Source organism: Pleurodeles waltl, chromosome 8 (assembly GCF_031143425.1).
Source record: "Pleurodeles waltl isolate 20211129_DDA chromosome 8, aPleWal1.hap1.20221129, whole genome shotgun sequence".
Lineage (NCBI taxonomy): Eukaryota > Metazoa > Chordata > Amphibia > Caudata > Salamandridae > Pleurodeles > Pleurodeles waltl.
In genome coordinates this window covers 384,347,534-384,491,712 of record NC_090447.1, presented here as the reverse complement: position 1 = coordinate 384,491,712, position 144,179 = coordinate 384,347,534, and positions in this window count along the sequence as shown.

The window sequence follows — 144,179 nt, the reverse complement described above, 5'->3', positions numbered from 1 at the left end:
GACACTTCCAACATGATTGCAGAGCCTTGCAAAAACTCCAACCTCACCTTTCAAACACACATTTAGAGTTACAGGTGCAAAGACGTTTATGCATATATCCTCACCACTGCTTATAAACCTTCAGACTTCACATGTTAATTCTCCTGGCCTGTGCACCACCCTCTAGTTCTGAACCTTCTCCACCCAGCCTGAAAAAATTGCACAACTCCTGAAAGTTTATTATGCCTTCACACCACACCACTACTCTCTCACAAAGCATTAACTAAAACTACAATGAACTGCATGTGACTGTAATATTTAAATCCTATCTTTACCCCTAATATAACCATACTGTCAAAACATCATATCCCAAAATGGAAGAATTACTCTAATGCACTACATTTCATTTTAAGCTCAATATGCCACTCCATACCACGTGACACCTCATTACATAAAACTGCATCAAACTTTACAACAAAATAAATAATCACAATTGCAAAACCTGAATTATTTCAGTTTATACTTGGATTCAGATTCACAAAATGCAAGCCCTTATAAATCACTACACAGCCCAGCCATACCACTCTATAGCATAGCACACTACACCTTATCCTCCAATATCAGATCAAGCCATACTATGGGTTATATGACCACACTCATATTCTAATATCAGCACACCACATCCCTGTACACCACACAACACAAACATCACCTCAAATCAACCTCAACACATAACTCCTCAACATTAATATATCACACAAAGAGATTTCCACTTCACAACACAAAATCAAAAGAGATGAAAACATTACTTCCACAAGCAGAAAACTGCTATTTAAAGCAGCTTCCTCTCTGCAGGAGCAAAGCCGGCTCCCACAGGAGACATGAGCCGGTGGGACCGCTGGGGCCTTGAGGCTTTCCCTGCAGTCCCAAAAGAACTTACCTGAACCAAGTGTGTTTTCTCTGCATTCACACCTTGTGAAATTATCTGATGAAGACGCTCGAAGAACAATCACATTAGCAAACAGACAGACTCAAAAGGTCACTGAAGACATTGCCCCAATGTATTTTACGCAGCTGTAGTGTAGGAGATGCACTATACATTACCCAACGATGTAGCACTTACTAATTAGCCAGTATAAATTATTCCAGTTGGGTAGACATTTTGCACAAAACAGTGGCCTCTTCTTGGACAAATTGACATCAGAGGATTCATTCTGGCACAATGCTCCTTTTACAGTACTTAAACCTCAACAGGAAGCACGTACAGATATATACAAAGGTGCTCAGGTTGAAGCTCCACTTGTGTAAACTACTTATCATCCAAATTTCTAGTGCGTGGCGGAAGCTAAACATTGATTTTTTTCTCTGCATATTCACCTTGAAAAGAAAAGTTATCTGTAAACTTTGTTGGGTGTGTTTTTTTAATGCAATATCTCATGTAGTGACTGTGATGAGTGGGTTACTTCTTGTGAACTGCTGCTGACAGCTATATGGTGAAAAGCTAAATGGACTGATGTTCAAGTGGGAGTCTCAAATGTTATGGCAGCGTAACACACACATTTAGAAAACAAAACCTGAGTTAATATTTCCTTTTTCACATTTTTAACTGCAAAAACTGCTTATATGTTGCTGATTGTCTAAATTGTTTTATTTCTCTTTTGACATGTGATTGCAAATTGGGGGTATGGAGATATTAACCCCATGATGTACTACTCAAGTGAGGCCAGGGAGAATGTAATTGGCATCACTTGCGGAGAGTATTTAACTTGTTGAGAAATTGGCGCTCTATTAGGTTGACAAAGGCTGATTGAACAAACAAAAGGTGTTCCAGTTTTAAGCCCTGTCTACAAATAAAATAGAAAATTCTCAAGATTTTGAATGCAATGGGGAGAAATGGTGGCAAATGTTGAAAGACATTTGTGGTATTGCCTTTTCCTGCACCACCGGCGATTAGGAAGCACTCCAGCAAACCACAGAACTTTAGTATGTATGTGTTGCCAGTAGGCAGTTATAGTTAGGACCTAGTTTCCATCGAAAAAGCTTCTTTGACTAGCCTGTCTGTGACTCCACTTGATGAATTTTCCAGAAAGCTTTTAAAAAAGTGCTCTCTAGAACCTTGTTGTATATGGAAAGTTTTGGGTGATCCATCAAGAGGGGTCCCAGAAAAAGGGGGGGTGGGCAAAAAAGTGCATTTCCCATGCTAATTCTCACAGACTCTTTAAACACACCTACAGCCTGAACCGCTGGAAGGGATTATACCAAATTTCGCAGAAAGGTAGTTTTTGGTCTGGAGATTACCCTTTTTGTTATTTGGTGTAAATTGAAAATTTGTTCAGTAGTTTTTGAGATAGTAAGGGAAATCCAAATTTGTATATCTAGAAGCACAAATACTCTGTGAATGGTCCCGATCTCATGCTGAGATTTGATTGGCTGCCAACACTTTAACCAGTAAGTGTTGGCAGCCAGTTAAGGGCTCAGCTTCACCACCTCCCAGGGCTACATTCTAAAACTATGTGGGGACTACCCTGACCCCTAGGGGCCCCAGGGACATCACCTCCCCAGGGCGACTTTTAGAAAAAGCATAGAGGGGGCCTGCAGACTCTTCCATGCCTGGGGAACCACCACCTTCCCGGGGTTAGTTTTTATGATTATACAGGGGCCACGCAGACCACCCCAAGGGGCCCCGAGGACCACCACCTTCCTGGGGCTAAATAACAAAAAATGAAGTGCGGGCTGCCAGACCCCCCTCAGGCCCCAGGGACTACCACCACTATCATGAAACTATTGCTCCAGTACTCAGGATGCTCCATTTTTATCAGCTCCCTGCATGCAGGAGCAATGTCAGCTTCTACAAGAGGCAGAGAGCCAGCTGGGACCGCAGTGGCTTGAGATTCCTCCCACGGTTCAAAATATTTACTAAAAAAACAAAGAAAAATTAACCCTCCCTGCTGTTTTTAATGATATAAATATGCATGACATGATTCATAGTGGCATGATGCTTATTTCACAGAAATAAACTTTCAGAGGAAGCACTTACAGGTATAAACACAGCAGCTGTCCACACTGAAGCTCAACGTCTGTAAAGTAGTATTCACCTTAACTTCATGCTCATGCCCAAAGCAAAGCACGTGTCTTTTCTATGCATTTCCATCATGAAAAGATATCTGTAAACTTTGAAAGAGGTGTTTGTATCCCTGCTTTTTTAGAGCACATTATCTTATGTAGTGACTGTGATGAGTGGGTTATGAAAAGCACCCCTGAAAGCATTTATCTCAGATTATGGTGATGCGTTCTTGATGCAGAGGAATATGATCACATCAGCACCAAACAAAGAATCACTTAATTAGTGCTGTGTGGTAGAGCACTGGGACTCACCATAGGCCAGGACCTGTGGCCATCCCCGCCGCACAAGGCTGAAGGCCGTTGGGTGGTATAGGGTTGGGTGATTGTAGGGGTGGCTGCAGGGCCTGGCTGCAGGCCATGCCTTGTGGCCATTCCCTTCCATGCCCGGCTGAAGACTGTGTGGTGTGGGATTGGGTGGTTATAAGGGGTTGGCCGCTGGGCCTCACACCCTCACCCTGCACAGTTTTTTCTTAAATTCTTTTACTGTAAATAAATATTACATTGACATGATTAGTGATGTTATTAAAAATGTCATGAATGCTGTAATTTGTGGGGTAATTAGCAGTGCATGGTGAAGGCATGAGTTATAGTTACCTTAGGGCATGGGTTATAGTTACTTGAGGTAATTCTAACTATAACCAGTACATTTCTGTGGTTTTGCATGTTTAAAATGTGAGTCTAACTATAAAGTCCATGTAACCTTTGTTTTTTTTAGTGAATTTCAGTTTTTTTTAAAGTATAGTCATTTTTATTACTATACGTTAATCCAACCACCACTGTGCATTTGACTGTGCGTGGCGGAGGTTGGCCAGAGGGCCTGGCCTGCACCCAGGCCCTGAGGCCAACCCCCTATAAGCACCCAACCTTGCACCTTGCATGGCCTTCACCCATGCACAGCAGGAGTTGCCCACAAGGCCTGTCCTGCAGCCAGTTGCTGCGGCCAACCACCCAACCCTGCTCTGCATATAGCCCTTTGACCTTGCGCAGTGGGAGTAGACCTAAGCTTATCTCTTTGGGTGTGAGAATAGGTGTAAGAGGGTGTATCGGGTGAAAGTGGCTGCGAGAGTCTCTGGGTGTGAGAGTATGTGCATCTCGGTCTACATGGGTACATCAGTGTCTGCACAGGTGTATAAGTGACTGCATAAGGGTGTCAGTGGGTCTGTGAGTTAGTGTGTGACAGTCTGAGTGGGTCTTCGAGTGGGTGCGTGAGTGTCTGCGTGGGACTGTTCGTGAGTGCATGTGGGTCTAACTGGGGCTGTAAATGGGAGTGTAAGGGTCTGAGTGGGACTGTGAGTAGGCATATGAGGGTCTTAGTGGATCTGTGAGTGGGTGCATGAATATCTGAGTGGGTCTTTGAGTGGGTGTGTGAGTCAGAGAAAGAGAGTGAGAGAGAGAGAGAGAGAGGGGGGGAGGGAGAGTGATAGAGTTTTTCAGGTTTTGATTGATGCTATAACTACAATGAAATATTTCTGCACAAATTGAAAATAGAAATGTATTTATCAATTTAAAAAAGTAAGATCAGCTTTCAGTATGAACCTTAAACATGTGAGTAAAAAAAAAGAGGGAAATGACCAGGGACACACAGGGATTTGAACTTTCTATGCTCTGCTACCTTTACAGTGAGCTCTTTATATTTTTCATCATTTGTTTGCCCTTTATTGTCTATCTGGGACCGTGTGGGAAGCCTCAAGGCCTCCCCGGTGGTCCCTGACTTTAAAAAAAATGTATTCTGTACTAAGCCCTTTATGGGCTATCTGGGACAGTGGGGGAAGCCTGAAGTCTTCCCCCACGGTCCCTGATTATTATTTTTTTTATGTATTTGTTACTAACCCCTTTACGGGCTATCTCCAACCACAGGGGAAGCCTCAAGGCCTCCCCCACAGTCCCATTGCGTCAGCAAACAAGAAGCTGCTTTTAACAACAATTCCCTGCTTCCTGAAGCAAAGCTTCATCTCTGTTCCCTGCATGCAATCCTACATGAAGGGAACAGAGATGAAAACTCAGCTTTTTGACAGCGGGACCTGTTTGACAAGTCCCGCTGTCAAAAAGTGGAGTGTTTGCTGTTACTTGGCTGCAGCTGCCAGAGCTCCAATCAAGGCCCAGCACATAGCTATGTCCCGGGCGCGGGCACCCTGGAAAATAGCAGCCCCCCTCATTGAGCCATTTATGGCCCTAGGGGATGGCAGTCCCCAGGGCCATAATGGCTCAATGAGGGGGGTTGTGCGGCCACCCTCCAACATGTATAGCCCCTGGGAGGTGGTGATCCCTGGGGCTAATGGGGGTATGAAAGAACCCCTATAATTATTTCTAATATACTTGGTTAACTGCCCCAGGGAGGTGGTATAAAAGCATTTCTCCCCGGGGAGGTGGGGGTCCCCAGGTCTGTGGGGGGCCAGTAGCCTGCCACCATTAAAAAGAAAACAGTACCCCCGGGACCTGGCCCACCCAGGGGCTTATTTAAAAACAAGGGTAGGGGCCCGCGCTTGTTTTTTTTCTTACTTTGGATTTGCGACCCCATAGTCAATTTTTAAAACAAAAAATGCTTTTTGTCCCTGGGGGACCCCAGCACCAGAGGTAAGGGGTCAGGGTCATCATACCCTGGCCCCTTTTGTATTTCTTTTTGTTTTCAGGAACTCGGCTTCAGCTGAGTCTCAAAATGACTGCCAACACTTCCTTGTAGAAGTTTTGGCAGCCAATCAGATCTCAGCAGGAGATCGAGGGGGGTAGCGAATCCTTTATGTCCCTAGATATACAATGTTGGATTTCCTCACATTTCTCAAAAACTACTGAATGGATTTACACCAAATCATAAAAAAGTTTTTTCTGGATCAAGAGCTACTTTCTGCCAAATTTGGTATAATTCCATCCAGTGCTTTTTGCGCTATCGCTGTTCACTTTTTCCTATCAGAATTAACATTAGAAATGCTCTAAATTTCACCACCTTTATCTCAGCCCCCGCTTGACGGATCACCCCGAAACCTTCCAAACAGCAGCTCATGTGACTGGTGAATGTTTTTAGAAAATTTCATGAAGATTTGTCAAGCGGCACAAAAGATATAGGCTCTTTCTATAGAAATTAGGTCCTAACTACCTAATGATGACTATGACTAGAATATATATATATATATATATATATATATATATATATATATATATATATGTATATATATATATATATGTATGTATATATATATATGTATGTATGTATATATATATATATGTATATATGTATATATAAATATATGTATATATGTATATGTATATATATATATATATATATATATATATTTATATATATATATATTTATATATATATATACAATTCACCAGTTATATTTACAGTTATCGCAAGTAACTATAACTAGTCCATTAAGGTAACTATAATTCATGCCTAAACAACATTAGGCCCTAGGAACCCCATCCCCAGATCGTTTTTTTTAAAGGGAGAGGGGGCCTCATGGCAACCTACTTCGAGCCTCCTTAGGCCCTAGTGACCCCATTCCCCAGGGCCTTGTGTTTATGAAAGGGGAAGGGGGCCACATGGCCCAACTCCCTGGGTCTTATTAGGCCCTGGGGACCCCATACCCTAGTGTTTTAGTATTTTAAAGGGTAGTTGGGCATGTGTTCCTCCTTGATCATCATCAGGCCTCTGGGATGCCATCCCCCAGGGTCTAATGTTTTTTAATGGGGAGATGGCCAGGTGGCCCCCTCCTTGAACCTTTTCAGGCCTTGGGGACCCCGTTCTCCAGGGATTTATGTCTTTTAAATGAGAGCGGGCCATGTGCCCCCCCTCCTGAGCCTTATGAGTCCCTGGGGATCCCATATGCCAGGTTTTAAGTATTTTAAAGGCGAAGGGGACATGTCCCCCCCTTTGAGCCTCATCAGTCCTCTGGGACGCCATCCCCAAGGGTCTTATGTTTTTTAAAGGAGAGGCGGACAAGTGGCCCCTTCCTTGAACCTTATTATGCCCTAGGGACAACATTCTCCAGGGCTTTATTTCTTTTAAATGAGAGGGGGCCATGTACCCAACTCCTGAGCGTTTTGCCCCCCAGAGGATCCCATATCCCAGGGCTTAAGTATTTTGAAGTATTTTGAGCCTCATTGTGCCCTGTGGACCTCAAGCCCATGGTCTTATGTTTTCTAAAGGGAAGGGGGCTCATCAAGCCTTATTAGTCCCTGGAACCCCAAGCCTTATAAGGTCCTCGGGGCCCAATCCCCCAGGGCCACTTATTTTTTTATGGGGTAGGAGACCCCATCATCTAGGGGCACTAATTCTGCCACCTGCCCCCCCCTCCCCTGAGCCGCTTACAGCATCAGGGAACCCAACAAGTATATTTTAATGGGAGGGGAGCAAGTAGGCACCCTCCCATGCCTTTAACAGCCCTGGGGACCCCATCTCCCAAGCCCACTAATTAAGGTACAGGGGAGGAGGGGCCATGTGGCCAGCATTTCTCCTGTTATCTCCCTCAGGCCAGGAGCAATATCTTGATCTGTTTCACTGCCCACATCAGTGTGGGCAGGGAAACTGATCTCAAGTATACTTCTTCCTGCTGGGAGCAGACTTTGGCTCTCATTACAACCCTGGCGGTCAGTGTTAAAGCAGCAGTAATACCGCCAACAGGCCGGCGGTAACAAAAATTGAATCATGACCACGGCGGAAACCGCCAACATAGACAGCCACTTTAACGCTCCAACCAACACGGTGGTAGCAGCAAAATCCGGGGTGGTAACCTCCAACAGCCAAGTGAAAGACAATATACCGCCCACCCCATTATAACCCGCCAATCCGCCAGCTTTTCCGGGAGGTACCAACGCCATCAAAAGCACAGCGGAAACAGTACTGTGAAGGGAAACCACTCACCTCTCGACACTCAAGGAAGAACCAGGAGGCCATGAAGCCCGAGCTGCAGGTTCTCCCCATGCTGGTGTACCTTCTCATATACCAGGAGTACCAACGGCGACGGCGACGACCAACATGAGTACTGCACCTAGCACATAGGGGGAGAGGGGAGGAAAAAGAGAGTGACACACACATGCAACATGCAACACCCCCACCCACAACCTCACCCCCAACACCATATACACAAACACATGCAACAACATTACATATACAACCTGTAACCCTCTGGAATAATGCAAGGACAAAAGTTATTGAGTCAAATGAGTGTTATATTATAAATAGTCAGAAATACATTAATATTTCAAAAACAGTATTTACAAAATACACAATATGTACAAAAGGCGGGACAATGTCCACTCAAAATGTCCGTGGCCCACTGGGCCAAAACACATAGGCAAAGCCCACACTTGACTCCTGCCTCAATACGGAGAGAATACTGCAGTGGCATCAGGTCGAAAACACACAGGCACCCCAGGGGGATGGGGAGGGGGGGCACCTCAGCTGGAAGATGGAACAATGCCACAGCACCTGGAGGGGGCTCCATGCCCACAGCAATGTCTTGGGGAGTGCAAGGCCATAGTCTCTCAAGTCTCTCAAGTGGGTGGTTTGACCACTACTTGGTGCTGGGGAGTGCAAGGCCACAGTCTCTCAAGTGGGTGGTTTGCCCACTGCTTGCTCCTGGGGAGTGCAAAGCCAAAGTCTCTCAACTCTCTCAAGTGGGTGGTTTGCCCACTGCTTGGTCCTGGGGAGTACAAGGCCACAGTCTCACAAGTGGGTGATTTGCCCACTGCTTGGTCCTGGGGAGTGCAAAGCCGCAGTCTCTCAAGTCTCTCAAGTGGGTGGTTTGCCCACTGCTTGGTCCTGGGGAGTTCAAGGCCACAGTCTCTCAAGTGGATGTCTTCTCCACTGGTTCTGGAGGGGGCCTTGTGTCCAGTGTGCTTCATCCTGCCAAGGATAGGGTGAGTGGATGCCTTTCTCCACTGGTTCTGGAGGGGGCTTTGTGCCAGTGTGCTTCATCCTGCCTGGGATAGGGTGAGTGGATGCCTTTCTCCACTGGTTCTGGAGGGGGCTTTTTGCCCAGTGATGCAGCACTTGGGGGGTGCCAGGTCACAGTCCCTCACCTGGGTGTCAGAGCCACGAGATTTGCAGTGGTAAGAACGCATGATAGTCCATGGAGCCAAGGCTGCAGTCCATCTGCCGGCGGCTACCGCAGCACAGTGGTGGTAGTGCCGGTGCTGGTGGGGGTGCTGCCAGTGGTGGGGGAGGCTCCAGCCCTTCTCCTGCAGCCTCGGACGGCTGCCCAAAGGCGCTGCTGCTACTGGCAGTGGTGCTACTATCAGCAGTGCAGGTGGCGGTGCTTGTGGTGGGGCAGGTGGCGGTGCAGGTGGCGGTGCTTGTGGCGGTGCTTCCGGCGGTGCAGGTGGCGGTGCTGGCCGCAGTGTAGGTGGCGTGCTGGCGGTTGTGCTGGTAGCCACCAGGCCTTCACCTGCAGGCTCAGACGGCTGAAGTGCCTTGGCTGGTGTTTTGTGCCCCTTCTAGCCCTTGGTAGATGGTTGTGTCGCCTTGGGTTTTGCAGCTGGAGTCTTAGAGGTGGCCTTGCTGGGTGGTTGTGGCTCCTTCCCCTTGCTGGATGCTGTCCCCTTCTTCACCTTGCCAGGTGGAGGAATGTTCTTTGCCTTGGCAGGGGTTAGTGGCACACTGGCTGGGTTGACGGGTGCCCCCTTTGAGCCTCTGACAGCTGCAGGAACCACAGTGGATGTGAACTTGTTGGCTGAGGTCCTGGGCTGGGTTTTGGCCACCCTGGCCTGAGAGGAAGGGGGGGAAGGGGTAGGGAACAGGTCAATGTTGGCTAGGAAAAGCTTCTTAAGGACATTGGGGTGGGAAGAGGGTGAAGGTTTGCGAGTGGAGGAAGAGGGAGTGGTTGTAGGAGGTGTCAGTCTGCTGTGTTTGGGTGCAGGTGCATGAGCTGGATTCTGTTGTGAGGTGGATGGCTGTTGGGTGGGTGTGTGCTTGCTTTTGTGTACTTTGGGAGGAGGGGTCACAGACAAAGTGGGAGAGGACACAGGGGACGTGTGCATGGATGTGGGGGTGGTGACCGCCAGTGAGGGGTGTGTAGTGATGGGCATGCTGGTGATAAAGGTAGTGGATGAGGATGTAGTGCATGCAGGTGTGAGTGGAGACGCTACAGGGAGGTGGATGACGAGGAGACATAGTGGAGGCAGTGAATGTTGGTGTGTCTGCGTGGGGATGGTGCTTGTGTGAGTGCCTGTGAGATGAAGTGTGGTGCTTGTGTTTGCCTTAGCCACTTCTGTGTGTTGATTTGGGTGAATGCTGGTCTGAAGGTGTGCATGGGATAGGCTAGGGATGAGTAGATTTGGACTGTGTAGAGGAAGCTGGAGGGGGGAGGCTAGAGACAGGGACAATGGCTGCCATCAGTGCGGAGGCCAGAGCCTGAAATGCTCTCTGTTCAGGTGCCACAACAGAGTGAATGCCCTGCAGGTATGCATTTGTTTGTTGCAAATGCCTCTCAACACCCTGGATGACATTCAGAATGGTTGACTGCCCAACAGTGAGGGATGTCAGGAGGTCAATAGCCTCCTCACTGAGGGCAGCAGGGCTGGCTGGGCAGGGCCTGAGGTGCCTGGGGCGAAGGAGATGCCCACCCGCCTGGGTGAGCGGGCACGGGAAACATGCTGAAGGGCTGCTGGGAGGGCGGTTCTGGTAGAGGGTGGCGGCTGTACCTGTTGTTGGGGTGGGCACAGAGGTGTCCACCACCGCCAGGGAGCTTCCATTGTAGGAGGAGTCGCTGTCTGTAGTGTCCCCTTCTGTCTTCGTCGTGGTGCTCCCCTTGCCCTCCGTCCCACTGGTGCCCTCACCCTCAGTGGATTCAGCCTCCAGGCCCATGTGGGATGCAGCTCCCTCCGTCGCCGGTGCCTCTGTTCCCCTGCCAGATGATGCTAATGCACACAAGGACAGGGGGACAAAACAAAAAGGGGGGGAGAGACAAAGGATACACTTGGTCAATGTCAGTAACAACACTACCGTTGGCGTACACAGCACACAGGGAGCTGCCCTATGCACTAGGCCATGCACTACCAGTTACAATGCTAGTCACCAGCCCATGGGGGACATAGCATAACGCCATCATCTGCACACTTGAAACCCACAGGACCCTGCCCAGTAGCAGATGCCCACTAACATCATTGGAGTTGGAGTGCTTCAGAGCCTGCCCAACAGGGGACCTACCCTGCCATGTTAGCCCTGGCCTAGGAACACCCACAGTCCACATACACACCCAGGTAAAACCTTAACGCATGCAAACTCATGCATCAGAATTTGTATTCACCCCCATTGTGGCTGCTGTGATGCCCTCAAGCGACCATCCAACTCCGGATAGGCCACCGCCAGAATGCAGAACATCAGGGGGGTCAGGGTACGATGGGCACCCCCTTCCTCGTTGGGAGGCTAGCCCCAGCTGGGCCTCCACCATCTTCCTTGCCCAGCGGCGCAGGTTCTCCCACCGTTTGCGGCAGTGGGTGCTCCGCCTGTCAAAGACCCCCAGGGTCTGCACCTACTTGGCGATGGCACACCAAATACCCTTTTTCTGATGGGCGCTGACCTGCAGGAAAAATACAGCAGAAAAGGGATTAGTAATACCGTCCGGACTGCCACACTCATGGCCCACCATATCCCTCCCATCCACTAACGCACATACATTGATCACCATACATGCAGCACTCTGCCCAGGACACCTCAGCCCCCCCCTACATGTGGCTTACACACACAGCACTCCATACATTCATGGCCCACGCATCATGCTCACAGTGTACTCACTTGTTTGTCTGGAGGACCATGGAGTAAAGTGTACTGGGGTAGGACCCCATCCACCAGTCTCTCCAACTCTTCCACAGTGAAGGTAGGGGCCCTTTCCCCAGACAAATGAGCCATTGTTGCTTCCAGACAGGTCACAACAGCACTTACAGTGTAGGTCCTCTCCTATTGAGGGTCAGGTAGCAAGTGAGTAAATAGATAGAAAATGGTGGTCACGTCCGTGGCAGTGCGTACCATCACCCCGGCGTACATCGCCATTGGCTCCTGGAACCCATTGGGGCCCAAAGATAACCAATGCAAAGTTGCATGGAGGTCATCGACCACCTACCGCAACGGCGCACAACGCCAGCAGAATTTCCTCATTTCCACTTGTCTCTCCTCACAGGTCAGGCAGCTGCCATTTTAGGGAGGCACAGGCGATGGCACCTAACTGCGTCACAGCAGGCATTGGCACATCAACTGACTCTCGTATTCACATACTGGTTCTGTAAATGAAGAGATGCATCATTATTGCAATAGATGTGTGAATATGACCCTCGGCTCACCGTTTTCCTCCCTACGATTCAACCGCTGAGGATGAATATGAGATGGAGACATCCTCCAGTGTACAGACCCCTGGTGGACCTTGCGACAATGGAGGACAGACACATTATCCTAACCTATAGACTTGATCGGGCACAATCCAAGAACTGTGTGCCCAATTGGATCCAGACCTGATGTCAGCTATCCGCCAGCCCACAGGTATCCCCCCTCTAATGCAGGTCCTGTTGGTGCTCCATTTCCTGGCAAGTAGTTCCTTCCAAACAACAGTGGCCATGGCATCAGGGATGTCTCAGCCAATGTTCTCCAACGTGTTGACCAGAGTGTTGTCTGACCTGCTGAAACACATGCGCAGCAACATCGTATTCCCACAGGTGGAGGATTTAGCTACAGTGAAAGCTGACTTTTATGCCCGGGACATATCCCTAACATCACTGGCGTCATTGATGGTACACATTGTAGGAGGCTGGCCTGGCTTTGTAGTGGGTACTTGATGGTACTTACACGCTGTGCCAGGTCCAGTTATCCCTTATTAGTAGATTTGTAGTGTTCGAGCAGCTTAGGGTGATAGAGGTAGTTAAAGCAGCGCAGCTTAGGCTGAACTAGGAGACATGCAAAGCTCCTACTATACCACTTATATCATATGGGTACTATATCATAAGAAACACAATACTCAAAGTTACTAAAAATAAAGGTACTTTATTTTAGTGACAATGTGCCAAAAATATCTCAGAGGATATACTCCCTTAGGAGGTAAGTAAAATACACACAAACCAAAATCAGGTAAGTACAACAGTCAGAAAGTAGTGCAAACGCTGTAGAATACAATAGGATGTAATAGGCCTAAGGGCAACACAAACCATATACTAAGAAAGTGGAATGCGAACCACAAATGGACCCCTAGGCTAGTGTAGTGTGTAGAGGGACGCTGGGAGTGTAAGAAAACACTAAGGGTGTCCAAGATACCCCAGCCCAAGACTCTGAAAAGTAGGAGTAAAGTGCTGCTACTTCCCCAGAAACACACTAAACTTTGTGATAGAGGATTTTGCAAAGACCACAACAGACTGCAAAGCACGGAAGATGGATTGCTGGACCTGAGGACCTTCAAACTAAGGGGACAAAGTCCAAGAGTCGTGAAAGTGTCCATGGGGTGCTGGAGCCCACTAAACCCCGGATGAAGGTGCAAAATGGCTGCCTCTGGATGGAAGAAGCTAAAGATTCTGCAACAATGAAAGGTGCTAGGAACTTTTCCTTCATGCAGAAGATGTCCCATGGAGTGCTGGAGGACGCAGAGTTTTTTTCTTTTGCAAAAGACCGCAAACAAGCCTTGCTAGCTGCAAAGGTCATGGTTAAAGAAAATGGATGCTGTCTGGGCCCAGGAAGGACCAGGATGTCACCACTTGGGAGAGGAGACAGAGGGGGCCCTCAGCAATATAGAGAGCCCACACACAAGAAGGTAGCACCCGCAGAAGTCCTTGAACATGGGTTCAAGAAGACTGAGCATGGTGGTTGTCTTAACACTACATAAGCGGGTTCCAGGAAGCCTCAGGTCAACTCAGGGAGATGAGCAGTGCAGGGCAGAGTGCTGGGGACCTGAGCTTGGCTGTGCACAAAGGATTCCTTCCAAAAGTGCACAGAAGCCTTAGCAGCTGCAGTTCACGCAGTGCCCAGGATTACTGTCTGGAGAGGGGAGGCAAGGACTTACCTCCTCCAAATTTGGACAATTGGACCACTGGATAGTCTCGGTTACTTGGGTCCACCACCTGTGTTCCAGGGGCCACGCTCGTCAGGGTGAGAGGGGTCCCAGAGTACCAGTGACGCTTAAGTTTGGTGCCTGCTGGAGCAGGGGGAAGATTCCGTCAACCCACGGGAGATTTCTTCATGGCTTCCAGTGCAGGATGAAGGCAGGCAGCCCCCAAAGCATGCATCACCAGGAAAAAGTTGAGAAAGCCGTCAGGATTAGGCGCTACAATGTCACTGGTAGTCTTCTTGCTACTTTGTTGCAGTTTTGCAGGCATCCTGGAGCAGTCAGCGTTCGATCCTTGGCAGAAGTCAAAGAGAGAGGTGCAGAGGAACTCTGGTGAATTCTTGCAAGTCGTTATCTGAGGAAAAGCCCACAGGAGAGACCCTAAATAGCCCTCAGAGGAGGATTGGCCACCTAGTGAGGTAAGAACCTATCAGGAGGGGTCTCTGACATCACCTGCTGGCACTGGCCACTCTGAGGCCTCCAGAGTGCCCTCACACCTCTGGATTCAAGATGTCAGAGGTCTGGGACACACTGGAGGAGCTCTGGGCACCACCCCTGAGGTGGTGATGGACAGGGGGATGGTCACTCCCCTTTCCTTTGTGCAGTTTCACGCCAGAGCAGGGACTGGGGATTCCCTAAACCACTGTAGACTGGCTTATGAAAGGAGGCCACCATCTATGCCCTTCAAAGCATTCCCAGAGGCTGGGAGAGGCTACCCCTCCCCAGCCTTTAACACCTATTTCCAAAGGGAGAGGGTGTAACACCCTCCCCCAGAGGAAATTCTTTGTTCTGCCCAGACCCCAGGAGAGCAGAACCCCGTCTGTGGGGTGGCAGCAGCGGTAGCTGCAGAGAAAACCCCAGAGAGCTGGTTTGACATTACCCGGGGTCCACGCTAGAGCCCTGGGGATGCATGGAATTGGTACCCCAATACCAGATTTGGCATGGGGGACAATTCTATGATCTTAGACATGTTACATGTCCATATTCAGAGTTACCATTTTGAAGCTACATATAGGTATTGACCTATATGTAGTGCACGAGTGTAATGGTGTCCCCTCACTCACGAAGTCCAGGGAAATTGCCCTGAACTATGTGGGGGCACCTCTGCTAGTGCAAGGGTGCCCTCACACTTAGTAATTTTGCACCTAACCTTCACTAAGTGAAGGTTAGACATATAGGTGACTTATAAGTTACTTAAGTGCAGTGTAAAATGGCTTTGAAATAACATGTGCGTTATTTCACTCAGGCTGCAGTGGCAGTCCTGTTTAAGATTTGTCTGAGCTCCCCACGGGTGACAAAAGAAATGCTGAACCCCATAGGGATCTCCTGGAACCACAATACCCTGGGTACCTAGCTACCATATACTACGGAATTATACGGGTGTTCCAGTGTGCCAATTAAAATTGGTAAAAATGGTCACTAGCCTATAGTGACAATTTTAAAGGGAGAGAGAGCATAAGCACTGAGGTTCTGGTTAGTAGAGCCTCAGTGACACAGTTAGTCACTACACAGGTATACACATTCAGGCCACAAACTATGAGCACTGGGGTCCTGGCTAGCAGGATCCCAGTGAGACAGGCAAAAACAAACTGACATAGATGTAAAAATGGGGGTAACATGCCAGGCAAGATGGTACTTTCCTACACACATGTAGCATTGCCCCCCCGAGAAATGAACAGGTGATCAGGAATAGAAAAGCTATCACCCTCTGAATGTGCAGATGGTGTGTTTGGCGGACCAGTACATCTCCCATGTGAATGCCAAGTATCCTGGCTCTGTGCATGATGCCTTTATCTTGAGGAATAGCAGCATCCCATATGTGATGGCTCAACTCCAGAGGCACCGAGTGTGGCTAATCGGTGAGCCCAAGGTCCCCACCCAGTATATGTTGGTGTCTGGGTATGGGGTTGTCCCTAAGGGTTAGTGTGTGTCTAACAGTTGTCCCTCGATATTTGCAGGTGACTCTGGTTACCCCAACCTCTCATGGCTACTGACCCCAGTGAGGTATGCCAGCACAAGGGCAGAGGAATGTTACAATGAGGCAAATGGGCGAACAAGGAGGATTATTGAGAGAACCGTCGGCCCTCCTGAAGGCCAGGTTCCGGTGCCTCCATCTGACAGGTCGATCCTTGTACTACTCACCCAAGAAGATGTGCCAGATCATCGTTGCCTGTTGCATGTTGCACAACCTGGCTTTGAGACACCATGTGCCTTTTCTGCAGGAGGATGAGCCTGGAGATGGTCTTGTGGCAGCGGTGGAGCCTGTGGACAGTGAGGAAGAGGAGGCAGAGGATGAAGATGTGGACAACAGAAGTACTATCATACAGCAGTACATCCAGTGACACACAGGTAAGACACTGTAACTTCACTTCACATTTCAGTTTTCTGTTGGACATTGTACATGGCAGCATGGTTTCCCTATGTCTATGGTCACTTACTGTACCCTTTGGCATCTCAATTTTCAGATCTCTGTGCCCCACTCTGGCTCCTGGTGTGTTTACTGCTGCCCACTACAGGTCATACCAATGTATATATAGCTGTACAAATGAATTGCAATGTTTTCAAATTGTTGTACTAATACATATTTCAATCAATTGACTGACTTCAGAATTGTATTAGTTCCAAGGGAGTTTATTTAAGTGCTAATAAGAAGAGGGGGATGTGCAATGGGCTGGGGTGATGGTGGAGGAATGTCCAGTTAGATTCCAGTCTCTTGGTATCACAGGTGCATTGTCCAATGGGGCATAGGAAGGGGAGCAATGGTAGTTCAAGGTGGACAAGGTGACAGAGTGGGACACAAGGGTGACAATCAGGAGAGTCTTATTTCCTGGTGGGGGTCTTGGCAATGTTCTCTGGCTTCTGCCTGGATCGCAAGGACCGTTTGCGGGGTGGTTCTCCTTCTGCAGGGGTTGGGGTGCTGGTGGCCTGTTGTTCCAGTGGCGGGGCCTCCTGTCCAATAGCACCAGTCGAGGTGGAGGGCTGTTCATCGGTGTAGCTAGTGTTAGGGGCCCATTGTTGTGCCACTGCCTCCCTCATGGTGTTGGCCATGTCAGCCAGCACCCCTGCAATGGTGACCAGGATAGTGTGGATGTGTTTCAGGTCCTCCCTGATCCCCAGGTACTGTCCCTCCTGCAGCCGCTGGGTCTCCTGCAACTTGGCTGGTATCTGGACCAAGGTTTCTGGGAATAGTGGTATGCTCCCAGGATCCCTGCAAGTGCCTCATGGAGAGTGGGTTCCCTGGGCCTGTCCTCCCACGGTCACACAGCAGTCCTCCCAGCTTCCCTGTTGTCCTGTGCCTCTGTCCCCTGAACCGTGTGCCCACTGCCACTGACCCCAGGTCCCTCATTTTCTTGTGTTTGTGGGGTTGCCTGGGGTCCCTGTAGTGGTGGACACACTGCTGACTGAGGTGTCCTGGGGAGAGTGGTATGGGCCCGCTGGGTGGGTGCTGTGCTGGTGTTTCCTGAGGGGGGAGGCTCTGTGGTGGTATGGGACTGTGGCAGGGTAACCAACTGTCCAGAGGTCCCTGATGGGCCAGGTTGGTCACCGTGATCCAGGAGTGCAGAGCTGCTGTCATCACTGTGGGCCTCTTCTGTGGGGGGACTGGATGTTGGTGGCACCTCCTCTCCGGTGACGAGTGGGGGTCCTGTGGGGATGAAAATGCAGTGTTATTGTATCTGCGTGTGCCATCTTGTGCCTGGGTGTGTTTCCCTGTATGGTTGTGATTGCCCTGTCAGCTTTGCCTTGTTTGTGTGGTGAATTTGTGGGCTAGGTGATTCTCTCTAATGGGCATGCTGTGGTGATGGGTGTCCATGCAGGTCTGTAATGGGGGTCCATGAATTGGTGTAGCATGCAGGGCTTGGTATTGGGATGGGTGGGTTGTGATAGTGGGGTATATGTGAGGTGGTGGAGTGATGGGGTGAGGGTAGGGGTAGGAGTTTGTGATGGCATGCAGGTAGGGTGTGGGATATAGTAGTAAAGATTTGACTTACCAGAGTCCAGTCATCCTGCTACTCCTGCGAGGCCCTCAGGATGCATGATTGCCAAGACTTGCTCCTCCTATGTTGTTAGTTGTGGGGGAGGAGGCGGGGGTCCACCACCAGTCCTCTGTACAGCTACCTGGTGTCTGGCAACCACGGAATGCACCTTCCCCTGTAGGTCGTTCCACATCTTCCTGATGTCATCCCTTGTTCTGGGGTGCTGTCCCACGGCGTTGAACCTATCCACGACTCTCCGCCGTCACTTCATCTTCCTTGCAATGGAAGTCTGCTGCACCTGTGATCAGAATAGCTGTGGCTCTACCCAAATGATTTCCTCCCCCATGACCCTTAGCTCCTCCTCTGAAAACCTGGGGTGTCTTTGGGGTGCCATGGATGTGGTGTGAGTGGTATGTGTGAGGATGTTTGGGGTGATGTGTGGGGTGATGTGTTTGGTGTGTGCTGTGAGGTGCATGAATGCTGTATGGGTGATGGTGTTCTGTGGCTCAGATTGAGTGGGTGCTCCTGGCTTTTCTCTCTCTCTATTCACAATCTTTTTTTTCGTTGAAAGGGATGTGGGTAATGTGGGTGTGTGTTTTATAGTGTTGTGGGTGTGGTGTGTGTATGTGTGTCAGGTGTGTGTATTTAGAATTGTCCAATGTGGGGTAGTTTTGTTAGTGTGTGTGTGTATTTTGAGCGTGGCGGTCTGCACCCCCAATGGTTTACCACGGTTGAAAGAGCGCTGCGGTGATTCGTGGGTCCTGATACTGTGGGCGTATTCCTGTTGGCCTAACAGTGTGGGTTTTGGTACCACCAGTTTATCACTAACCTTTGGTCTGGCGGACTTGTGTGTGTGTCTGTATAGTGGCAGATTTCTCTGTGTGGGTCATAATACCTGTACCGGTATACCGCTGCGGTCACAGTATGTTGGTGGCCATCAGCACGGCGGTAGGCGGCATTTACCTCCAAGGTTGTAATGAGGGCCTTTGTGTATGCTCTCGTTTGGTGGGAGTTTTGAAAATGTTCCCTCCAGAGAGAGGCAAACACAAATTTCCCTGCCTGCGCCAGTGCGGGCAGGGAAACTGCTGTGTCCTTAGGGTGGTCTCCCCTGGACACAGCAAGTGAGATGGCCCTGGAGGATGAGATTCCCGGGCCATTTATGGCTCAGAGTGTCCCCCCTACATTTTTGTTAAAAGTTGCTACCCTGGGTGATTGGGTCCCCAGGGCCTTTTAAAGGGTAGGGGAGGAAGGTTGTCAGCCCCTCTTCTTTTTGGTAAGTTTTTGCCCTGGGCTCCTCAGTGCCTATAATACCTCATCAAAGAGGACCCCCATAGTCCCCATAATGTTTAATAAGATAAATTGGCCCAGGAGGTAGGGTACCCAGGGTCTTTGAATGCTCAGGGACAGAGCCACATAGCCACCTTCCTTTTTAGACACATCAAGGCCTCAGGGGTGGGCTCCACAGGGCCTTTCAAGGCTTGAGTAGGTGGACCAAGTGCTCCCTCTGTAAAAAACATAGACGAAAGGGTGGGATCCACTGTGCATATAATGGTTTGAAAAGGGGGCACACCCACTGCCCTATCCTTAATTTCCCAATGAGGCCCTGGCTGCCATTTTGTTGTCTTTCTTCTTTTTACCATCCCATTGGAGTCCCAGGGGATTGCAGAAAAAGTTGCAATTTTTTTCACTTTTGGCCCTTAAATCTATTTTTTTCAAACTTCGGGACAAGGGAATAAATCCCTGATCCATGTAATGGCTGCCATCAGCATTTTTCTGATGCTGCTGGCAGCCAATCAGAGCAACTCACTCTGACAGAAGTTTGATTCCAGGAGAAGCAAATTGGCCTGCTGAATTTCTAAGGTTTTGTGCGAGGAAATTCAGAGCCTAACTATAATGTCCCTGTAATTGTAACTGTAATCTTTGTTTTTTCAGTATATATATATATATATATATATATATATATATATATATATATATATATATATATATATAAACACACATACACAGGGCCTGATTTACAAGGGCCTTGCGGCACTGGAGCATCACTTTTTGTGACGCTCCAGTGGGGCTGGGAAGTGTGCCACATTTACAAGGCGTTGCTAAGCCACTTTTTGTGACTTAACGGCACCTAGTAAACATGGGCCCCTCTGACACACTTTTCTGCATCAGAGGGGGGGTGCAATGGGTGTTGTTGTGGGAGTTCCACCTGAAATTTGTGGCAGTGCTAAAAACTAATGCCACCCCAGGGGTGGCGTTAGCATGGCACAATGAGGAGGAATACTTCTATTCCTCCTCGTTTTTGATTTTTCCATGTGTGCTACATTATGAAGCTCACATTGAAAGAGCAAAAGGCCATGAATGATTGTTTATGTGCAGGAAGAACACCTTCCTGCACATAAACAATTAATCCCCTTAACGTAGACACCCTTGCGTTATGGTGCAGGGATGCCTGCGCTGGCAGCTAAACTTAGCTCCAGCGCAGGGGGAAACACAGGGGTGCGCAGTATTTTAGTAAATACAGTGCATCCCTGTGTTTCTAAAGTGACGCAGGGCCGAAAATTTCGGCACAGCACAGATAAAAAGTTGATGTGACTATAGGTCAAAATGGCTTTGAGTCTAGGAGCTCCACCTCCGTTAAATCATTGCAGTGGAGCAGAAATAGCGCAAATACTCATAAATGTCATGCAAAACCAGATTTACTGACAAATCTCTCAAATTAAACCAGGTGCTAACAATGGACCAACTAAATATGGTGTCATATTTCTACAAGTACAATAACTGCAGTTACGTTACACATTTTTATGGTGTTTCCCCTTGGACCTTTATCATTGAATTTAAATTTGCATTGGAAAGCTCTACCTCGAGTGCATATCTCATGCACCTTAGTGTTGGATGGTCCTTAAATCATGTGCACCATGCTTAACTCTCAGCTTAACCCTCAGCATCACAAAAAAATGGCATTTTAGCCTAAGCACACTCAATGACGTTATCGGCTGAACATTCTTCTTAAAAAGAAGGCACTGCATTTTTTTCCCATTTTCCACTGGTGGAGGGGCGTTGGATCCTCCGGATTTTCGCACGAATGTGGGCAGCATGAATATTGATAAATCCGGGCCATTGTTTGAGTGGTTAGCTGCCAACTATTATCTTCTACTTACTAACCAGTAATTAGATGCAGAGTGTTACTATTATCACACATCATGTAATGATATTACGTACGAATCTAATTCGTAATTGGGTTGAAAAGGGCATATTATTACATTTTACTTGAATGAACAGTTTTACTCAAGTTGTTGAGAACTATACAGACATTTCAACTGTGACTGTGTTGTGATCAGAGCTGCGACGGGAAACCTACCTTTCTTTTTTAAAAGGACTCGATGGTAGCATGGGAGAGGCTAATTATAGAATAAAATAAATTTACAGCTAGACAGAGGCATTTTGGCCCGTATTTATACTTTTTTTGCGCCGCATTTGCGTCGTTTTTTTACGCAAAAACGGCGCAAACTTGCAAAATACCATTGTATTTTGTAGGTTTGCGCCGTTTTGCGTCAAAAAGCGGCGCAAATGCGGCGCTAAAAAAAGTATAAATACGGGCCTTTGTTCAGTCATGGATGTTGGGAGAGTTTCTTTCAGATGGAGGGCTAGCTCTCTTCCAAAGAGGAAGACAGTTCTTTTTTCAGACGAGCAATTCTAAGTTATAAAGGGCCTGATTCTAACTTTGGAGGACGGTGTTAAACCGTCCCAAAAGTGGCGGATATACCACCTACCGTATTATGAGTTCCATAGGATATAATGGACTCGTAATACGGTAGGTGGTATATCCGCCACTTTTGGGACGGTTTAACACCGTCCTCCAAAGTTAGAATCAGGCCCAAAGTGTCTTCTTAATTTAGGGCCATATGTACGAACACATTTTCCCATTGACACAGAATGGGAAGAACCCTTTGCTACATCTGGTCCTTAGTTCCGTAAGAATTATTTTCCTGTTCTCTGGCTAAAATTTATTTGGAATACATGAAACTTGTCTTTGTATTTCACTGTACTTTGGGTAAGGAATACACACAAATTTGATTTTAATTCTTCATTATGTGCAAAGGGCTCTGAGTATTTGAGAATTTCTTCACAAGTAACAAAATGTTTGTATCTTTCCTGACATCAAAGAGAAATCAATAAGCGATCATCACTGTTATATAAACTACACAGTAAGTTTTCCTAATTTGATTACAATTTGCTACTGAATAGTTAGCAAGATATATTAAGGCCTACCCTGGGATATTTTGCAAAATCTCTTATGTCTAGAAAGAGACATAGGATGCTGCGAAAGTCAATCTGGCACCTAGCTGGTAGTTCACTGAATGGCTACTTAGTGTAACCTTAATGCTGCATCAGCCTTGAAATAAATAACTACCTGCATTGTAGAGAGATGAGAGCCTGAAAGTGAAGACACCCGGAGCTGTATTACATACAGTGCTATAGCAGTGCAACAGACATCTGCACCCCATTTTTGCACCTGATAACGCGTCCAGCCTTTATAAATTACCTGTACCTGGACACGTTGGAGGTCGGTGAAACTTTTAGCCGAGTTGGGCTCTCCTCATCCTCGAATAGTCGGGTTACTTAAATCAATAATCAGTAACTATTGTATCCGGTAACCAATATTCAATTAATAGATCGAAATAACACATTAGGAATTAATGACAGTTGGCATCTCGACGCGCCATGACCTTTCAGTCATGAATAACCACACCAGTTTATTAAAAGTTAGTGAATTTATTTCCCTATATTAACAAAGCTAGCACAATATATATAAGTCTCAAAACCAAATGATATATGTATACGTACATTACTAGCTGTCCATAGCGGCGGAAGAAACGCAATCTACGCAAAAGCTGAATAATAGTACATTCACTTATGGCAATACAAATCACCAATATAAGCAACTGAATTTGACTAATTTCATACGTCGGTCAGCATGACAAGATTTCAATTCAACATGGTGCGTCAAGTGCATACCTCGACTAACCTCTAATTAGCATTGGCATGTGGGGCTTCATGCAAAACGAATTTAGTCAACACCAATTTGGAAAACTTCTAACTTGGGCCCTATCAAAATAGCAGTTGGTGCCTAAAAGGAAAAACACAATGCATAATACAATTATCCTTTCATAATTACCAATTACATTCAGCATTCAAGAAAGGCTTCGTCCTTCAGGTACCGATTCGATCAGCATGGTGCAGAATTTCAAAAGGGGCAAAGTTAAGGGCAAGTTTCCTTACAGCAGCAAGGAGAATGGGGCAAAGTTACTGCATGGGCAAGACGGGGTAAATTAAAGTTAAAGTCTCTAGAGTGAGAATTCTCAAAGTCTCTTTCTCAGTAATAGAGAAAAAGGCATCAAGATGTCGTCTAAGATGGCGTCTGGCGTTTGGCTTCAAAGATGGCATCAAGGAAAATGGCTGATTTCTCTTTGTCCAGTGGGTTTAAGTAAGAAACATTACAAATTCTTCAGGGTCTTCCATTGGAGGGTTCATAGGGTGGCTTCAAATTGACCAATGAAAAATGTCTTTCTACTAGTACTCATTTATGCATACATTGTCCTTGGAGCCTTGGAACACAAGTTGCAACATGGCTTGCCAATTATTTTTAGTATCTGTACCCTCATTGTCCGCACCTGCAGAGACTGACCTTGCTTCAAAGGGGATGAAACTGGCCTAGTACGAGACCTTGGAGATAAGTGTATTAGTCATCTCTGCTGGAAAAATACAACTTTAAGCAAGAATATATGATACATTAGTTCAAGGAAAAGCCACGCAGTTAGAATTTGAGACTAGGCCAAAGCCTCTACTAAATTTAAGCTAAGCATAAACAGTTTCAACAAGAAATCATGGCACACATTTGCAATTATGACGGATTACTACGTTTTCCAATTCTTCATGATTAATAAAGCTCGTTTATAATGATGGCGAACTACACCGAGGGCACAATTTCCCCCGTACATTATTTTCTTTACTAAAATCACACTTCATTATATGATTTTGGTTACATGATATATGAATATATGTCGAACCCTCATTTTCTGCGTCATCAATCCCTCCTCTGATGACTAATTATGTCATCACATCAAATCTTTCCACAAATTTTATTCCATTAAAATTCTGTTCTAGTAATTTGGCAATTCAGTCAATTCCCTCTTTCTTTTGGTTCCCTTTGATTTTTCTCTGTGTATTTCTACTATTTTGTTTTCTATTTTCTCTTCTCTTTACCTTTTGTTCCTTGCTTTCAATATTTTAATAGCTTTCCATATTCCCCAAATGTCGAATAAACAAATCAATATTATTAATATCCCTTTTACTATTTTCAATAACAATCCGTTCCAAACGTTGCTGAGCCAATTTCCCACTGAAGCAAATCCTTTTCCAACCTTCTCCCATACTCCTGGTTCTTTCGATTCCTTCAAATCTGTACTTTCGTTAGTTAAGTTTGTAAGCAATTTTCTAATTCGCCCACTGCTGTCCGGTATATATGTACAACAGTGACGTGTACCAAGCATTTTGCAAACGCCGCCATCCTTTGCTAAAAGAATGTCTAAGGCAAGCTGATTTTGAAGAGTCATAGCTCTTTCTGCAGCTAGTTCAGCATCCATCAGGATTATAGCTCCTGAGAATTTTGTTAGCATGTTATCCACAATAGTAGACAACTTTCATATCTTAATTGAATTCAATATGACTCCCACTGAAGGAAACATTGTTCCAAATATATCTCCTACCACATCAGAAGCTGTCTCTCTCTTCTGAACATGATGTGATTTAGACAGATTTGGGAATTTCTTTAAGTCATCCAGTTGATAAACCTTTGGGAATATTATCCCCAAATAACATCTCCCATACCATCCTTTAGGGAAACGATAATAGGCGTTAAGTCCACAAATATAATATACCCCTGGAATTATGGGGTATTGTCCATTCAGCATGAACGTCCATTTAGGTTGAAACAAAAACGTGTGTTTACATTCACTCGTTCCCACAAAAACTGTGTCATAATATGATTTATGTCGATGAATGCAAAATCTCCCTACGTGTAATGTATCTAAAGCTATTTTTCCTTGTGTCTTTATCGCGGCAAAAGCATAGTTATCTACAGATGTCCTTTTGTGTAATTCCTTCTCTAATGTCTCCTTCATCTCCTTCCTCCTATCGTCAGTGTTATCTAAAAAGCTTATCTCCATCGGTGAAAGCAAGCATGTAAGGTTTTCTCTGTGAGCGTGAGCTGTGTGAAAAGGTGACAATGGCTCAAAGAAGCCCCTCATCAATTTTATATAATAATCTCTGGCTACTTTACTCAGGTACTCGATTATGGGGACATATGCAAATGCAACATCATAATTAGAATAAAAGTAGTGAATATACTCTTGACCATAAAATCTGGACGTTATTATACTACATGTAATTCCGTACGTAAGAGGCATGCTATGATATGTCACCCCTTCCACTACTGAGGTAGGTATTTGTGTGCACACATAAAAATCTTTCGCATCCATGGTCTCAACATACTCACTCAGCAAGCGATAGAAAACATTAGACAAAAGTTCCTTTTTATCATGCAGATGTCTTTCGTCTTGTTCGAGTCTCTTTAAAGCTGTTAGTTCAGTAGTAGTAGTAGGTCTAGAAGTAAAAACATAATTCGTCCCTTTCTCATCCTTTCCATGCATTCCAATAACTATTGCTACAATGATTAGTACACATGCAGTTAATAGACCTATACACATGTATTTACAACACTTCATTTTAGCCTGTCATGATCTATATAGAATCAGAAAGTTGAAGACACTTTATCAAATCGGATTTGCAGATATATACAAAGCTGAACGAGTTCAATGTTCACACAGTTTTCTTTAGCAGCTTCGTCTTTTATCGGTTTAGCAGCTTTGTCTCAAAATCGGTTTCAAAGTCAATCAAGTTTAGCAATGTCTTAGCCGGTTTAAAAGTCAATCAGGTTATCAATGTCTTACTCTGTAAAGTTCATGGATCTTTACTCCTCAAGTGCCAAAGTGAAGTTCTGCCTCTTCGTTCTCGAGACTGAGGGATACGAATTCGTCTGACCAATCGTTAGTGGCTATGTATACCCACTCCGGACCGGAATACCTTCTGCTCGGTATTCTCTTTTTTTTCAATTTTGCATCTCCCTTTTGCCGGTGCTTTCTTCCTTGGCTGAGTATGTCTCTTCACTTGGTGTTGCTGTTTCAACAGACACTTCTTTTCTTTTCTCTTTCAACTTTGGTCCTTCACTCTCGTTTAATGTTTCTCTTATTCTTAATTTCACTGGCGATATGCTTTGTCTCTGTTTTGCAACAGATTTCGCCTGATGGACCTGCAACCACTTCTGGAAGGGTTTGGACACTTTCACTCTGTCCTGTCTTGTCTCCTCTCTCTAGGAGATCAATCAGGTTTTCCTTTTCTTTTCCTGTATCGTCTGCTTCTGGGAATGCCCTCCTCTGATCAGGCTCTCCTGCTCATTCACCTGTCTCAAGCCTTTTGCCTCCTTCACTGGTCTCAGGCCCTTTGTTGCCTTCACATGTCTCAGGCTCTTTGTCGCCTTCCAGACCTTCGTCGCTTTCTGAGGCTTCTCCTTGGATCTCCTCAAATGGATCGGTTGTTTCTTCTTCAGAAAATATTTCTCCTTCCTCTATTTCTACCTGTTCTCCTCCGGGTCCTCTTTGCTCTGTCCCAGTGCCTGTTACTCTCTTGTCAGACACTGCCGATTTCAGCGCTTCAACTTCCTCTTCTGTGGGGCACGTCACCCTTTTCGTGTGACTGGCATGAATCCAGTTGGGAACTCCCGCACACTTCACAGCGGTAGTAGTTGTCAGAATCACTTGGAAAGGTCCTTTCCAACGGGGTTCCAGACACGACTTCCTCACGTGTTTCTTTATCACGACCCAGTCACCTGCTTTCAGGGTGTGTCCTGGACCTTGGATCGGTGGCAAGGAGGTTGCCTCCACCTGGTGAGAAAAAGAGCGCACCACATCAGCTAGACCTTTGCAGTAGTCCAACACCATATCATCTGCAATATTCAACAGAGCATTTGCAGGAACTGCTGGAAGTCTCATGGCTCTGCCCATGAGAATCTTGTGCGGGGACAGTCCAGTTTTCCTATCAGGGTGTTTCTCATTGACATTAACACCAAGGGCAATGCGTCAGGCCATTTTAAGTTTGTTGAAGCACATATTTTTGCAATCCTTGATTTCAATGTGCCATTCATTTGCTCCACTAGACCTGAGGCTTCAGGGTGGTAGCTACAATGCAACTTTTGCTCAATGTTCAGCGCTGCACAAAGCAATTTTATTATTACTTCGTTATTGAAGTGACTTCCCCTATCTGATTCTAAGGAGATCAGGAATCCGAAACGTGGTATTAGTTCTCTCAGGAGTAGTTTTGCAACTGTGAGACTGTCATTTCTGCGTGTAGGGTATGCTTCAATCCAGTGACTAAAAATACACACAATCACCAACACATACTTCAGGCCTCCATGCACAGGCATTTCAATAAAATCCATTTGCATCCTGCTGAATGGAGCTCCTGCCCTCCCAATGTGGCTCAAATTTACTACTGTCCCCTTCCCTGCATTCATTTGTTGGCAAATGACACAACAATGGCAAACTGCTTCAGCAACTTGATGGAATTTGGGGTTAAACCAATCAGTTTTAAATAGTCTGACCATGGCGTCCCTTCCAAGATGAGCCTGTCCATGGTAGAATCTGGCCAATTGCGTCAACAGACTGTTCGGCAGAATCAATTTCCCTTCTTTTGAAACCCAGAAATCATCTAGTTTCTTTACACATTGCAATTTGGTCCACGAGAGTTACTCATCTTCACTAACATCGTTCTGTAAGGACTTCAATTCATCCATTGTATCTACAACCTTTAGAGCAAAAGCTTCACTTGCTTCAAGTTCTGGCTCATTTATCAAGTTCCATTCATCTCTGAGCAATATACAGTTCAATGCGCAAAACCTCGCGACTTGATCTGCATATCCATTTCCCAAGGAGATGTAATCCTGTGATTTTGAATGTGCACTGCATTTTACCACTGCTACTTCTCCTGGTAACTGGATGGCATGTAACAATTCTCTTATTCTTTCACCATTTTTCACTGGTGATCCTGAAGAGGTCATGAAGCCTCTTTGTGACCACAACTGTCCTAAGTCATGCACTATTCCAAATCCGTACTGACTGTCAGTATAAATGGTGACTTTCATCAATGCGGAAAGCTGGCAGGCTCTAGTAAGTGCTACCAATTCCGCTACTTGCGCGGAGTAAACCCCTTGAAGCCAGGATGCTTCCAAAACACATGTTATCGTACATACAGCATATCCTGCTTTCAATATTCCCAGTGCATCTCTTAAACATGAACCATCAACAAAAAGGACTTGATCATTTTCTTCCAATCGGGTGTCTTTGATATCAGGTCTTGGTTTTGTACAAAATTCAGTCACCTGAAGACAGTCATACTCGACGTCTTCAACGTTCTCAATTTCAACGTTTTCACTAGGAAACAAAGTTGCTGGATTCAACGTAGTGCACCTTTTCAGCTGCACATTGGGTGATCCCAGAATTATTGTCTCGTACCTTGTAAGCCTAGCACCAGTCATGTGCTGTGTTCGGGAACGTATCAAAAGTATCTCCACTGAGTTAGGGACCATGACTGTTAAAGGATGTCCCATCACTATTCCTTCACTCTGATTTAGATTGATGCCAACTGCTGCTACGGCACGCAAGCACCCTGGCAGTGCTGCTGCGACCGGATCCAAAGTAGCTGAAAAATATGCTACTGGTCTGTTTACGCCACCATGGGCTTGAGTCAAGACAGACAAGGAACATGCATCACGTTCATGACAAAACAATGTGAAAGGCTTTGTGTAATCAGGCATACCTAAGGCTGGAGCCCTGCACATGCATTCCTTTAATTCAATAAAAGCATCCATCTCATCTTCTTTCAGCTCTATTTCATCCTGCGCATCTTTCTGTCAGTTTCAGTAATGGTTTTGCTAGGGTTGAGAAACTGGGAATCCATTGGCGACAATAGCTCACCATTCCCAACTTTCTCACCTCTCTTCTTGCCTTCGGTGGACTCATTTGAAGTACACTTGTTATTCTTTCTTTCATAATTCTTCGCGACCCTTTCTCTATTTGGTGACCCAAATATTTCACTTTCTTCTGGCAGAATTGTAATTTCGAAGGGGACATTTTGTGTCCGTTCCTTCCCAAATGGTTCAATCGGGCAATGGTATCAGCTGTACAGTCACTTTCTGTCTTAGATGCGATTAGCAAATCGTCAATGTACTGCACCAATGTTGATTCAAATGGTATCTCCAACGATTCCAAATCTTTCTTTAGAATCTGATTGAAAATTGATGGTGATTCCGAAAACCCTTGAGGAATTCGACACCAACTGTAGACCCTGTCCAGGAATTTGAAACAAAAGAGAAATTGGCTGTCCTCATTAAGAGGCACAGAAAAGAACGCTTGTGACAAGTCGATGACTGAGAACCACTCAGCATCACAGGGAACTTGAAACATTATCACAGCTGGATTCGGTACTACGGGACAACATTTGACTATTATGTCATTTATCTTCCTCAAATCCTGAACAATCCGGACCTTTCCACTCGGTTTTATCAGTCCCATAATTGGTTAATTACATGGACTGCTTAACACTTCTTTTAGTACTCCCTGTTTTACGAACTCATCAATGAATTGGGCAACTTTCATGAGGGTGTCTTGCGCCATATGGTATTGTGGGGTCTGAGGAAAAGTTACATTGGGCCTTACAGTCACTTTCACTGGTTCTACTCCTTTGACCAATCCTACTTCTTTCCCTGTCATATCCCACACTTCCTTTCCGACTGTTTCCTGTAACTCAGCAGGAATGTCTGCTCCAGTGAGCATTGGGTAAAGAGTAATCAGGGGATACTCTTCATCGACAGTTTCTACTTTGTCCCCTCCTACACTGTCCTCTTCTTCCCCATCACTGTTTGTCTGGATTTTAATTCCATCATTTGAACACATAATCGAACATCCCAATTTTCACAATAGGTCTCTCCCTAACAGTGATATCGGGCTTGAGTCACACACCACAAATTTATGTGACCCTTGATAGTTACCGATCCTGACTTGCACTGGATCTGTGATTGGGTTCGTCAGGTACCTATTTGCTACTCCCACTACTTGAACTGTTCTCCCTGAAAGTGGCAAATTTGGTACCTAACAGTAGAGCGTGTACCTCCTGTGTCAACCAAGAATGAAACTTGATGACCCATAACTCTTCCTTCCACATACGGGCCCTTTTGATCAACTTCCAAAGATGCTGCAAGCATACAATTTCCTTCCTCATCTGAACTTTCACTCTCCCATACATCGTTTGTTCCATCCTCACTGTGTAAAGGGAATTGGTGTACTGTGTCATTTTGGTTCATCACTTGACCCGTGACCTGTTGAGGAAGCATTACCTGTTGCTGATTCATTGGTGCTAAGGGTATTTGCATTTGCTGATTGGATACCATGGGAAACTGCTGTTGCATTGGCTGCAACTGCGCCATTTGCGCACGGGGCATTTGCACCTGTTGCGGTTGTATGGGTTGTAAACCCTGCATCTGATTCATATTATTCTGAAAATTTGGATTTGGACCTCTCAATTTCGGTCCTCTCATATTCTGAAATGCATTGACATCATTGTTTTGCTGACCTACACCTTCCTGCACCATCATTGGGCACTCCCGTTTCCAATGCCCGACGATTCCGCACGTGTGACATGGCATCATCTTCTTCATTGTCTGTATACCATTTGGAATCATAACAGTATTTATGTCAGGACCATTATTCACAAAACCTCCTCGACCTCTGTCTCTCATCTGTGGCTGAAACATAGCATTTCCCTGCTGTTGCTGCTGCAGCATCTGTTGTTGAAAACCTTGCAAACCTGTTTGAGCTGCTCTAAGCTGCATCACCATCACCTTTTCTTTCAACTTTTTCTGTTTTGTCTCAATCTCATCACTGCAGTATTTTGCATAGTTCAACACTTCATCGATCGACTTTGACTGCCAACAAATCAAATGCATTTTAATCATCTGACTGACCTCGGGTCTCAGCCCTTCCACAAATCTGAACACGAAATGGAGCATGTCCTTTGCTTGAATCGTTTCTGTGCCACTGTAATTTTTAAACGCTTTCAACAATCTCTCATAGTATGCATGTATCGATTCTTTAGCCTCTTGTGCTGTTCTGTCAATCCTCTGCCAATCCACATTTTTCGACGCAACCTTGGTTTTCAAGTGCTCGATCACCTTATGGTATAAACTCATTACCGTAGGCAATGGTGCACCTGTGTCCCTATCTCTTTCTGGTTCACTCGTCGGCCAACCTACAGCCCTTTTACAGTCTTCCCATAAGTCTGCTGGAACCACAATTTTGAATAAGGTATTCAGGTCTTCCCAGAGACATTTTGCAAGTTTCACAAATCTATCTGTTTGTTGATACCATTCGATCGGTTTCTCTCTTAATTTAGGGAAATCATCCGTGAAGGATTGAATATCACACCTGTGCCATGGTACATGTACAAGTTTTCCCCCTGCTGTCTCTCTCATTGGCAACATGGTTATCGGATCGTCATTTGGTTGTGCCTTCTCGTTCCGATCTGGGGCGTTTCCTTCTTTTTGTCCTTTTTCTTAACCCACCTGCTTTCCCACTTATCTAGGCATCTCCAGACCTGCGCGCTCTGCAGTATCTCCTTAAGGTGCGTTTTCATCCCTGCCGATCTCATGTGTTCAAAATCTTTTGTCTCAAAGTCTAGCCTGTATCTTCTGCTCAAATGTTTATTCTTACCTAGGTCAATCTTGTTTCTATCTGCAATTTCTTGTAACTTCTTATGTGTGCTGCTCACTTCTCTTGTAATCCTAGGGCACATGTACCTCAGCTCTTTTTCTGTGTATGATTCTAACCTGTTCAGACCCATCGTTCCCTCCACTAGTTCATCTGCCTCCTTGCTCAATCTTATTTTATTCAGGTATTCCTCTCCCTTCCCACTGGACGTACTCTGTGGGGAGTTCAGACTGTTGAACCATTGTGTTAACTGTTGCGCGTTCAGTCCCATTAGTGTAGCACTTACATCAACTGCTACTGAAGGTTGCTGTAATGTTTCAGTCTTTGAGGTTAACAGTATTAATAGTGGTGGATTTGACCTTACCACTGTCGACGGAGCACAAATTGGAATTGGACTAAATCCTGACAAGGACCGAGATCCATTTGGCAGTGTTGCTATTGGGGTTGTTTCTGGAGTGTTTCCTATGCATCTTCTCTCTGTCTCACTTTGTGCCATTACCCCTTGGTCACATGCGTTTGAGTTTGCCTGTATATACAGTGGCACTGGCGGACCCACAGTGATAGGCAGAGATATTGCGTCTGGATTCTGTCTGTTCCCTGAATTCTGTGGCATGTTAATCCCCACATTATGGTTCATCATTGCTGGCATACTTAATTGGCTTTCTGTTACTCGAGTGTACCTCGGCACTTCTTGTGCCTGTTTTTGAGGCATCAAAAATTGTGTTGATTCGGCTTGAATCAATGTCGGTCTTTGGTAACTCTGTCCTCCCTGAGCCCCTAAGCCAGAAATTGTTCCCAAGTTATGCTCATCACAGCAGTGTCTTTGAACCTGCGGCTGATAAGTATCGACAGGTTTCAATCTAGGCACATCAGGATATATTCTCTGAACTTGTGGTATTTGTGGTGAAAATGGCATGTCGGGACCACTATGTCTTTGCGATATTCTCAGATTCGGTGTCACATTACCCTGGGTTGGTTCTGGAGGGGCAGTACTAATGCTTGAGCCTTTTTCGCTTTCCACATATGGTGGCGGGCGATCATTTAGCAATTGTATAATAAACTCCTCATCGTCTGACCTTTTCGAGTTTCTGTTGTTCTCTCTATCTCTGAACTGACTCCTATTTGTTTTATAGGTAGCTTTCCTTCCTTCCGTCTCTGCTTCATCAGTAATTGCTGGGAACAATTTAATTCCCTGTAGTACGTCTGATCTCCAAACCTTCTGCTTGCTATCCCATCTAGCATCCGCTAGTGTCTTTTCTACTTTTCTTATTCTTGTCTCAAATTTCTTTTGTTGTTGGTTTCTAGCTATTAGCTCCCAAATTGCTAGTGCCTCAAACTGTGCTGGCCTTGGAGGTACTTTCATGTCGTATAGCTCGAATCTTAAATTCTCCAAAACCCTTAGGTTAAATGACCCATGGATAGGGAACGCTACACGTCCATGCTTCTCTGTTAATTTGCACCATTGCTTTAGCCAAAGACATGGTGCTACACCCTTTTCCTCAATCACGATGTAAGCTGGTGTACCCTCAGGCGGTGTCTCTTCTCCTACATTTGCTTTAATGTAAGCATCTCCCCACATGGCACTCTTAAATGCTTAGAAAAAGTTCATCTTTCCGTCTTTTATTTTTCAAAAAAAATAAGTAATCAATAAGTGACTTTAATTCCCGGAATACTCTTCGCTTGCCTTTCCCCACCAACTGCGCTTTCACGGACTGCGTCCAATCTGTGCGCGACCCTTCTCGCCAACCAACCTATCCCAGCGTTGCTCCTAGTGACTTCACACTCGCACACTGCGGCTGACAAAGTCCTGCGGCTTGTCCTCCTTCATTCAGCTTCACTCAAAACTAATTTCTGCAATATCACGAGCACTAACCAAAAAGAAGAAAACAAATCTGTTGGTTCACTACAGGAAGGGTAATACAATCGCTTCAGAAACCTTAGGGATTTTTCACTAGCCTCGTCAGTTATTCCATCTTTCTCGGTCTCCCACTTTTGCAAGTAAAATTTGACCCGCAAACTTTACTCTCAACTGATCAATGAACTATTCTAGCGCGCTTTAGAATTCGTCAAATCTCAAAGTCGAAAATGTTCTTTCATGCCTTAATATTCATACCGACTTGTTGACCACGCCCGATCAACCTACTAAACCGAACAGATTACAACATCAATCAAGTGTCTCATACACTTTTCAACATACTCCGGAGTCTCTTGACCTCGCAGGGCCCGTCTCAACATCAACAACCACGTGTACAATTTTTCCTGCACAAAGCGCTACACACATGTGAAGTTCGACGACTTCCCTACTCTCACACTTTGGAGTCACACTCCTCTAAAGCTTCAACTGGAGTCCGTAACCCCCCTAAAATCCTCACAAACTTCTCAATTCATCTGCGGCAATAAGCTATGCAAGCGCAAAACCCTACCTTCACTCACACCGTCACTAGAAACGCCGAAAACATTCTCACACCTCCATGTCCTCCATTCGCAAGCTCCGAGATCCCGGGAAAGTCATTGGGGACTTAGTGCATCATCATTTTTCCAACTTGTTTTATCAAAGAAAATTCTAACCTAATTCCGTCTATTCCTCTGATGGGGTCCCGAAGGGCGAAACCTTCAATCTCTGCTACCATCTACTGATAACGCGTCCAGCCTTTATAAATTACCTGTACCTGGACACGTTGGAGGTCGGTGAACCTTTTACCCGAGTTGGGCTCTCCTCATCCTCGAATAGTCGGGTTACTTAAATCAATAATCAGTAACTATTGTATCCGGTAACCAATATTCAATTAATAGATCGAAATAACACATTAGGAATTAATAACAGTTGGCATCTCGACGCGCCATGACCTTTCAGTCATGAATAACCACACCAGTTTATTAAAAGTTAGTGAATTTATTTCCCTATATTAACAAAGCTAGCACAATATATATAAGTCTCAAAACCAAATGATATATGTATATGTACATTACTAGCTGTCCATAGTGGCGGAAGAAATGCAATTTACGCAAAATCTGAATAATAGTACATTCAGTTATGGCAATACAAATCACTAATATAAGCAACTGAATTTGACTAATTTCATACGTCGGTCAGCATGACAAGATTTCAATTCAACATGGTGCGTCAAGTGCATACCTCGACTAACCTCTAATTAGCATTGGCATGTGGGGCTTCATGCAAAACGAATTTAGTCAACACCAGTTTGGAAAACTTCTAACTTGGGCCCTATCAAAATAGCAGTTGGTACCTAAAAGGAAAAACACAATGCATAATACAATTATCCTTTCATAATTACCAATTACATTCAGCATTCAAGAAAGGCTTCGTCCTTCAGGTACCGGTTCGATCAGCATGGTGCAGAATTTCAAAAGGGGCAAAGTTAAGGGCAAGTTTCCTTGCAGCAGCAAGGAGAATGGGGCAAATTTACTGCATGGTCAACACGGGGTAAATTAAAGTAAAAGTCTCTAGGGTGAGAATTCTCAAAGTCTCTTTCTCAGTAATAGAGAAAAAGGCATCAAGATGTCGTCTGGCGTTTGGCTTCAAAGATGGCATCAAGGAAAATGGCTGACTTCTCTTTGTCCAGTAAGAAACATTCAAAATTCTTCAGGGTCTTCCATTGGATGGTTCATATGGTGGCTTCAAATTGACCAATGAAAAATGTCTTTCTACTAGTACTCATTTATGCATACATTGTCCTTGGAGCCTTGGAACACAAGTTGCAACATGGCTTGCAAATAATTTTTGGTATCTGTACCCTCATTGTCCGCACCTGCAGAGACTGACCTTGCTTCAAAGGGGATTAAACTGGCCTAGTACGAGACCTTGGAGATAAGTGTATTAGTCATCTCTGCTGGAAAAATACAACTTTAAGCAAGAATATATGATACATTAGTTTAAGGAAAAGCCACGCAGTTAGAATTTGAGACCAGGCAACTAGGCCAAAGCCTCTACTAAATTTAAGCTAAGCATAAACAGTTTCAACAAGAAGTCATGGCACACATTTGCAATTATGACGGATTACAACATTTTCCAATTCTTCATGATTAATAAAGCTCGTTTATAATGATGGCGAACTACCCCGAGGGCACAATTTCCCCCGTACATTATTTTCTTTACTAAAATCACACTACATTATATGATTTTGGTTACATGATATATGAATATATGTCGAACCCTCTTTTTCTGCGTCATCACACCACTATGGCACTGTCATATATAATTCACATCATAGTAAAATATGATTCTTACTGGCCCAAAGAACAAGCACTTTTAGGTTTAAATTACCGCAAGCCGAATATATGGTTTGAAACAGACACAGGTGACTAAATAAATAAAAACTATTCTATTGGACCTCCAGAATTGGCACTACAGTTCACTTCTTTCTAAAGGGATATGCATACGTAATAAGATACAATGCTCTCCCTTGCAATACAAGAGTATCAGTTTCTCATGCGGGCTGGCCTAATGTCCAATTGTGTATGCTGTGGTGGAAGGAAGTACAGTCTGTATGGCAACTGAGCACACTAAAGGATGAGAAGACTAACCCTAAGTACAATTTTGAATGTATATACCTATGTACTTTTTCATTTATGAATAATCTTAATTACATGAAGCTGGTGAGAAAGCTATAACTGTTTCTAAGCTATACTTGAAAAGTAAACTACCCTGTGAGTACACAGCCCAGACATCTGCAATGCCCTCCTCCATCTTTGAGAGATCTACTTGGCCATCTAATTTTCAGAAATTGCTTAAAACTGAAATGCTTAAAAAAATCATGTTACCGATTACTGAAATTTACCAACATTTAAATCTATACTGCTCAATTGTGAATTCAAGTGAAAGATTATCAACACAATCTGTGTCGACCTAATACATGAAGGAGCATCTTTAAGAGCTCCTAGCACCACCGGAACGTCACTTTTTGTGACGCTCTGGTGGCGCAATGCCCTCTGCCTTATTTACAAGGTGGCATTAAGACACATTTTGTGGCTTAATGCCAACTTGTAAATACAGCCCCTTCACACACAGCTCTTTGCGTGGAAGGGGCATGCAATGGGTATTGCTGTGGGTGGAGCATTACACTCCGTTATTTTCTGTTAAATATGGGCCAAAGAACTTTTCCATTGTCATTGTACCAATGACCTTCTGACTGATACACAAATAAAACTTGCACAGTCTTCTGACAAATGAAAGTATAGTGCTGCACATATCAGCCTTTTGTGTTCAGCTTTATTCATGGACATTTAGGCCCTCATTAGGAGTCTGGCGGGCGGTAGAGGCCGCCCGCTAAACTCTTCCTGCCCTCAGACCGCCTGTGCGGCCTGAACCCTGCCGGCCCTCATAGGATTTCACTGCAGGGCCGGTTGGTGGAAACAGTGTTTCCACCCACTGCCCCTTTGGTGAACAGGGTCTTAACATTGACGCCGGCCAATGTTGGGGTGCCGCAGGTGCAGGAGCACCCGTTGCGCATTTCACTGCCTGTAATTCGGGCAGTGAAATGCGCAACAGGGCTGTGCATGGGGGCCCCTGCACTGCCCATGCCAAGTGTTGCCCTGGAGGATGAGAAACCACCGGGACTGCCAGGCTGCCGGCTTGCAGCATCCTGGCGGTGTCGGTGGTCGGGTCATAGTGTGGAGGTCCCACCGCCAGCCTATTGGCGGTAGGACCATAACTGTGAGTCTGGCGTTCATGCGACCGCCAGACTGGTAATGTGGACCTCAGTTTGGCTTAAAGTGTGCATGATAATGCAAAATAAACCATCAAAACTAAGTTAATATGACATTGCAACTACAAAAGATAAAACACAAAAACACATTAGTAGGGGATTATATAAAATTTATTTTACTAATATTATTTGCTCTTTTTCAGGGGTATGAAAAGAGGTGATTGCAAGACAATGGGGTATTAGTTAGGATATAGGTGAGTACACCACAGTTTATAAGTCCACAAACATGGTGAACACACAGTTTCAATAATTTAAAACTCCGCTCATGTCCTGGTAGCTATGGTACAATGTGTAGATTATTTAGCAGTTAAAAAGAAGCAATTAAAAAGTAAAAACACAAAGCAACAACATTATACAAAATGGATCCAAAAACAGAAAACTGGAGATATGAGTTTTGAAGGTTTTTAGGTTAAAAAGTGCCACAAAACGGCATAGTCTCTAATGGTGTGGTAGACCAGGATCTAGGCACAAGTTGAGGTGGTCTGCAATGCACAGGCAAATGGGTAAACCTGGTTTAAGATCCTGGTCAAGAAAGGTACCTACTGACGTAGGGGCATATTTAAGAGCCCCTAGCACCATTCTAACACCACATTAGTATCATCTTTTGAAACTAATGTGGTGTTAGAAGGCCCAAAGTGCTGTGCCATGTTTACAAAGGAGTGCAAAGCATGTATTGCCCCACTTTGTAACCCTTTGACTAGAGCAGGTGTTAAAGTGGGCCCCTATGTACTCTGCAGGAGTAGCGCCCCAATTTTGTCACTACTCTTGCAGAGTACCTCAATACCATCAAAGAAAATTATGCTAATGCCTCCTACCCTGCGCCATGGTGTGCCATATTTTAAACACGGCGCACACATGGTGGTGGTAGGAGGGCACTAAAGGGTGCAAGAAGAGTGGCACTGCACTGTGGCCAGTGCCACTTTTCTTAAATATGCCCCTTAGTTTTTTTTCTGGAAGTCAAATTCCTCCAATGAAGCAAGGTAGAAAGCTTGATCTGACAATCTTGACTTGAAGTCAGATACCCCTTGGTCAAGGCCCAATTGATTTAATTGGTTTGTCAGAGTAGGAAAATGAACATTATATGCCATAGTAGTCCTCTCAGCGAACAGATAAGCAGCACATTTTTGCCTGGTCAAGATTTGTGCATTAGGACTTAAAGTAAGATTTACAGTTTAGAGGATAGGCACTCTGTCCCAAATGTGATGGCTATCCCATCCACCTCATTGCACATTCATCCATTTGCCTTATTACATGCGCATTAGGATACAATCCACTTGAAAAAGGGTGGATGGGATATCCATCATGTTTGTGACAGAGTATTAATCAGATAAAATCAGGATCAAAGTCCTTTTTCTGGAGCTTGAACACCTCCAGGAGGACAAGCCTGTAAGCTATAGCCAGGAAGGTGGGATAGAAGTCAAGTATTATTGTTTGCGAGTGTTCACTGAAGCCGTTGTTCGAGCAGCAACAAGTTCAGAGGGGGACCAACCTTATTCTCTAGTCCTCTGAGTGCCTCCCTTTGGAAGGTAGTCTTCTGTTGTTAGTTCCAGTTCTCTGAAAAAACAATAAACTTTTACATCACAGGAAAAGGTCTCTTGAAGCTTTTGTACTTTAGACTATGATCTTTCATACTGGGTACATGTGGAAGCAGATTCAGATTCCACAAGTCTTCACAAGGTCACAAACAGTCGGTCCAGTCCCGCTCTGTTCTTTAACTGGTCCAATTGAGAACTGAAGAGGGGAGGTGTTGTGCTACTTTTGGTCAGTTGGATAGTGATAAGAAGGGGGTGGCTCAGGTACACTCTCCAACCAATGGTTGAAAAGTTCCAACTTGTATCACATCCATCTTTTCCAGTACTTACTGTTTGCTTTACTGTAACCTATCTTACTGTATGCTAGTCTCAATGTAATCTAACTTGGCAGAACCTTTCCACTCCCTGAGAAGGTGGTGGCACACCTAGGGTGTGCCTAAGGTAATGCTCATTCCCCTCCTACTCAACCATAGAAGATTGGCTTTGGAGGCATCTGCCTTCTCCTCTGAGATTGGAGCCAGGGGGGCCTAATGCTGATTTTTCTTCCGGGAGAAAAAGTAGAACTTTCTAAAAATTTATATTCATGTATATTTACCAAAAACCCCACTTCACCATTGAATCAGAGTCTTAATAAATATTAACATTTAGGGATTGAATGAAGTGGTTCCAAACCTAATTAAAATTTAACTTTTCATATGGAACAAGCCACAGCCCTATACATTGCAAATAGCATTTAAAGGCTAGTCACTATAGGAACATGCCAACTCTAATTGCTTACATTTCTTGGTTTTTACTACTAGTCACATTCCATTGTGGGCTGAAAGACCTACTTAGGGACTTGCATAATATTTAGAAGTAGGGTTTCCTCCTGTCCAAGAGGTTTAGTTTAACAGGTCTGGCTGCAGGTTTGAAAGCTGCAGCAGTTATGATACACATGTAATCTATGTTTTCCTTGTCGTCACGCTGATGCCCATATTTATACTTTTTGATGCAAAACTGTGTCAAAAGTATAGCGCTGGCCTGCTTCATTCCAGAGTGCCAGCAGGGTGCCAAATTTATGGAATGCCGCAAGCCGGCGCTAAGGGTGGGCTAGCGTCTGGGAAAATTACGTTAGCCGGGTGGGGATGGGGGTGGGGATGGCAGTATGGGGGAAGGAGGTATTGCCTAAAAAAATTACACTAGCTAGTTAGAGGCTAAAAAAATGCCTTTAACCAGCCTAGCATTATTTTCTGACACAAAACTATCCATACTACATGACTCCTGTCTTATAAAAGACAGGAGTCATGCCCACCACCCCACTGGCCAGCACCGGGGATATGGGTCCCCTGGGCATGGCCATTTCACCCAATGCCATGCAGGGGGGCCCATTTCAGGGCCCCCAATGGTACTTGAAAAAACAATTCTAAAATACTAACCCTACTTACCTGGGATGGGGTCCCCCCCATCCTCTGGTGTTCCTCTGGTGTGTGTGGGAGTGTACCTGGGGCTTTGGGTGGGCACCTGTGGGCTCTTTCCATGGTAATTGACCATGGAAATTGGTCCACAGGACCCCTAACGCCTGCCCTGACCCAAGTGTTAAATAATGGCTCTACGCAGGCTTAAGGATAAATAAGGTGCTAGGGGCTTAGAGGCATTTTTTGGACGGGAACGCCAACCTTGCATCTCATTGACGCAAGGAGGTTTCACTCATCCAAAAATTGACGTTAACTCTTATATTTTGGCTCTTGAAGGTCTAGAATCAAAATATAAATATGGGTTTAAGTTTGCGCTGAATTTGTGTAAAGAAAATGATTCAAATTCAGCGCAAACAGTGAATAAATATTGTGTGCTTCACTCCACAGGTGACATTTAGCCTTCCATGCCATGGTTGTATTTCTGAACTATATACTATAACCCTACTGGAAAGGTAAATATGCCAATTAGAAATTAGTAAAGGTTACCATGTTTTAGCAGTCAGAGCACATTAAATGTGTGCTGGACAAAAGTGTCTTAGTGCACAGAGTTCACAAACCAGCAACATCATTCCACAAAAAAATGGGGATGACCACACAAAAGAGGAATTTTTTGGCAGTGAATTTATTGAACACCACAAATTTTTTATTTTTTTACTAGCTTTCATAATTTTCCATTTGTCCACGAAATTACTTAGGAAGGTCTGCAAGATGAGATGGGATTGTTTTCAGATCAGAATCAACATTGCTAAAGGCCTGTGTCAAATTTGTTTGGCTTAGGTAAGAGTGTACAGCCATAGGAAGACAATACATGTGAGGTGTCACATTGCTCCTCCAAACCCTACCCCCATGAGATAGAGTGAATATTATTCCAAATCAAGTTTGAAGCCATTTCTAGAAAGCCTGTTTTCAAAGGTCCTTGGAGCCCTATGCCTGTCATCTGGAATTGGGACTTTACCATGTTTTCAGAAGAGTATTTCTATTGGTGGCAAGGTGCTGTTTTAACCTAAAACTCCAGCAATTCAAAAGTGCAAGTGAACTTAAGCAGTGTACATCATTGTTCCGGTATAACTTTGTAGGACGTTTTATCTGCCATGGTAAAACCTCTAGTGTGTGTTTATTTTATACACATGTTTTGTGGAATATGCTGTATCATAAGGCCTGGTACCAAGTTACAGACATGGTATACTCTGCAGAACCAACATCTATTTCAGGCTGTTCTGGCTGGAGGTAAGATAACTTGGATAACACTGGAATACACGCAAAATGTAACACTTATTTTCAAAGGTATGTGTAGGGCAGAGGATGAAGAATATATTTTAATATTCAAAATGAACAAATGATTTGACAGTTATGTGTGCAGCCTGTCTGAAGGTGAATCAAATTAGCTTAAAAGGATGGTCCGACTGCAAAATGGCAGTAACGTACTAGCAATTTTCAGAGCATTGCTAGATTACATGAAATCTACCAGCGTGAAGTATTTTTTCTTGGCATACACGCACAGTGTTGTCAACAGTGACAGAATTTCAGATGTTGTAGCGGTGTTATTAATGATATCATTGAATATTTAAGGAGTGATTAAATATGTGAGGTCGTAAGCAGTGTATTCAAAGAGCGCAGGTTATAGTTACTTCAGTTCACTACAACTGGTGAATTTAAATGTTTTTTCTTAGTTTTAACTGACATTTTCACATAACTATAAAGTCACTTTTACCTTCTTTTTTTTTTGTGTGTGTGAATTGCTAGGGTTTTTTGAACGTGTAGTAATATTTTTTTTACTGTGCCTAACTAGTCCAACCGTGTGCCATGCTTTACCTACGGCGTTGCGGGTTGTGGGGCTGGCACCTCGGCTTAGCAGCCCATTGGACGCCAGTCCCCATAGTCTTGAAATGCCCCATGCCCCCTTGTTTTTTTATGCAGGGTCCTAGGTCTGCAGTCCTTCCTTAAAATGACATGCTGTCCATGCTGAGCCCTATAATAGTACCAGAGCTCCATGATTTTTTTTTATTTGACTCAGGGGTGTGGAAGTGCCAGGTGGTCAGACAACTCCAACCCTGCCCATTTATCCCTTTTTTGTTTGTTTTCTACAACAATGGGACAGAGTACCTGAATGACCACAGCTTTTTCTTCATGTTGCCACCAGCCAATCAGCTCGCCATTTTTTGAGCTTGTGTACCACATGGTACCTTGCAGTCCTAACTAGATAGTTTCACGTCCTGAAATTTCTTTAGATTTTGAACCATCAGTTTTCAAAAACTACTGAAAAGGAATCCTGTTGGGGCCACTGGGGAGGGGGGGGGGGGGACTACCAGCCCCTGAAATCCACACGCCAGTAGGTGCTGTCGCTCGCACTGCTATAAAGTGCCAAATGCACTCCTGCTGTGTGGGAAAATAAATGCTGTTGGGGGCCACTGGTAGAACTACCAGCCCCAGAAATCCACGCAACAGGAGGCACTGATGTTTCCCACAGCACTATAAAATGCCAAATGCACTCCTGCTGTGCAAGATACACCCGAGTGATGACCGGACCAAGAGCAGGCTGTCTGCATCCGTTAGAGCCAGGATGAGGCTAGGCTGGGTCACTTGCTGTGATTTGGATGGTCTTTTGTCCTGATTCCTGCTTGGGCTGCTTGAGACGATTTTTTTTCTTGTTTTTTTTCCTTACTAACTTCATAGAGAAGAGAAAAGTGGAACTGTAAAATGTTGGCCAAAAATGGTCAGGACCAGCAATACAATGTTATCATTCTTAAACAATGCTATGGGTGCCCTCGCAGACGAGATCTCCAGTGTGAAAGAGCAGCTGATGCAAACTCGCCAGGAGTCAGACTTGTCCAGGGGGTCATTGGATAAAAGTCCAAAGGTCACATGTAGTGCATTGCGCCATTCTGAAACACACGACATGCAGGATAATGCCATACATATTAAGCCTCAGGGGCAGGCTGAATACTCAAAATTTCCTGGTGCAGATGGGGGAGGGGCTACGCCCAAATGTAAAATGTTGGTGTCACATACAAACCTGTCAGGTCACAATTAGGTAGCAAATCTTGTAGAGGCAGTAACGGTGGGCCCCTAGCAGCTCTCTCATGGCATTGGTTTAATCAGTGTCTCTTGTCAAAACTGGAAATAAAAATGTCAACTACCTTTAAAGCTCTTATTGAGCGAATTGTCAAGTTGGAGGAAGCTGTGGACAAATAGGTGAAACAGTGGCGTCTATTTTCAATTAGCAAATATGTTAAGTAAAGTGCACTTGCCAATAACGTGGCACACTGTCAATAATATTTTACTCCAGGCAGGCGGCACCAGCAGGTTTTCTCCTTCTAAATTAATAGAGCATGCAAGGGGTGAGAGGAACCCTGGTAGCTTTGAAATCAATCCTATTAGTACCTCAACAACAATACAGAAGGCTCAGTTATCATCAAAGGGGGCCCCTTTTGGGTGTTGGGAGGAAAGATCACCATTATTTCACTAGTCCACTATTAATCATGACCCCCACTATCCCACTAGTCCATTATTAATCATGGCCCACACTCAGAAGATGGTAGCTCACGGAGGACCCCATTTATCTCAAGAAAGTCTCTCTGGGTGCTGCTCCATGTGATGTGGTTATCCAACTCATTCCTGCATCCACCCTAAATGTCATAGTCCTGGCTAATGTCACAACCTTTAAATCAGAATGAACCAGAAAAACATAATTTCTGCTATACTTGGTATTATTCCGGTCACCCATTTTTCATGTATAGTTGTCTAGAATTCCTAATAAAAATTGTATGGGAAAGTTGCGCTTTGGGACCCCCCCCCCCTCCTTTTTCTCTACCCGCTCTTGCCAGATCACCCCAAAACTTTCCAGTAAGGAAATGAGGTGAATAAACCTTTTTTGGAATGTTTCATGATGATTCATCAAATGGTGCAAAAAGCTATTAGCAATAGAGGCTGCCATGCCATGTACTGCTAATGACCTCACATATCTGGCAAAGGAAAAAGTGAAGATGATAGTGGAGAAAGGAGGAAAACAGAAGAACTTATTATTAGTGAGAGTGTGTAATGTGTCCATTTTTGAGGGGGTAAGGAATCAAGGTGATACATGTAATGCTTGAAATAATCTCAGCCACTGGCAATTGCTCGGGCTGCATTCCAATCCTTTGATTTTTGTCCACTGTATCACCTTAGTTTGGACCTAGCTATATGCAAATATGTATTGACCCAGCTCCTTATGGGAATAGTCCAGCCTGAACTGCCACACCAGGATCTCCCTGAAATGGAACAGAAGTTATGTAAAAGTGGCATCAGTCAGTAGTAAAACATCTCAGGATAAGAGTTCAGCACACAGCTGTGGGTGTGGGCTAAAGAAGGAAATACTTGCTGTGACCACGTCTGGAAGACATGGGCCCATATACATATTCTGTTTGCGCCGGATTTGCGTCAATTTGTTTTTACGCAAATTTGGCGCAAACTTAACTCCATATTTATACTTTGGCGCTAGACCCGTCTAGCACCAAGGTTATGGAGTTTGAGTCATTTTTTGTACGTGAAAATCTACCTTGCGCTAATGACATGCAAGGTAGGTGTTCCCATGCAAAAAATGACTCTAAGGCATGTGCGCCTTATTTATCCTCCGGCGTCAAAATGATGCACAGGAGAAGGCTGGCCTTAAAACATGGCGCCCAGCCGGATTTGAGCAGTTTTTTAACGCCTGGGTCAAGGCAGGCACGAGGGACCTGTGGGCTCATTTCCATGGTGGGGGACCATGGAAGCAGTCCACCGGTGCCCTTCCCTGCACCCAGGGACACCCCCTGCCACCCTTGCCCACCCCTGGAGGACACCCATGGATGGGGGGACCCATCCAGTGCAGGTAAGTGCAGGTAAGTATAATTTATTTTTATTTTTAAGTGGCATAGGGGGCCTGACTTGGGCCCCCTTACATGCCACTGTGCCCAATGGCCATACCAAGGGGACAAAAGTCCACTGGCATGGCCATTGGGCAGGGGTGCATGACTCCTGTCTTTGCTAATGGGGGTTGTGCGCCAAAAAATGGCGCAAGTCAGGTTAGAGCCAATATTTTTGACTCAAACCTGACTTGCACCATTCTTTGGTGCACAACCCCTAGTCTTCCCTTCGCCTCCGCTGCCTGGTTACCGTCATTTATTTTGACGCTAACCAGGCCGCAGCGCCAGCTAATGTAATTCCATAAATAAGGCGCCCGGCTGGTGCGCTGGAATGGCGTTAGCAGGCGGTAAACTTTTGGACCCAAATCTGCCCAAGCGCTGATTTGCATCAACAAGTATAAATATGGGCCATAGTCTCTCTCGTCCTATCTCGCGAAGCCTGGTTACGTTTGCCCTATACAGATATAAGCAGTAATACATACGATACATTGAGCTAGGGGGTGCAGGGTGACACAATCAGACATGGGGTGTCTGCTGCTTTGTCATGTTGTGACACTATTCATGTTCATATTGCTTTGAAACCAAAAATGTTTGGGCAAGTCAAGCAGAGCTGGGCCATTTATGTAAATAAAAATACGCAATTACTCAAATGTCTACATATTGGTACAGAATCCAGATTATGTTATCCAGGACAAAACGATATGTTTAGCAGAATTAGTCACAGTCCAAATTATTATTCCATTCTAAAACTATTAAGGCAGTACATTCCCCTTATTCAGTGCAGTTGTCTTTTTGTTCTGCAAAATTCGCTTTTCTTCCTTTACTAATGTTTATTCTTGATAACTACTTTGAACAGGTGTCTGCTGTATCCTGTATCTCAATAATTCAATCCTTATTAAACCAGCGTGAGGTTTTCCGTTTAATAAGTTATTTGTGTTCCGAACAGGGACAAGCTGTAAACAGCATGTTGAATCACAAGTCACTGACTCTCTCCCGTTTAGTATGATACAGACGACAAGTTTGGAAAATCTTAATGCGTAAAATCACAGCTTTCAGTTGCTCATTGGCACAACACCTTTCACTTTATGACATGATTTGCTTTCCGAATTTTGCAGTCAAAATGAAATACATCAAGAAGAAAATGGGCAGTTTCCAACCTTTTTGGTTTACAGAAAGTATTAGAGTAGGTAATACTTTGGTAGCAGACAAAGAAGGACTGTTAACTGTTTATCTTTTCTTTTTTAATTACTCTTCTGGCAATACCCTGATTGTTGTTAGTGTAGCCCCGTGTTTCTGGGTAATGTGAAAAACATAATCAGTTTGTTAACGACACTTATGTCCCAATATTAGCATTATTTAGTCTATGTCATTTATTTTGATTTTAGCAACAATAAAATGTAATTTAGGGTCATATTTATTTTCACCTCAAATGCTGCTAACCTCTGCTGGAACAATATGTTCAAATCTGCTGGAAGAACCCAGGCACACAATAATAACACTCAATACATGACTGTTCAGTCAGAACTTTTTCTTTAAAAAAAGGAGAAGTACATTTATTACGTACATACTACTAAATACTATGCAGTAATTTACAAATATACACTGGCAGATAGAACATCCATATTTGACATTGTTTAATCACTGGTGCCCCCCTGGAGGGGTCACCCAACGAGATCAAGTGAATTTAAACAGTAGTTTTGTAGTGACTATATTAATTTGGCATGACTTATTATCATAAGAGTGATAATGATGTAGCAATAAAAGATGTACAATCATAATGAGAACCCAGTAAAACATTTATCAGGAATTAACTTTGTGTTTTGTGCATTAGTTTCATATCTTATGCATCAAACTGTAATGGTAGAAACAGCCTGTTAGACCTGACATCCTGAGGGCGGTCTTTCTCCAGACTCTTTTGCCTTTCACCTCCTATTTATGCTGTATCTTTTTGTTGATCTTAGGACACTGAGCACTTTACTAACAATTACTAAAGTGCATGTGCTTCTCCCTTAAGCATGATAACATTGGTCTATCCAAAACAGGCATATTTAATTTACTTGTAAGACCCTTGTTTCACTGCCACTGCAACTTGCCATTTAAAACCTCTTGCCAAGCCTTAAACTCCCCTTTTATTTCATGCAGGTCACCCCTAAGGTAGGAGCATCAGCTGCTGAGTGGTAGTCAGGCTGCCCCCACCAGATGAAGATGTGTGTGGCCTGAGAGAGTGCCTTAGAGCACAGTGGAATGCACGGCTAGGTACTTTGTGAAGATACCAGCCTGCTGGTGGTGAGGTTGGTTGCTGCTGCTAGTGCTGGACCCTAAAGAAAGAGAGGTCTGAGGCTGTGCGTAAGTGCATAGAAAGGGATAGCAAGGCTAGTTCAAGACCACAGGTATGCTTGTCCCTCTGTAGAAAGTTTTTGAAGGGACGGCAGTTGGTGAAGGGAAGTGTGCAAGTGTGAATGAGAGCAGCAGGCTTTAGGCTGGTGGGCTGTGTCAGCAAAAGAGGACTGAAACTGCAGCTTTTGCAGCCTAAGGCATACCACCCTGTCCTGAATGTGCCCGATCTCAGAAGCAGTAGCAGGGTCGGGCCTGGTTAGTAGTACTAACCAGACCAAACCCTGCTTAGAGCTTCAGAGAATGGGCACATTCATACCAGGGTGGTAAGGCAGGTGGCCTCCTGCCACACATGGGACTCCACAGAATTTCACAGAGTTTTTGGCTATCTCCACAGAATTCTGCAGAGTAGAACTCCCTGAGCTCCGCCCACCCCTACTTTTATGCTTTACATGTCCTGGTAGTAAAAAACACCCAAAGTTGTTTTCACAACTATGAGGCCTACCCCTTCCATAGGCCAGCATTGGGCCTTGCTTGATATATTTTTAAGCTGTAATTGCTGATCAGAAAGAAGTAGCTACATCATGTTTTATATCATTGGAATGGTAATGAAAAATCATCTTCAATGGTAAAGTTGGATTTAACATTACTGTTTTAGAAGTGCCACTATTAGAAAGTGGACATTTCCCTGCTCTCACCGATCTGTGTGTCTGACAGCCTGTCTTCAATACACATCTGGACTAGGCTGGGTGACAGCTCCATTTGTGCTTTCCCTCCAGACAGGAATAACACAAGACACTCAACTGCATCTGCATTCATCTGCACACTGATGGGTCTTCCTGGGCAAGAAGGATGGGAGGAGCTCATATTTACACTTCAAAGGGTTCTGGCCTGATAGCACACAAAAGGGCTGATTACCCCCAACTGATAGTCTGGAGTCAGGCCTGGGATGAAAGGGAGACCTGTGCACTTCAATGAGCTGCTTTGAAGTCACTTCCACATTAAGTACTGGGGTTCTGACCCTAGCAAATCAGTACACTACTGGACCTGGGAAGAACTCTGCTGGATTAAAACTGCTGTGCTGTAAGGATTATTACTTTGCCGGCACTGAATCTTTCAAGAAACTGCTTGTCTGCTTTGCTGAGCTGCCCTGTTAACTGCTGATCTGCTAAAAACAAGGACTTGACCCATCTCACTTGAACCCAGAGTGACTCCAATAGCTTTCTACCTTGCACCCTATTCTTCTTCAGCGTCAGGGATATCAAAGACTGCCTGTAACTCTTCTGGTGCTGCTGGACTCTGCGATTTGTGTGTCCTCTCGTTGCCTGAGGTGCCTCCTCTGGTCCTCAGCTTCAGTAGTGGTTTTGCAGCTGCTTTCTGCTAAAAACTGATGCTTTGTCACCACTTTTCTAGTCAGAACCGATGCATTGCCCCTTCAACGCTGAATCAAAGGCTGATGCATAGCATGTGTGGCCTGATGATGCTCTGTGCAGCTTGACGGCAATGCATTGCAATCATCTTTATGGCACTTGACTACATGGAAAATATACCACATGGCCTTTGCATTTGCTTGTCGATGCTTGTTCCATACAAATGACCTCTTCAGTGGACTGCATGGGTTCTGTAGTGGCCTACCCTCCATCGTGGCCAGCCTTAACTTTGGATTTGCACTGGTGCCTCGTGACCTCAAGTAACCGTTCTACCGCTATATTTTTTCAATTGAGTTTATTCTTTTAAAATGAATATCTTGACTTTTACTGATTGGATTTTTGTTGTTTTGTTTTTGTTTTACTCAGATAAATATGTTCTATATCTCTAAACCTGTGTGGAGCATTTTAGTGGTGGTTTCATTGTGTTTACTGTGTGTAAATACCGTACGCATTGCCTCTTAAGTTAAGCCTGCCTGCTCTGAGCAAAGCTATCGGATGGTGAGCACAGGTGAGCACAGGTTAATTTAAAATTTGCATCTGACTTACCATGACCAAGATTGTAGTCCCTACTTGGACAGGGTGCATACCTCTGCCACCTAGCAACCCAATTTCTAACAAAGCCCACAGAGTGTATCATTTTGAAAAAAATTGCATAGCAATCACACCGGTAGCCATAAAGTTGTAACATTTAGACATTTTTAGGCCTTCCAGACCATCTGGGGTATTATCATAAACAAAGCACCTAGAGGGCAAATCACTCACAATTGTAAAGTAAAAGCCCCAGCCATGGAAGAGCTTGAAACAACATGGAAATCCAGGGGAGGTGATAACTTTAGGGTCCCCTCCAACTTAGAGTGAGGATCCAGAAAGTACCCTTGTGAGAAAGGCCATGTTGTGCTGAATACCTGGTTGGAGTCCCACAGTCTTGGGGCAACCATAAGCAGAGATACAGGTGAAAATGTCAATAAAATAAAAGGCCCCATAAAGCATTATGGGGACAATCTCTTAAAAGCACTGAATATTATATTTGTGCTGCTTTTACTTTTGTTTTGTTCTTTTCTCAGGGCTTCAGGGAGGTGCTTAATCCCCTCAGCCTCCTTTGTTATGGGCAGCACAGGGACCCCCCTTGATTGTTCCTGGCGGCTCTCCACACAGGCAGCATTTCCTTCACTGTCCACAGGAGCCGGTACCTCTTCTCGCCTACTCTCAACTGCGGACAGGGATCACTCTGTGTGCGGTGGTTGCCCCTCCCCCAGACATGGGCACAGGAAGCTGGGCAGGCCCACCGTGACTTGGGGGCATGATGGCACTCCCCCATGAGCTCTGGTGCTTTGATTGGCCACGGATGGAGTCCTGGCTGCCTTTTTAAATAAGAAAAGCCCAGGGGATGGTGTCGCCATATCATGAGAGAGTCTGTCAAGGAGGTCCCATGCACACCCTTTCCTTCCCCAGTTTAAACCCCCCCCTAATCTTGCACTGACCCCCAGGCCGTGACCCACCCTGGGGGTAAGAAGTTAAAAGGCAGCAGAGCCCCATGCACTTTGTCATGAGCAAAAGGTCAAAGGTTACCACATTTTACAATGACATAACTCGGGCCCCAATTCTGATGATCTTGGGCTCCTTCTACTCCTGGTGGTGAGCGCTATCCACCAGGGGCATTTGCAGAAACCCTTCTCACCTCTTAGTCCTTGGAAAGCTGGATTTCATATTCCTCTGCATCAGTTTTCCTTTGGTTCATTGCTGATGGGTACAGTAAAGTCCAGGGCTTTCCCCCAACTTGTCTTCCAGGTGTGTAAAGGAGTCAGCTTCATTGGCTCTTGGTGAGACCCACTGCTCCTGGGGTCAAGTGGGGAGAGTCCTGAGTGGGGATGAGGGGTCCCTCCTTCCATTTCTCCATGCCAGTCCCAGGATCCACAGTGCAGTAGCTTAAAAGTCCACAGGCAAAAGGAGTCTTCCCCCTTGTGCAAGAGTTTATAAAGGGGAGAGGAAAGTTCTAAAAGACAGGTACCCCTATCCAATCTTGTTGGAACCTCTCCTCCCCTGCCCAAACCCTCCTGCACAGCATTTTGGAGACAATCCAAAACAGCGTCCTTTAGGAGCCACTGGTCACATCAGCTCCTCAGTCTCAGCTCCACTCCTTGCTGACATCACTGCCAGGGACTTGCACACCAGAAATTCAAAATAAGCCCCTCTGTGGGTTGCATCCAGTTATATGGGCACTCTCCTTTGTTCAGTGGAATTGGGCAGGTCCATCCCTACTGCAGTGTGAAAGCTGGGTGATTGATACGGATCATTCCACCTCACCCCTTTCCTCCTCAGGAGATATGATAAGTAGTACTAAATGCTTCTTTTGTGTTTGGGTTGCTTTTGTTCTTGCTAGTGGAGAAGACTTTAATTACTGGTCACAGCAGGGTGAAAAAGGCCTGGGCTCTGAACCCGAGCAGCAAGTGTGGTTTGCTCGCACAGGCTACACTCCAATTCAAGACGACAATGGTCCCTGCAGTCCAAAGATAAGTGAAACTACATTCTAAGGCAGTTCCCCTAGTGTACACTACCCTAATGAAGCCTATTCTAGGTGAATAACTAACCCTGCAGAGTCCCCGTTGTACCAGACTACTGGGGTGCTGTTACCGGGCTGTGCACAGCAGCAGTCTCCCATGCACAGCCTGCACATGTATGCACATATGGGTGCACACATGTTCATGTGTAACCAGCCAAGTGCCCCTTACCTTTGCTGCATTGCAGCAGTCTTACCTCAAAAGGCGGACACTGGTGGTAAACACCCACAGTCTGTTTACCATGTGATTACCCTGGAAAGTGAGGCTCACCCACAGTAAAAAAGTCCAAAAGCCGGGTGATCAGAAAAGCAAAAAAAATGTGTATACTGTTGGGGCAGAACCCAGTGCAACATGTGCCGCAGTCAGCTGACATTAGGGAAGGGATATTCCCCACTCACAGATACTCTTACTTACTAAACATAACAAATGGCAATAAGTTCTGACCAGACATACCATTCACCAGGTTTCCGCATCCACTAAGAACTTCCACTGTCCCTTTTCTGCTAAGAGCGGCCACCTAACTCAACCATGTGGCTGCTGATCGTGGACTGCACTAAGAAACCCTTTTGTTCAAGATCAGATGCATTCAGAACTTTAACCACCTATAAGGACAGAGCAGGTATAGATCCACCCTTGCCCTAGGTCACCCAACTTCGTGTCCACCACACCATTTCTGGAACGAATTTAGTGCATCTGCACTGATGCCAACACAAATGACAGGTCTAGCACCTGTACCATGGGTTGCTGGGTGTCACCCTCCTCCGAAGAAGACACAACCCAGTACCCTCAAATGAACTGGGTCACACAAACCCCTGGATCAAGCAGCTGACCCTCACACTTAGTATTTACCCTGGGATCTATACTGCCATCACATTTCAGGATGACTATGTCCCCTAAGGGGACTCCAACATAATCATGGAGTGTTCTTGGACAAGAGCCACCGCCAGGCAGTTCCCAATACCGGAACCCCTCCTGTGGACTCCCTCCAGCCCCACTGGGTCAACAGAAGCAATGCAGAACACCTCTTCCAACCTCCGTGCCACAACCATGAAAACCAAATGGGGAACACACACATTCCCCCAGAGAAAGCAGAGGGCTTGTCCCCTCCCACTGAGCCCTTGCATGGTGAACCAGGTTTGAGGGGACCCAGGACATTCTACCTGAGGCTGACACACCAGCAATGCATCAGGCAGTGACCTGTTCCATCAGGGCCTCCTGCACACCCTCACCAGGGGAATTCACCCCTCTTGTACATTTCCCTAAAGTGCACCACACATAAGTCAGACAGGCCCAGTCCTCGACAGCCACCCATATGGCAGCACATTATAGGCACACAAAATAGGCCATCCTTAAATGAAGGGATGGGAAAGAAACTGCTTAATTTTGTTTTCCCAAGACATTTGCTGATACAGCAACCCACATTTACTATTTTACAATGGCACTTGTTCCTAATCTCCCCTTATAGTTGATTTTTCAACTGCAGCCCTCTTGTTTTCTTGTGTAAGACAACAGTAGTATTCTGCTGGGTTCACTTCTCAACGGCACAGCCAATTTTGTTTTTAAGACACAAACAAATGCATGTTATACGTACCTACACCATGATGATGTGTCAATCAATCGTTAAGCTTTATTTGATTATTCCAACACAATCATAAAAGCACATACATCAGTACATTACATGCAAAAATTCAAAACAGACATATAAGATTTTAAAAGTTCAGCCAGTTGTACAAGTGAATGGCATTTTCTAAAAAGACCCCTATGGCAAAGCCCACCAAGGAGCTAGGCAACATGCTTAGAAACTTAAGTGCAAGTTTGTACTGATAAAAGACTTGTGATTTAAAAACTGGCAATAAAACGTTTTGCTTAAGAAGCGCATTGTGTTTACAAAAGAAAAGAAAATGTGTCAAGTTGAATGAAGACTCCATCACAAGGGAAGGCTAAAATAGATGCTGAGTCATGTTGACCATGTCGAAACACAGGTAGATCTTCATAGTACATAACCGAAATGTTTTGAACAAAAACCTTGCACAAGTCTCTTTACCAAGGTGGAATTAAGGTTCAATGCTATGACAGGTTTTGGTCATAACATATTTCTTGACGGTGGGCTTTTCAGTTCAACCCCGTCTCACTTCATCCTACAGAGTGACATGAGAATCTTTTTTGCCCTTACTGTATCTCCCTTGACAATCAAATGTGGACAAGTAAACCGTTCACGTCTCCCAGTGGATTCTGTAATGGCCTTCATGTTTTTTAGCCATTGAATTTCAGAGACCTGGTCCCAAGTCACATAGTCAGTGATAACAATACGATTTAAATGTGGCAATTTATTTCCACATAGATAAATCCAGAGGAGGAGCAGGGCAAGTTTGGTATGATCTTCGGTATAAAAAAGCCCCAGCTCATGTGTGCGGGCTTGAAGGTGGGAGTCCTAGCAGTCGCCTACAGAAGCGATTCTCTTACTGCCGTAATTTTTAAACAAGTTTGGTAGACAGAGATAGCAGCCCTATAAGTCAAGACTAGTGGACAGTTACGTTTCTAGGGGCCTGATTTTTTTTAGCACCGCATTAGTGTCATTGTTTTGATGCACAAGAGGCACAAACTAACAAAATTCACTTATATTTTGTGAGTTTGCGCCGCTTTGGTGTTAAAAAATGATGCAAATGCAGCGCTAAAAATGTCTAAATCAGGCCCTAAATTTCTAAGATAGGTAGCACAGGTTTGTTTCCCACCTTTCTGGCTAGCTGAAAGACAGCCCCCAATGAATGGTTATAGAGAAGACATCTATGCAAGATGCAGGATAACCAGGAGCTCTGGACAACAAAGGTCACAACCAGATATGAAAAGCCATTTACTGTCATGATGGGCTTTCCATTAATGGTGATGGGTCTCACTTTGGATCGTTGGTGACCACGGACCATGTACTGTGATTTAGAAATATTGGTTTTGAGATCCAGTTGTCCATAAACTTGACAAGATTGTCAATTAGGACTCTCAGACCTTCAGTAGTACGTGCAATTAACAAAGCATCATCAGCGTAAAGCAGTGCGGGGATGAGCATAGCTTTAACCTTAGGCATTAATAATCAAAAAGGACAAATAAAATTGGGTTGAGGACACAGCCTTGGTGTACCCCTCTGGCTAGGCTGAAAAGTACAATCCATGCCTTATAGAGGCAGTCACACTGCATTGTAGGGCACATAGGTAGTTCATGATGGGATAACGTAGGCCCTTCTGCATTAAAATGACACATAATTATGATCCTAAAAAAAATATGATGTGCCCAACTACTTTAACAACTCAGGGGCATTTTTATACTCTGTTTGCCCTGAATAAGCGTATTTTTTTTACGCTAATTCAACGCAAACTTAACTGCATATTTATATTTTGGTGATAGACATGTCTAGCGCCAAAATATTGGAGTTAAAGTGATTTTTGCCTGCAGAAAACTACCTTGCGTCCGTGAGATGCAAGGTAGGTGTTACTGGGCAAAAAATTACGATATGGCCTCAGCGCCATATTAATCTCCCCGTGCTAAAATCAAGCACGGGGGATGGGGGCCTTAAATAAAGGTGCTAAGCGTGCTTAGCGCCATTATATAACACCGGGGTCAGGGCAGGCTTTAGGGGGCCTGTGGGCTTTTTTCCATGGTCAAAGACCATGTATAGAGCCCACAGGTGCCCTTCTCTTGCCACAGAGAAACCCCCATACACACCAGAGGGACATTGGAGGATGGGGAACGCCATTCCAGGTAAGTATAGGTGAGTACAGGTAAGTTTTTATTTTTATTTTTTGTATTGCCATAGAGGGGCCTAACCTGGGCCCCCCTACATGGCCATTGAGGTGGTGGGCATGACTCCTATCTTAACTAAGTCAGGAGTCATGCCCATGGGGTTTTAACATCAGAAAATGACGCTAGTCTGGTTAAGAGACATTATTTATTACGTCTTAGGATGGCATTAGCCGGCAGTATACTTTTTGACGCTAAACTGAGTTAGCGCAGTTTAGAGTAAAAAATTATAAATCAGGGCCTCAGTGTATTGGGGAGTGTTGGACTTTTGGCCTTACGGAGGGTCATTCCCAGTCTTTTTGCCTCCTTCCTCCTGGTTTTTATGACCTCTCGCTGTTGGCTCTAGGACTCTGAGCACTTTATCACTGCTGACCAGTGCTAAAGTGCAGGTGCTCTCCCATCTAAAGTTGGTATGATTGACTTATACCAAATTGGCATATTTAATTTACCTATAAGTCCCTTGTACAGTGGTATCTCTATACCCTGGGCCTGTAAATTAAAAACTACTAGTGGGCCTGCAGCGCTGCTTGCGCCACCCACTGAAGTAGAATTTCAAAACCTGTCTCAGTTTTCTGCCACAGGGACCTGGCATCTAAACTTACTTGCCAGGCCCAGAACTCCCCTTTCACTACATGTAAGTCACTCCTAAGGTACACCCTAGCTAGCCCTATGGGCAGGGTGCCATGTATGTAGAAAGGCAGGACATGTGCCAAGTTGCGTGGCCTGTCCTGGTAGTGACAAACAGCCTAACTGGTGTCTCACTGCTGTGAGTGCTGCCTTCTCATAGGATTGCATTAGAAATGCCCTGCTTTATGTGTAAGGGGTATTGTCTGATTTATGAGGGGTAGCATAGGCATGTTTGGTATGGTTGTGATGGTGATAATAAATGCTGCTTACTGGTGTGGGTGTATTTGTTATTACTATCACAGAAATGCCACTTCTGGAAAGTGCGCATTTATCTGTGTTTTGCAGCTTGACTCAAATCCACGTCTGGGCAGAGTGACAGTTGGGGCTTTGTGCATACTTTTCAGACAGCCTGTACACAGGGAGGGTGGAGGTGTCACAGAGGTGCATCTGCATACTGAATAGTCTTCCTGGGCTGAGAGAAGGGAGAGGCGGGGCACACCTACATTTGTAAAGGCTGTGCCCTGGCCTCACACAATAGGGTCGCTAACCCCCCAATGATGTTTGGAGCCTGTGCTGAAAGGAGAGAAGGGGCACTCCCAGAACCAGTTGTAACTGGCTGGAACCTCCTCTCCCTACCATGGTAAAACACTGTAAGAACTGACTATAATTACAGGGGAATTTTCCCCACAATTTGAACATTCTTGGAACTTGAAACTGGACACAGAACGCTGATGAATGGACTCACCAGGAAACCACCATGGACTGCTGCTGCTGTGCTGACCTGTGACCTGCCTGGTCACTAGGATGAACTGCCAGCATCTGCACCCCTTGTGCTGGCCTGTAGCTGGGCCCACCAGCCCTGTGCTTCTTCTTGTTTTACTGTTCCCAGGGGCAGGGTGCTATGGCCCCTGACCCCTGCTCCGATCTCTACATCTTTTCCTTAGCGCTTGGGGAAAAGCGCTCTCTCTGGAATTGATGCTGGAATCACCGCCACGACCTGGGCTATAAATATGGCCTTAGCGCTTTGAAAACCGCTTCCTGGATGCCCCAGATCACCGCCGCAGCCCGGGCGCCCTTTATTTACAAAGCGCGAGACTCATGCACCGTGTAGTGCCCCTGGGGCACGAAGGAAACCTCCTTTCTGCTCGCAGGAGCAAGCGTGCTCCTGTTGGTGCCCCCGGGGTGAGGACCGCTCGTTGGAGCTCCCCCAGGGCACCGGAAGGCCCTGCCCTGGGCTGGAGAATTGCTGGAGAGACGAGGGGAGAGGAGGATGCCTCTCCCCCGCCTGGCAAAGCCGTGTAAGGCTTCAGTTGTTTCTCGGGGCGGCAGCAGCCTCATCAGAGGCTCGTCGCGCCCCAGAGCATTCAAGGCCCCCACGAGAGCCGGCCCCTACAGTTGAGGTCTTACCCCCATAGCGGAGGGCCAGGACAGGCCCAGGGGAGACCCGCAGGCATCACAGGAGGGGCCCGCAACAAAGTTGGAGGGGGTGCGTGACGCACCGCTTCTCCATCTTATTGAGAGGACGTTGCCCCCTCCCTCGTAAGGGCTGGTTGAGGCCTGGGAGGGGCCCTAATAATCACGAGTTACCAGGAGGGACCCAGTAAGGATCGGGGAGGGTGCCTGCTGCCCCTCTCCCACTACAGTACCAAGAAGCCCCCGTTTTGCGCAGGGAGCGCCGGGGGCCCCCTTGTTTCTGTTTCTTAGGCACTGGAGGTGCCTTTAACATCTACCAGGTATTTCAAAGGGACAATATATATCAGAAGTTCTTATTAGAGACTTTATTGCATTATATATTGCCTACCTGTTTTATGATGTTTTTGTGTGCATATGCAAATGTTCCTTTTATGGGCATGACTTGCTAATATGTTTCCCTAACTTGCCATATGTTTTCTAATGTTCCTACTATGGGCGTTTTATGATATTCTTATGACAAGTGTTCTAATGTGATAACGTGTTTCCTGACTCCTGCTTATGTTGCAGAATACTGAGTAACCTATGTGTTATGTGTGACTACTGCTAATTTGCAGAGTAACTAATGTGTAATGTTCGGACAACTGCTAAGGTAGCAGGATAGTACTGATAGTACTGATATGTGATGTTTGGTCTGATAATTGTGTTGTGTACAATACAGTATATTTTCATATAATCTGGTGTTGTGTTTCCTTTGTGGTGGGGATATTGCGCCACATGTGTGTGTGTGTTGTGCAAACGCTTTGCACATTGCCTCCGGGTTAAGCCTGACTGCTCGTGCCAAGCTACCAAGGGGGTGAGCAGGGGTTATCTTGGACGTGTAACTCCCTCGCCCTGACTAGAGTGGGTAAGTTCTGCCTGGCTGAGGTGCATACCCTAGCCAACCAGAAACCCCATTTCTAACAGGGAGATTGGCCTATAGTACTTGGGATTCTGTTTATTGTCTTTCTTATAAATCGAGACAATTGTAGCTGTCTGCCATGGGGTTGGATTCTAATATTAACAGCAGCATTCCAGACGTTGGTACCGGTAAGCCACCAGAATTCAATGTTAGATTCAAACAAATCTATTGGGACCCCATCAGGTCTGAGGCCTTGTGGGATGAGCTAACAGTGTTAGCATCCACATTCTTCTTACAGAAATTAATATTTAACTGGCATCTTAGGGAGGCCTCCTGAACAACATCAGCACCATCCACTCCAAGAGAGTAAATATTAGTAAAGTGCTCCACCCTGTTGTCAACACATATTGTTGCCAGAGTTGCTTTCTATTAGCATTCACAATTTTCCAGAAGGCTATAGAGTCACGGTCTATGCATGCCTTACTCAGATTTGTCCAAGTTTCACTCTTAATTGCAGCCTTCCGTTCCCTAATGGCCAACTTATTCACAGCTCTGATCTGCAGTTCTAGTTAAATCAGCATAGAGAGCTTTTCGTAATGGCACTGGGTGTAAGAGAGTTGACTGAATTGAATTGTTAAACTTGAAAAAAGCCTCAATAATAACAAAGAAAGATTGGTTAAGAGTCATCTGATGATTATTGATTAAGCAGAAGTTAGTGCTAATTAGGGAGGCTAGCAGGGTCAGTTAGTGAGCACCACTCCATCTTACCCTTAGCACTTTTTCAATGCTTTCTAAATAATTGATCCCCTTTTGACGGTCAATTATGTGCTTGATGGCAGGTAGAGTGAAAGCTCACTTGGACTGTCAACACTCACACAATTTTCAATTTGTCTTCAAGAATGGGTTAGATCATTTATGTACATTGTACATGTGTTAATGTTTTATTTTGTAGTCACATAAAGTACAATACTGTGCTGTGATCACTCCAGCATCCACAATATACAACTTACGTAGCAATATGGAGTAGAATTCACAATTTGCTATCCAAAATACACAGCATTCCCTACAAAGCTGATACCCTTTTTCCCACAGTGTTCAATAAGTTGTTTCATTATAATGAACTTCCCCTCCCCATGGCCTGTTTATGGTGACCTAGTATATTCATGAGCCCTCATTTTCATCAGTCTCTTCACACACTCTTCCAGGAACATAGCTTCTCAGTGGACCCCACGCGTCCCTTGGATGGGATGCCCTTGGCAGTAGTGAGCAGTATATTTCTGAGTTTGTGTTACAGGATGCCAAGTTGTTAAGACTTTTGTCTGCTCTGGGAGATGCTCCCCTTCCCCACTACATGATGGCCCGGCATGTACCCAGCAGCAAGGCCAGACCAACAAACTTTCTACTGTTTTTAGGTATCATTTTTACAAAACCAAGAGGGCCACCAGGGCATCTGTCTGCAGTATCAGACAGTCGGTTCCAAGAATCAGCGACCACGGCAAAGTCCCATGCAAAGTATAAAAGATCTCCCGCAGGACTATTAAATCTCTCCCATGCAACACTATCTCTCACCCCATATCTATGAAATTTAGCTGAAGTATAGTAAACCTGGTGAAGGAAATTATAATGTAACAATGTATATCTGCCATTCATTGAGTTCTCTTTGGTGTGTCAACAGCAATATTCCCACTGTGCATCTGTCATTCATGCACTTTGAAAGAAGAATATAGGAACATATTTTTAATGTTTGCGTCATTTTAACCTCATTTGTTTTGATGCTAAAATGGCCAAACTTAACTCCATATTTATATTTTGACACTAAACACATCTAGCATCAAAGTATTGGAGTTAGTGCCATTTTTTGGATATGTGAACTCACCTTGCGTTAATAAAATGCAATTTAGGTTTTCCCGTTCAAAAGTTGACTCTAAGCTCGGAGCGCCATATTTATCCCCTGTGCAAAAATGGCACACAGGTGGGAGGCAGACCTAAATAATGGTACTAGATCTGTTTAGCGCCATTATTTTTAACGTCTGGGTCAGGCCGGACTGTAGGGTAGCTGTGGACCCATTTCCATGTCTAAACACTATGGAATTGGCCACAAATGTCCACCCCATGCCCCAGTGAAATACCCCACCCACATCAGAGGGACACCAGACGATGGGGGACACCATCCTGGGTATGTATGGGTAAGTATAGGTAAGTATTCAATTTTTCTTGGCTGTGCCATTGGGGGCCACTTGCATGCCCCCTCGAAAGGCACTGGGTCCAATGGCCATGTGTACTGGACACTGGTCCCCTGGGCATGGCCACTGGAGTGGTGGGCATGACTCCTTTCTTTACTAAGACAGGAGTCATGTTTGGGTGCTATTGCATCAAGAAATTACGCTAGGCTGGTTAGCGCCATATATATTGGTGTTAACCAACCTAGTGTCATTTCTGGCGCCCTAATGCCTTTTTTCCCTACCGCCACCCCACCCCGGCTAGAGTCTTTTTTTTTACACTAGCTGATTCTTACTGCCGGCTCGCTCCATCCCATAAATATGGCGCTGTGCTTGTGCTCAGAAATAGCAGAAGCCGATGGTAAACTTTTTTTGCGTCAAAAAACATAAATATGGGCCTAAATTCTACATAGCTCAATCCCCCTCCAGTTGACTGTTATTGACACCTTGACTAGGAAGGGGTCATGACAGGTGACCTTGGTTCCAATCTTGGCATTTAAGTCCTCCCAAATACCATTAAAACTGCCAAAAAGTGAGATATATCTAATCTTTAAGACAGTTATCACAAGAAAAGGGATATAAATATCTCCCTCAACTGAGTTGTAAAATTTAATGAGGTTAAAATTAAAAGTATTCAGGACCAGAACCCAGAGGACTTAAATTCCCAAATGGATGAAGGATACTGGGGCACCCTTAAATATCCCTGAATTCTGCATCATGACGAGTAGGCCCCCTTAGCGTGGCTATGGATAGAAATCATTGAAGGGATGCAAAACCATCAATACACATTCCAAACAATAAATAGGCCAGGTTTCCTGAAACATGACATTAGATTTTTCAACAAATGTTAACCAGTCATCACTAGATTCCTTAGACTTGAAATGGAAGAAATTCCAGGACATTAATCTGTAGGAAACTGGGCTTCTTTGCAGATGCATCCCCTCTTTTTGCACCATTTAAAACTACTAGTTACTGATTTAGACTGCTTAACAGACCTTAATACCAGTGTTCCTTCCTTAACAACAAGGACCCATATTTATACTTTTTGCCTCAAAACTGAGCTAACTCAGTTTTGCGGTAAAAGGTTTAGCACTGGCTTGCATAATTTCACAACTCCAGCTGGGCACTGCATTTATTGAATGGTACAAGCCAGCGCTAAACTTGTGCTAGTGTCTTAAAAAAAGATGCTAGCCAGGTGGGGGTGGCGGTAGGGAAGGAGAGGTTGTGCATCAGAAAATGACACTCTAAAAAAGCCTCTAACCAGACTAGCGCCCCTTCCTGGCGCACAACCAACAAAAACATGACTCCTGTCTTAGGAAAGACAGCAGTCATGCCCACCACCCCCGTGGCCAGCACAGGGTGTCAAAGTAAGCCTCAGCAAGGCCTACTAGTGCAAGGGTTTCACCCTTCTCTTCACAAAGTCCTCAGACCATATAGGAAGAAGATGGCACAGAAACTGAAATAAAAAACAACATTTATTAAACCTCATGAGGTGGTACTACAGTTCAAACAGCACCCTTCGGTAATGTTTGAAGCAGCACACTGAACTAAGAGAGCATGGTCCTTTTATACCCACGCAGGGGCTAAAAGAAGGTGGTACAATTCTAGAAGCAAGACTTACATACATATAAGGTCATATGGAAATGCACAGTCGACAGGTAGGAGGGGCTAACAGTTTTCAAGGACTAGTTGACACATTACTGTCTGTTACTGATTACTAACAGCTGCAGATCTTACTGGGCATGTGCGAAAGTGGGAGATGCCAAATATAATGTGTCACTATACAGATTTTCAGGAGTAGTTAACAGAAAGGTAGGACAGAGCACATGGCGAGCACATGGCAGAGAAAATGGCTGCCATGAATACAAAATGGATTCCGCAAAACTGACACAATAGTTGCTAAATACAAGATGTCTTCTGCTAATGCTTAATCTAATCGCTACTGATTTACAACAAGGGGACAAGTGTCCCCTGGGCATGGCCATTGCACCCTGTGCCATGCAGGGTGCCCCAAGTTAGGGCCCCCGATGGCAAAAAAGAATATAGAAAATAAATATTTACCTGGACTTACTTGGGATGGGGTTCCCCCATCCTCCGGTGTCCCACCGGTGTTTAACCATGGAAATGGGTCCACAGGTCCCCTAATGCCTGGTCTGACCCAGGCATTAAGTAATGGTGCAAAGCAAGCTTAGCACCATTATTTAGTCCCTCCTCCCACCTGCACGTCATTTTAGAGTGGGGATTAAGTATGGGGCTATGGGAATAGTACCATTTTTTGGATAGGAACGCCTACCTTGCATCTCATTGACACAAGGTAGGTTCACCCATCCAAAAAATGGTGCAAACTCCTATATTTTGACGTTAGACGTGGCTAACATCAAAATATAAATATGGAGTTCGGTTTGTGCCAAATTTGCGTAAAAAAATTACACAAATGTGGCACAAAAAAGTATAAATATGGGCCAACGTATGTCAAATTGATTGCAATTGGCACAGGCCTTCAGCACCCCTGTAAGTCCCCAGTAAATGGTACCACTAGTACCCCTGGTACCTAGGGCACAGCTACTAAAGAGGGTCCCTAAGGGCTGCAGCAAAACTTATGCCACCCTAAGAGAGCCACACACAAATTGCACACAGCCTGCCATTGTAGACTGAAAACATGACATAACACACACATTGTGGCCATGCCAAAATCACTACATGCATTATATGTAAGTCACCCCTACAGTAGGCCTTAACAGCTCTGAGGCAGGGTGCATTATAAGCAGACATGCCCCTGTGATGCCTACTTTTATTCCTAAACAAAAAGAAGAGATGATGGACGGAATGCTGAACAATGCAAACATTCACCCCCAGTCACAAGGATCTGGGTTTAAAACATTGGTTTTTTTTTACCACCACGCCACCCCAGTTTGAACCCAGCCATATGCAAATCGGTCATGAACCTGTTCCCCATAGGGACAGTTCAGTCCGAACTGCCAAGCCAGGTCCTCACTGCACTGGATACAAGCATCCTGGGACCGGTTTAGAGGCTCATCATTCAGTTCCTAGATTAGCTTGAATACAGTGGCGCAGCAGGCAAGGGACCCACGTCTGAGCATACCTTTCCTACTTTTGGCAACAAAAGCAAAAAGAACAGAGGATGGATGGAATGCTTAGCAATGCAAGCATTCACCCCCAGTTACAAAGATCTGGATTTAATCCATTGTTTTTTTGTTTACCACACCACTCAAGTTTGACCACAGCCATATGCAAATCAGTCTTGACACTGTTCCCCATGGGAACAGTCCAATCCGTACTGCCAACCCAAGTCGTCCTTTGGACGAGAAACAAGCACCCTGGGATGGGTTTCAGGATATCACCCTTCATCAGCCAGGCAAACTTTAAACTAGTGGTGCAGTGAGCATGGGGTCCACGTCTGGGTATACCCTTCCCACTTAGAGTAACAAAAGCAAAAAGAACAGATGACAGAAGGAATGCTGAACAACGCAAACATTCACCCCTAGACACAAGGATCTGCGTTTAATCCATTGCTTTATCAATCACCACACCACCCCAGTTTGAACCCAGCCATCTGCAAATCATTCCATGGGAACAGTCCAGTCCGAACTACCAAGCTAGGTAGTTTGAGGGTATCACCCTTTATCAGCCAGGCTAGCTTGAATCCAGTGGTGCAGTGAACACTGGACCCACGTGTGGACATACCATTCTCACTTAGGGCAACAAAACAAAAAATAATAGAGAATGAACGAATGCTGAACAATGCAAACATTTACCCCCAGTCACAAACATTTGGGTTGAATCCATCATTTTTTTGACCAACACACCACCCCAGTTTGAACCCAGCCATATTCAAATCAGTCTTGACCCTGTTCTCCATGGGAAGTCAAGTCATGGGAACCCTGTTCTCCAGGGGAAGTCTCCATGGAACTGTCAAGCCAGGTCTTGCCCGGACCTGAAACAAGCATCCTGGGACAAGTTTCAATCCAGTCCGCACTGCCAAGCCAAGTCCTCCCTGGACCAGAAACAAACATTCTGGGATGGGTTTCAGGGTATCACCCTTCATCAGCCAAGCTCGCTTGAATTGCACTGGCGCAATGAGCACGGGACCCTCATCTGGGTATACCCTTCCCACTTAGGGTAACAAAAACAAGAAGAACAGAGGATGGACAATGCAAACAATGATGAACAATGCAAACATTTATCCCCAGGCACAAAGATCTTAGTCTAATAAATTTTTTTTGCCCACCACGCCGCCCCAGTTTGAACTTAGCCATATGCAAATCAGACTTGAATCTTTTCCCCATGGGAACATTCCAAACACTTTATGGCAGCATCAAAGGGGTCCGGGCTGCCTTGTGGTTCTGGCAGCCCTTTCCCCAAGTCTATCCTTGTGTCCTGTGCTGTGGGAAAAGGTATTGTGCTAAAAAGTGTTTGAGTCCCTGCCTCGTAGCATTAGCAAGGTATTCTCGGCTTTGTGGTCCTGTCAGCCCTCTCTCCAAGTCTTTCCTGGTGTCTCACATTAAAGGAAAAGGTTTGCGCTTAATAATGCTCATGTCCCTGCATCCTGGTAGCAGTACTGGTGTCCCACACTGCAAGAAAAAGAGTTGTGCCAAATAGTGCTTGAGTCCCCAACTCAAGTGAGCAGCAAGGGAGTCTGAGCCTTGTGGCCCTGGTGGCCCCTACCCAAGTCTTTCTTGGTGTCCTGCGCTGCAGTAAAAGGAGTCACACTAAATAGCACTTGAATCCCCACCTCATGCATTGCTCCACTTTGTAAACCATTGTGCTACATTATGCCATAATGTATGCAATAAAATGGCGCAAGGAAATCAATGAGATTTCCTTGCACCATTTTTGGGGCATTTTTAACTCCTGCTCCGAGCAGGCGTTAAAAGGGCACTTCCATTATTTAGAATGAACCCCTATGTACTTTGCCGAAGTAGTGCCAACATTTTGGACTACACTGCGAGGCATTTTAGTGGCACATATTAGACTACTTTTGACTTTCTAATATGGTGCATGCTTTCTGCAAGGAATAATTTTTTGATCTTAGATAATGAGGCTAGCAAAGAAGTATTGTGATATCTCATTTTCTCTGCAGAGCTTCCATAAAATCCTACAGCCTGAGTAGGTCGCTTGTGTCGTTTACTCGCAGATTGCAATACTGGGCTGGTTTGAAACATATTTCTGTGGTTGACTTGAGTTTCTTATTCAACTCTTTTCATGACCGGAGCATTCTTCTTTAAAAGTGAACAATCTAACTCATCAAATTTCTAACTCATCAGTCTTTCATGCTGAAATAGTTGCATGATGGCACTATTTTTTGATCCCATGATTGTATTGTCCGCCCCTTTCCTACAGACGATTAAACTCCCTAATCTTATGGAATTGTATCCTCATGTAAGAACTATGGGGTCATATAATGTCCGGCAGCAAACAACTAGGCTCAGTGCAGCAGCTCTGTGGCGGATGCCGTAAAAGGCTCAAACGAATGTTGAGGGGGTTGCATGGTTGTTTTTGGCCTGTCCGTCACTTCTCTTGTTTACCTCAAACAATCTCCTGAAGCAGGAGCTTGTGGAAAAAATAGCAATGACCCTGATACATAAAAATTGTTCTCCCTCCTTCGGTTGGGGGACACTGTTTGCTTTCCCTGCCAGATCAGGCGTGTATCACATGGCAGACACTGGGAGGGAAAATCGAAGTTAAGGTACATTGCCATACCAACACTTTTATCACTGCGGAAATGTACCTATTAAAACAGCTACTGACTGTCAGAATCTGCTAAAAATATCTAAGGAGGGCAACACCAGACCCTTTTCCTTCAGAAATATTTGATGAATGAGAAAGAATCAATTAAAACTCCCAAATAATATCTAGTCTTTCAGTAACCCATATTTGTGAATGAACATATTTTGTTTATTTCTGAAAAAAAGACCCAACTGAGTAAAGCATTTAACAGTATTTCTTTTTGCAAGAACATTAATGTCTTAGGTTTAAGGAGGTTGGCTCACTTCCCAGACCTCCGCCAGTCTAGGTCAGGAATGTTTTAGGACTAATTCATCCATCCTCCTTCAATAGTGACTTGTTAAGTAACCATTGTATCTTTTATCTTTTCCTGAAGGAGCACAGATCTTCAGACAAGCAAATCTAAATTTCTCAATAAAAGGAAGGTGTTAGTTTTATTTTCTCTTTTCTCAAGAATCAAGTGTGCTTAATTTTGAAATTCCTCTCTTTTGGCACCAGTCATTGCTGATGTGGGTAGCTGGGAGAAGGTTCTACTAAACACCCAGAAAAGAAGGAAATCAATCAGTTTTTGACCCGCAAATTTAAAGACATTCTATATCATTGTAAGTCACAATTTATATACACTAAAATTCAGTCTCTGATGATATTCATCAGTACACTAAGAGTTACAAACACAGGATTATACATATGTACATCTGCATCATAATGCCTCTACTACCCTAAAGGAATTTAGCTAAATTCCAAAGCTCAATGACAAATAGAAAAATTAAGTGGCTCATGGATTTGCTAATGTTCTAGAATGGTTTGAGCTATTAAATTAATAGGGCAGCACAGTCAGTCTTGTGCTTGTTTCCTCTGGCTGCAGATAGGGAATGGTGGTTGAGGTAGCTGAGAAGTGTTGTCAGTGAGTATTTTATTATAAGTAGGGGACTGATTTAAGAAACGTAGCTCCTCATCCAGTGCAGTGCCACTTTTCTTACACTCCTTTGTGCCCCCCTAACCTCACCATGTGTGTGCCATATCTATGATACGGTGCACCGTGGAGGTAATCAGGGGAACTAGTTTCAAAATGTTTGGCGCTAGTTTAGAGCTTTGCAGGATTACAAGCAAAAATGACATCTCTTAGATTTATTTGCACCATTTTTCAGCCCCCCTAATAGGGGAACACCCCCTTTGCATACATTGTGCCTGGTGCAGGCATAATGTAGCCCAAAGGTTACAAAGTGGCGCAATGCATGCATTCTGGCCTTGTTGGGCCACATTGGCTTAAAAAGAAATTATGCTAATGTGGCACAAGGAGGCACTAGGGGGTCTTAAATGTTGACACATTTGAGGGTAAAGGTGTTCCAGAACAGATGTTTTTATGAAGAGCGTAGAATAAGCATTTTTTGTTTAGTCATTTAGAATCATCAATTCTTTTTTTAAAGCGCACCTTAGTTATAGGAGGAGAAAGGCAACATAGTGAAGACACATTCAGGAGCAGATTTACTAAGTTTTGGTGCAATGAAAGAAGCATAGCAACCAAAATTTGCTGTGCTACGTTGTATCAGGGATGACAAAAGAGATATCTACTAAGATATGGCGATGTTTTCTTTCTCCCAGCGCTGGTGCACTTCAATCTGCCACGTGAAAACATACACGTCCATTCAGTGTGGCGTAAAGGTGTATGTGGTCTGGCAAGCACAGATTTTCTACAAGAATGAGACCCTTCCAGAACTAAAATTATGCATTCACATTTTTCCTCTTTGTACATGTGTTGTAAGTGTAGTGCACATGCAAATTTGAAAAAAAAATAGAGATATTTAAAAATTGTTCCACTGTTGTGTTCTTATGGTGCATAGGGCAAGAAGAGGAGGTAGATCCTTTGCGTTATTTACTACCAAACTCTGAAACTCCATCCCTATTGTGTTGCGCTTGGCCCCCTCTGAGTCAACCTTTCATAAATATTTGAAGCCTTTTGTCTTTGATGCTCAGGCTTCAGGCTTAGAGATTCTGGTTCTTGCGCCGGACTCTTCCTTCAAAACAACGATGTGCTTTATGAAATGTACTGCATTTTATTGTATTGTTAGGTCTGGCTAGGGGAAACATATTTTTTGGCACAGATCCCTGTCTACCGGTGCTATGTCCCTTACACACGAAAGTGCTACTTTGCCTTACAATGGGTAACTTTCCAATGGAAATTATGGTGTGTGTAGGAGTGTAAATACCACCACAACACGTTGTGCAGGGTTTGCATCACTTTTTTGATGCACATCGAGTGCAAACTGTTAGTAATCCTGAGCCAACATCACTAGAAGTCGAGCCCTGGTGAGGTTGATACAGCTGACCATTCAGACATTCTTCGAGTTGGAATAATGGCAAGACAAACTTTACACTGTGCTGAATCGTTTGAACTGCATAAATAAAATCCAAGAGCAGGTAATCCCATAAAGGCCACAACAGAAGAAGTAGCCATTAGAGAAACCCATTAAACCGTTGTTGTTGCCTGACGTGACTACACAAGAGGAACGGGTATTTGTGGTAACTACGGGCTCATTGAAAGTTTGGCAGTGCAAAAAAAAGATTCACATTTGCAAATTGTACAAAGAAAGTTTGGCATTCCAAGGGGGTGTGCAGCATATATGGAGATCAAGTTGAAGGATATCTTTTAAAACTAGGCTCTAGCTTGTTAATTTCTTACAAAGTGGCTTCAGCAGGAATACAGGGCAGATACCATTTCTTGCAACTGCAACTCATGATCAATCAGATGTTTCACGGGAGTCATAAAAATCAGAGATATTCACCATCCAAACAGTGAGCTTCTAAACACCAAAATTATTCATTATTAAATTGTCCCCTTGTGAGAGAGGAATTTAGACTATCTCGTGTTGAACCTAACTTAGCAAGAGGTTTAGGTCAAATATCCTTATTGTGCTTGTGACCTTTGCAATATTTGCGCATTTTTAAAAAATCAATTCACAACACTGCCATGTACTATATTTATTGTGCACAATGCTAGTCTTAACAGTGTCCGAGTGTTCTCACACCACATTTCAAGTTTAGACCTACACTGCAGGGCTTTCTCTTGCCCTGCTCCCCATTTAGCGAGGGGCATAGAAAAGGAGTGTCTTTTCAATAAGCCCTTGCTTAAAGTATCCCTTGTAGGGTCGGACTGGAATAGAAAATAGGCTCAGGCACCAAAATAAAAGGAGCCTCTTTAGTGAATCAAATAGTTAAACAAGCATTGGCAAAACTAATATGTTTCTGTCTTGTTTTTTTTCTTTCTATCTAACTGGATTCTAAAGCATTAGAAAATGTTTATTTCAAAATTGATAAACCGTTAGCGGTTTATCAAATTTAAAACAAACATTATTATAACATTTTTCTTATATTCGTAATCCAGTTAGATAGAAAGAAGAAACAACTGCAAAACCTTGTGGTATGAGGGCATGCAGCGAAGAAGAAAGAAGGTGGCAGTGAAGAAAGGAGACAGGAAGAAAGAAGACGGTAGTGAAGAAAGAAGACAGAAGATGGCATGTGGTAAAGAAGAAAGAAGACACAGTGAAGAAGGAAGACAGAAGATGGCATGTGGTGAAGAAAGCAGACAGAAGATGGCATGCGGTAAAGAAGACGGTGAAGAAAGAAGACAGAAGTCGGCACGCAGTAAAGAAGAAAGCAAAGAAAGAAGACAGAAGACGGCATGCGGTGAAGAAGAAAGAAGACAGCAGCGAAGAAAGAAGACAGAGAAGACGGCAGTGAAGAAAGAAGATGGCATGCAGGAAGAAAAAAGAAGATGGCAACGAAAAGAGAAGATGGCAGTGAAGAAAGAAGACATCAGTGAAAAAAGAAGACTGCAGGCAGAAAGAAATAAGATGACATTAAGAAAGAAAACAGAGAAGATGGCAGCAAAGAAAGAAAGCATCAGCGAAGAAAGAAGACGGCATGCAAGAAAGAAAGTAAAAGTACCTTCAGCATCGTGGCCAGAGGAAGGACAGTGGTGAGTGTCAAATAAGAAGTGACAGGAAGGAGTATTTGGTCCAGACGCAACCCGATGCCAAGATTAATAAAGGAGATGAAGAAGAAATCAGGAAGGGGCATGCAGACGATGGGCTTTCCAATCAGAAGCACATACATCAGAGCGACGTTGGAGTAAGCCAATGGTAATTTCCGGTAAGTAAGGGGCTGGTTGTAAGCCCATTTTAGTTTTTTTTTTTTTTAAATTAATAATAGATTTTGCAAGCAGAGCCCAAGCGCATGTGCATGCGAAACCTAAAGAGTGCCCCACACTTGCAAATCGGGTTAGTTTTGAAACAAGAAAGACAAGCTTGCAAGGTAGGGGAAAGTGCATGCATTTGTGCTTGCTGCAGGCATAGTTTCTGGCAGAATCAGGGAAATATTTAGTAATAAAAACGGACACACCAGCATAAAACACGCCCGCAAACAGCTCAGCTTTCTGAGGCTGCAGAGAGACTAGGAAATACTTGTTACAAGGACAGTAGAGTTCAGTCTCAAATCTAAATGAGTAGTAACAGGCCTGCTTTTCTACTTTTAACCATATAATTTTGCCGTTCTTGTATTAACATAAAGCTAACACTTTCAATATTTAGTTCAAAAAGTAAATAAAAGAAAGGAAAGGTATTTAAATGAGGTACTGGAGATTTAATTGATTCGGCCATTTTTATTGTGTTTTTAGTGCAAGGTGTTGCAATCTGATTCCCAAAATTTTACCTCTGTCCTTTACTCAACAATTAATGCCTTTTCTCTGCATTTCTCTGCAACAAAAAAGCATTCAAAAGCTTGTCAACATCAATCTCACCCTGTCAAAATCAGTGGCTTTTGCATTTGTCTTAATACCTGAATCCGAGTAAATGTTTTCACAACATGAGAATGTGCTTTTGAGACAACAAATAAAACCCTACGCTGTAATCAGAGTCATGATAACTGATGTTTTCATAAGAAACCGCGTGATCTGTTTCAGCTTTTATTATGAAGTAGACACAGTGACCAGTGCTAACAGGCAGCCTTTAAACAAGCTATTTATTTCCATTTTCGAATGTCGTCCACCATCCCTGGGGACATGATTTGTATCTGGCGAGAGCATTAGCTGAGCTTGCTATTTCGGACTGACAGCTTCGGATTTTTAGCAGTGAAAAGAGGCAGAACTAATGGATGTGAATGCTCTTAAAAGCTTGTGACTTATCAATCATATTAAACACCATATATACATATACGCACCGTTTCAAACAGAGGAAAAGTCACTTGGTATGTTATCTGATGCTACGCCAAAGGAAAAGAAAAAGGACGAAGCTAAGTGTTTCACCTCTACTGCGAGAGAAACAAAAATGTGTTTTGTGTTTTATGAAATCCAGGAATTCAGGCGCGTTCTACCATAAAATGAAACTTAAAAATGTGATTCTGTTACTAGAAATCTGAACAGGGTTATTGCAAAGCACAGAACAGAAATGAGGGAACAGAAAAAAAACCGATTTGTTTTATTGCTTCACTAAAGGTAAGGCTGAAGATGGAGGATGGAAATGTAGCAGAAGCAAATCACCAAAGAAGTGTCACGCTGTGGAGGAATGTGTTAGAAGTAAGTATTTGCATATCATAAATGCAGAATCAGAGTAAGTGATTTGGAGATGTTGTGAGCGTATGAGAAAATGGCACATAAAAAGTGCACCCTAAAAGTTTGAGAATATAAGAGCAGAGCCGTGATGTGCAGCACTGAGAACAGGGGTTGCCAGGTCGTTCTGGATGGAGAAGCTGAGTGTGCAGACAAGAAAATAAGACAGATATATATTTTCAAGAGCAAGTAAGTGTAAGTTAGTCCCAGAAGGATAAATGGGCGAATTGCATAGGAGAGTGGGCCATAAATGAGGTATGAGTGGTAGACAATGTAAAAATAAATGAATAATAGTTTATCTTGAAACTTTAGCAGTGGAAGAAGTCATGACGGGATGTATTTTGACTTCAAGAGTTCTGCAACAGCGGATGCGATATGCAGGTAAAGTAAGTAGAACATACACGTGGTGAATGGAAGCACACCGTTTTGCAAGGAAGTAGATGGGGAATTAAATGAGGCGTCAGAGGGAAACAGCTGGAGGGTGTTGAGGACGTACAGGAGAGAAGAGGGTTTCAGTTTTAGAAACACGAGAGACAATGGAATGGATATACTTCTAGAGCTCAAAAGCAGATGAAATTATAAAGACAATTATAGAAAAATTACATAGCGGGTTGAATGCTCACAGCTAAGCAGGCAATGATCCTCGAATCACAAGGTCAAACCCCAATCAAGATGATAGCCTGCCACCTTTCCAGCACTGACCATAGAATAAGATAAATACGATAACACAGAGATAACTGTTTGCAGCGAGAGGTGTTGTTTTTAGGTCTGGCTTAACAGTGCAGCTATCTGCAAGGCGTCTTGTTACCAATTCTTTACAATATGCATAGAGAGGGCTGTGGCTCAGCGCAGAGAAGTGTTGCTATTTCACCTGATGCTATTGGTTGTTTAGGCTCATCGAGAAAGTCCTTCCTTTGACATTCACTGGGGACTATTTTACATCTGAAAAGTGTACTCAATCACCATCTGTTTGTCACATTCAATTTTATACCTCCTTTATGTATTCTGGACAGAAAGCAAATTAATTTGTGTACTTTTTTCCAGCAATGTTAAAGCTAATATGGCCGGATTTAAAGTGATAAAAAGCATTTTTACAAGCAATGCTTTTAAAAAACATTTTTGAATGCATGTGTATGCACGTGTTGGCTCTCTAAATCTACAACTATTGCCATTGCCAAAGTTTGTATTTTAGAGGTTTAAAGTAAGACTGCATAGGTGACTTGAGAAGAACAAGGTGAGATTTAAGTGTTATGTATGGGGGGAATTTGTTCCAGAGTGGAGGTTTGTTCAGAAGAATGCCTGCTTGGGTGTCTATTCAAGTAGAGTCTCCAAAGTTCCAGATAAGCAGCCATTAAACAGGACTAGATATATGACCTAGAATTGCCAGATTGTTGGCAAGATTGTCCAGAAGGGAGGACATTGCAGGTATGTCACACTGTAAGGTTTATATGTGTTAAAAACTGGTAAAGTGAGACACTGTAATTCAGTGACTATAGGATTGCATTGGTCATATTTTGTGTGACCAATGATTTATCAGAATGGCAGCATGGTAGAATGCTTTTAATGGAGTGTTAGTTGAGTCAGGAACACAAAACAGGATTATGTTTCAACACACTATGGACTAGTTATGAGTGGGTCATAGTTTCTGACCCCTGTGTAAACCTCTGTTTGTGCTGTGGTCAGAATTACGAGCTTGGTTATACTTAACCCATCCAATAATTATTGGATACTTTAAATACCTCACCTTTCCTTAAATTTTGTCAGGTATAACCTGCCAAAGCTTAAAAGGGGAAAAGCATACAGTATTTACCACATTATGGTGATTTTAGTGTGTTAATCTAAAAAATCTGCAAATTATTTCCCAGAAGCTCATAATAGGTGCTATTTCTCACACTCAATAAATTGCTTGGCACGAGCAGTCAGGCTCATCTCAGAGTCAATGTGAAAAGTATTTGTACACACACAAACACAGTAATAGAGTAAAAACACAACAAAGGGACTCCACACCGGTTTAGAAAAATAGCCAATAACTATCTGTGTAAAACAAGACCAAAACACCAAAATTCTAACATACACATGCAGAAATACAATTTAAAGATAAAAATTCAGTAAAGCATTTAGAAACACAATAGTTCTAATTGGGGCTATCACAAAATCGTTGACGGAGTCTTTCCCAATAGTCTGACGACACTTGAGAGGGAGTGCGGGCTGGTCATGGAATCGCATGGACCCCAGCCACAGTTCATTTGAAAATGATGAGGAAACAAAGACATTGCAGAGAGTCAAGAAGGTGGTACATTGCTGGAGCTGGTGCGGCGTTGGTTCCTTACTGCTACCGGGAAGGTGACGCATCAGTTCCTTATTGCGAGGCAGAGAAGGTGAGGCATTGGTTCCTTCCGGTTGCAGGGCAGGTGATATGTCATTGGTGGTGAGGCATTGGTTTCTAATGATCAATGAACCCAGCAGATCAAGACAGGAGGCATTGACTTTGCAGTGTCAAGATCACACAACAGGGCCACAGGTGCTGCAGCGGAGTCATGTGTGATGGATGTTGGGGACACAGCACTCAGGACTCAAACTGTCGCAGGGCGTCAGTCGCCATTGTTGCACTCAATGGGGACCACCCTCCAGTGCAGGCAGCAGCGCTGGTTCCGAAGTTGATCATGAGTCGATGCACTTCCTTTCTTCTTGGTTGCACCAGAACTCACTCCCAAAGGCCCAGGAATAGATTTGGCACTACATGGAGAGTCAGGACTCTCAGTAACAGAGCCCAAATGCTGACAGATGAAGTCTTTGATATCCCTGAGGCTTAACAAAAGGCAAGCTCAGTCCAGGCCCTTAGAGAACCTTTGAAAGCAGGATGTAGAAAGCAAAGTCCAGTCCTTTCATTCCCTTAGACAGAAGTAGCAAGCAGCAGGAAGGCACAGCAACAGGCATAGTGGCAGTCCCTCCTACAGCATCTAGTTCTTCTTCCTAGCAGAATGTCCTCTGTCCAGAAGGATTCTGAAGTTGTGGTCTCAGAGGTTCTCATTTCTGCCTTTGAAGTAGGCAAACTTCAAAGAAAAGTATTTGTAGTGCACAAGACCCTGCCTTTCCTGCCCTGGCCCCAGACACACTCCAGGGGGCTGAAGACTGCTTTGTGTGAGGACAAGCACAGCCCTATTCAGGTGCAAGTGTCAGCTCCTCCTACCCCACTAACCAGGAAGAACCATCAGGATATGCAGGGCTCACCTCAACTCCCTTTGTGCGACTGTCTACAGTGAATTCACAAACAGCCCAACTGTCATTTTAACCCAAACGTGTTTTCCAGAGCCAGGCAGAGGCACAGAATGGTTAAGCATGAAAATACCCAATTTCAAAAAGTGGCATTTTCAAACTTACAATTTAAAAAACCAACTTCACCAAGAGATATATTTTTAAATTGTGAGTTCAGAGACCCCAAACTCCACATCTCATCTTCTCCCAATGGGAACATACACTTGAAAGCTAATTCAAGGTAATCACCATGTTAACCTAGGGGAGAGATAGGCTGTGCAATAGTGAAAACCAGATTTAGCAGTATTTCACTATCAGGACATTTAAAACACACCAGTACATGTCCTACCTTTCAAGTACACTGCACTCTGCCCTTGGGGCTGCCTTGGACCTACAATAGGGGTGATTTATATGTAGTAAAAGGGAAGGTTAGGGTCTGGCAAGTGGGTGCACTCACCAGGTCCAACTGGAAGTTAAAACTGCACACACAGACACTGCAGTGGCAGGTCTGAGACATGTTTACATGGCTATTCCTGTGGGCGACACAGTCATTGCTGCAGGCCCACTATTAGCATTTGATTTACACGTCCTGGGCACACATGATGCACAATACTAGGGAATTAGTAGCAAATTAAATATGCCACCCGTGGATCATCCAGTCACCAATACAATTCAGAAAGAGAGCACATTCACTTTACCACTAGTCAGCAGTGGTAAAGTGCCTAGAGCCAGCAAAAATGAAACTCAGCACAGGACCAATAACAGTAGGTCAGAAGCCAAAAAGACAAGGAAAACCACACCAAGAGCTGACAGGTCCAACAGCACCTATACTTGTAATCTGGGCTAATGTGTGCTAGAACCAGGGCCCATGTGGTTATATGAATACTGGATGTTGGAGAAATTGCTTAAAGGTTTAGAAGAGGCTGAGTTATTAAGGGCCATTTTAATTAAATGCTTTGAGAAAGAGAGTTTCAAATAAAGTCAAAATGACAAAGATCCAATAAGCATGAGTTTAAATATCACTCTTAAAAGGTTTATGATTCTCAATCCTTAGAAATCAATAGTTGTTTCTTTGTTACACACAGTACCTGAGACGCTGCAAAAATAACGATGCACGGAGACCGCAGAGGAGAAGATGAATGGAAAAATAATGTGTTGCGCCAGATTTTCTGGCGAGCAGTCTTGATTCCTCACTGAGATGCGGGGATATATTGACACCCAGGGATGATGCGTTGAAAATCCTTGACACGCTGGTCGAAGGAGCAGGCACTGCATCAATCCAGTAGGTGATGTGTCAAATTTTCCTTCACAAGGCAGGCACTGCATTGACTTTACTGTCGAGAAGTCAGTGCTGTGTCGTTCCGGTTGTCGGTGAGGCGTTTTCCCAGCCCCAATGCAGATTTTGTGTCAATTTCTGCAGGTGTTGCAGCGATTTCCAATGCATAAGGATTTTCTTGAAGAGGGGAAGACTTTGTTGGCCCTGAGACTTCAGAAACAGAAGGCAAGCTCATTACAAGCCCTTGGAGAGCATTTCAGGAGGAAGGCAGAGTCGTTCCAGCAGAGTCAAAGGCCAGCAGGGCAACAGGCAGGGCAGCATTCCTTCTCAGCAAAGTTATCCAGATGAGTCCTTCGTGCAGCCAGGCAGTTCCTCTGAGAGAGTGCAGGTGTAGGTCCAGAAGTGTCTGATTTGGTGGGGTCAGAGACCCAGTTTATATACCCAAAAATGCCTTTGAAGTGAGGGAAACGTCAAAGAGTGGTTTTGAAGTGCACAGGTTCCCCTTTCAGCCCAGTCCCATCTATCAAGCTCCCTGTGGGGGTTGTCAGTCTTTTGTATGAGGGCAGACCACTGGCCTTTGAAATGTAAGTGTGAGCCCCTCCGCCCTGCCTGCTCAGGAAGACCCATTTAGTATGCAGATGAATGCAGATGTGACTATGTGTCCTGTGTTTATGGTTGTCTGGGTGTAATGCACAAGGGGAGCTGTCAACCAGCACAGACCAGACGCATAATGGAGGCAGGCTGTAAGGCACAGATGGCAGTAAGTGCAGAGAAATGCCCACTTTATAAAAGTGGAATTTCTAAAATAGCAATATTAAATCCAACTTCACCAGTAAGCAGGGAAATCTACCACTTAAGAGCATATGAGGGTAATTCTAATGTTAGACAATGGGAGTAGCTGGCCTTATAATAGTGGAAAACAAATGTATTAGTTTTTCACTCCAAGGTCATGAATATAAGAACATTTCCTACCTTTTACCTAATTAGCACCCTGCCCTATGGGTACCTAGGGCCTACCTTCGGGGTGACGTATATGTAGAAAAAGGGGAGTTTAGTGCTCAGCAAGTAGGTTTAAATGCTAAGTTGACGTGGCAGTGAAACTTCACTCAGGCCTTGCAATGGCAGGCCTGAGACATGGTTAAAGAGCTACTTATGTGGGTGGCACAATCAGTTTTGCAGGCTCACTAGCAGCATTTAACTTACAGGCCCTGGGCACATGTAGTGCACTTTACTAGGAAGGTGCTAGTAAATTAAATATGACAATTGGGTGGGAAACAATGTAACCATGTTTAGGGGAGGGAGTAAATGCACTTTTGCACTTCACAGCAGTGGTAAATTATGCAATGTCTTAAAACCAGCAAAAACGGTGTCCAGGCTTGCCATAAAGGCAACAAATGTATCCAGTAATGACTGCATTCCCACTGATTCTGCACCATGAGGACCACATCAACTGTATACAGAAGAACAGGTAGCGCTTTCAACCCTACTCTTGGACCGTCGGCCTTAGCTGAAAGAAAAGCTTGTTCCAAACCATAACTATAAAGAGTAAACAAAAAGCCTATTTAAAAGTACCCTCCCCCTGACATTTATCCCAGCACCAATCAATGATATTAGCCCATTACACTTATCCTTGTCCCCTTTTTGTAAAAACAAGGATGATTACAGCTTCAGCTGTAGACCATGAAGATGGAGCACCACCATTACAGCGACATTAAGAACCAACATCAAGGCTGGACCACCGGTGCACTTTCCTTGTATGCTCCGGGGCACCTTTTGAAAGTGGCAGCCGATGCAAACAAGGAGGGTACGCCATATTATAGTGAATATGTGGCACCCAGGGTAGCCATGAACTCGTACTGTTCCCAGGCAGTGCATTTAAGACAAATATGGAGCAGCTGTTTAAAAGCTTCGCCGTGTTTTTCTGTGCAGGCAGCAACACACCTGCACTTTTCAGAGGGATTAGAGATCGCATTGCAGGCAGGTGCAGTGACTCACTGCACCTGCCTGCAAGGGGATATCTGGTTAGTCCATCAGACCCATTTGAATCCTTCTAGAGGGCTACATTTAGACAGTGCTTAGAAATTGTGCCACGTTTTTGTTGGGCACTTTCAGTGCGCCTTCTAAAGGCATGTATTCCATTGCACCCACTTCGGTAATATGGCGCAGGTGCAGAGGCAAAGAGATTCCCTCATTTGCATGAGGCCACACCCCTTGCAAATGCAGAAATGTCCTCCAATGATAGAGCTGGCACTATATATGTGGAAGATTTACTTGTATTACAGAAGGGGCTGTACAAGCATCTGCTGCCCCTTCTGTAATACCAAAGTGTCCCAGAAGCATGCAAAGCAGACGCAAATGCTCTTTGCATCATCGGGGCACTTTGTTTAATACGACCCCAGATCTCAATATCATCCAAAAATAGGTCAGGAGGTACCTCATTAGGCCCTGGGGCCTTATTACATTATACCACCCGCATGCCCTGGATAACTTCATCCAGCGTAAAAACCAAATTAGCTCTGCCCCCCATAAGTCCTCCCAAAACCTCCTTGCCTCCACTCAACTCAAAATGATGTACCCCTTCAAAATGCTCCAAACACTGTTGTTCAGAAATGCAATGACATACAGCCAGGCCACCCACCTCCGCAATACAAGGTTTTTTATAACCCTCCAGAAAAACATCCTAGCTTTAGTGTGACAGGCTTGAACTAGTTCATCCCACGCTCATGTGGTAGGGCTAAGTTTGTGATTTGCAAGTGCCATTTTACACCGCCTCTGACAGGAGACAACATGATCCATGGCTTTGGGTGCATGCTTAAAAGCGGCCTTCACCTGAGGAAGGACCCTAGAACAATTATAGTCTAACCATTTAGATTCCTGAGGCCTAGTATTGAACACTAGAACTCTCAGTAAATCTGACTCATGGAATTTCAGCAAATGCCCACACAATAGCCCCAGTTAAGGAATTAGAATCAAGGCATGTGGAAATCTCTTGCCAGCACCCATAACAAAACAGACACTTTAAACTGCATAGGCTCTGTCTGAGACCATCAGAGCCCCCTACCTTGGTCTGTGCGAGAAAAGAGACCTTGTGTCTCAGCTGACATCCGGCTTCCACCATTTAATCCATCAATATCTAAAGACAAGAAATTAAGGTCATTAAATGGATTGTGGATGATACTAAAATTAGAGATGAGCAAAAACAGAGGAGCTGACACAAAATTTAGATCAATTATAGAAGCACAACCCCTCCATTTAAGCATTGGTAAATACAGGGGTTAGTGGACTTAAATAATTACTTCAAGGAGAAAACCAGGCTATGGGTGCATAATGTTATTTTTAGCTCTGAGCCATCACTTGTGTGGGTCATATGAAGCCCCCGTACCAACCTACAAGTGGGCTTATGATCAAGTGAGTTTAGAGGACAGTCCCACAAATGACAGTTAAAGTCCCCCATTAGTATCACCAACTCCATCCTTCGTCCATACCCCTCCAGGGTTTCAATCGCAGAATCCACTGACGGCCATAGTATTGGGCCGAACTTGGCCCACGTGCCTCCCATGCTGCGGAGATGATGAACACACTTAATAGCTCTCTAGAGCAGCAGGTGTCAGCACTTCAAAGGGTCATATTCTATGGCCCAAGGCAATCTGGGACACGTAGCACCCGCAGCAAGAGTTGCTGGAATTGTCAGAGTCACAATATAACAACTTTACTTGAGAAACCAGTTGTTATATTTAACGGCTGACAGTTATATACATTCATCTTATTAGAAAGGACTTGAGTTAGGGGAGTCAGTGATGGTAGGATGGGGGGGGGAAGAGGAGCAGGTGAAAATTTGCACAGGTAGGCTACCAGGCCTGGGAATTAATATTCAGTTAGGCATTTTCAAAATGTGACATTTTAAATACGTAATTGTTGTTTGAAAAGAATTGTTTTAGGTCCCTCCCACCCACAGAAGCAGCCTAAATCTTGTTCATGTTTGATTCCAGATTGTGAGGCTTTTGGGTGTTAGATACCTTGTATATTAAATCAAATAGAGGAATTGTTTGCTACTCTGCATTCTTTCCATGCCAGAGATGATGAGCGGGGTGTAAAAATAGGGTGACTGGCCTAGCTTTAAGGCTTTGTAGATCAAACTGATGAGTGTAAGTGTAATCTTTGCCTCATGAGGGAGCCAATTGAGTTCCTTCAAGATAGAAGATATGTGAACAAATTTCCTGTTTGTTTTTATCCTAGGGGGCAAATGAAAGAGTGATCTTTTTGAGGCCCATGAGTTTTGATAATTTTTGCTGTTTTTTTTAATGTTAATGACATTGCTAAATTTAGATTTTCAAGTAGAGAAAATCAGATTTTCAAATAGAGTTGTGAGTTGTCTATTTGCATATTGGTGGATGGACACCTCAATGTGTTTCACCAGGTCCCCACATGGTTTCTTATACACGTTGAATGGTGTAGGGATGATAATGGAACCTTGTGGTACACTATGAGGAACTGAGAAGATTTCAGGCATGATTTATCAACTAATTGTACTCTTTTATTATGATGCAAAACATTTAAGCACAGTTGCTGCAATGCCATGCATATTTTGTGAGTCTTGATGAATCTCTTATGACCATTGGTGTCAGATTCTGCCATTAGGTCTGTCAGAAATAGCAGACATTCCTTCCTCCCCAAACTTGATTGATCTCATTAATGATTTTGACTGTCGCAGTATCTGTTTGATAAACTTTGCAGAAGATTCCATTGGTGGGTTTATTTAAAGTTTCCTTATTGTATTCTGCCATTTAAGTAATATACCACACACCTTTCAAACACTTTATAAGCTATGGTACACTGTTTCAGAATTTTTTACTAGAGGGAAAATACATCTCACTTTAAGAGCATTCGGCAAGATGTAGTTAAAAAATGAAGCATGTTTTGGCACTACATTTTGGAAGAACTTTGGAATCATTTCAGTAAGTAAGGCTTGCTTGTACAGAATGTAGCTTCAGTGCTTGATTAGATGTTCCAATTCCATTTCAGTTATCTGACTAAAGACATCCCAAGTTTTGCTAGAGATGATTTGGTGGCTCAAATTCATTGTTTATGAGTCCTGGGTTGCAATGTTTGCATATAATATATTTTTTACCTTTACTTTACATATTGTAAAATCTTTCCATGACATTAGGTGAGGGTTTAGTGTAGTTCTTAAAATAGTTGTAAAGTTCTTTTGGTGTGTTGAAAGTACTGTGGATCTTCTCTTATTGGAATGATGACTTTGTAATCATAATGTTCAACTTGTAATGTTTCCTCTCTTATTTCTAGTTCTGTGAGAACTCTTGGGTCAGAGCTTGTCTTCTACATTCACTCTTTTTCCTGATTTACACTCATTCTTGGCATAAGGCATCTAAGAACCATTGGTTTGTGATTTTTGGGGGGTTTTCTCTTTATCAGTACAAGTTTGTCAGAACTTTCTTCCAGCGTTAAAATGAATAACCATTATATCTACCTTGTAGATTTGTGTGATGAGTTAAATAGATGCCTTTGGGGCTGATTTCAGGGTATTCAGGACATTCTCTTTAAATGATGTCCTGAGTTCTGCGTCCTTCTATTTCTTATTTGTTCTGAGGTATGAAAGGTTATTTTGAAAGGGATTATAGCATGATCAGGCTAGTCCATATGAATTGAATCTAGACAGATCATGTTTACTTGTCTGCAATAACTAAGGGCCTGATTTAGATATTGGTGGACAAGTTACTTTGTCACAACAGTTATGGATATCCTGTCATCTGAAATATAAATCCCATTGGAAATAACGGGATTTAGATTTCAGCGGACGAGATATCCGTCATCTTTGTGATGGAGTAACTCATCTGCCATTTTCTAACTCAGACCATAATTGTGCGATTTTACCATTGTTTTCCACTTATGGGTTACAAAAATGTGATAGGTGGACTGCTAAAGCTGATTTCAGCTACTAGTAATTTCTCTGGGATGCATCCAAGCCCTAAGTGCTATGTGTAGCTGAACTATGCATGTTGAAATAGTTCTGCAGTTACGTGTTTCCATTAAGAAGGAGCTGGGCATGACATTTCAGGCTGGAGTTTTCCAATACAAACAGGACGAAGGCTGATTTTCATGTTGCTGGCTCCTGCCTGTGTTGGCATAATGGACATGAAAAGATGGATTGGAATGCAGATCGGGCAATCATTAGTGGCTAAGATTAATTCAAGTGTTCCCCCAGTCACATTTGTTTCTTCACTTTTAATTTCACATTCCATATCCCTACTTTTGTTTTCAAGGCTGACTAAATCACTAGAAACCATTCATGCTGTGGCCATGGCCTTATGCTAAAACAAACACAAAAGATCACATTCAGGTACCTGAATTTTAACATCATGATTGAGGTGTGGATTTGTTGATTCTCTGCCATTTGGTATAACAACAGCACCAGGTCTTTCTTACAAGAGAGGACCTTCTGTACTAAGCAGGGACTACTTTTAAGCAAATCTGAAGATTATCTCATAGAGGGGTACTTATATCAGTGAATTTCCAGCCTTTAGCAGTGTGGTGTGCAAAGTCAGTTCTTAGAAATGTTATTAAATTAGTTTTTAATTTTACAAGCATCCTGAAGAGGCAGCTTTAGGAGCCGCCAGTGGGAGTAGATTATCCCACGGGGTAACTGTTGCCCCATTCTCTGCTGGTGCCCTCACAAATACTTTTACCTAATGATGCTAGGTTTACCTAATGATGCTAGGTAGGAATTTTCATGCTGCAAGATGTTTCAATTCTTGTGGGTGAGACATTCCACAGCAGGAAAACTTCATTTCAGACAAAGTCATAGACCCCTGCAAAGCACTGTTACCCACTTCCCTCACTGTGCTGGTGATGGTAAGTTATCAGTTAGGTTTTATTGGTATGATTTATTATTCACAGATCTTCAACAAAACTCTGCTTTATGTTTTAATTTGTTATATCTTTTATGTAAACTATGTTGTGAACCTAATAGTAGGAGACATCTATGTTACAATCAAAAGACCTGGCAGCCTTTTGGTGTGTTTCACCTGTCTTTTTGCCTTCTGACCTCCTGCTTTTGTGGTTTACTGGACTCTGTTTTTGCTGGTTTATTGTCTCTACGCACTTTACCACTGCTGCTCAGTGCTAAAGTGCAAGTGCTCCCTAGGTAAATTGTACTGTTGATTGGTTTATCCATATTTGGCATATTTGATTTATTGGTAAGTCCCTGTTAAAATGCACCAGAGGTGCCAAGGGCCTGTAAATCGAATGTTACTAGTGGGCCTGAAGCACTGATTGTGCCACCCAGATAAGTAGCCCTGTAAACGTTGTTCAGACCTGCTGCCACAGTGTCTGTGTGTGCAGTTTTAAACTGTCAATTCGACCTGGAAAGTGAACCCACTTGCCAGGCCCAAACCCTCCCTTTTGGTACATGTAAGGCACTAAGGCAGGCTCTAGGTAACCCAACGGGCAGGGTGCAATGTATTTAAAAGGTAGGACATGTAGTGGTGTGCTATACATGTCCTAACATTGAAATACTGCCAAACTCCGGTTTCACTGTTGCAAGGTATATCTCCCTCATAGGTTAAGATGGGGGCAGCCTTTAAATACCTTTAAAGTGCAGATTTCCTTTGAAGGTAGATAGAAATATGGGGTTTGGGGTCTCTGAACTTACAATTGAAAAATACAACTTTTTGTGAAGTTGGTTTTTTAATTGTGAGTTTGAAAATGCCACTTTCAGAAAGTAGGCATTTTTCTTGCTTAAACCATTCTGTGACTCTGTCTGTTTGTGGATTCCCCATTGGGATTAGTTTGACAGTTGAGCTGTTGTGAATTCCCTCTAGACAGTGACACAATGGGGTCTGTGTTCCAGCCTGCATATCCTGATTGGCCCTCTGAGCTAGAACGGGACTGTGAAAGGACTGTGCCTGCCCTCACACATTGCAGTTTCCAAAACCCTGGCGTGCGTCTTGGGCCTGGTCTGGACAAGGAAGGACCTTGCAAACACTTGAGACTATGCTTTGAAGTTTGCCAAATTCAAAAGCAGGGGTTATAAGAAGAAGACCCAAAACCCCAGAGTTGTACAATATTTCTGGAATCAAGAGAAACCTCTGCCAAGGAGAGGAGCTGAAGAGCTGGAGGAGGAGTACTGTCCTTTTGCTGTGTTGCTTTGCCGGACTGGCCAGCAGTTGCTGCTTCTGCCTGAGAAGAAGGCAAAGGGTGAACCTTGCTGTGTGTCCTGCTTGAGAAAGTTCTCTAAGGGCTTGGAGTAGAGCTTGCCTTCTGTTGGAAGTCTCAGGGACAGCAAAGACTTCCGTTTCCTTGACCTGGAGCACTGGGAACTGTGTGTTTTGTGGTGTTCAAGAGAAGAAACCACTGTGCCTCCGCCAACGAAGCCGTTGGCCTGCACCGTGACCTGCCGACCGTTCACAGAGTTGCATTGCCCCACTTCACACCACAACCTTGATCTCAGTGGCCCCATCCTTGGGCAACTTCACCCAGCCGCTGCTCACACCATGACCTGTGGGCCCCGCACTCTGGCATCACCTGCTCACATCACAGCCTGGGCATCCCTGCCGCTCATGCTGACACCAGCACCGTTGCCTGCACTTCAGCCCTGGTCTACTGGCAACAGAATCATTTACTCCAGTGTTGTCTCCTGGCCGCCTGCCTGCAACGTAGCTTGTGGACTCTGCTTGTTGGGGTCACAAAGCACCGTCCCGTCCCGCACCGCTGGCTTGGGCCTACTGATGACAGCGCTTCAGCAACGATGATGCCGCTGCCTTCGCCATGACCTGGTAACACTGCACCTCGCACCACACCGCTTCACACCGCAGCCCTGGTCTCACCGACACCGCTGGACGTCGTCACTGAGCCACTGCCTGCACCGTGACCTGTGGGAACTGCACCTCACATCATCCAGATTCGCACCTCAGCCCCAAAGCCATGCAAGCCAGTGCTCCTGGCTTCATCAGCCCAGACTTTGATCTGCAAGGCATGTGACTTCAAGGGCCGGATGACTCACGCACCGACTCCAGAACCGACACCACAATGCCAGCGACGTGGCTCTCCGGAGCTCATTAAGAGGATTACGATGCCCTGCAATTCCAAAGGTACTATTTGATTGTCTTCCTGACACCATAGCCGGCCTGCGACGCCGCGGCTGGCCTGAACTGTTGGTTTTGTTGATCATGATGCCATGATAGCCCCAGGTGGAGCTATCCACTTCCAGGAACTGTATTTTTTAGTAAATCTTGCAGAATTCACATATTTATTACTGTATGGTGGATTTGTAATGTATTTTGTAGATAAACATTGGCTATTTTTCTAAAACTGGTGTGGTTTCCTTTTGTAGTGTCTTCATTTATTACTGTGTGTTATGTGCAAATGCTTTACACACTGCTTCTGAGATAAGCCTGACTGCTCCTGCCAAGCTACCAAGGGGGTGAGCAGGGGTTATCTGAGTGGGTATCTCCCTAATCCTGACTAGAGTGAGGGTCCCTACTTGGACGGCGTGCAAACTAACTGCCAACTAGAGACCCCATTTCTAACAGACAACTTAACAAACAAATTGTTGTGGAGAACAAACCTTTACCCCATTTACAAGAAATGGTGGTGACTTTGGGTGAAGCAAAAGTGTTTTCAACATTGGACATAGCTGCATACAACCAAGTGGTTTTGCACAAGGAGCCTCATGAGCTTACATCGTTTGTCACACCAAGTGGGACATATAGGTTTTTCTATGTGGCCTTTGGTTCACATTCTACAACAGCTGTGTTATAAAAGATAACGAACAACCTGTTCCGGGGAATGAAAGGAGTCCACGCTTTCCAGAATGATGTACTAGTATTTTCTGAAGATCAGGAAAGCCATCTGGACCAGTTAAAGGACGTGTTCACACACATTCATGGAAGTGGATTAACCTTCACAAAGGAAAAATGCAGATTTTGCAAAAAGACTAAAGGGAGTGCTTAGGTCATGTTGTCTGTGCCAACAGTATGTACCAAAGCCATGCCTAATTTCTGCAATTGTCCAATCCCCTCAACCGATGAACAAAGAAGAGCTATTATTCTTTTTAGGGTTATGTAAGTTCTATTTAAAGTTTATTAGAAACTATACAGAGAAGGTAGAACCAATGCATCGTTTGGTCAGGAAAGATGCTGATTTTGAGTGGAATAATGAGTACACTGAAAGCATGTGTGCCTTAAATGAAGAACTGTAAATAATGCTGATTTGAAGGCTTTCCTTTCTGTCTATTTTAACTGTAGATGCTAGTCATGTGGGACTTGGGGCTGCTCTGACTCAAGCTACACACGCTCTGGCAAGTTAAAGGGGTCATAAGCTAAATACTTAGTTATAGCGTGTTAGACTTTTTCATCCTTTTGCATGGTCTCCCTTAACTTTTTGCCTCTGTTCCCCAGGTTGTTGATGTGTGCTGTACTCTGATTTTGCTGTTTTTGTTACTCTGGGCACTTTAGCACTGCTAAACAGTGCTAAAGTGCAAGTGCTCCTTTACAGAATGTGTATGTAATTGGCTTATCCATGATCGGCATATTTGATTTACTAGTAAGACCCTAGTAAGGTGCACTAGAGGTGCCAGGGCCTGTAAACCAAATGCTACTAGTGGGCCTGCAGCACTGGTTGTGCCACCCACATAAGTAGCTCTGTAACCCGCGCTGCGGGATTTTCGGATCATCGTGCTGCTAGATTTCCGACGCAAACACCGCAGCCATGTAAAAACAACGCAAGGCCTGCCCGGATCCAAGAGTGCTGACCAGATCGACGCATCGCTGTCCTGCGGAGAGAAGAAACGATGCGCCCGACCTGACAAAAGGAGAAACAACGCAAGGTCTCGTGAGTGAGTGAAATCGATGCATCGCAAGCCCTGTTTGATGCACATGTTTGTCCGTGCAGGGTTATTTTTGACGTACCCAAGGTACATTTTCACGCTAACAGTGTTAGCATGTGTTTTAAACTACATAAAGACTCTTTTTGCTTCTTAATTGATAACTTGACTTGTGTATTGTGGATTTTTGTTGTTTTGGTCTTGTTTTGTTTAGATAAATATTTCCTATTTTTCTAAACCTGTGTTGAGTCATTTTGTATGTTTTCATTAAGTTATTGTGTGTATTGGTACAATTACTTTACTCCTAGCACTCTGAAGTTAAGCCTACAGCTCATGCCAAGCTACCAAGGGGGTAAGCAGGGGTTAGCTGAGGGTGATTCTCTTTTACCCTGATTAAAGTGAGGGTCCTTGCTTGAACAGAGGGTAACCTGACTGTCAACCAAAGACCCCATTTCTAACATAGCACAAGAATTATTATCATGCGAGTGCAATGTTTTTGATGGTGTGGATCATTTTTAATAAGAACCGATCATAAAACCCTTGTTATTATTCTGAGTAGAGGGGGATCTAACAAAGTACCTCCATGTATTAATAAGCTGGGATGCAAATTACATGAATATGTATTTGACTTTGAACACATACCTGGCAGGACCAATATGACTGCCGACTACTTATCTTGATTACCTTGCGAGGTCAATCTTTCTGATGATGAGTGTGATGATGATGTGGCCGTGGCTTATCTTTTGGATGAGCCTTTGAGTGAACATACTATAAGTAAGAAAAATGGATGTCTGTTGTGGCTGAGTATTTAGAATATTTTACGGTATACCGCCTTATCGCCTTATTGTAACTGATTGGCCCAAGAAAAAGAGTTTGGAGGTTAAATTCAGGCCATTCTGGAAAGTCAAAGAAGAATTTTCTTTTCAAAGTGAAATTATACTAAGAAATGGCATTCTTGTAGTACCCACCATGTTGAGATCATGCTTCATTACTTTAGAACATGAAGGTCACCTCAGCATGACTGCAACAAAGAAGAAATTAAGATCAAATTATTGGTGGTCTGCTACTGACCGTTATGTTGAAATGTTTGTGCAAGAATGCCATTCATGTACAGATGCTGATAAATCCTTAAAGGAGCATTTAACTCCCTTATAACCTATTCCCCTTCCTAAGTGGCCTTGGCAGAAGCTAGGCGTAGACTTAATTGGACCTATCAATAAGTTACCTGTTGCTATGCATTGTGCTGTAGTCATAACTGACTGCTTCAGTAAATGGATTGTGCTGGACCTGGCCCTTTTACAGGGTCATTCCTCAGACTTTTTGCCTTTGGCCTCCTTGTTTTTCTGACTCTTGTTGGCGGATGTTATGACTCTGAACACTTTTTCACTGCTAAGCAGTGCTAAAGTGCACGTGCTCTCCCTTGTAAACTTGGTATGATTGGCTTGTCCCTAATTGGTATATTTAATTTACCTATAAGTCCTTTGTAAAGTGGTATCCCTATACCCAGGGCCTGTAAATTAAATGCTACTAGTTGGCCTGCAGCGCTACTTGCGCCACCAACTGAAGTAGCCTTTCAAACCTGTCTCAGGCCTGCTAACACAGGGCCTGTCTGTGCAGTTTTCTGCCACAGGGACCTGGCATCTAAATGTACTTGCCAGGCCCAGAACTTCCCTTTTACTACATGTAAGTCACCCCTAAGGTACGTCCTAGCTAGCCCTATGGGCAGGGTGCCATGTATGTAGGAGGCAGGACATGTGCCTTGTAATGTGGCCTTTCCTGGTAGTGGCAAACAGCCTAACATTGTGTTTAACTGCTGTGAGTGCTGCCTTCTCATAGGATTGCATTTGAAATCCCCTGCCTTAGGTATAAGAGTTATTGTCTGATCTATGAGGGGTAGCGTTGGCATGTTTGGTATGGTTGTAATGGTGGTAAGAAATGCTGCTTACTGGTGTAGGTGTATTTTTTGTTACTACTACAGAAATGCCACTTCTAGAAAGTGAGCATTTCTATGTGCTTGTGACTCTGGTGTTTTGCAGCTTGACTCCCTTCCACGTCTGGGCAGAGTGACAGTTGGGCTTTGTGCATACTTTTCAGACAGCCTGTACACAAGGAGGGTGGAAGTGTCACAGAGGTGCATCTACATATTGTATGGTCTTCCTGGGCTGAGAGACGGGGAGGGCGAGCACACCTGCATTTGTAAAGGCTGTGCCCTGGCCTCACACAATAGGGTTATTTACCCCCCACTGATGTTTGGAGCCTGTGCTGGAGGAGATAAGGGGGCACTCCCAGAACCAGTTGTAACTGGTTGAAACCCTCTCTCCTCCTCATTGTAAAACACACTGTAAACTGAGTATAAGTACAGGGGAATTTTCCCCACAATTTAGACATTCTTGGGCCTTGAAGAGACTTACTGGAAACAGGACAGAGGATGCTGCTGAAAGGACTCACCAGGAACCACCTTGGACTGCTGCTGCTGTGCTGACCTGTGACCTGCCTGGTCACTAGGAGGAACTGCCACCATCTGCAGCCCTTGTGCTGGCCTGTTGCTGGGACCTGCTAGCCCTGTGACTCTCTACCCACTTTTCTGTCTCCAGGGTCAGGGTGCCGTTGCCCCTGACACCTGGAAAGTATCCAGAGCACGAGGAGTGCTCCAGATTCCTTGTTTTGGGCCATATGTTGGGGCAGCGCTGCATCTGAGGGCTCCCTTAGCACCTCATGAGCGCTTTACTGGGCCCTTGGTGCTCGTAACGCTTGCTGGTAGAAGTGCCCTAGCGCTTTGAAGAGAGTGCTTTCTTGCTGCTGAAATCATCGCCGCAGCACAGGTATTTTTAGCCCACGAGCATGTAGCGCTCCACCAAGTGCCCCCAGGGCAAAAACAGAAGAAATAAAGGAGCGAGCGTGCTCCAACCGTGCCCCGGGGCAAAGCGCACTCTAAGACACGCCCCCGGGTAGAAGCAGGCACCTTCCTTGGTGTCTGCACACCGCAGCGGCCCGGGAAGGGCAGAAGAGCAGCTCGTGACCATGGCGGGTGCCGCCACCTCTGAGCAGGAGGGAAGCCTCATTGGAGGCTCACTCACCACTCTTTACTTAGGCAGCCGCACCAAGGATGAGGTAGTTGCCTCCAACTTCGCAGGGCACAGGGTGGAAAGGGAGTTCCTTTCCCCACGGCCACTGCCTTAGGGGCGCAGACGCCCCAATGACTTTTGGGCATCTGTTTTCTAGTGGCCCCCCGGTGGAAGAAGGTCAGTTGCGACCCGTGTGGGGCCCATAGAACGTGTCAGCACCTGGTTCTGGGGCAGGCCACAAGAGAGACCCCAACACTCATCACCAGAGGGGGTGCATTCCACCTCCTCCCCCCAGAATCAACGCGTGGCCCCTGCATCGGGCCTAAGAGCGCCAGCGGCCTCCCTAGTGATACTCTTGGCACTGGAAGTGCTGTTTTTCGCCCTAAAAACAGGTACTGATTCAAAGGCATAACGTAATTCTTATTTCTCTATCCTGGACTGGCTAGAATTGCTAAACTAACCTGTTTTTATGGTGCCACATATATGAACTGATGTTCCTTTTATGGGCATGACATGCTGATATATGTTTATATGACTTGCCATATGTGCGCTAATGTTCCTTTTATGGATATTTATGATGTGCTCATGACAAGTACATATAATTCTTTATTCTGATTCCTGACTACTGCTCATGTTGCAGAATCCTCAGTACTTATGTGTTTAAATGTGACAACTGCTTATTCTTGCAGAGCATTAGTGACTTGTGTAATGTTCTGACAACTGCTAAGGTAGCAGGATATTACTGACATGTAATGTTTGGTCTAATTATGTTTTGTGCAATACAGTTTATTTTTACATAGCTCAGTGTTGTGATTACTTTGGGGTGTACATACTGCGTCACGTGTGTTGTGTGTGTTGTGGAACGCTTTACACATTTCCTCCAGGTTAGGCCTGACTGCTCGAGCCAAGCTACCAAGGGTGTTAGCAGGGGTTATCTTGGACGTTTAACTCCCTTACCTTGACTAGAGTGGGTGGGTTCTGCCTGGCTTAGGTGCATACCTGAGCCAACCAGAAAACCAATTTCTAACAGATTGACTTGGAGTTTTTGGACTCCCCCATTACTAATAACATCCTTGAATTCTTCAAACAGGTCTTTTCTAGGGAAGAGTTCCCTTTAGAAATAGTGAGAGATAATGGCGCACAGTTTGTTTCTACTGATATGTTTTATTTCCTTAAAGCATGTGGCATCACTCACCATAAAGCATCATTGTACCAACCCAATGCAATGATCAGGATGAACCCACTAACTGCTTCATTAAAGAAACTTTACCACTAGCATTCAAAAGTAATTTACCTATCCAAAATACTCTAAGATTGAACCTTTGGGCGTATCGCATCACTCCACACAATGTTACAGTCAAAACCCCTCATGAGTTACTGGGAGGGAGGCTAAACCTCTACTCAGCTGCAACTGCACTGGTTCACATAAACTGAAATGCTGCACATGTTCCTGGTCAAAGCAAAGCTGGGGAGGACATTAGGGATAGATTTGTGAAGTGTCAAGCCGAGATGAAACAACATTATGACCAAAGGAAGTAATTCTATCTGAGTAAGACAAATGTTGGAGATATGGTCAGGATTAGGCACCCACCTCGTAAGTTCAGTGGGGACAAGTTTGGTGATCTCATGAAAGTAGCTAAAGCTGCTTGTTCAGCTATAATGTTTAGCAATGGTTGTTTGTAGAAAAAAATAAGAGGTGTTAAGGTCATGGCACAGCAATCATATTCTCCTGTTAGGTGCCACCATATGGGTTCTCCTAAGCAGCAATTCAGAAGAGTCTGCTAGTTCTACCAAACCCATTACTAGATCTTTTTTTTTTCCTTCGAAGCTCACAGTCCTTTATTACAGTAAAGAAAAACCAGCGTTGATAGGTGGTGCATTAGTAATTTCAAGATAGAAGAAAGCCTAGCATTGACCTTTGTTAGATTATGCTTGACTTCTAACAATAAACAAAATTTAAAATGTTTTTATTATTTGGTCAAATACAAGAACATTAACTTAACATTGCCAGGACAGAAATATGCAGTTGTGAATATATATGCATAAAGAATATTGTACTTATAAATGCATATTAAACGTGTAATTGAATTAGGCATTTACAGCAATATAATATCAAAGACTCCAAGTTCGAATAAAGAAAGAAGAAAAATAAAAGGAGAGTGAGAAGAGCTATAGGGACAGAAAAGGGAATCAAGTGATAGCCATGTGGAGAGAGAGGTAATAGACCTTAGTTACAGCGAATTTAAGATGAAATAAGGATATATAAGAAGAAAAACAGGAAATATATTGACATTTTTAAAAAGGAGGAGAAAAATCCATTTACTTTGCAGTGCATGAGAGATAGGGCCAGATGTAGGAAAATCCTGCATTGTGACTCGCAAATTGCGAGTCGCAATGCAGGATGCAGGATGGTGTCCCTGACACCATCTGCGAGTCGCAAGGGGGTCGCAAAGGCCCACCTCATTAATATTAATGAGGTGGGGTGCAATTTGCTAGAGACAGCAGACTACCATGTGTGTGACTGCTTTTAAATAAAGCAGTTTTTGTTTTTGTAATGCAGCCGGTTTTCCTTAACCCCTTCGCTGCCAGGCCTTTTCCCCCTCCTGTGCCGAGCCTTTTTTTGGCTATTTGGAGCAGTTCACGCTTAGGCCCTCATAACTTTTTGTTCACATAAGCTACCCACGCCAAATTTGCGTCCTTTTTTTCCAACATCCTAGGGATTCTAGAGGTACCCAGACTTTGTGGGTTCCCCAGAAGGAGGCCAAGAAATTAGCCAAAAAACAGTGAAAATTTCGTTTTTTTTAAAAAAATGGGAAAAATGGGCTGCAGAAGAAGGCTTGTGGTTTTTTCCCTGAAAAGGGCATCAACAAAGGGTTTGCGGTGCTACAATCACCAGCTTCCCGGCTTTCAGGAACAGGCAGACTTGAATCAGAAAACCCAATTTTTCAACACAATTTTGGCATTTTACTGGGACATACCCCATTTTTACGATTTTTTGTGCTTTCAGCCTCCTTCCAGTCAGTGACAGAAATGGGCATGAAACCAATGCTGGATCCCAGAAACCGCAACATTTCTGAAAAGTAGACAAAATTCTGAATTCAGCAAGGGGTAATTTGTGTAGATCCTACAAGGGTTTCCTACAGAAAATAACAACTGAAAAATAAAAATATTGAAATTGAGGAGAAAAAAACCATCAATTTTTCTCTACGTTTTACTCTGTAACTTTTTCCTGCAATGTCAGATTTTCGACAGCAATATACCGTTACGTCTGTTGGACTCTTCTGGTTGCGGGGATATATAGGGCTTGTAGGTTCATCAAGAACTCTAGGTACCCAGAGCCAATAAATGACCTGCACCCTGCAGTGGGTTTTCATTGTATGCCGGGTATACAGTAATTCATTTGCTGAAATATAAAGAGTAAAAAATAGCTATCAAGAAAACCTTTGTATTTCCAAAATGGGCACAAGATAAGGTGTTGAGAAGCAGTGGTTATTTGCACATCTCTGAATTCCGGTTTGCCCATACTAGCATGTGAATTACAGGGCATTTCTCAAATAGACGTCTTTTTTACACACTGTCTTACATTTGGAAGGGAAAAATGTAGAGAAAGACAAGGGGCAATAACACTTGTTTTGCTATTCTATGTTCCCCCAAGTCTCACAATAAAAATGATACCTCACTTGTGTGGGTAGGCCTAGCGCCCGCTACAGGATATGCCCCAAAACACAACGTGGACACATCACAGAAAACAGAGCTGTTTTTACCAAAGTGCCTACCTGTAGATTTTGGCCTCTAGCTCAGCCGGCACTTAGGGAAACTTACCAAACCTGTGCATTTCTGAAAACTAGAGACCTAGGGGAATCCAAGATGGGATGACTTGTGTGGCTCAGTACAGGTTCTGTTACCCAGAATCCTTTGCAAACCTCAAAATTTGGCTAAAAAAACACATGTTCCTCACATTTCTATGGCAGAAAGTTCTAGAATCTGAGAGGAGCCACAAATTTCCTTCCACTCAGCGTTCCCCCAAGTCTCCCGATAAAAATGATACCTCACTTGTGTGGGTAGGCCTAGCGCCCGCGACAGGAAACGCCCCAAAGCGCAACGTGGACACATCGAAATTTTTGAAAGAAAACAGAGGTGTTTTTTGCAAAGTGCCTACCTGTAGATTTTGGCCTGTAGCTCAGCCAGCACCTAGGGAAACCTACCAAACCTGTGCATTTCTGAAAACTAGAGACCTAGGGGAATCCAAGATGGGGTGACTTGTGTGGCTCGGACCAGGTTCTGTTACCCAGAATCCTTTGCAAACCTCAAAATTTGGCTAAAAAACACATGTTTCTCACATTTCTGTGGCAGAAAGTTCTGGAATCTGAGAGGAGCCACAAATGTCCTTCCACCCAGCGTTCCCCCAAGTCTCCCGATAAAAATGATACCTCACTTGTGTGGGTAGGCCTAGCGCCCGCGACAGGAAACACCCCAAAGCGCAACGTGGACACATCCACATTTTTGAAAGAAAACAGAGGCGTTTTTTGCAAAGTGCCTACTTGTAGATTTTGGCCTGTAGCTCAGCCGGCACCTAGGGAAACCTACCAAACCTGTGCATTTCTTAAAACTAGAGACCTAGGGGAATCCAATATGGGGTGACTTGTGTGGCTCGGACCAGGTTCTGTTACCCAGAATCCTTTGCAAACCTCAAAATTTGGCTAAAAAACACATGTTCCTCACATTTTTGTGGCAGAAAGTTCTGGAATCTGAGAAGAGCCACAAATTTCCTTCCACCCAGCGTTCCCCCAAGTCTCCTGATAAAAATGATACCTCACTTGTGTGGGTAGGCCTAGCGCCCGCGACAGGAAACACCCCAAAGCGCAACGTGGACACATCCAAATTTTTGAAAGAAAACAGAGGTGTTTTTTGCAAAGTGCCTACCTGTAGATTTTGGCCTGTAGCTCAGCCGCCACCTAGGGAAACCTACCAAACCTGTGCATTTCTGAAAACTAGAGACCTAGGGGAATCCAAGATGGGGTGACTTGTGTGGCTCGGACCAGGTTCGGTTACCCAGAATCCTTTGCAAACCTCAAAATTTGGCTAAAAAAACAGATGTTCCTCACATTTCTGCGACAGAAAGTTCTGTAATCTGAGAGGAGCCACAAATTTCCTTCCACCCAGCGTTCCCCCACGTCTCCTGATAAAAATGATACCTCACTTGTGTGGGTAGGCCTAGCGCCCGCGACAGGAAACGCCCCAAAGCGCAACGTGGACACATCCAAATTTTTTAAAGAAAACAGAGGTGTTTTTTGCAAAGTGCCTACCTGTAGATTTTGGCCTCTAGCTCAGCCGCCACCTAGGGAAACCTACCAAACCTGTGCATTTCTGAAAACTAGAGACCATGGGGAATCCAAGATGGGGTGACTTGTGTGGCTCGGACCAGGTTCTGTTACCCAGAATCCTTTGCAAACCTCAAAATTTGGCTAAAAAAACACATGTTCCTCACATTTCTGTGGCAGAAAGTTCTGGAATCTGAGAGGAGCCACAAATTTCCTTCCACCCAGCGTTCCCCCACGTCTTCCGATAAAAATGATACCTCACTTGTGTGGGTAGGCCTAGCGCCCGCGACAGGAAACGCCCCAAAGTGCAACGTGGACACATCCACATTTTTAAAAGAAATAAGAAGGTGTTTTTTGCAAAGTGCCTGCCTGTAGATTTTGGCGTGTAGCTCAGCCGGCACCTAGGGAAACCTACTAAACCTGTGCATTTCTGAAAACTAGAGACCTAGGGGAATCCAAGATGGGGTGACTTGTGGGGCTCTGACCAGGTTCTGTTACCCCGAATCCTTTGCAAACATCAAAATTTGGCCAAAAAACACTTTTTCCTCTCATTTCCGTGACAGAAAGTTCTGGAATTCCTTCAACCCAGCGTTCCCCTAAGTCTCTCGATAAAAATGGTACCTCACTTGTGTGGGTAGGCCTAGCGACCACGAAAGGAAATGGCCAAAAACACAACGTGGACACAACATATTTTTTCACAGAAAACAGAGGTGTTTTTTGCAAAGTGCCTACCTGTGGATTTTGGCCTCTAGCTCAGCCGGCCCCAGGGGGGGGCAGAAATGCCCTAAAATAAATTTGACCCCCCACCCCCCCCAGGACCCCCCTGCCCAGGAGCGCCCCTTGCCTACGGGGTCGGTCCCCCTACGTGACATTGGCGCCTAAAAACAAATCCCCGGTGCCTAGTGGTTTCTGCCCCCTTGGGGGCAGATTGACCTCAAATCGGCCAATCTGCTCTAAATACAATTTGCCCCCCAGGGGAGCGACCCTTGCCTGATGGGTCGCTCCCCATCTCTAAAAAAACAAACAAACACAAAAAAAAACACAAAAAAAATAATTTGCCCTGGCGCCGAGAGGTTTCTGCCCCCCCTGGGGGCAGATCGGCCTAATACCAATAGGAGGGGCAGAGATGGCCTAAAATAATTTCCCCCGTCACCCCCCCCCCCCCGGGGAGCGACCCTTGCCTACAAGGTCGCTCCCCTTGCGGGACGGCGCAAAAAAAAGATCCCTGGTGATTAGTGGTTTCAGATTGACCTAAAATCGGCCGATCTGCCCCCAAAGCGGGCAGAAATGGCCTAAATACAATTTTCCCCTCCAGGGGAGCGACCCTTGTCCAAGGGGTCGCTCCCCATCTGTAAAACAAAAAAAAAAAAAATCCCTGGTGCCTAGTGGTTTCTGCCCCCCTTGGGGGCAGATCAGCCTAATCAAAATAGGCTGATCTACCCCCCAGGGGGGCAGAAATGGCCTAAAATAATTCCCCCCCTCCAGGGAGCGACCCTTGCCTAAGGGGTCGCTCCCCTTACGTGAAATTCACGCAAAAAAAAAAAACTCCCTGGTGTCTAATGGTTTCTGCCCCCCATGGGGACAGATTGGCCTCATCAAAATAGGCCAATCTGCCCCCAAGGGGGGCAGAAATAGCCTAAATATAATTTGCCCCCTAGGGGAGCGACCCTTGCCTAAGGGGTCGCTCCCCAACAAAAAAAAAAAGAAAACATCACAAAAAGAAAAAAAAAAAAATGATCCCTGGTGCCTAGAGGTTTCTGCTCCCCCTGGGGGCAGATTGGCCTAATAATAGGCCGATCTGCCCCCAGGGGGGGCAGAAAAGGCCTTCCCAATAAAATGCCCCCCCTGGGAGCGACCCTTGCCCAAGGGGTCGCTCCCTTTTGACAGTTTCAGAAAAAAAAAAAAAAATCCCTGGTGTCTAGTGGGGTTTCAAAAGCCGGATTGCAAGCAATCCGGCTTTTGAAACCCTGTGAGAGACTTCAAAGGGAAGGAAATACATTTCCTTCCCTTTGAAGCCTCTCTGGGCCTCTGCCATGGAATTGAAAGAGAAATGCAAAGCATTTCTCTTTCAATCGCGCTGGAAGCAGAGGGGGGAGACCCTGTGACTAATCAGCGCGCGCTCGCGCGCTGACGTCACAGGGGGGGTTGGGGGGGTTGGGGGGGTTGGGGGGTCGGGAGTGGGAGGGGAAGGGCTTCCCCTTCCATCCCTGACTTGGGGGGGTGGGGGGAACCCCACAGAGGGAGCGCTAGCGCTCCCTCTGGGCTCTGTGCACAGGACGTAATGGTTACGTCCTGGGCACAGCAGCACTGTGCCTCAGGACGTAACCATTACGTCCTGGGCACAGAAGGGGTTAAAGGAAAAAGAGATGCATTACAAAATGAAAAAATGAAACGTGTCAGTTGAATTTTTTCAGAGCAGGCAGAGGTCCATAGGACCACTGCCTGCTCTGAATAAATGTTTTCAATGCCATTCACAAAGGGGAAGGGGTCCCATGAGGACCCCTTCCCTTTTGCCAATGGGTTACTAACTGTGATTGCGTTGCGACCATGTTCGTGGTCACAAAGCAATCCTGCATCACGCTGCGACTCACAAATAGGAAGGGGAACACCCCTTCCTATTTGCGACTCGCAGTCCCATTTTACGAGTCGGTAACCAGGTTACCGACTCGCAAAATGGGAATAGGGCATCGCGATGTGGGTTTTGCGTGTCGCAAACAGCGAAAATCGATGTTTGCGATGCGTAAAACCGTTGGCACATCTGGCCCATAGTTACTTAATGGCAACCATAGCTGATGACGTTTGAAGACGTCTGTTGGACTCTTCTGGTTGCGGGGATATATAGGGCTTGTAGGTTCATCAAGAACTCTAGGTACCCAGAGCCAATAAATGACCTGCAACCTGCAGTGGGTTTTCATTGTATGCCGGGTATACAGTAATTCATTTGCTGAAATATAAAGAGTAAAAAATAGCTATCAAGAAAACCTTTGTATTTCCAAAATGGGCACAAGATAAGGTGTTGAGAAGCAGTGGTTATTTGCACATCTCTGAATTCCGGGTTGCCCATACTAGCATGTGAATTACAGGGCATTTCTCAAATAGACGTCTTTTTTACACACTGTCTTACATTTGGAAGGGAAAAATGTAGAGAAAGACAAGGGGCAATAACACTTGTTTTGCTATTCTATGTTCCCCCAAGTCTCACAATAAAAATGATACCTCACTTGTGTGGGTAGGCCTAGCGCCCGCTACAGGATATGCCCCAAAACACAACGTGGACACATCACAGAAAACAGAGCTGTTTTTACCAAAGTGCCTACCTGTAGATTTTGGCCTCTAGCTCAGCCGGCACCTAGGGAAACCTACCAAACCTGTGCATTTCTGAAAACTAGAGACCTAGGGGAATCCAAGATGAGGTGACTTGTGTGGCTCAGTACAGGTTCTGTTACCCAGAATCCTTTGCAAACCTCAAAATTTGGCTAAAAAAACACATGTTCCTCACATTTCTATGGCAGAAAGTTCTAGAATCTGAGAGGAGCCACAAATTTCCTTCCACTCAGCGTTCCCCCAGGTCTCCCGATAAAAATGATACCTCACTTGTGTGGGTAGGCCTAGCGCCCGCGACAGGAAACGCCCCAAAGCGCAACGTGGACACATCGAAATTTTTGAAAGAAAACAGAGGTGTTTTTTGCAAAGTGCCTACCTGTAGATTTTGGCCTGTAGCTCAGCCAGCACCTAGGGAAACCTACCAAACCTGTGCATTTCTGAAAACTAGAGACCTAGGGGAATCCAAGATGGGGTGACTTGTGGGGCTCTGACCAGGTTCTGTTACCCCGAATCCTTTGCAAACATCAAAATTTGGCCAAAAAACACTTTTTCCTCTCATTTCCGTGACAGTAAGTTCTGGAATTCCTTCAACCCAGCGTTCCCCTAAGTCTCTCGATAAAAATGGTACCTCACTTGTGTGGGTAGGCCTAGCGACCACGAAAGGAAATGGCCAAAAACACAACGTGGACACAACATATTTTTTCACAGAAAACAGAGGTGTTTTTTGCAAAGTGCCTACCTGTGGATTTTGGCCTCTAGCTCAGCCGGCCCCAGGGGGGGGGCAGAAATGCCCTAAAATAAATTTGACCCCCCACCCCCCCCCAAGCCCCCCCTGCCCAGGAGCGCCCCTTGCCTACGGGGTCGGTCCCCCTACGTGACATTGGCGCCTAAAAACAAATCCCCGGTGCCTAGTGGTTTCTGCCCCCTTGGGGGCAGATTGACCTCAAATTGGCCAATCTGCTCTAAATACAATTTGCCCCCCAGGGGAGCGACCCTTGCCTGATGGGTCGCTCCCCATCTCTAAAAAAACAAACAAACACAAAAAAAAACACAAAAAAAATAATTTGCCCTGGCGCCGAGAGGTTTCTGCCCCCCCTGGGGGCAGATCGGCCTAATACCAATAGGAGGGGCAGAGATGGCCTAAAATAATTTCCCCCGTCACCACACCCCCCCCCCGGGGAGCGACCCTTGCCTACAAGGTCGCTCCCCTTGCGGGACGGCGCAAAAAAAAGATCCCTGGTGATTAGTGGTTTCAGATTGACCTAAAATCGGCCGATCTGCCCCCAAAGCGGGCAGAAATGGCCTAAATACAATTTTCCCCTCCAGGGGAGCGACCCTTGCCCAAGGGGTCGCTCCCCATCTGTAAAACAAAAAAAACAAAAAATCCCTGGTGCCTAGTGGTTTCTGCCCCCCTTGGGGGCAGATCAGCCTAATCAAAATAGGCTGATCTACCCCCCAGGGGGGCAGAAATGGCCTAAAATAATTCCCCCCCCCCAGGGAGCGACCCTTGCCTAAGGGGTCGCTCCCCTTACGTGAAATTCACGCAAAAAAAAAAACTCCCTGGTGTCTAATGGTTTCTGCCCCCCATGGGGACAGATTGGCCTCATCAAAATAGGCCAATCTGCCCCCAAGGGGGGCAGAAATGGCCTAAATATAATTTGCCCCCTAGGGGAGCGACCCTTGCCTAAGGGGTCGCTCCCCAACAAAAAAAAAAAGAAAACATCACAAAAAGAAAAAAAAAAGAAATGATCCCTGGTGCCTAGAGGTTTCTGCCCCTAGGCCGATCTGCCCCCAGGGGGGGCAGAAAAGGCCTTCCCAATAAAATGCCCCCCCTGGGAGCGACCCTTGCCCAAGGGGTCGCTCCCTTTTGACAGTTTCAGAAAAAAAAAAAAAAATCCCTGGTGTCTAGTGGGGTTTCAAAAGCCGGATTGCAAGCAATCCGGCTTTTGAAACCCTGTGAGAGACTTCAAAGGGAAGGAAATACATTTCCTTCCCTTTGAAGCCTCTCTGGGCCTCTGCCATGGAATTGAAAGAGAAATGCAAAGCATTTCTCTTTCAATCGCGCTGGAAGCAGAGGGGGGAGACCCTGTGACTAATCAGCGCGCGCTCGCGCGCTGACGTCACAGGGGGGGTTGGGGGGATTGGGGGGATTGGGGGGTCGGGAGTGGGAGGGGAAGGGCTTCCCCTTCCATCCCTGACTTGGGGGGGTGGGGGGAACCCCACAGAGGGAGCGCTAGCGCTCCCTCTGGGCTCTGTGCACAGGACGTAATGGTTACGTCCTGGGCACAGCAGCACTGTGCCTCAGGACGTAACCATTACGTCCTGGGCACAGAAGGGGTTAAAGGAAAAAGAGATGCATTACAAAATGAAAAAATGAAACGTGTCAGTTGAATTTTTTCAGAGCAGGCAGAGGTCCATAGGACCACTGCCTGCTCTGAATAAATGTTTTCAATGCCATTCACAAAGGGGAAGGGGTCCCATGAGGACCACTTCCCTTTTGCCAATGGGTTACTAACTGTGATTGCGTTGCGACCATGTTCGTGGTCACAAAGCAATCCTGCATCACGCTGCGACTCACAAATAGGAAGGGGAACACCCCTTCCTATTTGCGACTCGCAGTCCCATTTTACGAGTCGGTAACCAGGTTACCGACTCGCAAAATGGGAATAGGGCATCGCGATGTGGGTTTTGCGTGTCGCAAACAGCGAAAATCGATGTTTGCGATGCGTAAAACCGTTGGCACATCTGGCCCATAGTTACTTAATGGCAACCATAGCTGATGACGTTTGAAGACGTCTGTTGGACTCTTCTGGTTGCGGGGATATATAGGGCTTGTAGGTTCATCAAGAACTCTAGGTACCCAGAGCCAATAAATGACCTGCACCCTGCAGTGGGTTTTCATTGTATGCCGGGTATACAGTAATTCATTTGCTGAAATATAAAGAGTAAAAAATAGCTATCAAGAAAACCTTTGTATTTCCAAAATGGGCACAAGATAAGGTGTTGAGAAGCAGTGGTTATTTGCACATCTCTGAATTCCGGGTTGCCCATACTAGCATGTGAATTACAGGGCATTTCTCAAATAGACGTCTTTTTTACACACTGTCTTACATTTGGAAGGGAAAAATGTAGAGAAAGACAAGGGGCAATAACACTTGTTTTGCTATTCTATGTTCCCCCAAGTCTCACAATAAAAATGATACCTCACTTGTGTGGGTAGGCCTAGCGCCCGCTACAGGATATGCCCCAAAACACAACGTGGACACATCACAGAAAACAGAGCTGTTTTTACCAAAGTGCCTACCTGTAGATTTTGGCCTCTAGCTCAGCCGGCACCTAGGGAAACCTACCAAACCTGTGCATTTCTGAAAACTAGAGACCTAGGGGAATCCAAGATGGGGTGACTTGTGTGGCTCAGTACAGGTTCTGTTACCCAGAATCCTTTGCAAACCTCAAAATTTGGCTAAAAAAACACATGTTCCTCACATTTCTATGGCAGAAAGTTCTAGAATCTGAGAGGAGCCACAAATTTCCTTCCACTCAGCGTTCCCCCAGGTCTCCCGATAAAAATGATACCTCACTTGTGTGGGTAGGCCTAGCGCCCGCGACAGGAAACGCCCCAAAGCGCAACGTGGACACATCGAAATTTTTGAAAGAAAACAGAGGTGTTTTTTGCAAAGTGCCTACCTGTAGATTTTGGCCTGTAGCTCAGCCAGCACCTAGGGAAACCTACCAAACCTGTGCATTTCTGAAAACTAGAGACCTAGGGGAATCCAAGATGGGGTGACTTGTGTGGCTCGGACCAGGTTCTGTTACCCAGAATCCTTTGCAAACCTCAAAATTTGGCTAAAAAACACATGTTTCTCACATTTCTGTGGCAGAAAGTTCTGGAATCTGAGAGGAGCCACAAATGTCCTTCCACCCAGCGTTCCCCCAAGTCTCCCGATAAAAATGATACCTCACTTGTGTGGGTAGGCCTAGCGCCCGCGACAGGAAACACCCCAAAGCGCAACGTGGACACATCCACATTTTTGAAAGAAAACAGAGGCGTTTTTTGCAAAGTGCCTACTTGTAGATTTTGGCCTGTAGCTCAGCCGGCACCTAGGGAAACCTACCAAACCTGTGCATTTCTTAAAACTAGAGACCTAGGGGAATCCAATATGGGGTGACTTGTGTGGCTCGGACCAGGTTCTGTTACCCAGAATCCTTTGCAAACCTCCAAATTTGGCTAAAAAACACATGTTCCTCACATTTTTGTGGCAGAAAGTTCTGGAATCTGAGAAGAGCCACAAATTTCCTTCCACCCAGCGTTCCCCCAAGTCTCCTGATAAAAATGATACCTCACTTGTGTGGGTAGGCCTAGCGCCCGCGACAGGAAACACCCCAAAGCGCAACGTGGACACATCCAAATTTTTGAAAGAAAACAGAGGTGTTTTTTGCAAAGTGCCTAACTGTAGATTTTGGCCTGTAGCTCAGCCGCCACCTAGGGAAACCTACCAAACCTGTGCATTTCTGAAAACTAGAGACCATGGGGAATCCAAGATGGGGTGACTTGTGTGGCTCGGACCAGGTTCTGTTACCCAGAATCCTTTGCAAACCTCAAAATTTGGCTAAAAAAACACATGTTCCTCACATTTCTGCGACAGAAAGTTCTGTAATCTGAGAGGAGCCACAAATTTCCTTCCACCCAGCGTTCCCCCACGTCTCCTGATAAAAATGATACCTCACTTGTGTGGGTAGGCCTAGCGCCCGCGACAGGAAACGCCCCAAAGCGCAACGTGGACACATCCAAATTTTTTAAAGAAAACAGAGGTGTTTTTTGCAAAGTGCCTACCTGTAGATTTTGGCCTCTAGCTCAGCCGCCACCTAGGGAAACCTACCAAACCTGTGCATTTCTGAAAACTAGAGACCATGGGGAATCCAAGATGGGGTGACTTGTGTGGCTCGGACCAGGTTCTGTTACCCAGAATCCTTTGCAAACCTCAAAATTTGGCTAAAAAAACACATGTTCCTCACATTTCTGTGGCAGAAAGTTCTGGATTCTGAGAGGAGCCACAAATTTCCTTCCAACCAGCGTTCCCCCACGTCTTCCGATAAAAATGATACCTCACTTGTGTGGGTAGGCCTAGCGCCTGCGACAGGAAACGCCCCAAAGTGCAACGTGGACACATCCACATTTTTAAAAGAAATAAGAAGGTGTTTTTTGCAAAGTGCCTACCTGTAGATTTTGGCGTGTAGCTCAGCCGGCACCTAGGGAAACCTTCTAAACCTGTGCATTTCTGAAAACTAGAGACCTAGGGGAATCCAAGATGGGGTGACTTGTGGGGCTCTGACCAGGTTCTGTTACCCCGAATCCTTTGCAAACATCAAAATTTGGCCAAAAAACACTTTTTCCTCTCATTTCCGTGACAGAAAGTTCTGGAATTCCTTCAACCCAGCGTTCCCCTAAGTCTCTCGATAAAAATGGTACCTCACTTGTGTGGGTAGGCCTAGCGACCACGAAAGGAAATGGCCAAAAACACAACGTGGACACAACATATTTTTTCACAGAAAACAGAGGTGTTTTTTGCAAAGTGCCTACCTGTGGATTTTGGCCTCTAGCTCAGCCGGCCCCAGGGGGGGGGCAGAAATGCCCTAAAATAAATTTGACCCCCCACCCCCCCAAGCCCCCCCTGCCCAGGAGCGCCCCTTGCCTACGGGGTCGATCCCCCTACGTGACATTGGCGCCTAAAAACAAATCCCCGGTGCCTAGTGGTTTCTGCCCCCTTGGGGGCAGATTGACCTCAAATCGGCCAATTTGCTCTAAATACAATTTGCCCCCCAGGGGAGCGACCCTTGCCTGATGGGTCGCTCCCCATCTCTAAAAAAACAAACAAACACAAAAAAAAACACAAAAAAAATAATTTGCCCTGGCGCCGAGAGGTTTCTGCCCCCCCTGGGGGCAGATCGTCCTAATACCAATAGGGGGGGCAGAGATGGCCTAAAATAATTTCCCCCGTCACCACACCCCCCCCCCGGGGAGCGACCCTTGCCTACAAGGTCGCTCCCCTTGCGGGACGGCGCAAAAAAAAGATCCCTGGTGATTAGTGGTTTCAGATTGACCTAAAATCGGCCGATCTGCCCCCAAAGCGGGCAGAAATGGCCTAAATACAATTTTCCCCTCCAGGGGAGCGACCCTTGTCCAAGGGGTCGCTCCCCATCTGTAAAACAAAAAAAACAAAAAATCCCTGGTGCCTAGTGGTTTCTGCCCCCCTTGGGGGCAGATCAGCCTAATCAAAATAGGCTGATCTACCCCCCAGGGGGGCAGAAATGGCCTAAAATAATTCCCCCCCCCCAGGGAGCGAACCTTGCCTAAGGGGTCGCTCCCTTTACGTGAAATTCACGCAAAAAACAAAAAACTCCCTGGTGTCTAATGGTTTCTGCCCCCCATGGGGACAGATTGGCCTCATCAAAATAGGCCAATCTGCCCCCAAGGGGGGCAGAAATGGCCTAAATATAATTTGCCCCCTAGGGGAGCGACCCTTGCCTAAGGGGTCGCTCCCCAACTAAAAAAAAAAGAAAACATCAGAAAAAGAAAATAAAAAAGAAATGATCCCTGGTGCCTAGAGGTTTCTGCCCCCCCTGGGGGCAGATTGGCCTAATAATAGGCCGATCTGCCCCCAGGGGGGGCAGAAAAGGCCTTCCCAATAAAATGCCCCCCCTGGGAGCGACCCTTGCCCAAGGGGTCGCTCCCTTTTGACAGTTTCAGAAAAAAAAAAAAAATCCCTGGTGTCTAGTGGGGTTTCAAAAGCCAGATAGCAAGCAATCCGGCTTTTGAAACCCTGTGAGAGACTTCAAAGGGAAGGAAATACATTTCCTTCCCTTTGAAGCCTCTCTGGGCCTCTGCCATGGAATTGAAAGAGAAATGCAAAGCATTTCTCTTTCAATCGCGCTGGAAGCAGAGGGGGGAGACCCTGTGACTAATCAGCGCGCGCTCGCGCGCTGACGTCACAGGGGGGGTTGGGGGGGTTGGGGGGTCGGGAGTGGGAGGTGAAGGGCTTCCCCTTCCATCCCTGACTTGGGGGGGTGGGGGGAACCCCACAGAGGGAGCGCTAGCGCTCCCTCTGGGCTCTGTGCACAGGACGTAATGGTTACGTCCTGGGCACAGCAGCACTGTGCCTCAGGACGTAACCATTACGTCCTGGGCACAGAAGGGGTTAAAGGAAAAAGAGATGCATTACAAAATGAAAAAATGAAACGTGTCAGTTGAATTTTTTCAGAGCAGGCAGAGGTCCATAGGACCACTGCCTGCTCTGAATAAATGTTTTCAATGCCATTCACAAAGGGGAAGGGGTCCCATGAGGACCCCTTCCCTTTTGCCAATGGGTTACTAACTGTGATTGCGTTGCGACCATGTTCGTGGTCACAAAGCAATCCTGCATCACGCTGCGACTCACAAATAGGAAGGGGAACACCCCTTCCTATTTGCGACTCGCAGTCCCATTTTACGAGTCGGTAACCAGGTTACCGACTCGCAAAATGGGAATAGGGCATCGCGATGTGGGTTTTGCGTGTCGCAAACAGCGAAAATCGATGTTTGCGATGCGTAAAACCGTTGGCACATCTGGCCCATAGTTACTTAATGGCAACCATAGCTGATGACGTTTGAAGAAAGTTCCTTTTGAATCAAGCTTGTAGCTATCAAGTCTATGATGATAACATGCAAAATTCCACCACTGTCTGAGAGTAATGTTCTCCGAAGATTTCCAGTTAGAAGTAATAACAGAGATTGCAATAGAAAGCAAAAGGTCCACCAATTTTCCAAGAGGCCTGAATGAACTCCAGATACTGTGTATACCACCCAAAAACAGTAATTCATATGACATTGGTAAGGACATCTGTGCTATTGCTGAAATGCGAGACCATATTGAGGACCAAAAAGTAGATAGGGATGGACAAGAATAAAATAGGTGAAAGTCAGTACCCTGCTGAGTGTGGCAGCACCAACAATTGTCATTTTGTGCAAGTTTGAGTTTGTAAAGACGTACAGGAGTGTAGAAAAGTCTATTATAAAAAAAAATAGACGGTCTGTGTGAGGCTTGCAGTGCGTACAGTGGAATGTATGTTATACCATATTCTATCCCATAAAAAAGTTGGCCAAACAACACCATAATCTGATTCCCACATTGTCTCAATAGGTGATTTGAGTCTAGTTGAAACAGACATTCTTAAAAGCTTATAAATTCCAGCTGCCCTAAGATAATTAGAAGTTATGATCGGGTGTGGAGATGATGCAAGAGAAGGATGATTATGATGTATAAGTTTATTGAGGGCCTCTTGGATCAGAGTAGAAAGAATGATATATTGGGATTTCATGCGAATAGGGAGATTATAAATTGCTGAGAGAGTAGTAAAAGGGATGTGAAAGTCTTTATGATATAATTGAGAAATTAGAAGAATACCTTTATTCATCCAAGCCTTCCAACACAAGGTTTTACCTTGCTTTCTAAGAGAACTGTTGTGCCAAATAGGACTGTTAAAGAATTGATTAATGGGGGTAAGAAATGGGGGTAAGAAATAAAAAAAGATTTCAGTAAGTTGACTGAATGGGAGATAGTGCTGGACAACCAGAATTTTGGGGGGTTAGACATAAATATAATGTGTTTATGGGAAAAGGGAGAAATAAATGTTTCCTCCAAAGAGAACCATAGCTTTGGATGGGCATCATTCAGTGTAGATAAATAGGGATGTATTTGCTTAGGGCCAAAAGACTTGTGATAAGTTAATAAGTTAGGAAAATTAACTCCACCTTGTACTTTAGGAAGTTTTAATTTTGAGAGAGAGAGATTCGGGATTGTTTACCGTTCCACAGGAACTTGGATAGAATTTTATCAACTGAACTAAAAAATAGTTTAGGTATCTTAATAGGAAGCATCATAAGGAAGAAGTTAATGATAGGGAGAAGCATCATCTTAATGGTGTCTAAGCGGCCCCACCACGTGAGATATAATGGAGACCATTTCTGTGTGAGATCTACAAGCTTTGCAGGTAAGATTTCTAAATTAGTCTTTAATGGATCCTTGAGAGTAGTGCAGTACCATACCCCCAGGCATTTAATCTTAGAAGAATTCCAAGATAATCCTGCATCAAGGAATACAGAGCCAGTGCAATGAGCATTAAGTGGTAAGACCACTGTTTTGTCTATATTACGTTTATAGCCAGATACGTCAGAATATAAGATGAGCTCATGCACTACTGCAGGAAGAGAAGTGTCAGGATGAGACATGAACAAAAGAACATCATCAGCATATGCCATAAATTTGATGTGTGCATTATTAATTTGAAACCCCATAAATTGTTCAGACATTTTTAATTGGTATAGAAAAGGTTCAAGAGCCAAAATAAATAGTAAAGGAGATAATGGCATCCCTGATGAGTACCCCTTTGAAGAGGGAAAAAAGGAAATCGGATACCAGTTGTTATAACCGAGGAACATGGCGAGGAATAAAGAATGGGTATAAAATGTCGGAATTTAGTACCTAGTCCATGCCATTCCAATGTCTTTGACAAGAAACCCTAGTATACCCTATTGCAGGCCTTTTCCGCATCCAATGATAAAGCTGGCAGAGGAATCTTGAGTTTAGATGCCTTGTTAATAATATTTTTTAAAGTATGGGAATTATCTGCTACATTTCTATTAGGGATAAAACCAGATTGATGAGAATCGAGAAGGTCAGGTATATATGGGAGTAAACGGAGAGCTAAAACTTTGGCATAGAGTTTACAATCAGTATTAATTAAAGATATGGCTCTATAATTTTTACAGTCAGTCGCATCCCAATCTTTTTTGGGAATAAGACAAATCATGGCCTCCGTAAATGAGCCAGATGCAGAACCTGACATTATAAAGTGATTAAGTAATTGAAAGAGTTTGGGGAAGAGAGACTTAGCAAACTAAATAAAGAATTCTACTTTGAAGCCATGTGGGCCTGGAGCCTTACCCTTGGGGAGAGATTGTAAAGCTGTATATAGTTCGGTAAGTTGTAGGGGTTGGTCTAAAAATGAGAGGTCAATCTGCAATGGGCCTCTTGGTTTGAGATTAGAGAAAAAATGGTTGAGAGATTCAACTGTTGGTGTGTGTTCTGGAGTGTACAGGTCCTTATAGTAAGACGCAAAACACAATGCTATAACTTTATCTCTAAAGTGTTTAACACCATTGTTATCTGTGATAGATTTAATAGTTGTTTTTTCTTTTCTCTGTTTCAAATATCGAGCTTAAAGAGAACCAGCTTTATTGTTTCCACCATATAATCTGGCATTTATTTTCAGGAGGGTGCCGCATGCTTGTTCAAAGGTATATTGGTTAAACTCCATTTTAGCTGAGACTACTGCTTCAAGGTGTGATTTACTAGTTTTGTGAGTATAGTATTCATGTTCTAGGGACTACTACATTTTCAAGGATGGAAGTCGATTTTTGTTGAGCAGACTTTTTTTTGAGTTGGCGTAACTTATGATGAAACCCCTAGAGGCTGCTTTTAATGCATCCCACACAAAATGAAAGGATAGTTGATCACTATTGTTGATGTGGAAGTATTCTTCTATAAACTTACTGTAGGAAGCGATAAAAGTAGCATCTGAAAGTAGAGAGTTATTAAACCTCCATGAAGATGTTTTAGAACCATTAAGAAAAAGATCAAGGTCAGTAATCACAGGTGCGTGATCTGAGATCAAAATAGTACCGATTTCAGAGTTGACCATATGTTGCAATAAACCTTTACTCAGAAAGATATAATCAAGCCTAGAATGGGAATGGTGGGTAGGAGAATAAAAAGAGTATTCCAAGAGGTTGGGATTGCATATTCTCCAGGAATCAGAGAGAGAATGCTGTAAAATAAAGTTTTAAAAAGCTTTGTGGGAGGCATGTGGAACGAAATGTTATGTGGAACGTCTGTCCAAAAATGGATCAAGAATTTGGTTGCAGTCACCACCTATTTGTAAAAATTGGATCTGGATGTGTGGGAATGTGTTTAGGATAGTAAGAGAAATATTGTCAATTGTAAATGTAACAAGTACCTAGCGATCTTCTGTATCTTGATGCTGTGAAATTATGGTAGGTTTGAGAGATTTATGACAGAGTATAACTACCCCATTTTTGTTTGTGGTGGAAGGAGAGTAGAAAATGTCCCCCACCCATTGTTTTTTAAGCTTGATTGCCTCAGAGATGTTGAGGTGAGTCTCTTGCAACAAAGCAATGTGGCATTTCAAACGAGCTAGGTGAGATAAGACATGCTGATGTTTAATGGGGTGTTTTTGCCCCTGAACTTCTCAAGTAACAGTTCTAAGTTGCATAACAAGAAGTATTAATAAACAACTGCTGTAACAAGGAAAAAACTAGGCATATCAAGTTTGCAAAATCAAAGAAATGAGAAAGAAACAAGATAGTAAAGAAAAAGAAAAGGAAGAAGATGACCTCCAGAAGTTGTATATACATGGATGTGGCAACACAGGGACTAAAGTCCACAAAAGCTAAAGAAGACAAGATAGAAAGTGAATACCCCGAAAGGTAGAGGGACAGCGGAGAACCTGAAAAGACAGGCAAGAGTGGCTTCAGCACAAGAAAAGTGATATTAGATATTAAAACATATGACGGTGAGTTTCATGGAAGAAAAAAACATACAAATGAAAAATTTACCATTCAGGAGACCAAATAACGTAATAACTACAGTAAAGGAGTGTGACATGAAGAACAATAAAAATCAAACCTTACCAGTGGAACGTGTAGGAGAACAATTTGTATGGTGAGAAAGGGATACGGTTGGGAAAGGAACATGAGGATTGCACAAAGAACACTATCTAAAAAAAATAAAAAATAAGAAGATGCAGAGAAGGAAAACCATGGATATAAATACTTAACATAAACATAACCATTACTATTAAACTGTCCAGAAAAAAAAGAAAGGACATTAAAGAAAATTTAAATTATATCGTCAAGTAATTGCAGATGCTCCTAGTTCCATTGCTCTGTTTTGTGTTGGTTAATAAAAGTTTGTAGTGCCAAAGGTTCCTCGAACGAGTAAGATTTGTCCTTGAATGTAATTTTGAAAAGGCATCATGAGTGAAGAAGACCATATCAAATATTCAAGGATTTGAGTTGTGGACGTAAGTTCAAAAACTGTTTGCGACGTGCAGCTGTAGCAGGGGAGAAGTCTTGTGTGAAAAACACTTTATGACCTGACCATAGCAAAGAGCCCATCTTTTTGGCTTCCGAGAGTATTTGCATCAAGTCAGTAAATTGGAGAAAGAGATTAATAATGCCTCTAGGATTTGCACGAGGGCCAGTTGAAGTCTGTGGACCTAAAGGATGTGCCCATTGGATAGAGAGGGGAGAGGTAGAAGGCAAGCGAAGAATTGAAGGTATTGGTGTTTGAAGGAATGTAATCATGTTAGAGCCTTCAAAACTTCTGGAATCCCAAAAAGGCGAAGATTATTTCTCCTATTTCTATTTTCTAAGTTTTCAGTAAGCCTTTTAAGTTGAGCTATGTCCCTGGAGATCTGAGGATTGACAGTGTTACAATCTTCAAGATTACTGACTCTCTGTTCCAGAGTACAAATTTGTTGTTCGTGTTGGGACCATTGCTCCTCAATACGTTGCAAAGAGGCATTAGTGTCCATCATAAAGGGCTTTAATGCATGCAATTCCTCCATGACATCATCTAGAGTAAGATGTGTAGGTGATTTTGAGGAAGAATCAAGTTCTTTTTTGGGGCGCTTGACGGAGGAGGTGTTAGATTTTTTTTTGCAATTGCGCCAGCAGCATGAGATGAATAGGCGTTATCCTTTAAAAAGTCAGTAGCACTATCCATTGTGAAAGCTGATGGCAGAGAAGATTTAGTTATATATGTGCGCACCAGTCGAAGAGGATTATTAGACTTGGAGGAAGAGGATGACTGGCTGCTCTGAGAATTATGTCGTCTCCCCATAAAAGCCAGCCGCAATTTGGTAATAGAAAGCCAGCAATGTGAGGTGATGATGAAATTATATTACGATGAGAAGCTGCTGCGAGAAGTTTCCAACAACAGAGTAAAATATAATAAAAAATATATAAATAGAAAATCCTAAATTATTCTCTCAGAACAGACATGACAGAATACCCCAAGAGCAAAGCACTTTTCTGCACATACTCAAACAACAGATGACTAGTTTTAAGGGAAACTTCTGAAAAGGAAAAAGCCCCTCCATCAAAGGAAAGCATTTACTTTGTTATGAAGAGCAATTTGAAAGAGCTCCCTGACAACAAGAGCTGCCAGTGAATACTGAAAGTTGAAAACTTCAGCTAAATGTGTTGGAAGAGAGAGGTCAAAAGTTCAGCTGGCTGTCAAAAGGTAATAAATATTCCATTGCAGAGGAAATTAGATTTGTAGAATGACATCCAGACAAGCAGTTAAAAGTCAAATAGAAACATCTCTGTGAAAGTTTAGGTTTGTGCAGAGGCTTTTGGAGTGAAATGCAAATGACTCAGATAAATAATGACTTCAGGCCCTCACATGAAGTCTCTGAAATGACTTCAAAACTCATGTCTCTGTAAGATAAAGGCATATTTATGCAGCACAGAGCTCCAGTGCTTAAACATGCTGAAGAAATTAATCATTTTGATGTGAAAACATCTCCTTCCTTCCAGGAAGTGCTGAAGCCTCATGGAGCTCTAAAGAGCAGCGGTCATCTTGCATGACCTCCAGCCACGCCCCCTTATTACTAGATCTTTGACAACACATGATATGTCACTATCTTGCGACAGTGCAGGTAGCATCCCCAAGATGGTTATGTATGACTTTGGCAGGTACTCATTACATTCCTCACACAATGTGGGAATGCCTGTCAAGTTGAAAGATTATTGGGTCAATTTAATTTATAAGGAGGGAAAAGATGCAATGGTCTTACTGCACCCCTCTTAAATGTGGAATGATGTTAAATTATATGTGCCAGTTGATGTGTTCACCCGTTTGGTCTTTCCCATCCCTGTACCTCCCTCCCTCCTGTGTTTGTGAGTGCTAGTAGCCTTGTGCACGGTTTGTAATGTTAACAGTTCATAGGTGTTGGGCGAGAGCAGGGGAGTTATGGCATCCGGAGAGGGTGTTGTTACCAAGGGGAAATAAATGCTGTTGAGCTCCTTACCTGCGTGTCTGAAATCATCACACAATTTTCTTATGTATGCAAGAGTTTACTGAATGAATACAAATAAGCAGTACACACCATGCCACAAGCTTGAGGATTCCCTGACATGGGATATGGCTAGCTGTTGCTCCCATAACCCATCCAAGTTCCAGCTCAATGCAAGTCATAGTATATAAAGGAGCGAATTACTGCTTCCAAATTCACTCTACTCTCACTGCCAGAAGTGCTGGCACCTACTAGCACATTGACCCTCAGTTCATAATTGTTCTTTCTGGGGAATACAGTACACTAACAGAATAGAATCACTTCAGTCCATCACAGCTACTCAGGGTCGAAATGTTGCGATCTCACCATGCCATAAGGGCTGGTCTGACTGGTCAGTGTTTGGGCTGGTATTTTGGCTGCTAGTGGACCTGTTTCATCTGGTTTTACTGTGAATTTTCCTGGTAATACCAAAAAACATTGCCTGCAGCAAGCAAAAATTCATGCAGTCTGCCATAGCTTGCAAAACACCGATACAGAGGTTCTTTACAAGTTGAAAACCGCTTTGATTTGTAAATGTGGATACTGTTTTATCAATTTGCTTCATTAAAGTGAGTCACTTTTATTTTGGTGTCCATGGCTACTTTCTGTTTTAGGCCGATCTTTCCGCCATTACTCCCTTTTCATTTTAAACTATGTGAATCTTTCATGAACTGAGGTTAACGTTTCAACGCAGGCGGCATTGTTTATGCATTAGAAAGACAAACCACCGCGCTTTGGCGATCCCGTTACCTCTTGTTCTAATTAATCTGTTAAAGGCACCTCTGAGGTCGTGTTTTTTGTTAACTGATCTGCTGCTCAAGCAGTAGATAGAATTAAATGGTAAGCAAACAAGTCGTGTTCGCGCTCAAATACTAAAATACTGGCCATTCAGTAAGAAAAGCTCTCCCCGACGACTCACGCCCTTTGTGAGCAGTATAAATGCGAAACAAAAACTATCAAAAGGCTTATGAAGTAGAAAATTTAAAATCAGCACATGGTGTTCTTATTTGCCATCCCTCCAACTCACATACGTTGGTAAAGACGAATGCTGACAGACTTTGGGGTAAAAAAAACATCCAGGACAACGGCTCAAACAAAACATGTAAAAACTATGAAGGCACATGCATTCTACGCCACCTTTATGTATATGAGGAAGGGTAACTGACATATGTTCTTTTTCTTGTTGTACTTCTCAGAAATGACAATTAAATATTGATGAATATAAAACATGTGTACAATTGTATTTTTTTTCTTTTTCTCCACATAGAAAACCTTTTTTTCTTGCGCAGAGAACCTTTGTTCTACACCTACACAAAATGTGTGGTTACTCTTTCTTTTCCAACTCTGGAAAGAGAATTACTGCAGCTCTTGGCTGGTATACATCTTACATCTTTCCATCCTTATAGATCCATCCTTATAGATCGAAATGTATTGGTGACGCATCGTGTGCGAATATACTTTTTAAGAAAGAATGAAAAAGATGTTCTCTCCCGAGAGCAGGTTGTTTTCGGTATTAAGAGTGTCAAAAAATAACAATACATAATCAAACAAATAAATTATACTATGGGCATAGTCATCTCTTTTGGGTTAAAAGTAACACGACATACAATAAGACAATTTTTTTTTTATAAAATGTGCAATTACATCTATCATATAAAGGGTGAGATAATTAGCACTGCATTTGGTGTGGGAGTTATGGTTTGCATGGCTGTTGTACGAATTAAGGATTTCTGTCCTAACCACAGTGTTTTAGTGGTTTTAGCAGTTTTTCAGTTTTCATGAAAAGCCATAATTGCACTTTGTTAGAAATTGAATTTCTGGTTGGCAGAGGTATGCACTGTGTCCAAAGAGGAACCATAATCCTAGCCAGGTATACACCATATATTAACCTGTTCTCACCTTCTAGTAGCTTGACACAGAGCAGCAAGGCTTAACTTAAAAGTGTAAGGGGCTTATTTACAGGCCTCTAGCACCACCGGAGTGTCACTTTCAGTGATGCTCCGGTGACGCTATGCCCATTTCCACACTTACAAGGCAGCACCAAGGCACTTTGCCTAGCTTAATGTCGCCTTGTAAATATGGCCCGACAGATTTCTGAGGCAGAGTGGCATGCAGTGGGTGATGCTGTGGGCATGCACATGCAACACCCATTGCCACAGATTTACAAGAAATAGTAAATCTGACTGAGCGCCAAAAGCTAACACCACTCCAGGGGTGGAGTTAGAGTGGCGCGATGAGGAGAAATACTTTAAATATCTCCTCATTGTTGCTTTTTCTATGTGTGCTGCATTCTGTAGCACACATTGAAAAAGCAAAGTGCCATGAATGATTGCTTAATTGCAGGAAGGTGTCCCTTCCTGCACATAAACAATCATTAAATAAAGATGATTTGCTACTTCTATGTGTGCTGCATTCTGCAACACATATTAAAGTAACAAATTACCATTATTGATTGTTTATGTGCAGGAAGAGGCACCTTCCTGTCCATAAACAATCCTTCCATGCAATGCAGGCACACTTGCACTATGATGCAAGTGTGCCTGCATTGGCAGTAGACAGCTAATATTAGTGCCAGGGCGGGGGGACAGAAATGTGCCCTATCTTGTAGATGCAATGCATTTCTGCCCTTTCCTGGGGCACAGGGTGGCACAGCAAGACACTTGCTGCACCGCCCTGTACCAGGGGGGATTTTAAATAAGCCCCTAAGTATTTGTGCAACACTTCATACAATACATCAGTACAAACAGCACACAAAAGACACCTGCCCAGAAACATAGGATTTAATTGTATGAACAAAAAAGACCAAAATGACAAAAATCCAACAAGTAGAACTTGAGTTATGAATTTATAAAGCTTAAAAGACAGAATAGTGCTTATAAGCATAAACCACCAACAGGGGGTATCTGGTCTCAATGGACCATGTTAAATCTAAACATGTAGGCCGACCACAATGGAACGCAGTTTCGATACAGTCCTAGGCAGTGCTTTAAATGGAAAAATAGAAGTGCAGGTACTCTGTACCAGAGTGCCTGCTTGTTTCTGAGAAGTGCCGGTACTCTCCAATTAAAAGTATTACGTTTTTCTTGAGATGTGCCGGTACTCTCCCTCTCAAAATAAAAAAGTGCAGGTACTCAGTACCGGAAAGTACCGGCCCATTTAAAGCACTGGTCCTATGTAAATACAGCAGAATTTTTACCTTTTCAAGAATTGGGGCAAAAGTCCCGTTCTCGAGGAAGAAGTTCTCCAGAAACAAGGAGAGCATCACTGGTGGTGGTCCGAAGGTGTAAAGAGTCAGCTCGACTTTACAGAAGGGCAGGCTGGAGCCTCACGACTGATGATACTTGCTCTGAGAAGAGATAAACTTGTGGCAGCTTACACTGATTCTTCGGGTGAGTTTCGCAGTTCTGGTATGAGTGGGCCCGTTCGTGGACACAAAGAGTCCAAAGCCTTGACCTGAAGAGCTGAAAAAACACTTCCAAGGGTTGAGGACTAGAAAGGCCCCTCTTTGGGGTCAAGAGCTCATTGAAGACAAGTCCAGGAGCTGTAGCAGTTTAGTTGGAAGTATTTTGTGTCCTTGAGAGTTCAGAAAACAGGAGGTAAGCCAGGAAGCCTTTGGAGTTCATTTGTATCTGGGTCATAGAGATGCGGGTCCAGTCCTTCTTACTCCCATGCAAGAGGGAAGCAGGCATCATGTGAGCTCAGCAAAGCAGAAGTCCTGCAGAGATGCAGCTCAGCAGAGTGACTGTCCTTGTAGCAGCACAACAGTCCTTCTACCTGGCAGAGTATCCACAGGTCCAGAAGTATACTGAGTTGGTGGTGTCAGAGGTCCAGTACTTATATCCAGTTGTGCCTTTAAAGTGGGAGCGACTTCAAAGAAAGGTATTTGAAGTGCACAGAGGTCCTCCCTTCCTGCCCAACTTCAGATTCACTGCAGGGGGATATTCAGCCTTTTGTGTGGGGACAGGCACGGCCCATTCAGGTGTAAGTGTCATTTTCCCTCCCATCCTGCTCAGGATGACCTACCAGGGTGTGGATGGCCTGTCAGTCACACCTAAGCTCCCTATGTGTGTGGCTGCCTAGAGGGAATGAACAAGCTCAGCTGTTACCCCACCCCAGACTTGTATTGGAAAAGGCAGCAGGCACAAAATGCCTAAAGTAAAAAACTGCCACTTTCTAAAAGTGTCATTTTCAGGGTTTCAAGTTCAACTTCACCATAAGTTGTGATTTTAAATTGTGAGTCCAGAGACACCAAATGTGACCAACATATCTCTTCCAGATTGTGAATTGCACTAATAAAATATCATAAGGTAATCCCAATGTTATCCTATGGGAAAGTCAGGCCTTCAAGTAGTGAGAAACAAATTTGGGAGTTTTTCACTAGCAGGGCATGTAAAACTTAAAGGCACATGTCCTGCCTTTTAAGTGATTTGCACACTGTCTGCTGGGTTGCCCAGGCCCTACCTCAGGGGTATCATATATGTATACAAAGGGAAGGTTTGGATCTGGCAAAAGGGTTATCTGTCAGGTTGACATGGCAGTGTAAAAGTGCACACACAGGCTCTGCAATGCCAGGCCTGAAACATGGTTAGGGGGCTTTTTAAGTGGGTGGTACAATCAGTGCTGAAAGTCCACAAGTAGCATTTCATGTACATGTCCTGCACACATGCAGTGCACTTTCCTAGGGACTTATAAGTAAATTAAAAATATCAATTGGGGTTAAGCCAATGCTACCATGTTCAGGGGAGAGAGCACCAGCACTTTACCACTGGTTAGCAGTGGTAGAATGCACAGAGTCCTAAAGCCAGCAAAAACAAGATCAGAAAATGGAGGTAGGCAGGCAAAAAGTTGGGGTAAGTCCACCCTAAGGCTGTCCCATCTAACACACTTCTATAGTGTATTATTGTGAATTTCTAAGGATTTTTGTAAAGGCAATGTATAAACAAACCACACCATTAATCTTAACTGTGCTTTTTCAATGAGGTAGAGACTGAGAGTGTGTGTGTGTGGGGGGAGTTTAATGGGAAGAGCTGTAACATGTGATTAGCCAGGAAAATGCCGATATGCGAGTCCAGAAAAAATAATATGTAACTCTATTGCTGCCTTCTTATTACCACCACTCATGGATTTCAGATATAGCTAAAATGAGAGAGCAGCTGACCTTGACCTTTTCTTTTCTACCTCTGGTCTTGCCACCCTTCATTTCAAAGGTCATGAAGACAGTAGCAGTAACAGAAGGTAAACTGGATTCTAACAGGTCCATTACTTATGTAGTTTGTACCCTTTCCTTTCCCCAAGCCCCCCCTTACACACACCCTACAAACCGAAAATCAGTTTTTTTTGGGCTAAGCGCTGTATAATAGGTTAGGCTGGTGATGTCATCACTGGTAAAAGGGGATGTGAATTCACTTATTCTACCTTTTGCTTTTTGGTGAATTGACATTCATGTTACCACCTTTGTTTTCCCTTACGACTCTCTTCACTGTATCATTTCATTTTCTCTGAATCTTCATTTGTTTGGTGTGGCCTCATGTGCATCATGTACCAACCTCACTAAGGTTTCTGGAAGCTAATGATAGAACCAAACAACCCCTTCAACCTCAGGGCTGTAGAGGGACACATGCTCCCCACATTTGATTATATCTTTTGACCTGGGGAAGTGCCAGTCCCAGGGCTGTTGGTGGCCGAGTGAAAATCCCACATTTAATTAGATGTTAGCCCTGGGAAGGTGGTCCTTAGGGCTGTGGGGGGAGTCTGCACAGACCACTGCATTTATTACTCTGTTTGGCCCCGGGAGGTGCCAGTCCCCAGGGCTGCGGGAGGGCAACATGCCCCCCTCCCAAGCATTTGAATATATCTTCTGACCCTCGGAGGTGGCAGTCCCTGAGGTTTCGGGGGTGCTGGGTGAGCCCCCGCATTTATTATGGTTTTGCCCCAGGGAGCTGGTGGTTCCTCCATATTCAAAATTTCAATTCTCCATAGAACCTGGCCCACCCAGGGACTATTTACTAAAGAATCAGGGGAGCCCATGCCCCTCTTGCTATTTTTTTTTTTTAAATGCCTTTTTTGTTCTCTGGTGGGGGGTATCCATCTGGGACCCCAGCACCAGAGCTAAGGGGTCAGGGTGTATTTACCCTGGCCCTTTTCTTTTTTTAATATTTGTTTCTGAGACTCGGCTGAGTCCATATCCCAACATGGCTGACAATGCTTCCTTGTTGAAGTGTTGGCAGCCAATAGAACTCAGTACAACATTGAGAGGGTTCGCTGAACCTTCACGTCCCTATATATACATGTTTTTTCCTTTATTTCTCAAAAACCACAGAACGGATTTACACTAAATAACAAAAGGGTGCTTTCTGGAACAAGAGCTACCTTTCTGCCAAATTTGGTGTATTCCGTCCAAAGGTTTGGGAACTATTCGTATGAAAAAAAGCAGAGGGGAAAAAGTGTTTTGGGACTCTCCACCCTTTTTCTCAGTCCCTCCTTGATGGATCACCCCAAAACCTTCCAGACAGCAGCCAAAGGGAGTGTCTTATTAGTTAAAAACATTTGGTGAAGATTCGTCAAACAACACCAAAGTTATTAGCAAAGCAAAAAATGCCTTTTCAATAGAAACTAGGTCATAACTGTAACAACCTAGTGGTGACAGCCACAGGTAATAAATATATATATATATATATATATATATATATATAAAATACATCATTTTTTTACCATGACCTTGTATGATATATAGTCATTTGTATTATTTATACAGGCCAAAAGATGCATTATAGAAGTAAGTCCGTGATCCAATGTGATGAGCATATTATTTTAAAGTTGCTTATCTTTATCTTTCCGTCTTACTTTGTTATTGCTACCATATTTCGTAAGCATCTTAACACCTAAAAACTAGAGCCTTCAGAAAGAGCAATTTGTATAGTCATTGCACACTAAAAAAATGAAAGTTCCTTGTTTATGTTTCTTTTTGGTGTCAGGCTATTAGTGTTCGCTCTGTGCTATTGCCAACTATGTGCTGATAACAGGTCACCCTTGAAATTCTCACCTGGTAAACGTCAGTGACAAGTCTACCCACATATCTGAGGGCCCAATTATTGACCCTTGTAAGCAGCTTCCTAAAATTGATGTGGTCCATTTGGAAGCAGCGCAGCATATCTTTTAGTCATGAGCCACAAAGACCGGCTTTGTACATGTTACTTCTGCCACTCCAGGCATCACATGCATAAAGAATCGACTTGCAGAATCTCCTAGGTGCAGGCCATGGAAGTCACCTTTGGCAAAGAAAACGTAATATTCTGTGCAGAGTGCCTCTTTTTTTCACGTTCGCAGCATTAAGGGCCAGATGTAACAATATACCAAATTGCGACTTGCAATTTGCGAGTCCCTGCGACTCGCAAATTGCAAGTCGCAATTTGGTATGCAGAAAGGTGTCTCAGACACCATCTGCGAGTCGCTATGGGGTCGCAAAGACCCACCTCATTCATATTAATGAGGTGGGTCGTAATTTGCGCCCCCATAGCGACTCTGGGCAATCACGGGGATGGAGGCCTGCTGGGAACAGCAGACCTCCATGTCCGTGACTGCTTTTAAATAAAGCAGTTTTTTTTTTCCAAGTGTAGCCCGTTTTCCTTAAAGGAAAACGAGCTGCACTTACAAAAAAAAAACGAAACCTTTTGTTTCGGATTTTTTCAGTGCAGGCAGTGGTCCCTTGGACCACTGCCTGCTCTGAAAAAATATTTTTGGGTCCTGTCACAAAGGGGAAGGGGGCCCATGAGGATCCCTTCCCGTTTGCTAGTGGGTTACCATCCACTTCAAGTGGATGGTAACTGCGACTCCGCGGTCGCAAATGGAATTGCATACCACTGCGACTCGCAAATAGGAAGGGAACACCCCTTCCTATTTGCGACTTGGAAATGCATTTTTCGAGTCGGTTCCGACTTGCAAAATGCATTTCTACATAGCAAACACGCATTTGCGACTCGCAAACGGCGATTTTCGCCGTTTGCGACTCGCAAAGTGTTTGCTACATCTGGCCCTAAATCACAAAGCATCTCCAAATCACATTACTACGCTAAAATAAAGAATCTAAAGAGTGACGTTACATTTTTTTCTTGCATCAGACGATATATAGTTTCGAATCAATTTTTTTTTAAATCATCCTTGTTTTACTGCTGCATTTTTTTACATTTAGGCTAAAGTGTATATACAAAACCACGGAGGCCTGATTGCTAAAGCATTTTAGAGTATGTAAAGAAGGAACCCTGTGGTATATCTTTACATTCCTCTACATGCATTTTTGAAATGGACCAGAAACAGCCGGTTCCCTATTAGTAGAAGTACAAAGGTATCAAAGTCTATTTTCCAATCTTTATTTCCATATGTACTAATTCTATAGGAAGATTACCTAAATATTACTATTTTATTGCCATTTTAGATATTTTGGCGCTAATTCAAAAAGGCATATATGGGTATGTAAAACAGTATTTCAGTTTGACATATTTATCATTCCGTGGTGAATAGGCTGCATAGTTTAGATAGAACATACCAATAACTATGTTTAAACACACTGCTCAATCTGAATTTTTTCGCACTTAATTAACAGATAGCTTTTTTTAAAGTCAGTTATGGTCAAGTTATCAATTCCAAATGGTGGGTCAGCCTTGCAGCATTTTGAAATTTAGAACTAGCATGTGATGCGGAAACATGTGGAGGTGTTGGACTAACTACGCTATTCTACTAAATTGCATTATTAATTTGATTGTATGATCAAGCTTTTCTAAAGCGACCTTCATGACACTCCTTTGTTATTTGCCAGTTTAATTCCCCTTACCTGTTTATGTATGTTTTGATTTATTTCCTAGCTAAATTGAATTAAGTTAATGCAATATTTGTGTTTCCCAAACGCCCCACAACTAGAAAGTCTGGGAATGAAGCACATTTACCAATAGTCTACCCGATTATCATGGTCACTGTTTAGATGTTCACAGTAAGCTTTAAGCATTTTTGAATGTTTCATCCTGCTTGTCACTCACGACCTGGAATCTTGCCTAAAAAAGCAAGACTAAACAAGGTATGCTATTGTTACAAAAAGTGATGCTAGCTCACCTCTTTCACATCTACCTAACCTACTATTTCACTGTCCTTAATCACGCACCTTTACCTGCTTCAGCTGTTTTTGGATGAAAGTGGAGAGAACGTGGGCTCACTGGATGAGAAGAGTACAATGCAGCACAAAATGTGACCCAAGGATTCATTGACATATTGTTAATGTGTTTTGCAGGTTGAGTGTCCAAACTGACTTATAAGGACTACTGTTTATGGACTGAGTCGTCCAGGGTATAATAGAATGATTCAACTGGAAAGTCCTTCAGCCAAGTTGAGCAGAATATATTACATTTTAGGAATCCTGTCACATCTTTATTCATTACACCATCTATAAAATTGTTGTTTTACAAAGTGTATTTTACAGTCAACATGTGCTTCAAGTCTATATATCAGCCGATTAGGATTTTCAGGACAAATCTGAACGTTGCAGTTGTGAATCTTAAAATGTCCGTTTTTTTATTTGAGAATAATATTGTATTGGATACCATATGTGGTCTAGTCTGGCTGGTTTTACATCAAAAAGTGATTGTCTAGCGTTAAGCTAAGTGATTCAGGAGCATAGTCATGGGTTTTTGGCACAGGGCAGTGCAGCACGTCACTCTGCTTTGCATCAACGGGAAAGGGCAGGAATGTGCCATATTTGTACAATATGGCACATTCCTGTTCTTTCCCCCTGTGCTGGCATCCTTTTGATTGCCTAGGACCAATGCAGGGACTCTTGCACCATGGTGCATGGGTACCTGCGTTGAATGCGGGATTGTTTAAACAATACTAGGAGGTTCTTACCTCTTTCTATGTGCGCTGCAGAATGCTGTTCACGTATAAAGAGGAAACAATTAGGAGAAACACAATTTCTCCTCATTGCGCTTTCTGAGGGGGAAGGGGGTTGTTGCAGCCCCAGGTTTACAAGGTCTTGTAAATCTGGGGATGCATCAAAATCCATGGGTGTTGCTTAGGAACGCCCACCTCAATGCTCACTGGACGTCTCCCTAGCGCAGAGTAAGGCAATGCAGAGATTTGCACTGCCTTGCCTTACTCCATTATTATGAGGACATTCAAAGCCACGCAAAGTGGCTTTGCATGGCTTCATAAATATGATTTAGTGGTGTGCACTGCCATTGCATCAAAAAAGTGACACAATGACAGAGCAAGGGCCTCGTAAACATGGACCCTATAGTGGGATTCAGGAAAGACCTAGGAACTTTGCTCTGTTGTGATCAATTAGATCTTTTCGAAAATAGTTCAGAACCTTATCTTAAAAAACATATTGCCTTTTTGAATTCGAAATAGGGTGTTATGATTGACAGTGTCAAGTTCCACATATAGGTTAATGAGAATCAGGATACATGAATCACAATTATTAAGAACCTATGCAATATCAGTTATTTGTAGAATGTTTGTTTTTCGGTGCTACATTAAGCTCAGATTCTATGTTGCAGCTCGTCCTGGAAGTTACTATTGGCAATCTCTTTCAATCTATGGTACACCAAGCTCTGAAAATATTTGGAGGGGCTGAGTCTGACACTGCACAAAAGTTATTGAGGGCATCAGGGTCAACTGACTATGGGGCAGATTTATGGAAAGTGGCGCCGCACCAAGTGCAGCGCCCCCTCAACCCCTTAGCACCCCCCCAGAGCCACCATGTGTGTGCCGTATTTAAAATACGGCGCACCGTTGCGCAGGGTAGAGGGCAATAGTGTCATTTCTCATGACGCTATTGATGTACCTTGCAGGAGATGCACCAAAATATAGGCCCTACTCCTGCAGAGTACATAGGGCCCCATTCTCAAGAATGGAAGCCCCCTTTTAACACCTCTTGAACAGGCGTTAACAGTGCTGTAAAAAATGGCACAAGGAAATCTCATAGATTTCCCTATGCAATTTTTCCGGCTGCCCTAATAGGGGAATGCCCCCTTTTCCTACATGCATAATATAGCGCAAAGGTTTACAGAGTGCCGCAATGCATGCATTGCCTCACTCTATAAATACGGCACGGGGATTTCAGCCTCATTGGCCCACATTAACGTAAAAAATAATTATGTTAATGTGGTGCAAGGTGGTGCTAGGGGCTTATAAATATGTCCCTGTGTATTTTAAGAGAAGAGAGACTTCCCCTACTTTAAAGCAGTCTGGGAATACCGCTGTGGGAGGCGTTGTTTAGGCTGACCCAGTTAGGTCCTAAATCAGTGTATAAATCTTTACATAGGGTATCAGGAATCGGATTTGAGAAACGTGTGGATTGTTTGAGACCACAATTGTGACCAGAAGACCAATTTGAGTATTGCATTTGAAAAAGGGAGTTCTCTGCATTTATTCTTACGGATTTCCACCAGTAAAATAAATTTTGATAAGTGTGCCCACTACTTCAAACAGTTTGCACAATGTTTGTTAGTCAAGCCAATTTGAAATCTGATGAAAGTGGATTTCGATTTAACTTGTTTTAATAACATTCTCTGGCAGCGCAAACATATGCTCATACTTCTTTTTAGGTATTTTGGCACCAGGTGAGCTGTATTATTCTCTGTTTTTCTACTCCTAAATATGTTGGTGGGTGCACAAAGATCTTATTCATTGTTACTTACTCTTTCCTCCTTGAGAGAGACACCACAGTTGAATTTCAGAGTGACAATATGGTTTACAAAGTGATTGGCTATGTCTGGCACTATACAGGCCTTTGTACAGGACAAAAAGGACAAAGCAAACTTTAGTTTCTCTGTTTTCTGGCCTTTACTTCTATCATGGGATATTTCACTCTCCCTTAGGTCTCATATGTTGGTAGTTGGAGTAGATGAGGGCACTAATATGGGTTTTGATGAAAGGCAGAGCACACTGGGAGGATCAGCCCTCCATCACGGACCTGGGTGCTCCATTTTTGAGTTGGCAGAAAGGGGGCGGGCTGAGACTGGGGAGGAAGGGTGCTGCAGTGGGGGGTGATGGGGAGACAGGGGAGGGGAGGGGAGAGGGTAGGATAGGAGGAGTCTGGGATGAGGTTTGGGTGGTATGTGGGATTTTTTTTAAAACACTGCATCAGACAGAGGTTTGAATTGGGGTCAGTGAGTTTGTTACTGTGCCACAACAGTAATGCAATCATATCAAAAAAGTTATGGAATCATATTATCAAAAATAATGGCTATGGATAGGATACGTATTTGCACTATGATCGTCTGTGGCCTCAGTGATAGAAATAAACATGCTGGGGGTCGCCCTTGCTTTGCGCCACATGAAGGTAGATCTACTCTACCTACAAGAGACACACTTCCCTTGGAAAAACGTTCCTGGTTAGAAGATTTAGATCTGTCTTTCATAGTATCCACCCACTAGGGGTTTTCATCAAGAGGGGTGGTGATATTAGCTAATAAAGCATTATGTTCATGCAAGTGAGTCAAGGAGGACAAATTGGACTGCTGGGAGATTGCTCAGTGCGAGGTACGAGGGGTGCAACTGAAGATTTGTTCTGTCCATAGGTATAACAGATGAGGCAGATCCCCTGGATTGTTTTAATAATAGAATTGGCTACTTGGCCTTACCCCCTTGTGGGGACATAAATATACATTTAGGCATGCATGCAGACTGGTCTGGGGAGAATCATCTTTACTCTGGAAGGAAACCAGCTGTATATAAGGCTGTGCAGTGACTGGTAAGGGACAATGGTTTGGTCGATATGGGCTTAAGGACAAAGCCCCAGATCCTGGTTTTACATTTTATTCTATCGCCCACAACAAATCAGTTTGTCTAGACTACTTTTTCACCTCTCAGATCCTTGCAGGTCGGGCTTCAATTGAGATGCTACCCAGGTTCGTATCAGATCATAATCCTTTGGTTTTGGATATTCCTGCTGAAAGTGGGGAAAGCTCCAAGAATTCATGGTCTTTTGATAGAAAATTATTAGATCAAGCATATAAGGATCATAGGTCTAAATGGACTACATACGTTTTTTTAAATAATAGATGGACGGGTTCGGTAGGCTTGGTCTGGGATGCTTTTAAAGCTGGGGTGGGGGGATTATCTTAGCTTCTCTTTGCATCAACAACAGGTAAAGCAAAATGGCATCTGTAATATGTTTGAAAGGATGAAGTTGGAAGAAAGCAAATTCGCTAGATACGTATGTGGTGGTCAAAATTCACACCACTTATAGCTGGTGGAGGCAATACTTAAGTCACTAATCAATAGACGCTTTGGAGCTGCGACAGCAGCTAAGTACCATTTATACAAAAAGCAATGTTAGGAACTGGGTGAGGCTGCAGGACGTCTCTTGGCAAAACCAATCAGACAGAGAGGGGTGGCTAACTAGATTGGCCAGTCTGGCCTTCGGTGTGAATCTTCTACAGATATCCTGAGAGCCTTTAGGGATTTTTATGTGGCTTTGTATACAGGACCACCACTTCCCTCAGGAGCCAGCACCTCAGATTTTCTTTGAGAGCTCCCTACACCCAAGGTCGATAAAGAGCAGAAGGCCATGCTAGGCGCTCCCATAACCGCAGAGGAAATCTATGTAGCAATCTGTCTGCTGGCATCTTGGAAGACCCCAGGCCCAGATTTCATTCCAGTTGAGCTCTATAGACCCATTTTTCAAGAGATTCAAAAGGATATTGTGGCCACCATCTTGCAGGCTCAACTAGGGATGACTGTGATCATGGGATGCCAGTAGAATTGTAGAGTTCAGAAACAAGGGGAAAGCTCCTGAACTGCTGGATTCATATAGGCCGATCTCCCTCATAAATTGTGATGGCAAAATCAATGTGAAGGTATTGGCCACTAGACTAGGGAGTGTGATTGCCCCCTTAGCATCTCTGCACCAACTCAGGTTTATTCCCAGAAGAAGCACAACTGACCATGTTCGCAGAGTGATTGCGCTTTTTTAGACCACATCTGCTGCTGGATTGTCCCTGGGAATTGTATTACTTGAAGCAGAGAAAGCGTTTGATCCTGTATCATGGCAGTCTCTATGTGCAGTGTTACAATGGAAAGGCTTTGGTATTAAGTTCATTCAATCCATCAGAGCTATGTACAGGACCCCTAGAGATAGGATTAGGTTGATGGGGGAAGAGTCAGATAGCTTTATTATCTCAAGGGGTACACCACAAGGCTGCCCATGCTCCCCATTCCTATTTGCATTGTATATCAATCCCTTCTTACAGAAACTGAAGGAGTACCCCAACATTATAACTGTTATAATTCATCAAACTAAATATAGGTTTCTAGCATATGCAGATGATATTGCTATCTTCACAATGGACCGTGTATGGTGCTCCCCAAGACTGAGATTCAGGCGCTTCTATTTGGATTCCTCTTGGGTTATAAGCTAAATAAATCGAAAACACAAATACTATATACCGACTGCGTTAATTGTAAGGATTCTCAAGTAGCTATAGAAACTGTTTATTTTTATTGTTTTGCTTCAGATTCACACAGAGTTTGAAAGTTAAGTTTATTGACACGGTTAATTAAAACCATCGCAATTCCAAAATACATAATGACGTAAAACTTTGCCTTCTCATTATATTAATAGAGACCTATAAAAACATAAAAGCTTATTTAACACTGAAACATGGCATGGTAAAGAGTTAGTGCATATCTAAAATGTTCACCACTAATTCCAAACCTTGGTCTTAAACTGAACCTTAGGATTTTCTTGCTCCCTTACGAACACTATATTAGTAGATGAGTGAAGCTGAGCGAGCATCCTAAATAGTACCTAGGGCTGTTCCCTGGCTGGAAACTAATCATAAAAGAATGGCCCTTGCACACTTGGCTTCAGCTTTATTCACTAATTCTTTCTGGGCCTGTACCATGAATTTGGTCCCTAAACAAGAAAATGGGATTGAAAGTCCGCTAAGCCAGATAATAATGGCCAGTCTACATGAGCGTATGTTCAGTGTCTTAAAAATGTTTTTCAGATAAAATGTCTTGTGGCCTAGCAAAGCCGGACACACACAAAAAATATTTTCTAATGACTCTTGACTGTACCCACATAATCAACAGGAATGTGTCAGGTCCTGCTGTTTCCATGAAGGGACCATTTGCTTTGTTTCCATCAACCCAAAGCGGAAAAGCATGCTGTCTACTTGCCAGTTTTTGTTTGTCATAATTTTAAGATTTCTTCTTAGTGACAGCGTTAGCCTCCTGAAAAAAACTCCTTTTTGTCTGAGTTCAGGTCCCAGGCTTCTAGCAAACCTAGTGCTGTAATGCAGTTATTTAAGTGATGACCCCAGGTGCTTTTATCATTGTGACGCTGTTGCTCCTCATTTCCATCCAACATAAATTGTTTAGTGTACCAGCCTCAGCTGCACGCATCCTCCAGCATAGTTTAATGAAGGCACGTCTACTCTGAAATTCATAGTTTTTCAGACCCAATTCTAAACGAACCTGAGCTGGAGATAGTGGTTGTGGTATCCGAAAAACTGTTTTGTAAGCCTTCGTCTGGACTTGATTGATAAAAACTTTCTCTTTCCCTAGCATGATTTTGGCACCATAAGTGATGGTGGGCATTAGCCACGCTGCCATGACTGAAAGCAGGTGAGTGTATGAGGGGCAGCTCAGTTTTTGTTTTAGAACTTTAAACCCGTATGTCAATGAGAGGGCTTTTGCTTGAGTGACAGCAAGCTGCGGCTTGAAAGTCAAGAGACGGTCCATAGTGAATCCCAGGTACTTGTATGTGGGTGCAACCTTCACCCGGGATCCATTTATGAACCATGAAGCAGATTTAAACTTCCTGTCAAGTAGACGGACAACCTTAGTTTTAATCAAATTCAATTCTAGGACTTGTATTGTTATACATGTGTAAAATGCATCGATACTATGCTGTAGCCAAACAGGTGTTTGACTGAGTAGAACTATGTTGTCTGCGTACTGTAGCCATGCAATTACTTTCTTGGCCAACACTGTCGGGTGGCTATTTACGGGAGCTAGAGACTCTGCTAGATCTGCAAGATGTAAGTTGAACAGCGTGGGAGCCAGTACACGCCCCTGTTTAAGTCCTTTTGCTGTTAATGTTCTGTTGGTGAGGTGACAGCCCTCTCCAATTTTTACTTGTGCCCAAGTACCTGTGTACAAGTCCATCATTGCGCCAAGAAGGTTGCATGGTGGGCCCAAACCTTTCAGTTTCTCCCATAGGCGGGATCTTGGTACACAATCAAAAGCTGCCTTTAGATCAATAAAGGATGCAAGTAGCCTTTTTTTATTAAGCCTGGCTTTGTTTCCCAGCAGGGCCAGGGTTGCCAGGTTGGTGGAAGCACCCATACCAGCTCTGAAACCTGTCTGGCATTGTGGAATTTATTGTCTGTCATGAATCCATTCTGCTAGTTGTTGCAGTAGACAGGATGCGTAGAGTTTTGCTTCCACGTCTATCAATGCAATTAGCCTGTAGTTTGAAGGATTTGTGAAGTTGCTTGCTTTGTATATAGGGTGAATAATGCTGCCTTTCCATGCATCTGGAAGACCCGTAGTGCCTTGGAGGTCGTTAAAAAGCAAGGCCAAATAGTGTGCCCAGAATGAAGGGTCCCCTCTAAACAAGGCGTTCGGAATACCGTTCTGACCAGCTGCCCCTTCCATTTTGGTTTCTTTATAAGGTTTATCAGCATTTCTATGTTAAAGGTCCTTAATGCGCGCTTTCCTTCATTTCCGTTTGGAGATGAGTCTGTTTGCGTTGTTACTCTAAAGCCAAAATTGATCTTGCTTAAGTCGTTGGCTATCTGTGTGGCCTCCTCCTTCACATGGTGCTCTGGAAGTGAGAACATTGTCACTATGTGGGCTTCCCATGTGGCTGCATCGATACCTGCATTCGTGTGTACATTTATTCCCTTAGTTAGTCCATTTATTAGTTCCCAGATCTTTTTGTTATTTTTCTGTTTGTTGAACATAAGCAGCTTGGTCCACAGATCCTCGTGATAACTCTGTTTTGCCATCCAGCAGTTTTTCTTATATTTGGCTCTTAGTTCAGAAAGCCTTGTGTCATTAGGTTTCCTCCCCCAGTGTACGTCCTTTAGGACTTTTTTGAATTCTCTAGAAACTTGATTTTTCTGATAGCGCAATGTACTGTTGTACCATGGCTTTTCTTCTGTGCGACTCTTTACTTTGTTTTTTGGCTCTATGACCGAAACTGGGAGACGTTTTTTGATGGAAAATGTATTTATTAAAGAGTCACACAAGTACCTCCAAGCGATCACTCGTTCTCCTTGGGGGTGGGCTTCTACTTCCTGCACTCTTAGCAACTCTTTAAGCTCTTTAGTTGTGCCTACACTGCAGTACACTTCTTCCATTACTCTATCGAGTCCCGGCCCCTTCCATTTCAGTTTTTTTGTATCATAAGTCACTGGGGCTGAAATTATGATATTGGCGATGGGGGGCCAATTCCATTCATTCCGGATCTTGATAAGTTGTGGAAAGTGATCGCTCTCTGTGTGTTGTTGGATCCTATATGCTGAGACCAGTGGCAATGCGATTTTGTTTATTAGTGTAAAGTCAATGATAGATTTTTCTGTGCCGCTTGAAAAGGTTACTTGTGCGGACGAGGCGTCCTCAGGGAGAGGTGTCAGGCAGCGCAAACCCAGGGTTTCCAACTTTGTATTTGTGCATGTTCTGTTAGGGTATTTTGTGCTGCCTTTTTGAAAATCAAGGTTGAAATCGCCAGACAAAATGAGGTTTGCCTCCTTGTTTTGTTTCTGCTGCATTTTTTAAATACTGGTCAATGTCTCAATGTTTCCACTCTTTTGGGTTTTGTTAGGGTGTATGTATACGTTGATCAATAGCAAAGTTCTATTGTTGCCTAGTGGCGCCCGGTGTTCCAGTATTATTGGTAGCAGCCAGTTGATTCCCAGGACGATCTGTTTGATCACCCAGTTGATTTTTGTGGAGCAACACGTTGTGAGGCCCCCCTTGGTGTGTCCATGTTTTTGAGGTTGTTTAGCAGAGACGTCTATCCCAGAATAACCCGAAATTTGTATCGGCTCTATGCACCATGTTTCCTGCAACATGAAGATTTCAAACTGCTGAAGCAAACTCAGAGCCGCCCTGTCGGTAACCAAATTTTTTAAGCCGTGAGTGTTCCAAGAGCAAATATGGATATATTCTGGGTTTTCGTCAGGACCATTTATGATTGTTATCTGTTAGATTTTGCCTTCCAGCCTGTTTGGCTGTTGAGGAAGAACCAACGAAGATCTGTTGGCGAGTGCCAGGATGGAACATGCTTTGGTGCTTTCCAATTGTCATGTGGTCCCAACTGCTTGGGGAAGTTTCTACTCCCACGGCCCCTTTTAAGATTGAGCCGCCCTTCTTTTGTTGCGGTACCAGAAGGTTAGGGTATCTGGGCAGTATTAGTTTTTGCACGACGATGCCCCATGCGCTAAACGTATCTTGATGTGCCAGAATTAGATCAATGATGGCAGACGTGGCCCAGGATGTCAGCGTTGCCTCCTTTTCTTTATTATTTGGATGTGGAGTGAACTCCACAGTCATCAATTCTGTTGTTGAAATGTGAGCCAGGGGCAAAATCACATTCGTTAACTTCAGTATGGTTCCTCTATTTAGAATGTCAAAAGCCCCCTTCAAATTATAGCAAGGAATGAAAAGTAATTTGTTTTCCTCTGAGGCCGCATTGTCCTGCATTATCTGGTGTCCTGGGATTCTTTTTTGTGCCACACTATTTGTGCAGTCATCTGACCAAAGATGGTAACCATGATCTAGAATTTGTTTGTTGTTGCCTGCAGGTTGATTTGTTACGATCATGTTATGTGCAGAGCTTATGCGTTGAGGGTTATGTTCCCAGGGTTTGTCAGTTTCCTGTCTGTCCGTTAACTGCTGAATTGCCTGTTCTGAGCACTGCCTGGTGTTTGTTCTATTTCCCTGGAATTCTGTTAAGGCCAACTCTCAGTGCAAAAGACTGCTACCCTGCTTATCACTGGAATGTGGTTTTTCAGAGACTGTTGCTGTGTTGTTGATTGATTAACTAGCTATAAAGACTGTATACTTGGGGGGGGTCAGACTCACTACTGATGTAGGTAGGATTTTTGAGCAAATTTGGCACCCATGTTAGGTAATATTAAGCATGAGTTGGAAAGGGTTGATCGCCTACATTTGACAATCTTTGGGAGGGTCAACATACTGAAAATGAGCATTCTCCCTAGGGCGTTAGAACAATCCCACTAGAATTCAACAACTGCTGACTGTCTGGCATAGAAAGCATTTGCAGTAGGTTTCTCTGGGGATACCATACACCTAGGAGAGCAGGCAAGTGGATGTTACTACCCTGCCTTCGGGGGGATAGTACCCTGCTCTCTGACATGCTGAAGTGAGTTAATTCTGCTGAATCACCTACAATATACGAGATAAGTCTCAGGAATCATGCCACTGGCTATTTTGGTTGGAACTTTGAACCCAGCTATTACAAAAAGTCCAGATAAAACATTGTAAACGCCGCATTTAGGGTGTGGTCTCAGGTTAAGCTGCTGGTGGGTATTCTAAAGCTCAATTTATATACATCCATGACTGCTGACCCTTTACTTCCACCAGTTTTCTGGGACTCCATTGATACTAAATCAGTTCAGAAAGGGGTGACTTCATTGAGGGATATTTATAGTAATGGGCAAATTTGTGAATTTACAGCACTTCAGGAGCGGTTCGCACTTCCTAAAGATGAACTTTTTTAATTTCTGCAGCTACTGGATGTTTGACTAAACACTTTAGAGATTCTAAATCAGTGACTAAGATCCTCTTGCTTGAACCAATTAAGCAGAAAGCTAGGATTGGCATAATATGCGATGTCCTCTTGCAGGTATTTCCTGATGATTGTGAGGCACAAATTTCCAAGTGGGAGATTCGGCTGGGGATAAAAGGCCCCTGGCTACAGGAACCTCTTGAGCTGGAAAACAGGGTTTTGTTAACTGCAAATTTAAGAAGCCAACATTTCATGACAATCTTTAACCTCATTATACCCCGGCAAAGGTGGCTAAATGGGGTAGTAGATTTACAGGCATATGTTATAGATGTAATAGGTGTGGAGCTCAGAATGCGGACTCAGTGCATACTCCTGTTCTATACTGCAGGACTTTTTGTCTGATGTTGGATTCTTTCTGAGAGAAATGCTGGGGGCCCCTCTTCATATTACCCCAGCACTGATGATCCTCAGGGTGGTCGATTTCTCTGAGGGCAATGAGGGACTGAAACACATTGCATGACTTTTTTCGTGGCTATGTCGGTTGCCCGACTATGCATGACATCTCAGTGGCTAAGCCTTGACCCCCCCCTGTTTCTGTCATGGAGAACTAGGTTTCTGGCAATCTATCATATGGAGACTTCATTATATGAATGAAATGGGGCTCACAAAAAGCTGTGGGTACTCAGGTTATGGGCCCTGGTCTTTAGCTGGATGTCGGGACTATCAAGGTAATATTTTGATTGGCAAAGTGTTTTTTTTTATTCTGTCTCCTTAATCTCTGGGGTTTGCCATTTCTTTTCCTGTCAGCTAGGATCCTAAATTCAGCATCAACCAATTTCTTTGTATGAATTCTGAGATCTATGTCTATATGTATTCATCTAATCTGTGAGCCACAGCCAAATGCAGTTTGAATTGGCTGGGACATTTTTGTTATCAAGTATGCAATATGTCCTTTTGTATAAACTTTATGATACATGTTTATATATATTTTTGTAAGCTATGATGCATTTCCAAGGTGGATGTTGATATGATTGGTGTTTTGTATATGAACTTGGAGATATGTCTGGTACGATATAAATAAAAGTTATTTAAAAAAAAAAATTGTCAGTAAACGAAGGGAAATTTGATTAAATTCATGAGGCAAAGTTAATGAGTCTAATGTTCAATGTGTTCTGGTACAATCCCAGAATTTCTGCCAATGACCATGATAAGGTATTTATGTAATAAAATATTAGATGGTATACCCAGTCACCAGGCCACCAGAAGCTAATGCAGACAACCTTCAAATGTACAAAGAATGATTGGGCCCAGGGAATGGATTTTGGCCAAATCTTGACACCAAGTCACTTTTCCCTCAGAATAGAATAATCTATATATCTTCGGCCAAGTGCAGCAAATACTTTTCAGAGTACAGTCCACTATGGATGACTGAGCAGCCAATCAGAGCCTGTTATGTACCGCCTATGGCCACAGTAAGTATTGGACACACAGTGCGATCTTTAGTCATTCTATTTATTCCTATTCAGATTTTTTGTTTTACGTTTTCACTGCATGGGCTTTCAGACTCTGCTGTGCTTTTTAAAATAGACTTTAAATTTTTCAGACACTGGGCAGCCGTTAGATTTCTCGGCCCTACCTGTCTCACTTTGTTATGTGAATGCTGAGAATCTGTCTGCTTACCTGATGACCTGTTTGTTTTGATGCAATTAATGGCTATTGAACTTAAAGGAGAGTGCTTCTTCTATTCTTAAAACTAATCAATACTGACTGGTATCCTGTTAATGTATCTGTATATGAAAGTCTCTAGCATGTTTGTGTTTCTTTTGGTGTAGATGGAGAAGTTAATAGGAATCTGCTTGCATATTTGAAGTGCCCATGTTTAATATGATGGAAATGTAATTCAACAAATTTACTTGCAACTGTATTTGGACCTCTTCTAAGATAAATGTTTAAAGGAAATTGTAAAATGCCTTCATTCAAGAGGCAGAAGCGGAGGTTTCTTTTGGCTCGACGTGATATTTCATTTTATAATGAAGTGCTTGGCTCTGCCTCATTAGGGAAGCCAGAATATCTCCCATTGAGAGGCATTTGTTTTACTAAAACAACGAACATGACCAGCTTTATTGCTGTCTCTAACCCAAAGTAATGTTTAACAGGCATGGATTTTCCCCAGGATCCTCGACTCTTCATTTCTTGTCGCGTAAAAATATTACATTTAAGTAAAGTGTAAACCATATTAAAAATATAAGAAACGTGTCATTAAAATAGAACAAGCTCCCTGCAGCACCGGTGAGAATCAACATACCGTACATTTTCTATAAAAAGTAGATGAACAAATTAACTTTGTAGGAAAGTTGCATAATTTAAATTGAGCGAGCATACATATATACATTTCATTTCCCAGAAGCTGTAAGAGTTCTAAAAAAAGAGTCTCCCCAAAGACACGATATACTTTTGCATGCGAGCGCGTATTCCCAACGACGTGGGAAGTGCTCTACTGTTGAATTCAGATATTACAAAGATACATTTATGATTCTCATAAAACATGTTCTTACTGTCTAATTTACCATAGTTTAATGAGTTGAATCCTGCGATTTACCACTCGTAAAATGTGATGCCTCAAATATTATAGACAAATAGTACCAAGATCCCAGAGTTTCATATACAGTTCTCAGAAGTCATTGTTTACTAGTCAATTGAGGATGTGTACCTTATTTATTAGGGTTTTTTTTAACTGAATTTTGGACAAATGTAATGGCTTTGTTAATTTCTAGTCCGGCTCTACTATTATGTATAATGATGCACTGGCTGAAAATCATTATGGAAAAATGTAATGTCTTAATTATTCATGTTTCTCATATGGTGTTTTACAAAGATGTTCTGCAAAGAAAATCAGGCTGAACTACAGTTAAAAAATACCACCATCGTATAATGTTTCTTTCCTGTGCTTTTCCCAGATAGGATCCTTTCTGAACACCCAATCAAAAAACATGCTCCCCTACGCTGTGCTAAGTGAAAGGGTGAAGACAGGAAAATGCCATATCTATCAAGATGTGGTGCATCCCTACTCTCTGCCTAGCAACAATCTGCTGGCTAGCAAAAGTGCAGGCATCCCTGTGCCAAGGTGCAAGGATGTCTGCCTTTGCAGGCAGGATTTATTTTGTGCAGGCTGGGAGACCTTCCTGCAAAAAATATTTTTGGGCTTTTTCTTCTCTCTTTCTAAATCAGCACACATAGAAATAGGAAACAATTAGGATAAATAAAGACTTTTCCCCTCGTTGAGCATCCCCTGTGAAGGCGCAGCATTTTGACACATTCCCATGTTCACCAATATTGGTGAATCTAGGAACGCACCAAGAATGCACCCAAATCCATGGGTGGCTGCGCATAGGAACACACAAGCTGCACCCATGGAATGCCTTCCTAGGGCAGAGGAATGCAACATAGCAACTAACACTACAGTGCATTACTCCAGATTTACCAAGCAGGGCCAGGCCTGGTTTGCCTGGTAAATCTAACTTACACATTGTGTTGCCCTTGCAACACCATACTTTATAAAAGGGCAATGCCATCCAATGATAAATCGTACCCCCAGTTTGTAAATAATGACACATGAGGGTAAAATAGTTTCAACAGGTTGGATAACAGATTTTATTTGCCTTCAAGAAATAAGCTACTCTTTCCTGCCATTCCACACTGATTTTGGAGCTCAGGTTAACATTATTTGCTTTTCACGGACAGCATTTATTTGAGACATAATAAGATGATTCTCATAGAGAGCAATCTAAATCAATTAAATTAACAAATGTAACACTGGTCTCTTACCAAATGCATCACTTCTTTATTCCTTGAATATTGATTATTTAGTCCTTGTGTATCTGATAAAATTGAATCATGTTAATTTTAAATAAAAATGTAAAATTAAAAAATCACTATTACTATTTAGAGTTGCTTATATGATTGTGGTAATTAATCCAAATTACTTTGCAAGTGTAGTGTACAGTATGCTTGAGCTTAACCACATTTAAACAAATCAGAGTCTGTATGTATACACATTTTAGTGGTCACACATGCTCCGATTCTGAGCTTGTGACCTTTAAAATGATTTTTCCTATCTATGAATCCCATTTTATGAGTCCAAGCTTTTTTTTCCAACTCATAAAATGGGATTTTGAATGGGTGCCAATTCAGTATGTGGAAGGGGCTGGTTATAGGGGTCCTTTCTAAATACAAAATCGGTATACTATCTACCAATGTTTTATGAGTGAAAATCTGTTGCAAAATATTAATGTTCTATTAACATCTCAAAGGATATGATAATGCATTCACGAAAGTGAAGTTGACTCCTTGGGACCCTATGTCCTTTGCAAAGATAAAAAAAGTTTGTTGAAGAGTAGGTAGTGGTCCAGAGAGCACAGCCAACTGTTCAACAAAATAAAAAAATATATATATTTTTTTAAATACAGCAGTTTCTTTTAAAGACAATTGTGCATTTTAGAAAAAACTGTGCTCTATTTAAAAACAATCACAGACATTATGGTGTTCTGACCCAAGTAGGCTACCAACCCTGTTATGGCCTTCAGTCATAGTGAGTTGCAATGTGCATCATACCTCATTAATATTCATGAGGCAGGTCGGATTGCTACCCACTATAATTTGGATATATAAGAACTGGCCTATTAGTACATAGGTCAGTTCTTTAATTCTTTACTGGTCACAAAAATTCTGGTCACAAATTGGGGCCAGTATTTTGCGACCATTAAATAGTACATCTATCCTCAGTTTACGATTTCAAGTGGTCTGGTAAAAACACAAGGCGGTTCATCTCTATGTACTACTGTTACTGGATACTACTAACACACCTTTAGTTGGCCATTATGAGCTTTAACATCATAAATGTGTTCCCGCACTGATTACTTCATCCGTTCACAGCTCACCTTGAATAAGACTCTAATCATAAAGGAGAATCACCCAAATGTTCAGGTGACTCTAATTGGCTGATCATGTGAATTTTTCATAGTTTAAGAATGTGTTTACATAGGAGAGAACAAGACATACAGATAAGTATTTGTGAAAGTCTTTTAGAGTAAGGTATGCCTAAACATGGCACTGCTACAGTGGTTAAAACTGACAGTGACATTTTTTTCAAAGCATCAGAATTAGGTTATCTAAGCATATACCTCTTAGATCTCTTTGTGTACCAGTACAAAGTATATGTTTTGAGCACAATCCGGGCAATGTGTTGGTACAAACCTTGCATCAATATCTCATTGCAGCCTGAAGATGTATTGAAAGATGAATAAGATATGGGACTGAACATGCCCCTTGTAAGATTTTAAGCATTTTTTTCAAAGCATTAGAGTTATTTTGAGTCTCCATCGCACAAGAACATATGCATGCCAATGCATAGCCCCCAAGTTTGTTCCTCTTAATCTCCTGAGAGAGGAGTGCCACACAAATATGGGTTGTTTATGGGTTTGCCTTGCCCAAAAGTAACAGACTGGGTAATGTGCATTTGGGTTATTTTGAAAGTCAACTGTAATGGAAATATCAGTTTAACTACCTGTCTTTCGGTCACATTTATAGCCCCTGTGCTTTGTGGAAAACTACAACACTATATACTTTCAATATCTTCACATAATAAGGTTTCTATTGCTAGGTGACAGGCCGCCTTCACCCTAATTGGCTGGTGAAGAAAATATACTGAATACGGCAAGTTTCAGAATGTTAACCCCTTTATTCTCTGAAACACAGTAGTTTTCTTCACTCTTCCTCATATGGGATCATCCCTTCCAAAGCATGACACAAGTTGTGCTCCACTAGGTCTAGGAATTTCATACATTGTTGGTTTTCTATAGGTTTTCACTAGGGATGGGCATAACTCATGTAATTACATATAGCATAATCATGCAGAGTTACCCAAATATCTGGAAGAATATTCATATTTAGGCAAGAAGAGCTAAGGCCTGATTTAGATAGTGGCAGATGAGTTATTCCATCACAACAGTGTCAGATATCCTGTCGTCTGAAATCTAAATTCCATTGGATATAATGGGATTTAGATTTTGGCAGATTGGATAGCTTGTCTGCCAATATCTAAAACAGGCCCTAAAACAGGCCCTATTTCTGTATTTAGTGTTCTTTTTATAGTTAAAAAATGGCCCCTCAAAATGGATACTAGTATGCATTTTGCCCATACAAACAGTGCTCAATGCAAGAGAACATGTATAGCGAGCATGAGCAGGCACTCTCTAAATGTTTATTTAGGGTAGAATTTCCTCCCAATGTACTCACCGCAATTAGCACTATTTTGAACACAAAAAATGAGCTGCCACTCGCACCCTTGCTAAATGTGTGCCTGCAGTAGGATTTTTTCCACAAAATAACTCTTAATTACACAAGCAGGCTTAAACGAGTTATCGTCTGTAATTACGTGTCAAGGAGTATTATGTAATTACCAAAATTATTTTAATTACTCCAATGTAATTGAAATTCTGCCCAGACCCACAATTTAGATAGGCACCAGAGGATTTTTGATGGGGGAGATTACATTTGGAATGTCTGCAATATTTGGGCCTGGAGGTGGCTGACATCTAGGCGAACCTACAAACAGCAGACATTCCTGAAAACTAGAGACACAGGTGAGTCCATGGTGGTGTGGCTTGCATGAATTCAAGCAAGTTTCACTGCCCTTTAACTAATATGGAGGGCTTCCTTATCATGATGACTTCTTTATCAAGGTATTCAAATTTGGCCATAGTGTCTTGTTGCACCCCTTGAACTGGGTGGTGCAAGATTAAGGAAAAGTAGATGAGATACTGACACTGTAATTTCAAGAGCAATCCACAACTTGATTCATATATATATACCGTGCACAGTATCCAACAATTCTAGATATGCTCAGACATTGCTGTAGGTCTTGCCACTAAAAGTGTTTATTGCTGGCTTCTCAGTTAGGAGAAGTCAGTAATAAGCCCTTTTGGTAGCAAAACCTATAGCGGTGTCTAAGCTTATCTAGAGTTGTTGGATACTTTGTGCCACCTGCTAAATACTCCGGTCTCTCAGGGCCTGAAGCAGGCAAAGAGGAGCAGGTCTGTGCATGTAGTCAAAGGTTTGATAGGTCACAGTACTTAAAGTTCAGTCAAGAGTTCAACAGTTTCACTATAACAGGGTCCAATAGTTCATTACGCTAGAGTTGATATTTTATTTGATTTTCCCTCTTAAATTCCCCCTTTGAGCCAAAGAAGCATATGCGCTTGATGGCTCTCACCTACACATTTATTGACATCAGTCCACATATTTCTTGCCTTTCATGATATTTGTCCTCTTGCATCGTCTGATACATCCTAGCTGTCTTGTGCTCTGTTGGTGGCAATACCATGGTTGAGGATGGAACGAATAGACCTTGTCGGCAGAGCTGCTGTATCAAAGAACAACAATATTGCAATAGACGCAATCTAAGGATCATGGCTATGATGATGTCTATAATTACTATCACACCTTTTTTATTCACCCTGTGGGCAGCCAGGACCCAAACCATGAAAACTCTAGGCCCTCAATGTTTCCCTGAGGCTCCTTTGTGAATACTTTCACAGCTCCCTTTATTCTAGTGATGTCAGTCTCCAGGTTTCCAGATCTGTTGATATAGTAACAACAACTTTCATTGAGGAGTCCACAGACTGCCCCTTTCTGTGATGTTAATTAATCAAGTGCCAATCTGCTCTGCACCGTCATGGCGGCTACAGAATTAACTTCCACCTGTAATCCTTGAATAGCTTCCCTGGTGGCATTGAAGGCAATGACCAACGCTGCAGAAACATTAACAACGGCTTGTTCTAGATCATAAATCCCAAATCCAGGGATATGTATACGTAGGATCTTATAAAACACATTCTGCCCTGACTCCAGTATAGGAGTATCTCTTTTGTGGTGGTGTGCAAAGCTTCCCAAATGCAGAGGTTCGTGAGCTGCTATACATGGGACTACGGTGATATTGAGTGTAAGACTCCCAGTCCCTGGGGATCACCTTATAGGTCCTATTACCACATACAAAATATATGTCTCCTCACATTTGGGTGTCCATCTCATAAAATTCGCTAGCAGGGAGGCCTACCCCTTCTGGCACATCATGACGGAAGCTGCTACACCAGCTGTACTCTCTCCTGGTTATTGTGGAGCCAGTGACATGCATCCAAGGGGAAGTGTATGAGCATCAGACAGTCCAGAGGAGGAACTTCAGGAGTCTGGAGACTAGTTGCGGAGAGGTGCTTGAAACTCAGGGTGTCAATGTAAGGATCATATATGATCCCCTCAAGGGCTACCAGCACAGTATCTCCTTCTATAAGTGTCAATGTAAGGATCATGTATGATCCCCTCAAGGGCTACCAGCACAGTATCTCCTTCTATATACAGGTTCAAACAATGGGCTGTGTAGTTGAGGCTCCGTGACCCAGTCACAAGGGTCCAGTTTGTACTCTGTAACTCTTTTGCCCTCATCCCCCAGTTCCCTGTGACTACGTCAAACTCCAGTAGATTAGGAAACTCATCCTCCTTCATGTTTCCCAGATGCCGGGCCTCTGGGTTGCTTCCCAGCGACTGATGTCGAAAGCCCAATGGGAACCTGTCCTGGGTAGAATTTTCCCTAGTCAAGGGGGACAATTTATACTGGGCCTGGACATTAGATGTTAAGGTGCAATGAGGCTGCTTCTCATCTAACCATGCAGCACACGTCCAGGTGATATCTAGTAAGTAGCAAACATCTCATTTGTGACATTCATAAATTTCCACGGGTGTGACTTATTGCCCCAAAGGGTCACCTGACTGCCTGGACAGTGGTTTACAGATCCAACAGTTCTTAAGACTCAGAAGTTTGGCAAGCTGCTCATAAAGCTTGATCAAGGGTTGCAATTCTTGCTTCTGCAACAAAGGGGTAAAACAGGTAACCATCAAGTTTATCAGAGCAACAAATTCTTGCCACCTCATTTTTGATAGCACTTTGTTATCTCATTAAATGTGAATACTCAAAGATTACATTTTTTAAAGTCCTGGTATCGCAGGTTCTATTGAATATTCAGGTTAACCTACTCTGGGAACCGGTGAAGCAGATTTGCAATTAAATTGCTGACATTTCATGGTGGAAGCTGCTACACCACCCGTAGCTGCCCTGGTTCATAGTCATCCGTTTCTGAGGCATCTTCCCAGACCGGCCCTGCAATGTCCCCTTCAGTCTAGTTTTCATCAGGTGCAGACCAACACCCCTCTTTGAGATTTCATTGTCTAGACTTCACTCAACAGCATCTGGTGGTGCTGGACTTCTTTTAATATTCTTTAGATGAATCCAGGTTGGACGTGCATCCACTTTGAACACATTGTGGGAGGTTAGTAGAACCTGGCAGGGTGCACTCCAACTTGGGTTGAGGGTGTTAGACTTTTCATCTTTGGTGTGGTCTCCCTTAACTTTTTACCTCTGTTTCCCAGGTTGTTGATGTGTGCTGGACTCAGTTTTTTGCTGTTTTTGTTACTCTGGGCACTTTACCAGTGCTAACCAGTGCTAAAGTGCAAGTGCTCCTATGCAAAATGTGTATGTAATTGGTTTATCCATGATTGGCACATTTGATTTACTAGTAAGTCCCTAGTAAAGTGCACTAGAGGTGCCCAGGGCCTTTAAGCCAAATGCTACTAGTGGGCCTGCAGCACTGGTTGTGCCACCCACCTAAGTAGCTCTGTAATCATGTCTCAGACCTGCCACTGCAGTGTCTGTGTGTGCACTTTTAAACTGTAAATTTGACTAGGCAACTGTACCCACTTGCCAGGCCTAAACCTTCCCTTTTCTTACATGTAAGACACCCCTAAGAGGGGCCCTAGGTAGCCCCAAGGGCAGAGTGCAGTGTATGGTTAAGTTAGCACATATAGTTATGTGGTTTATATGTCCTGACAGTGAACTACTGCTAAATTTGTTCTTCAATGTTGCAAGGCCTGCCCTTCTCATAGGTTCACAAGGGGGCTACCTTTAAATATGATTAAAGTGTAGATTACCTTTGGGAGTGGATAGACATGTGGAGTTTGGGATCTCTGAGCTCACAATTTAAAAATACATCTTTTAGTAAAGTTGATGTTAAGATTGTGTGTTTGAAAATGCCACTTTTAGAAAGTGAGCATTTTCTTGCTTAAACCATTTCTGTGACTCTGCCTGTTTGTGGATTCCCTGTCTGGGTCAGTTTGACAGTTGGGCTTGTTGCACCTCTCACTAGACAGCAACACAAAGGGAGCTGTGGTGTAGTCTGCATTTCCTGATGGGCTATCTGTGCTAGGAAGGAGGGGAGGAGTGGTCACTTACACCTGAAAGGGCTGTGCCTGCCCTCACACAATGCATTCTCCAACCCCCTGGTGTGTGTCAGGGGCCTGACCTGGGCAAGACAGGATTTCACAAACAAGAGAGACTTTCCTTTGAAGTAGGCCTACTTCAAAGGGGAAAAATGGGAAGAAGAAGGGAACCTAAAACCGCAGACTTTAGGACACTTCTGGAAACCAAGAGGAACCTCTGCCTGGAGAAGAGCTGAAGAGCTGAGGAAGAAGAGCAGCCCTGTCTGTGACTGTGCTTTGTGGAGCCCTCCTGCAGTTGCTGCTTCTGCCTGTGCTAGAGGATAAAAATGGAGTTTGTGTTGTCTTCCTTCTTGTGAAGAACTCTCCAAGTGCTTTATTTAGAGGTTGCCTCCTGTTGTTTGAATTCTAAGGGACAGCAAAGACTTCTCTCTTCCAGCACCTGGAGTCTCTGCTGAGACTCCTACTCTGCCAAGTGGTGCCCATCCAGTTCCTGGGACTTTGAAAGGAGAAGCTGGTAGCCCCAGTGTGAGAAACTGATGCACCGACCTCAGTGCGGGGAAAAGATCGACGCAACTCTGATCTGCGGCAGAAAAATCGGCGGGCCGCCGGCTTTGCAGCTGAAAATCAATGCTCGGCTGCAACGCGTCCAGACGATCGATGCCCGCGGCTGGA